Raw genomic sequence first — 144,179 nt, forward strand, 5'->3', positions numbered from 1 at the left:
TGGTGGCACCCCGTGGTCATCAAACAGCCCATGTTGCATCCCTCCGTTTCAGCCACAGCCAGTGACTGCTCCGTTCGGCTGCTTTGGCAAGTTCTTTTATTGCCTTCCGCTGGGCCTGTCCTCTGATCCCAACTTCCTTCAGGAGCCGTGTGGTGGACCTGGCTACAAAGCCTCGGCAGCCAACCTCCACTGGCCACACCTTTACGTTCCATCCCCGCGCCTCAGCATCAGCTGCTAGGTTAGCATAACGCAGCCTTTTTCTTTCGAATGCTTCGTCGATGTTATCCTCCCACGGGACAGTCAGCTCCACAATGAAGACACGCCGGCAGGACTTGGACCAGAGGACCAAATCTGGGCGCAGGTTGGTTGCTGCGATTTCTGGCGGGAAAGTGAGCCTCTGGCTGAGGTCTACCCGCATTTCCCAATCCCGGGCTGTGTCCAGTGGGCCTGAGTTTGGAGGTGATGGCTTGGTTCTCCGTTTCTCCCCTTGTCGGACGAATGTTGTCTTCCGTGGGAGGGTGGTCTGGGTTTTGAAAGGCATGGCGTTGATGGTGACCCTCTTGTCCTCAAGTTCGGCAGCCAAGCCCTTCAACACTTGGTTATGGCGCCAGGTGTATCTTCCTTGAGTCAGGCTGGTCTTGCAACCCACCAGGATGTGTTTGAGGGTGGCTGGGGCTGCACACTGCAGGCAGGCTGGGTCCTCTCCATACCAGAGATGTAGGTTGGTTGGAGAGGGCAGGACATCATAAGTGGCTCTGATGATGAAGCTGAGCCTATTAGCCTCCATGCTCCACATCTCATTCCACGTGATTTTCCTCCTCTCCACACCCTCCCACCTCATCCAGCGTCCTTGCTGGGCTTGGGAGACTGCCTTGGCACACCTGGCTGCCTCCTCCTGGTTGCGCACCTCCTCAACCACCATGTGTCGCCGTTCAGACGGAGTAGCCTTTTGCCAAGCGGGTGTTGTTGCTTCCAGGCCAAGACCCCCTCTGCCATGTTGGACTCGTCCCACTATATCCCGGTGTCTGAGGGTGGTCTTTGCCACTGCTACTGCTGCAGATGGTTTCCATTTCCTCACTGTTGCCAGGTTTGGAGCCGCATCTCTGACGCATGGGTCCCGGGATTCTGTAAGAGTCATTTCCACCCTTGTTTTGGCACATTTGTACTCCTCCACCAGGCTTGAGATTGGAAGGGAGAGCGCTCCATTGCCATACAGGCCTATGCTGGAAAGGCATCTCGGCAGTCCAAGCCACTTCCTCACTTGGGCATTCACCAGTCTCTCAAGCCGATTGACATGAGATAAGGTGACCTCATAGATGGAAATTGGCCACATGAGGCGAGGTAGCAGCCCAAACTTAAAGCACCATAGCTTCAATTTTCCAGGGAGAGCAGTGTTGTTAATCTGCTTGAGGCCGCTGATTGTATCCTGCCTGAGTTGTTCCACCTGCTCAGAGTCTTTAAGTTCTGCGCTATACCATCGGCCAAGGCTTTTGATAGGCTTCTCCAGAACTTGTTGGGATTGGCTGGTCGTCCACATAGAACCTTGCATTGGTGAGCTTACCTTTGACAATGGAGATGCTACGGGATTTGCTGGGTTTAATCTCCATTCGTGCCCATTTGATGTTTCCCCGGAGTTTCTCCAGCAGACGTTTGGTACATGCGACCGTTGTTGTTATTGTCGTCATGTCGTCCATGTACGCCCTGATTGGGGGAAGACGGAGCCCGCTCTCAATCGTTCTCCTCCAACCACCCATCGTGATGCACGAATAAGTAGCTCCATTGCCATTGTAAACACCAGTGGCGAGATGGTGCAGCCCGCCATAATGCCTATCTCAAGGTGCTGCCAGGCAGTTGTACTATCCTGTGCTGTAACACAGAATTGGAGATCCTGGAAGTAGGCTTGTGATGCCCTCTGGCACTTGAAAGAAGTTGAACGCTGTCCACAAGATCTCATGAGGCACTGACCCGAAGGCATTGGCAAGATCTAAAAACACCACATGCAGGTCTTTCTTCTCCTTCTTGGCCGTCTGTACTTGGTGCCAGATGACATTTGTGTGTTCCAAGCAACCTGAGAACCCAATTATCCCTGCCTTTTGCACTGAGGTGTCAACAAAGTTGTTCGCCAGCAGGAATGCTGAGAGCCTACGGGCCACGACACTGAAGAAAATCTTTCCTTCCACATTGAGAAGGCTGATCTGGCGAAACTGCTCGATGGTTGAGGAATTCTTCTCTTTGGGAATCAGGATCCCTCCTGCCCGTCGCCATGCCTTTGGTATCATTCCTTTTTCCCATGCCACTTTCATAAGCTTCCAGAGGTATTTCAAGACGCCTGGCGTGTTCTTATACACCCTGTATGGAATGCCGTTGGGCCCCGGGGCTGAAGCTGTTCTTGCCCGTTTTACTGTGCTCTCAACTTCGCTCCATGTGGGGGGCCTTGTTTCCATCTGGTGCTCAGGTGGTTGGATGGGTGGCATATCCTCCGGAATGCTGGCTGGCACATGCCTCTGTTTGTCGGAGTAGGTCTTCCGAAGATGTTCTTCCAGTTCTCTTATGGGTACTTTGAGGGTCCCAGATTTCTCCCTGACAAAGAGGTCCTTAACAAATTTATAGGGATCTCTGTAGAAGGCAGTCCTCGTTCGCTCTCTCTTCTTATGTTGCCTTCTCAGGCATTCTGCTCTTCGCAGTGCTGCCAGACGCTGCTTGATGTCGCCCTGTAGTGCCCCAAGGCCTTTCCTTTCCACTTCCGTGGCCTTCTTCCATTGTTTCCTCAGGCACCTCCTTTCTTTCACGATTCTCTGAATCTCTTGTTGTCTCCTGGACTTGAGATGAGCAGATGGTTCCTTCTGTGTCTGCAAGTTCTCACGTTTCACACCAAATCTCTCTGCTCCATAGCTATAAATGGTCTCTCCGATCTTGTCCAGTTTTTTCTCCACACCCAGGGGTGGACTGGCCATCGGGCATACCGGGCATTTGCCCGGTGGGCCGATGGTGATTTTGGCCCGGGCCGGGCCGGGTCAAAAAAAAAAAAAAAAAAAAAAAAAAAAAAATTTTTTTTTTTTTTTTTTTTTTGGCCCGGGCAGGCCCATCGGCCCATTTGATTTTGTTTTTTACCTGACAACAACTGGTACCACTGGCCGATTGGTTATGATGAGTTAGATTGGTTATGGGCTGGAGTCAGGGCCGCCGCAAGGGGTGTGCGAACCGTGCGACCGCACGGGGCCTCGCGCCCCAAGGGGCCTCGCGCCCCAAGGGGCCTCGCGCTATGGGCGTTTTTATTTATTTTTTTATTTTTTTATTTTTTTTGTTTTTTCCCTTATAAATATCAACAGTCATGTTCCATTACAGACCTAAATGTGTACTAGTCTGTGCATATCAATAAATATATGTGCAATGACGCGCGTGTCTGTTGTTCAACACAACTGATCAGACCAAGCGCAGACACAAGGTGCTCTGATCCAGACGGTGGAGTTGGAACAAACTGTCACACAATGTCGAGAGAACGAGACAGAATCAGGAAATTTCCATCAGGGGATGAAAAAAGAAAAAAAACTAAAGAAAATGGAAGAGTTTAATGCCTCTCTGAAAGGCTTGTTTGATAAATTTGTTACAAAAATCACCGCCCGGTTCTCAAGCAGCCGTGGGGCACCGCGTCGAGGCAAGAGATGATGATGAGGCAGGGGAAGATATGCAGTATTTTGCTAATTGGAGAGTTAAAATTGCGCATATAGACACCCGATCCGACCCGAAAAACCCCAAAAATTTGGCGAGGGCCCCCCCCCAGCCATTCCGCACAGGGCCTCGAAAATCTCCCAGGCAGCTCTGGCTGGAGTAGTCACAGCATTAGAGCGCGTGGCTTATTATTGATAAGAACATACACACCAACAAGACAGTGTACAAGCGGTTTCACAAGAACATTTGTTTTCATACATAGGCTTCATTTTCTTTCCGTCAATACCTGGTGGGCCGGTCTAGGCTCAAAATGCCCGGGCCGATTTTTTGTCCCAGTCCAGCCCTGTCCACACCCCCTTTCAGACCTTCTAAAAGGTGGACGAGGTCTGTGTCTGTGGTTTCCCACTCCTTTTTCTGACAGGATTTAGGCCACAAGATTTGAGGTTTTCGTCCAGTCAGCCTCCGCTCTACTGCTGTCTGTGGCTGGATGGGCTCTGGGCTGATGTTCATAAATGGATCTGTGCTTGATTGAGCTTCGTCTGGGGTTCTGATACCCTGTGGACTGTGGTGAATATCCTACCACTGGGCTTCACTCGACTGATTTGCCCTACCTCTAAGGAAGTAATGGTCAATGCGAGGCCCCTTGCTAAGCTCTCTCAGACACTTGAAACAATGTTATTACAGAAATCCGCTTTTTGGCAGTTTCTCAGCGAGAAACAGTCATTTTGAACCTGAAACACTGTAAGTGGTTTGGTGAGTCCAATAATGAAATGAGTCTCTCAAATCAACTACATAGACTCCTTTCTCCAATTTTCTAACGTTTTCAATAGCTTGCCTTAAAAAATCAGAAGGTAAATCAATGTTATGACAGAAATCCGCTTTTTGGCATTTTCTCAGCGAGAAACAGTCATTTTGTACCCGAAACACTGTAAGTGGTTTGGTGAGTCCAATAATGAAATGAGTCTCTCAAATCAACTACATAGACTCCTTTCTCCAATTTTCTGACGTTTTCAATAGCTTGCCTTGAAAAATCAGAAGGTAAATCAATGTTATGACAGAAATCCGCTTTTTAGCCTTTTCTCAGCGAGAAACAGTCATTTTGTACCTGAAACACTGTAAGTGGTTTGGTGCGTCCAATAATGAAATGAGTCTCTCAAATCAACTACATAGACTCCTTTCTCCAATTTTCTGACGTTTTCAATAGCTTGCCTTAAAAAATCAGAAGGTAAATCAATGTTATGACAGAAATCCGCTTTTTGGCATTTTCTCAGCGAGAAACAGTAATTTTGTACCTGAAACACTGTAAGTGGTTTGGTGAGTCCAATAATGAAACGAGTCTCTCAAATCAACTACATAGTCTCCTTTCTCCAAAGTTCTGACATTTTCAATAGCTTGCCTTGAAAAATCAGAAGGTAAATCAATGTTATGACAGAAATCCGCTTTTTGGCATTTTCTCAGCGAGAAACAGTCATTTTGTACCTGAAACACTGTAAGTGGTTTGGTGAGTCCAATAATGAAATTAGTCTCTCAAGTCAACTACATAGACTAGTTTTTCCAATTTTCTAACGTTTTCAATAGCTTGCCTCAAAAAATCAGAAGGTAAAACAATGTTATTACAGAAATCCACTTTTTGGCATTTTCTCAGCGAGAAACGGTCATTTTGTACCTGAAACACTGTAAGTGGTTTGGTGAGTCCAATAATGAAATGAGTCTCTCAAATCAACTACATAGACTCCTTTCTCCAATTTTCTGACGTTTTCAATAGCTTGCCTTGAAAAATCAGAAGGTAAATCAATGTTATGACAGAAATCCGCTTTTTGGCATTTTCTCAGCGAGAAACAGTCATTTTGTACCTGAAACACTGTACGTGGTTTGGTGAGTCCAATAATGAAATGAATCTCTCAAATCAACTACATAGACACCTTTCTCCAATTTTCTGACGTTTTCAATAGCTTGCCTTGAAAAATCAGAAGGTAAATCAATGTTATGACAGAAATCCGCTTTTTGGCATTTTCTCAGCGAGAAACAGTCATTTTGTACCTGAAACACTGTAAGTGGTTTGGTGAGTCCAATAATGAAATGAGTCTCTCAAATCAACTACATAGACACCTTTCTCCAATTTTCTAACGTTTTCAATAGCTTGCCTTAAAAAATCAGAAGGTAAATCAATGTTATGACAGAAATCCGCTTTTTGGCATTTTCTCAGCGAGAAACAGTCATTTTGTACCTGAAACACTGTAAGTGGTTTGGTGAGTCCAATAATGAAATGAGTCGCTCAAATCAACTACAGAGACACCTTTCTCCAATTTTCTAACGTTTTCAATAGCTTGCCTTAAAAAATCAGAAGGTAAATCAATGTTATGACAGAAATCCGCTTTTTGGCATTTTCTCAGCGAGAAACAGTCATTTTGTACCTGAAACACTGTAAGTGGTTTGGTGAGTCCAATAATGAAATGAGTCTCTCAAATCAACTACATAGACTCCTTTTTCCAATTTTCTAACGTTTTCAATAGCTTGCCTTAAAAAATCAGAAGGTAAAACAATGTTATTACAGAAATCCGCTTTTTGGCATTTTCTCAGCGAGAAACAGTCATTTTGTACCTGAAACACTGTAAGTGGTTTGGTGAGTCCAATAATGAAACGAGTCTCTCAAATCAACTACATAGTCTCCTTTCTCCAAAGTTCTGACATTTTCAATAGCTTGCCTTGAAAAATCAGAAGGTAAATCAATGTTATGACAGAAATCCGCTTTTTGGCATTTTCTCAGCGAGAAACAGTCATTTTGTACCTGAAACACTGTAAGTGGTTTGGTGAGTCCAATAATGAAATTAGTCTCTCAAGTCAACTACATAGACTAGTTTTTCCAATTTTCTAACGTTTTCAATAGCTTGCCTCAAAAAGTCAGAAGGTAAAACAATGTTATTACAGAAATCCACTTTTTGGCATTTTCTCAGCGAGAAACGGTCATTTTGTACCTGAAACACTGTAAGTGGTTTGGTGAGTCCAATAATGAAATGAGTCTCTCAAATCAACTACATAGACTCCTTTCTCCAATTTTCTGACGTTTTCAATAGCTTGCCTTAAAAATTCAGAAGGTAAATCAATGTTATGACAGAAATCCGCTTTTTGGCATTTTCTCAGCGAGAAACAGTCATTTTGTACCTGAAACACTGTAAGTGGTTTGGTGAGTCCAATAATGAAATGAGTCTCTCAAATCAACTATATAGACTCCTTTTTCCAATTTTCTAACGTTTTCAATAGCTTGCCTTAAAAAATCAGAAGGTAAAACAATGTTATTACAGAAATCCGCTTTTTGGCATTTTCTCAGCGAGAAACAGTCATTTTGTACCTGAAACACTGTAAGTGGTTTGGTGAGTCCAATAATGAAATGAATCTCTCAAATCAACTACATAGACACCTTTCTCCAATTTTCTAACGTTTTCAATAGCTTGCCTTAAAAAATCAGAAGGTAAATCAATGTTATGACAGAAATCCGCTTTTTGGCATTTTCTCAGCGAGAAACAGTCATTTTGTACCTGAAACACTGTAAGTGGTTTGGTGAGTCCAATAATGAAATGAGTCGCTCAAATCAACTACATAGACACCTTTCTCCAATTTTCTAACGTTTTCAATAGCTTGCCTTAAAAAATCAGAAGGTAAATCAATGTTATGACAGAAATCCGCTTTTTGGCATTTTCTCAGCGAGAAACAGTCATTTTGTACCTGAAACACTGTAAGTGGTTTGGTGAGTCCAATAATGAAACGAGTCTCTCAAATCAACTACATAGTCTCCTTTCTCCAATGTTCTGACATTTTCAATAGCTTGCCTTGAAAAATCAGAAGGTAAATCAATGTTATGATAGAAATCCGCTTTTTGGCATTTTCTCAGCGAGAAACAGTCATTTTGTACCTGAAACACTGTAAGTGGTTTGGTGAGTCCAATAATGAAATTAGTCTCTCAAATCAACTACATAGACTAGTTTTTCCAATTTTCTAACGTTTTCAATAGCTTGCCTTAAAAAATCAGAAGGTAAAACAATGTTATTACAGAAATCCGCTTTTTGGCATTTTCTCAGCGAGAAACAGTCATTTTGTACCTGAAACACTGTAAGTGGTTTGGTGAGTCCAATAATGAAATGAGTCTCTCAAATCAACTATATAGACTCCTTTTTCCAATTTTCTAACGTTTTCAATAGCTTGCCTTAAAAAATCAGAAGGTAAAACAATGTTATTACAGAAATCCGCTTTTTGGCATTTTCTCAGCGAGAAACAGTCATTTTGTACCTGAAACACTGTAAGTGGTTTGGTGAGTCCAATAATGAAATTAGTCTCTCAAATCAACTACATAGACTAGTTTTTCCAATTTTCTAACGTTTTCAATAGCTTGCCTTAAAAAATCAGAAGGTAAAACAATGTTATTACAGAAATCCGCTTTTTGGCATTTTCTCAGCGAGAAACAGTCATTTTGTACCTGAAACACTGTAAGTGGTTTGGTGAGTCCAATAATGAAATGAGTCTCTCAAATCAACTACATAGACTCCTTTCTCCAATTTTCGGACGTTTTCAATAGCTTGCCTTAAAAAATCAGAAGGTAAATCAATGTTATGACAGAAATCCGCTTTTTGGCATTTTCTCAGCGAGAAACAATCATTTTGTACCTGAAACACTGTAAGTGATTTGGTGAGTCCAATAATGAAATGAGTCCCTCAAATCAACTACATAGACTCCTTTCTCCAATTTTCTGACGTTTTCAATAGCTTGCCTTAAAAAATCAGAAGGTAAATCAATGTTATGACAGAAATCCGCTTTTTGGCATTTTCTCAGCGAGAAACAGTCATTTTGTACCTGAAACACTGTAAGTGGTTTGGTGAGTCCAATAATGAAATGAATCTCTCAAATCAACTACATAGACACCTTTCTCCAATTTTCTAACGTTTTCAATAGCTTGCCTTAAAAAATCAGAAGGTAAATCAATGTTATGACAGAAATCCGCTTTTTGGCATTTTCTCAGCGAGAAACAGTCATTTTGTACCTGAAACACTGTAAGTGGTTTGGTGAGTCCAATAATGAAACGAGTCTCTCAAATCAACTACATAGCCTCCTTTCTCCAATGTTCTGACATTTTCAATAGCTTGCCTTGAAAAATCAGAAGGTAAATCAATGTTATGATAGAAATCCGCTTTTTGGCATTTTCTCAGCGAGAAACAGTCATTTTGTACCTGAAACACTGTAAGTGGTTTGGTGAGTCCAATAATGAAATTAGTCTCTCAAATCAACTACATAGACTAGTTTTTCCAATTTTCTAACGTTTTCAATAGCTTGCCTTAAAAAATCAGAAGGTAAAACAATGTTATTACAGAAATCCGCTTTTTGGCATTTTCTCAGCGAGAAACAGTCATTTTGTACCTGAAACACTGTAAGTGGTTTGGTGAGTCCAATAATGAAATGAGTCTCTCAAATCAACTACATAGACTCCTTTCTCCAATTTTCGGACGTTTTCAATAGCTTGCCTTAAAAAATCAGAAGGTAAAACAATGTTATTACAGAAATCCGCTTTTTGGCATTTTCTCAGCGAGAAACGGTCATTTTGTACCTGAAACACTGTAAGTGGTTTGGTGAGTCCAATAATGAAATGAGTCTCTCAAATCAACTACATAGACTCCTTTCTCCAATTTTCTGACGTTTTCCATAGCTTGCCTTAAAAAATCAGAAGGTAAATCAATGTTATGACAGAAATCCGCTTTTTGGCAGTTTCTCAGCGAGAAACAGTCATTTTGTACCTGAAACACTGTAAGTGGTTTGGTGAGTCCAATAATGAAATGAGTCGCTCAAATCAACTACATAGACTCCTTTCTCCAATTTTCTGACGTTTTCAATAGCTTGCCTTAAAAAATCAGAAGGTAGGATTCTTAATAGGACTAGCTGTTAATATCCCTAAAATATATCAGCACGATAACTCCTATCGGACATGACTGTTGGGTGGAGTTTGGACAGGATCGCGGGGCACCACCAAATCTACACGTCATCAGTTGTGTGCCTTGTCTTCATCAGGTGTTTCGGCCTCTTAACACAATACACCCTCTTCCAAGGTTGGCCTGCCACAGGCTGATCAGACCTGGGTGTGTGTCATATGGTGGCACCCCGTGGTCATCAAACAGCCCATGTTGCATCCCTCCGTTTCAGCCACAGCCAGTGACTGCTCCGTTCGGCTGCTTTGGCAAGTTCTTTTATTGCCTTCCGTTGGGCCTGTCCTCTGATCCCAACTTCCTTCAGGAGCCGTGTGGTGGACCTGGCTACAAAGCCTCGGCAGCCAACCTCCACTGGCCACACCTTTACGTTCCATCCCCGCGCCTCAGCATCAGCTGCTAGGTTAGCATAACGCAGCCTTTTTCTTTCGAATGCTTCGTCGATGTTATCCTCCCACGGGACAGTCAGCTCCACAATGAAGACACGCCGGCAGGACTTGGACCAGAGGACCAAATCTGGGCGCAGGTTGGTTGCTGCGATTTCTGGCGGGAAAGTGAGCCTCTGGCTGAGGTCTACCCGCATTTCCCAATCCCGGGCTGTGTCCAGTGGGCCTGAGTTTGGAGGTGATAGCTTGGTTCTCCGTTTCTCCCCTTGTCGGACGAATGTTGTCTTCCGTGGGAGGGTGGTCTGGGTTTTGAAAGGCATGGCGTTGATGGTGACCCTCTTGTCCTCAAGTTCGGCAGCCAAGCCCTTCAACACTTGGTTATGGCGCCAGGTGTATCTTCCTTGAGTCAGGCTGGTCTTGCAACCCACCAAGATGTGTTTGAGGGTTGCTGGGGCTGCACACTGCAGGCAGGCTGGGTCCTCTCCATACCAGAGATGTAGGTTGGTTGGAGAGGGCAGGACATCATAAGTGGCTCTGATGATGAAGCTGAGCCTATTAGCCTCCATGTTCCACATCTCATTCCACGTGATTTTCCTCCTCTCCACACCCTCCCACCTCATCCAGCGTCCTTGCTGGGCTTGGGAGACTGCCTTGGCACACCTGGCTGCCTCCTCCTGGTTGCGCACCTCCTCAACCACCATGTGTCGCCGTTCAGACAGAGTAGCCTTTTGCCAAGCGGGTGTTGTTGCTTCCAGGCCAAGACCCCCTCTGCCATGTTGGACTCGTCCCACTATATCCCGGTGTCTGAGGGTGGTCTTTGCCAACTGCTACTGCTGCAGATGGTTTCCATTTCCTCCCTGTTGCCAGGTTTGGAGCCGCATCTCTGACGCATGGGTCCCGGGATTCTGTAAGAGTCATTTCCACCCTTGTTTTGGCACATTTGTACTCCTCCACCAGGCTTGAGATTGGAAGGGAGAGCGCTCCATTGCCATACAGGCCTATGCTGGAAAGGCATCTCGGCAGTCCAAGCCACTTCCTCACTTGGGCATTCACCAGTCTCTCAAGCCGATTGACATGAGATAAGGTGACCTCATAGATGGAAATTGGCCACATGAGGCGAGGTAGCAGCCCAAACTTAAAGCACCATAGCTTCAATTTTCCAGGGAGAGCAGTGTTGTTAATCTGCTTGAGGCCGCTGATTGTATCCTGCCTGAGTTGTTCCACCTGCTCAGAGTCTTTAAGTTCTGCGCTATACCATCGGCCAAGGCTTTTGATAGGCTTCTCCAGAACTTGTTGGGATTGGCTGGTTGTCCACATAGAACCTTGCATTGGTGAGCTTACCTTTGACAATGGAGATGCTACGGGATTTGCTGGGTTTAATCTCCATTCGTGCCCATTTGATGTTTCCCCGGAGTTTCTCCAGCAGACGTTTGGTACATGCGACCGTTGTTGTTATTGTCGTCATGTCGTCCATGTACGCCCTGATTGGGGGAAGACGGAGCCCGCTCTCAATCGTTCTCCTCCAACCACCCATCGTGATGCACGAATAAGTAGCTCCATTGCCATTGTAAACACCAGTGGCGAGATGGTGCAGCCCGCCATAATGCCTACCTCAAGGTGCTGCCAGGCAGTTGTACTATCCTGTGCTGTAACACAGAATTGGAGATCCTGGAAGTAGGCTTTGACTAGACTTGTGATGCCCTCTGGCACTTGAAAGAAGTTGAACGCTGTCCACAAGATCTCATGAGGCACTGACCCGAAGGCATTGGCAAGATCTAAAAACACCACATGCAGGTCTTTCTTCTCCTTCTTGGCCGTCTGTACTTGTACGTCTGTACTTCACACAAATGTCAAAGATGACATTTGTGTGTTCCAAGCAACCTGAGAACCCAATTATCCCTGCCTTTTGCACTGAGGTGTCAACAAAGTTGTTCGCCAGCAGGAATGCTGAGAGCCTACGGGCCACGACACTGAAGAAAATCTTTCCTTCCACATTGAGAAGGCTGATCTGGCGAAACTGCTCGATGGTTGAGGAATTCTTCTCTTTGGGAATCAGGATCCCTCCTGCCCGTCGCCATGCCTTTGGTATCATTCCTTTTTCCCATGCCACTTTCATAAGCTTCCAGAGGTATTTCAAGACGCCTGGCGTGTTCTTATACACCCTGTATGGAATGCCGTTGGGCCCCGGGGCTGAAGCTGTTCTTGCCCGTTTTACTGTGCTCTCAACTTCGCTCCATGTGGGGGGCCTTGTTTCCATCTGGTGCTCAGGTGGTTGGATGGGTGGCATATCCTCCGGAATGCTGGCTGGCACATGCCTCTGTTTGTCGGAGTAGGTCTTCCGAAGATGTTCTTCCAGTTCTCTTATGGGTACTTTGAGGGTCCCAGATTTCTCCCTGACAAAGAGGTCCTTAACAAATTTATAGGGATCTCTGTAGAAGGCAGTCCTCGTTCGCTCTCTCTTCTTATGTTGCCTTCTCAGGCATTCTGCTCTTCGCAGTGCTGCCAGACGCTGCTTGATGTCGCCCTGTAGTGCCCCAAGGCCTTTCCTTTCCACTTCCGTGGCCTTCTTCCATTGTTTCCTCAGGCACCTCCTTTCTTTCACGAGTCTCTGAATCTCTTGTTGTCTCCTGGACTTGAGATGAGCAGATGGTTCCTTCTGTGTCTGCAAGTTCTCACGTTTCACACCAAATATCTCTGCTCCATAGCTATAAATGGTCTCTCCGATCTTGTCCAGTTTTTTCTCCACACCCCCTTTCAGACCTTCTAAAAGGTGGACGAGGTCTGTGTCTGTGGTTTCCCACTCCTTTTTCTGACAGGATTTAGGCCACAAGATTTGAGGTTTTCGTCCAGTCAGCCTCCGCTCTACTGCTGTCTGTGGCTGGATGGGCTCTGGGCTGATGTTCATAAATGGATCTGTGCTTGATTGAGCTTCGTCTGGGGTTCTGATACCCTGTGGACTGTGGTGAATATCCTACCACTGGGCTTCACTCGACTGATTTGCCCTACCTCTAAGGAAGTAATGGTCAATGCGAGGCCCCTTGCTAAGCTCTCTCAGACACTTGAAACAATGTTATTACAGAAATCCGCTTTTTGGCAGTTTCTCAGCGAGAAACAGTCATTTTGAACCTGAAACACTGTAAGTGGTTTGGTGAGTCCAATAATGAAATGAGTCTCTCAAATCAACTACATAGACTCCTTTCTCCAATTTTCTAACGTTTTCAATAGCTTGCCTTAAAAAATCAGAAGGTAAATCAATGTTATGACAGAAATCCGCTTTTTGGCATTTTCTCAGCGAGAAACAGTCATTTTGTACCCGAAACACTGTAAGTGGTTTGGTGAGTCCAATAATGAAATGAGTCTCTCAAATCAACTACATAGACTCCTTTCTCCAATTTTCTGACGTTTTCAATAGCTTGCCTTGAAAAATCAGAAGGTAAATCAATGTTATGACAGAAATCCGCTTTTTGGCCTTTTCTCAGCGAGAAACAGTCATTTTGTACCTGAAACACTGTAAGTGGTTTGGTGAGTCCAATAATGAAATGAGTCTCTCAAATCAACTACATAGACTCCTTTTTCCAATTTTCTAACGTTTTCAATAGCTTGCCTTAAAAAATCAGAAGGTAAAACAATGTTATTACAGAAATCCGCTTTTTGGCATTTTCTAGGCGAGAAACAGTCATTTTGTACCTGAAACACTGTAAGTGGTTTGGTGAGTCCAATAATGAAATGAATCTCTCAAATCAAACTACATAGACTAGTTTTTCCAATTTTCTAACGTTTTCAATAGCTTGTCTTAAAAAATCAGAAGGTAAATCAATGTTATGACAGAAATCCGCTTTTTGGCATTTTCTCAGCGAGAAACAGTCATTTTGTACCTGAAACACTGTAAGTGGTTTGGTGAGTCCAATAATGAAATGAGTCGCTCAAATCAACTACATAGACACCTTTCTCCAATTTTCTGACGTTTTCAATAGCTTGCCTTAAAAAATCAGAAGGTAAATCAATGTTATGACAGAAATCCGCTTTTTGGCAGTTTCTCAGCGAGAAACAGTCATTTTGTACCTGAAACACTGTAAGTGGTTTGGTGAGTCCAATAATGAAATGAGTCCCTCAAATCAACTAAATAGACTCCTTTCTCCAATTTGCTGACGTTTTCAATAGGTTGCCTTAAAAATTCAGAAGGTAAAACAATGTTATTACAGAAATCCGCTTTTTGGCATTTTCTAGGCGAGAAACAGTCATTTTGTACCTGAAACTCTGTAAGTGGTTTGGTCAGTCCAATAATGAAATGAGTCTCTCAAATCAACTACATAGACTCCTTTTTCCAATTTTCTAACGTTTTCAATAGCTTGCCTTAAAAAATCAGAAGGTAAAACAATGTTATTACAGAAATCCGCTTTTTGGCATTTTCTAGGCGAGAAACAGTCATTTTGTACCTGAAACACTGTAAGTGGTTTGGTGAGTCCAATAATGAAATGAATCTCTCAAATCAAACTACATAGACTAGTTTTTCCAATTTTCTAACGTTTTCAATAGCTTGCCTTAAAAAATCAGAAGGTAAATCAATGTTATGACAGAAATCCGCTTTTTGGCATTTTCTCAGCGAGAAACAGTCATTTTGTACCTGAAACACTGTAAGTGGTTTGGTGAGTCCAATAATGAAATGAGTCGCTCAAATCAACTACATAGACACCTTTCTCCAATTTTCTGACGTTTTCAATAGCTTGCCTTAAAAAATCAGAAGGTAAATCAATGTTATGACAGAAATCCGCTTTTTGGCAGTTTCTCAGCGAGAAACAGTCATTTTGTACCTGAAACACTGTAAGTGGTTTGGTGAGTCCAATAATGAAATGAGTCTCTCAAATCAACTACATAGACTCCTTTCTCCAATTTTCTAACGTTTTCAATAGCTTGCCTTAAAAATTCAGAAGGTAAATCAATGTTATGACAGAAATCCGCTTTTTGGCATTTTCTCAGCGAGAAACAGTCATTTTGTACCCGAAACACTGTAAGTGGTTTGGTGAGTCCAATAATGAAATGAGTCTCTCAAATCAACTACATAGACTCCTTTTTCCAATTTTCTAACGTTTTCAATAGCTTGCCTTAAAAAATCAGAAGGTAAAACAATGTTATTACAGAAATCCGCTTTTTGGCATTTTCTAGGCGAGAAACAGTCATTTTGTACCTGAAACACTGTAAGTGGTTTGGTGAGTCCAATAATGAAATGAATCTCTCAAATCAAACTACATAGACTAGTTTTTCCAATTTTCTAACGTTTTCAATAGCTCGCCTTAAAAAATCAGAAGGTAAATCAATGTTATGACAGAAATCCGCTTTTTGGCATTTTCTCAGCGAGAAACATTCATTTTGTACCTGAAACACTGTAAGTGGTTTGGTGAGTCCAATAATTAAATGAGTCGCTCAAATCAACTACATAGACACCTTTCTCCAATTTTCTGACGTTTTCAATAGCTTGCCTTAAAAAATCAGAAGGTAAATCAATGTTATGACAGAAATCCGCTTTTTGGCAGTTTCTCAGCGAGAAACAGTCATTTTGTACCTGAAACACTGTAAGTGGTTTGGTGAGTCCAATAATGAAATGAGTCCCTCAAATCAACTAAATAGACTCCTTTCTCCAATTTGCTGACGTTTTCAATAGGTTGCCTTAAAAATTCAGAAGGTAAAACAATGTTATTACAGAAATCCGCTTTCTGGCATTTTCTAGGCGAGAAACAGTCATTTTGTACCTGAAACACTGTAAGTGGTTTGGTGAGTCCAATAATGAAATGAATCTCTCAAATCAAACTACATAGACTAGTTTTTCCAATTTTCTAACGTTTTCAATAGCTTGCCTTAAAAAATCAGAAGGTAAATCAATGTTATGACAGAAATCCGCTTTTTGGCATTTTCTCAGCGAGAAACAGTCATTTTGTACCTGAAACACTGTAAGTGGTTTGGTGAGTCCAATAATGAAATGAGTCGCTCAAATCAACTACATAGACACCTTTCTCCAATTTTCTGACGTTTTCAATAGCTTGCCTTAAAAAATCAGAAGGTAAATCAATGTTATGACAGAAATCCGCTTTTTGGCAGTTTCTCAGCGAGAAACAGTCATTTTCTACCTGAAACACTGTAAGTGGTTTGGTGAGTCCAATAATGAAATGAGTCTCTCAAATCAACTACATAGACTCCTTTCTCCAATTTTCTAACGTTTTCAATAGCTTGCCTTAAAAATTCAGAAGGTAAATCAATGTTATGACAGAAATCCGCTTTTTGGCATTTTCTCAGCGAGAAACAGTCATTTTGTACCCGAAACACTGTAAGTGGTTTGGTGAGTCCAATAATGAAATGAGTCTCTCAAATCAACTACATAGACTCCTTTCTCCAATTTTCTGACGTTTTCAATAGCTTGCCTTGAAAAATCAGAAGGTAAATCAATGTTATGACAGAAATCCGCTTTTTGGCCTTTTCTCAGCGAGAAACAGTCATTTTGTACCTGAAACACTGTAAGTGGTTTGGTGAGTCCAATAATGAAATGAGTCTCTCAAATCAACTACATAGACTCCTTTTTCCAATTTTCTAACGTTTTCAATAGCTTGCCTTAAAAAATCAGAAGGTAAAACAATGTTATTACAGAAATCCGCTTTTTGGCATTTTCTAGGCGAGAAACAGTCATTTTGTACCTGAAACACTGTAAGTGGTTTGGTGAGTCCAATAATGAAATGAATCTCTCAAATCAAACTACATAGACTAGTTTTTCCAATTTTCTAACGTTTTCAATAGCTTGCCTTAAAAAATCAGAAGGTAAATCAATGTTATGACAGAAATCCGCTTTTTGGCATTTTCTCAGCGAGAAACAGTCATTTTGTACCTGAAACACTGTAAGTGGTTTGGTGAGTCCAATAATGAAATGAGTCGCTCAAATCAACTACATAGACACCTTTCTCCAATTTTCTGACGTTTTCAATAGCTTGCCTTAAAAAATCAGAAGGTAAATCAATGTTATGACAGAAATCCGCTTTTTGGCAGTTTCTCAGCGAGAAACAGTCATTTTGTACCTGAAACACTGTAAGTGGTTTGGTGAGTCCAATAATGAAATGAGTCCCTCAAATCAACTAAATAGACTCCTTTCTCCAATTTGCTGACGTTTTCAATAGGTTGCCTTAAAAATTCAGAAGGTAAAACAATGTTATTACAGAAATCCGCTTTTTGGCATTTTCTAGGCGAGAAACAGTCATTTTGTACCTGAAACACTGTAAGTGGTTTGGTCAGTCCAATAATGAAATGAGTCTCTCAAATCAACTACTTAGACTCCTTTCTCCAATTCTCTGACGTTTTCAATAGCTTGCCTTGAAAAATCAGAAGGTAAATCAATGTTATGACAGAAATCCGCTTTTTGGCATTTTCTCAGCGAGAAACAGTCATTTTGTACCTGAAACACTGTAAGTGGTTTGGTGAGTCCAATAATGAAATGAGTCTCTCAAATCAACTACATAGACACTTTTCTCCAATTTTCTAACATTTTCAATAGCTTGCCTTGAAAAATCAGAAGGTAAATCAATGTTATGACAGAAATCCGCTTTTGGCATTTTCTCAGCGAGAAACAGTCATTTTGTACCTGAAACACTGTAAGTGGTTTGGTGAGTCCAATAATGAAATGAGTCGCTCAAATCAACTACATAGACACCTTTCTCCAATTTTCTAACGTTTTCAATAGCTTGCCTTAAAAAATCAGAAGGTAAATCAATGTTATGACAGAAATCCGCTTTTTGGCATTTTCTCAGCGAGAAACAATCATTTTGTACCTGAAACACTGTAAGTGATTTGGTGAGTCCAATAATGAAATGAGTCCCTCAAATCAACTACATAGACTCCTTTCTCCAATTTTCTGACGTTTTCAATAGCTTGCCTTGAAAAATCAGAAGGTAAATCAATGTTATGACAGAAATCCGCTTTTTGGCATTTTCTCAGCGAGAAACAGTCATTTTGTACCAGAAACACTGTAAGTGGTTTGGTGAGTCCAATAATGAAATGAATCTCTCAAATGAACTACATAGACACCTTTCTCCAATTTTCTAACGTTTTCAATAGCTTGCCTTAAAAAATCAGAAGGTAAATCAATGTTATGACAGAAATCCGCTTTTTGGCATTTTCTCAGCGAGAAACAGTCATTTTGTACCTGAAACACTGTAAGTGGTTTGGTGAGTCCAATAATGAAATGAGTCTCTCAAATCAACTACATAGACTCCTTTTTCCAATTTTCTAACGTTTTCAATAGCTTGCCTTAAAAAATCAGAAGGTAAAACAATGTTATTACAGAAATCCGCTTTTTGGCATTTTCTCAGCGAGAAACAGTCATTTTGTACCTGAAACACTGTAAGTGGTTTGGTGAGTCCAATAATGAAATGAGTCGCTCAAATCAACTACATAGACACCTTTCTCCAATTTTCTAACGTTTTCAATAGCTTGCCTTAAAAAATCAGAAGGTAAATCAATGTTATGACAGAAATCCGCTTTTTGGCATTTTCTCAGCGAGAAACAGTCATTTTGTACCTGAAACACTGTAAGTGGTTTGGTGAGTCCAATAATGAAATGAGTCGCTCAAATCAACTACATAGACACCTTTCTCCAATTTTCTAACGTTTTCAATAGCTTGCCTTAAAAAATTCAGAAGGTAAATCAATGTTATGACAGAAATCCGCTTTTTGGCAGTTTCTCAGCGAGAAACAGTCATTTTGTACCTGAAACACTGTAAGTGGTTTGGTGAGTCCAATAATGAAATGAGTCGCTCAAATCAACTACATAGACACCTTTCTCCAATTTTCTAACGTTTTCAATAGCTTGCCTTAAAAAATCAGAAGGTAAATCAATGTTATGACAGAAATCCGCTTTTTGGCATTTTCTCAGCGAGAAACAGTCATTTTGTACCTGAAACACTGTAAGTGGTTTGGTGAGTCCAATAATGAAATGAGTCGCTCAAATCAACTACATAGACTCCTTTCTCCAATTTTCGGACGTTTTCAATAGCTTGCCTTAAAAAATCAGAAGGTAAATCAATGTTATGACAGAAATCCGCTTTTTGGCATTTTCTCAGCGAGAAACAATCATTTTGTACCTGAAACACTGTAAGTGATTTGGTGAGTCCAATAATGAAATGAGTCCCTCAAATCAACTACATAGACTCCTTTCTCCAATTTTCTGACGTTTTCAATAGCTTGCCTTAAAAAATCAGAAGGTAAAACAATGTTATTACAGAAATCCGCTTTTTGGCATTTTCTCAGCGAGAAACGGTCATTTTGTACCTGAAACACTGTAAGTGGTTTGGTGAGTCCAATAATGAAATGAGTCTCTCAAATCAACTACATAGACTCCTTTCTCCAATTTTCTGACGTTTTCCATAGCTTGCCTTAAAAAATCAGAAGGTAAATCAATGTTATGACAGAAATCCGCTTTTTGGCAGTTTCTCAGCGAGAAACAGTCATTTTGTACCTGAAACACTGTAAGTGGTTTGGTGAGTCCAATAATGAAATGAGTCGCTCAAATCAACTACATAGACTCCTTTCTCCAATTTTCTGACGTTTTCAATAGCTTGCCTTAAAAAATCAGAAGGTAGGATTCTTAATAGGACTAGCTGTTAATATCCCTAAAATATATCAGCACGATAACTCCTATCGGACATGACTGTTGGGTGGAGTTTGGACAGGATCGCGGGGCACCACCAAATCTACACGTCATCAGTTGTGTGCCTTGTCTTCATCAGGTGTTTCGGCCTCTTAACACAATACACCCTCTTCCAAGGTTGGCCTGCCACAGGCTGATCAGACCTGGGTGTGTGTCATATGGTGGCACCCCGTGGTCATCAAACAGCCCATGTTTAGGGGGGCACGGTGGCGCAGCTGGTAGTGCAGCGGTCTCACAGCAAGAAGGTCCTGGGTTCAATTCCCGCCGGGGGACGCTGTGGGTGCTGAAGTGCGTGTTAGTTCCCCCATGACTTCAGTGCCCACACCATGGGTGGGGTTGGCGAAAGGATCTTTCTGTGTGGAGTTTGTATGTTCTCCCCGTGATCCCCTGGGTAGCTAGTGTGAGCTACCCTCACAAAAAAAAAACATGCACACAGTCCTGGGCTATACATGCCCCCTCTGGCCAACCGGGGCGCCAGATGGGGTGGGGAGGATCCGGCCGGAATAACGTGATCCTTCCACGCGCTACGTTCGGCCGGAGAAGCCCCACCCTGTCTGGTGAAAAGATGCGGCCTGCTCACTCCTCAGGTTAAGGAGGAGACCTGAGCTCAGTGCAGGGCCCTCCCGGGGTTGGTAGAGGATGGCAATGCCCAGGACTGTCAGTAGGTAGGAGCACGGGGTGGTAAAAAAAATGGGAAAAAAACCGGGATAAAAATATTAGAAAAAAAAAAAAAAAAAAAAAACAGCCCATGTTGCATCCCTCCGTTTCAGCCACAGCCAGTGACTGCTCCGTTCGGCTGCTTTGGCAAGTTCTTTTATTGCCTTCCGCTGGGCCTGTCCTCTGATCCCAACTTCCTTCAGGAGCCGTGTGGTGGACCTGGCTACAAAGCCTCGGCAGCCAACCTCCACTGGCCACACCTTTACGTTCCATCCCCGCGCCTCAGCATCAGCTGCTAGGTTAGCATAACGCAGCCTTTTTCTTTCGAATGCTTCGTCGATGTTATCCTCCCACGGGACAGTCAGCTCCACAATGAAGACACGCCGGCAGGACTTGGACCAGAGGACCAAATCTGGGCGCAGGTTGGTTGCTGCGATTTCTGGCGGGAAAGTGAGCCTCTGGCTGAGGTCTACCCGCATTTCCCAATCCCGGGCTGTGTCCAGTGGGCCTGAGTTTGGAGGTGATGGCTTGGTTCTCCGTTTCTCCCCTTGTCGGACGAATGTTGTCTTCCGTGGGAGGGTGGTCTGGGTTTTGAAAGGCATGGCGTTGATGGTGACCCTCTTGTCCTCAAGTTCGGCAGCCAAGCCCTTCAACACTTGGTTATGGCGCCAGGTGTATCTTCCTTGAGTCAGGCTGGTCTTGCAACCCACCAGGATGTGTTTGAGGGTGGCTGGGGCTGCACACTGCAGGCAGGCTGGGTCCTCTCCATACCAGAGATGTAGGTTGGTTGGAGAGGGCAGGACATCATAAGTGGCTCTGATGATGAAGCTGAGCCTATTAGCCTCCATGCTCCACATCTCATTCCACGTGATTTTCCTCCTCTCCACACCCTCCCACCTCATCCAGCGTCCTTGCTGGGCTTGGGAGACTGCCTTGGCACACCTGGCTGCCTCCTCCTGGTTGCGCACCTCCTCAACCACCATGTGTCGCCGTTCAGACGGAGTAGCCTTTTGCCAAGCGGGTGTTGTTGCTTCCAGGCCAAGACCCCCTCTGCCATGTTGGACTCGTCCCACTATATCCCGGTGTCTGAGGGTGGTCTTTGCCACTGCTACTGCTGCAGATGGTTTCCATTTCCTCCCTGTTGCCAGGTTTGGAGCCGCATCTCTGACGCATGGGTCCCGGGATTCTGTAAGAGTCATTTCCACCCTTGTTTTGGCACATTTGTACTCCTCCACCAGGCTTGAGATTGGAAGGGAGAGCGCTCCATTGCCATACAGGCCTATGCTGGAAAGGCATCTCGGCAGTCCAAGCCACTTCCTCACTTGGGCATTCACCAGTCTCTCAAGCCGATTGACATGAGATAAGGTGACCTCATAGATGGAAATTGGCCACATGAGGCGAGGTAGCAGCCCAAACTTAAAGCACCATAGCTTCAATTTTCCAGGGAGAGCAGTGTTGTTAATCTGCTTGAGGCCGCTGATTGTATCCTGCCTGAGTTGTTCCACCTGCTCAGAGTCTTTAAGTTCTGCGCTATACCATCGGCCAAGGCTTTTGATAGGCTTCTCCAGAACTTGTTGGGATTGGCTGGTCGTCCACATAGAACCTTGCATTGGTGAGCTTACCTTTGACAATGGAGATGCTACGGGATTTGCTGGGTTTAATCTCCATTCGTGCCCATTTGATGTTTCCCCGGAGTTTCTCCAGCAGACGTTTGGTACATGCGACCGTTGTTGTTATTGTCGTCATGTCGTCCATGTACGCCCTGATTGGGGGAAGACGGAGCCCGCTCTCAATCGTTCTCCTCCAACCACCCATCGTGATGCACGAATAAGTAGCTCCATTGCCATTGTAAACACCAGTGGCGAGATGGTGCAGCCCGCCATAATGCCTATCTCAAGGTGCTGCCAGGCAGTTGTACTATCCTGTGCTGTAACACAGAATTGGAGATCCTGGAAGTAGGCTTGTGATGCCCTCTGGCACTTGAAAGAAGTTGAACGCTGTCCACAAGATCTCATGAGGCACTGACCCGAAGGCATTGGCAAGATCTAAAAACACCACATGCAGGTCTTTCTTCTCCTTCTTGGCCGTCTGTACTTGGTGCCAGATGACATTTGTGTGTTCCAAGCAACCTGAGAACCCAATTATCCCTGCCTTTTGCACTGAGGTGTCAACAAAGTTGTTCGCCAGCAGGAATGCTGAGAGCCTACGGGCCACGACACTGAAGAAAATCTTTCCTTCCACATTGAGAAGGCTGATCTGGCGAAACTGCTCGATGGTTGAGGAATTCTTCTCTTTGGGAATCAGGATCCCTCCTGCCCGTCGCCATGCCTTTGGTATCATTCCTTTTTCCCATGCCACTTTCATAAGCTTCCAGAGGTATTTCAAGACGCCTGGCGTGTTCTTATACACCCTGTATGGAATGCCGTTGGGCCCCGGGGCTGAAGCTGTTCTTGCCCGTTTTACTGTGCTCTCAACTTCGCTCCATGTGGGGGGCCTTGTTTCCATCTGGTGCTCAGGTGGTTGGATGGGTGGCATATCCTCCGGAATGCTGGCTGGCACATGCCTCTGTTTGTCGGAGTAGGTCTTCCGAAGATGTTCTTCCAGTTCTCTTATGGGTACTTTGAGGGTCCCAGATTTCTCCCTGACAAAGAGGTCCTTAACAAATTTATAGGGATCTCTGTAGAAGGCAGTCCTCGTTCGCTCTCTCTTCTTATGTTGCCTTCTCAGGCATTCTGCTCTTCGCAGTGCTGCCAGACGCTGCTTGATGTCGCCCTGTAGTGCCCCAAGGCCTTTCCTTTCCACTTCCGTGGCCTTCTTCCATTGTTTCCTCAGGCACCTCCTTTCTTTCACGATTCTCTGAATCTCTTGTTGTCTCCTGGACTTGAGATGAGCAGATGGTTCCTTCTGTGTCTGCAAGTTCTCACGTTTCACACCAAATCTCTCTGCTCCATAGCTATAAATGGTCTCTCCGATCTTGTCCAGTTTTTTCTCCACACCCAGGGGTGGACTGGCCATCGGGCATACCGGGCATTTGCCCGGTGGGCCGATGGTGATTTTGGCCCGGGCCGGGCCGGGTCAAAAAAAAAAAAGAAAAAAAAAAAAAAAAATTATTATTTTTTTTTTTTTTTTGGCCCGGGCAGGCCCATCGGCCCATTTGATTTTGTTTTTTACCTGACAACAACTGGTACCACTGGCCGATTGGTTATGATGAGTTAGATTGGTTATGGGCTGGAGTCAGGGCCGCCGCAAGGGGTGTGCGAACCGTGCGACCGCACGGGGCCTCGCGCCCCAAGGGGCCTCGCGCCCCAAGGGGCCTCGCGCTATGGGCGTTTTTATTTATTTTTTTATTTTTTTATTTTTTTTGTTTTTTCCCTTATAAATATCAACAGTCATGTTCCATTACAGACCTAAATGTGTACTAGTCTGTGCATATCAATAAATATATGTGCAATGACGCGCGTGTCTGTTGTTCAACACAACTGATCAGACCAAGCGCAGACACAAGGTGCTCTGATCCAGACGGTGGAGTTGGAACAAACTGTCACACAATGTCGAGAGAACGAGACAGAATCAGGAAATTTCCATCAGGGGATGAAAAAAGAAAAAAAACTAAAGAAAATGGAAGAGTTTAATGCCTCTCTGAAAGGCTTGTTTGATAAATTTGTTACAAAAATCACCGCCCGGTTCTCAAGCAGCCGTGGGGCACCGCGTCGAGGCAAGAGATGATGATGAGGCAGGGGAAGATATGCAGTATTTTGCTAATTGGAGAGTTAAAATTGCGCATATAGACACCCGATCCGACCCGAAAAACCCCAAAAATTTGGCGAGGGCCCCCCCCCAGCCATTCCGCACAGGGCCTCGAAAATCTCCCAGGCAGCTCTGGCTGGAGTAGTCACAGCATTAGAGCGCGTGGCTTATTATTGATAAGAACATACACACCAACAAGACAGTGTACAAGCGGTTTCACAAGAACATTTGTTTTCATACATAGGCTTCATTTTCTTTCCGTCAATACCTGGTGGGCCGGTCTAGGCTCAAAATGCCCGGGCCGATTTTTTGTCCCAGTCCAGCCCTGTCCACACCCCCTTTCAGACCTTCTAAAAGGTGGACGAGGTCTGTGTCTGTGGTTTCCCACTCCTTTTTCTGACAGGATTTAGGCCACAAGATTTGAGGTTTTCGTCCAGTCAGCCTCCGCTCTACTGCTGTCTGTGGCTGGATGGGCTCTGGGCTGATGTTCATAAATGGATCTGTGCTTGATTGAGCTTCGTCTGGGGTTCTGATACCCTGTGGACTGTGGTGAATATCCTACCACTGGGCTTCACTCGACTGATTTGCCCTACCTCTAAGGAAGTAATGGTCAATGCGAGGCCCCTTGCTAAGCTCTCTCAGACACTTGAAACAATGTTATTACAGAAATCCGCTTTTTGGCAGTTTCTCAGCGAGAAACAGTCATTTTGAACCTGAAACACTGTAAGTGGTTTGGTGAGTCCAATAATGAAATGAGTCTCTCAAATCAACTACATAGACTCCTTTCTCCAATTTTCTAACGTTTTCAATAGCTTGCCTTAAAAAATCAGAAGGTAAATCAATGTTATGACAGAAATCCGCTTTTTGGCATTTTCTCAGCGAGAAACAGTCATTTTGTACCCGAAACACTGTAAGTGGTTTGGTGAGTCCAATAATGAAATGAGTCTCTCAAATCAACTACATAGACTCCTTTCTCCAATTTTCTGACGTTTTCAATAGCTTGCCTTGAAAAATCAGAAGGTAAATCAATGTTATGACAGAAATCCGCTTTTTAGCCTTTTCTCAGCGAGAAACAGTCATTTTGTACCTGAAACACTGTAAGTGGTTTGGTGCGTCCAATAATGAAATGAGTCTCTCAAATCAACTACATAGACTCCTTTCTCCAATTTTCTGACGTTTTCAATAGCTTGCCTTAAAAAATCAGAAGGTAAATCAATGTTATGACAGAAATCCGCTTTTTGGCATTTTCTCAGCGAGAAACAGTCATTTTGTACCTGAAACACTGTAAGTGGTTTGGTGAGTCCAATAATGAAATGAGTCTCTCAAATCAACTACATAGACTCCTTTTTCCAATTTTCTAACGTTTTCAATAGCTTGCCTTAAAAAATCAGAAGGTAAAACAATGTTATTACAGAAATCCGCTTTTTGGCATTTTCTCAGCGAGAAACAGTCATTTTGTACCTGAAACACTGTAAGTGGTTTGGTGAGTCCAATAATGAAACGAGTCTCTCAAATCAACTACATAGTCTCCTTTCTCCAAAGTTCTGACATTTTCAATAGCTTGCCTTGAAAAATCAGAAGGTAAATCAATGTTATGACAGAAATCCGCTTTTTGGCATTTTCTCAGCGAGAAACAGTCATTTTGTACCTGAAACACTGTAAGTGGTTTGGTGAGTCCAATAATGAAATTAGTCTCTCAAGTCAACTACATAGACTAGTTTTTCCAATTTTCTAACGTTTTCAATAGCTTGCCTCAAAAAGTCAGAAGGTAAAACAATGTTATTACAGAAATCCACTTTTTGGCATTTTCTCAGCGAGAAACGGTCATTTTGTACCTGAAACACTGTAAGTGGTTTGGTGAGTCCAATAATGAAATGAGTCTCTCAAATCAACTACATAGACTCCTTTCTCCAATTTTCTGACGTTTTCAATAGCTTGCCTTGAAAAATCAGAAGGTAAATCAATGTTATGACAGAAATCCGCTTTTTGGCATTTTCTCAGCGAGAAACAGTCATTTTGTACCTGAAACACTGTACGTGGTTTGGTGAGTCCAATAATGAAATGAATCTCTCAAATCAACTACATAGACACCTTTCTCCAATTTTCTGACGTTTTCAATAGCTTGCCTTGAAAAATCAGAAGGTAAATCAATGTTATGACAGAAATCCGCTTTTTGGCATTTTCTCAGCGAGAAACAGTCATTTTGTACCTGAAACACTGTAAGTGGTTTGGTGAGTCCAATAATGAAATGAGTCTCTCAAATCAACTACATAGACACCTTTCTCCAATTTTCTAACGTTTTCAATAGCTTGCCTTAAAAAATCAGAAGGTAAATCAATGTTATGACAGAAATCCGCTTTTTGGCATTTTCTCAGCGAGAAACAGTCATTTTGTACCTGAAACACTGTAAGTGGTTTGGTGAGTCCAATAATGAAATGAGTCGCTCAAATCAACTACAGAGACACCTTTCTCCAATTTTCTAACGTTTTCAATAGCTTGCCTTAAAAAATCAGAAGGTAAATCAATGTTATGACAGAAATCCGCTTTTTGGCATTTTCTCAGCGAGAAACAGTCATTTTGTACCTGAAACACTGTAAGTGGTTTGGTGAGTCCAATAATGAAATGAGTCTCTCAAATCAACTACATAGACTCCTTTTTCCAATTTTCTAACGTTTTCAATAGCTTGCCTTAAAAAATCAGAAGGTAAAACAATGTTATTACAGAAATCCGCTTTTTGGCATTTTCTCAGCGAGAAACAGTCATTTTGTACCTGAAACACTGTAAGTGGTTTGGTGAGTCCAATAATGAAATGAATCTCTCAAATCAACTACATAGACACCTTTCTCCAATTTTCTAACGTTTTCAATAGCTTGCCTTAAAAAATCAGAAGGTAAATCAATGTTATGACAGAAATCCGCTTTTTGGCATTTTCTCAGCGAGAAACAGTCATTTTGTACCTGAAACACTGTAAGTGGTTTGGTGAGTCCAATAATGAAATGAGTCGCTCAAATCAACTACATAGACACCTTTCTCCAACTTTCTAACGTTTTCAATAGCTTGCCTTAAAAAATCAGAAGGTAAATCAATGTTATGACAGAAATCCGCTTTTTGGCATTTTCTCAGCGAGAAACAGTCATTTTGTACCTGAAACACTGTAAGTGGTTTGGTGAGTCCAATAATGAAATGAGTCGCTCAAATCAACTACATAGACTCCTTTCTCCAATTTTCGGACGTTTTCAATAGCTTGCCTTGAAAAATCAGAAGGTAAATCAATGTTATTACAGAAATCCGCTTTTTGGCATTTTCTAGGCGAGAAACAGTCATTTTGTACCTGAAACACTGTAAGTGGTTTGGTGAGTCCAATAATGAAATGAGTCGCTCAAATCAACTACATAGACACCTTTCTCCAATTTTCTAACGTTTTCAATAGCTTGCCTTAAAAAATCAGAAGGTAAATCAATGTTATGACAGAAATCCGCTTTTTGGCATTTTCTCAGCGAGAAACAGTCATTTTGTACCTGAAACACTGTAAGTGGTTTGGTGAGTCCAATAATGAAATGAGTCGCTCAAATCAACTACATAGACTCCTTTCTCCAATTTTCGGACGTTTTCAATAGCTTGCCTTAAAAATTCAGAAGGTAAATCAATGTTATGACAGAAATCCGCTTTTTGGCAGTTTCTCAGCGAGAAACAGTCATTTTGAACCTGAAACACTGTAAGTGGTTTGGTGAGTCCAATAATGAAATGAGTCTCTCAAATCAACTACATAGACTCCTTTCTCCAATTTTCTAACGTTTTCAATAGCTTGCCTTAAAAAATCAGAAGGTAAATCAATGTTATGACAGAAATCCGCTTTTTGGCATTTTCTCAGCGAGAAACAGTCATTTTGTACCCGAAACACTGTAAGTGGTTTGGTGAGTCCAATAATGAAATGAGTCTCTCAAATCAACTACATAGACTCCTTTCTCCAATTTTCTGACGTTTTCAATAGCTTGCCTTGAAAAATCAGAAGGTAAATCAATGTTATGACAGAAATCCGCTTTTTAGCCTTTTCTCAGCGAGAAACAGTCATTTTGTACCTGAAACACTGTAAGTGGTTTGGTGCGTCCAATAATGAAATGAGTCTCTCAAATCAACTACATAGACTCCTTTCTCCAATTTTCTGACGTTTTCAATAGCTTGCCTTAAAAAATCAGAAGGTAAATCAATGTTATGACAGAAATCCGCTTTTTGGCATTTTCTCAGCGAGAAACAGTAATTTTGTACCTGAAACACTGTAAGTGGTTTGGTGAGTCCAATAATGAAATGAGTCTCTCAAATCAACTACATAGACACCTTTCTCCAATTTTCTAACGTTTTCAATAGCTTGCCTTAAAAAATCAGAAGGTAAATCAATGTTATGACAGAAATCCGCTTTTTGGCATTTTCTCAGCGAGAAACAGTCATTTTGTACCTGAAACACTGTAAGTGGTTTGGTGAGTCCAATAATGAAATGAGTCTCTCAAATCAACTACATAGACACCTTTCTCCAATTTTCTAACGTTTTCAATAGCTTGCCTTAAAAAATCAGAAGGTAAATCAATGTTATGACAGAAATCCGCTTTTTGGCATTTTCTCAGCGAGAAACAGTCATTTTGTACCTGAAACACTGTAAGTGGTTTGGTGAGTCCAATAATGAAATGAGTCGCTCAAATCAACTACAGAGACACCTTTCTCCAATTTTCTAACGTTTTCAATAGCTTGCCTTAAAAAATCAGAAGGTAAATCAATGTTATGACAGAAATCCGCTTTTTGGCATTTTCTCAGCGAGAAACAGTCATTTTGTACCTGAAACACTGTAAGTGGTTTGGTGAGTCCAATAATGAAATGAGTCTCTCAAATCAACTACATAGACTCCTTTTTCCAATTTTCTAACGTTTTCAATAGCTTGCCTTAAAAAATCAGAAGGTAAAACAATGTTATTACAGAAATCCGCTTTTTGGCATTTTCTCAGCGAGAAACAGTCATTTTGTACCTGAAACACTGTAAGTGGTTTGGTGAGTCCAATAATGAAATGAGTCGCTCAAATCAACTACATAGACTCCTTTCTCCAATTTTCGGACGTTTTCAATAGCTTGCCTTGAAAAATCAGAAGGTAAATCAATGTTATTACAGAAATCCGCTTTTTGGCATTTTCTAGGCGAGAAACAGTCATTTTGTACCTGAAACACTGTAAGTGGTTTGGTCAGTCCAATAATGAAATGAGTCTCTCAAATCAACTACTTAGACTCCTTTCTCCAATTTTCTGACGTTTTCAATAGCTTGCCTTGAAAAATCAGAAGGTAAATCAATGTTATGACAGAAATCCGCTTTTTGGCATTTTCTCAGCGAGAAACAGTCATTTTGTACCTGAAACACTGTAAGTGGTTTGGTGAGTCCAATAATGAAATGAGTCGCTCAAATCAACTACATAGACACCTTTCTCCAATTTTCTAACGTTTTCAATAGCTTGCCTTAAAAAATCAGAAGGTAAATCAATGTTATGACAGAAATCCGCTTTTTGGCATTTTCTCAGCGAGAAACAGTCATTTTGTACCTGAAACACTGTAAGTGGTTTGGTGAGTCCAATAATGAAATGAGTCGCTCAAATCAACTACATAGACTCCTTTCTCCAATTTTCGGACGTTTTCAATAGCTTGCCTTAAAAATTCAGAAGGTAAATCAATGTTATGACAGAAATCCGCTTTTTGGCATTTTCTCAGCGAGAAACAATCATTTTGTACCTGAAACACTGTAAGTGATTTGGTGAGTCCAATAATGAAATGAGTCCCTCAAATCAACTACATAGACTCCTTTCTCCAATTTTCTGACGTTTTCAATAGCTTGCCTTGAAAAATCAGAAGGTAAATCAATGTTATGACAGAAATCCGCTTTTTGGCATTTTCTCAGCGAGAAACAGTCATTTTGTACCTGAAACACTGTAAGTGGTTTGGTGAGTCCAATAATGAAATGAATCTCTCAAATGAACTACATAGACACCTTTCTCCAATTTTCTAACGTTTTCAATAGCTTGCCTTAAAAAATCAGAAGGTAAATCAATGTTATGACAGAAATCCGCTTTTTGGCATTTTCTCAGCGAGAAACAGTCATTTTGTACCTGAAACACTGTAAGTGGTTTGGTGAGTCCAATAATGAAATGAGTCTCTCAAATCAACTACATAGACTCCTTTTTCCAATTTTCTAACGTTTTCAATAGCTTGCCTTAAAAAATCAGAAGGTAAAACAATGTTATTACAGAAATCCGCTTTTTGGCATTTTCTCAGCGAGAAACAGTCATTTTGTACCTGAAACACTGTAAGTGGTTTGGTGAGTCCAATAATGAAATGAGTCGCTCAAATCAACTACATAGACACCTTTCTCCAATTTTCTAACGTTTTCAATAGCTTGCCTTAAAAAATCAGAAGGTAAATCAATGTTATGACAGAAATCCGCTTTTTGGCAGTTTCTCAGCGAGAAACAGTCATTTTGTACCTGAAACACTGTAAGTGGTTTGGTGAGTCCAATAATGAAATGAGTCCCTCAAATCAACTACATAGACTCCTTTCTCCAATTTTCTGACGTTTTCAATAGCTTGCCTTGAAAAATCAGAAGGTAAATCAATGTTATGACAGAAATCCGCTTTTTGGCATTTTCTCAGCGAGAAACAGTCATTTTGTACCTGAAACACTGTAAGTGGTTTGGTGAGTCCAATAATGAAATGAATCTCTCAAATGAACTACATAGACACCTTTCTCCAATTTTCTAACGTTTTCAATAGCTTGCCTTAAAAAATCAGAAGGTAAATCAATGTTATGACAGAAATCCGCTTTTTGGCATTTTCTCAGCGAGAAACAGTCATTTTGTACCTGAAACACTGTAAGTGGTTTGGTGAGTCCAATAATGAAATGAGTCTCTCAAATCAACTACATAGACTCCTTTCTCCAATTTTCTAACGTTTTCAATAGCTTGCCTTAAAAAATCAGAAGGTAAAACAATGTTATTACAGAAATCCGCTTTTTGGCATTTTCTCAGCGAGAAACAGTCATTTTGTACCTGAAACACTGTAAGTGGTTTGGTGAGTCCAATAATGAAATGAGTCACTCAAATCAACTACATAGACACCTTTCTCCAATTTTCTAACGTTTTCAATAGCTTGCCTTAAAAAATCAGAAGGTAAATCAATGTTATGACAGAAATCCGCTTTTTGGCATTTTCTCAGCGAGAAACAGTCATTTTGTACCTGAAACACTGTAAGTGGTTTGGTGAGTCCAATAATGAAATGAGTCGCTCAAATCAACTACATAGACTACTTTCTCCAATTTTCGGACGTTTTCAATAGCTTGCCTTAAAAAATCAGAAGGTAAATCAATGTTATGACAGAAATCCGCTTTTTGGCATTTTCTCAGCGAGAAACAATCATTTTGTACCTGAAACACTGTAAGTGATTTGGTGAGTCCAATAATGAAATGAGTCTCTCAAATCAACTACATAGACTCCTTTCTCCAATTTTCTGACGTTTTCCATAGCTTGCCTTAAAAAATCAGAAGGTAAATCAATGTTATGACAGAAATCCGCTTTTTGGCAGTTTCTCAGCGAGAAACAGTCATTTTGTACCTGAAACACTGTAAGTGGTTTGGTGAGTCCAATAATGAAATGAGTCGCTCAAATCAACTACATAGACTCCTTTCTCCAATTTTCTGACGTTTTCAATAGCTTGCCTTAAAAAATCAGAAGGTAGGATTCTTAATAGGACTAGCTGTTAATATCCCTAAAATATATCAGCACGATAACTCCTATCGGACATGACTGTTGGGTGGAGTTTGGACAGGATCGCGGGGCACCACCAAATCTACACGTCATCAGTTGTGTGCCTTGTCTTCATCAGGTGTTTCGGCCTCTTAACACAATACACCCTCTTCCAAGGTTGGCCTGCCACAGGCTGATCAGACCTGGGTGTGTGTCATATGGTGGCACCCCGTGGTCATCAAACAGCCCATGTTGCATCCCTCCGTTTCAGCCACAGCCAGTGACTGCTCCGTTCGGCTGCTTTGGCAAGTTCTTTTATTGCCTTCCGCTGGGCCTGTCCTCTGATCCCAACTTCCTTCAGGAGCCGTGTGGTGGACCTGGCTACAAAGCCTCGGCAGCCAACCTCCACTGGCCACACCTTTACGTTCCATCCCCGCGCCTCAGCATCAGCTGCTAGGTTAGCATAACGCAGCCTTTTTCTTTCGAATGCTTCGTCGATGTTATCCTCCCACGGGACAGTCAGCTCCACAATGAAGACACGCCGGCAGGACTTGGACCAGAGGACCAAATCTGGGCGCAGGTTGGTTGCTGCGATTTCTGGCGGGAAAGTGAGCCTCTGGCTGAGGTCTACCCGCATTTCCCAATCCCGGGCTGTGTCCAGTGGGCCTGAGTTTGGAGGTGATGGCTTGGTTCTCCGTTTCTCCCCTTGTCGGACGAATGTTGTCTTCCGTGGGAGGGTGGTCTGGGTTTTGAAAGGCATGGCGTTGATGGTGACCCTCTTGTCCTCAAGTTCGGCAGCCAAGCCCTTCAACACTTGGTTATGGCGCCAGGTGTATCTTCCTTGAGTCAGGCTGGTCTTGCAACCCACCAGGATGTGTTTGAGGGTGGCTGGGGCTGCACACTGCAGGCAGGCTGGGTCCTCTCCATACCAGAGATGTAGGTTGGTTGGAGAGGGCAGGACATCATAAGTGGCTCTGATGATGAAGCTGAGCCTATTAGCCTCCATGCTCCACATCTCATTCCACGTGATTTTCCTCCTCTCCACACCCTCCCACCTCATCCAGCGTCCTTGCTGGGCTTGGGAGACTGCCTTGGCACACCTGGCTGCCTCCTCCTGGTTGCGCACCTCCTCAACCACCATGTGTCGCCGTTCAGACGGAGTAGCCTTTTGCCAAGCGGGTGTTGTTGCTTCCAGGCCAAGACCCCCTCTGCCATGTTGGACTCGTCCCACTATATCCCGGTGTCTGAGGGTGGTCTTTGCCACTGCTACTGCTGCAGATGGTTTCCATTTCCTCCCTGTTGCCAGGTTTGGAGCCGCATCTCTGACGCATGGGTCCCGGGATTCTGTAAGAGTCATTTCCACCCTTGTTTTGGCACATTTGTACTCCTCCACCAGGCTTGAGATTGGAAGGGAGAGCGCTCCATTGCCATACAGGCCTATGCTGGAAAGGCATCTCGGCAGTCCAAGCCACTTCCTCACTTGGGCATTCACCAGTCTCTCAAGCCGATTGACATGAGATAAGGTGACCTCATAGATGGAAATTGGCCACATGAGGCGAGGTAGCAGCCCAAACTTAAAGCACCATAGCTTCAATTTTCCAGGGAGAGCAGTGTTGTTAATCTGCTTGAGGCCGCTGATTGTATCCTGCCTGAGTTGTTCCACCTGCTCAGAGTCTTTAAGTTCTGCGCTATACCATCGGCCAAGGCTTTTGATAGGCTTCTCCAGAACTTGTTGGGATTGGCTGGTCGTCCACATAGAACCTTGCATTGGTGAGCTTACCTTTGACAATGGAGATGCTACGGGATTTGCTGGGTTTAATCTCCATTCGTGCCCATTTGATGTTTCCCCGGAGTTTCTCCAGCAGACGTTTGGTACATGCGACCGTTGTTGTTATTGTCGTCATGTCGTCCATGTACGCCCTGATTGGGGGAAGACGGAGCCCGCTCTCAATCGTTCTCCTCCAACCACCCATCGTGATGCACGAATAAGTAGCTCCATTGCCATTGTAAACACCAGTGGCGAGATGGTGCAGCCCGCCATAATGCCTATCTCAAGGTGCTGCCAGGCAGTTGTACTATCCTGTGCTGTAACACAGAATTGGAGATCCTGGAAGTAGGCTTGTGATGCCCTCTGGCACTTGAAAGAAGTTGAACGCTGTCCACAAGATCTCATGAGGCACTGACCCGAAGGCATTGGCAAGATCTAAAAACACCACATGCAGGTCTTTCTTCTCCTTCTTGGCCGTCTGTACTTGGTGCCAGATGACATTTGTGTGTTCCAAGCAACCTGAGAACCCAATTATCCCTGCCTTTTGCACTGAGGTGTCAACAAAGTTGTTCGCCAGCAGGAATGCTGAGAGCCTACGGGCCACGACACTGAAGAAAATCTTTCCTTCCACATTGAGAAGGCTGATCTGGCGAAACTGCTCGATGGTTGAGGAATTCTTCTCTTTGGGAATCAGGATCCCTCCTGCCCGTCGCCATGCCTTTGGTATCATTCCTTTTTCCCATGCCACTTTCATAAGCTTCCAGAGGTATTTCAAGACGCCTGGCGTGTTCTTATACACCCTGTATGGAATGCCGTTGGGCCCCGGGGCTGAAGCTGTTCTTGCCCGTTTTACTGTGCTCTCAACTTCGCTCCATGTGGGGGGCCTTGTTTCCATCTGGTGCTCAGGTGGTTGGATGGGTGGCATATCCTCCGGAATGCTGGCTGGCACATGCCTCTGTTTGTCGGAGTAGGTCTTCCGAAGATGTTCTTCCAGTTCTCTTATGGGTACTTTGAGGGTCCCAGATTTCTCCCTGACAAAGAGGTCCTTAACAAATTTATAGGGATCTCTGTAGAAGGCAGTCCTCGTTCGCTCTCTCTTCTTATGTTGCCTTCTCAGGCATTCTGCTCTTCGCAGTGCTGCCAGACGCTGCTTGATGTCGCCCTGTAGTGCCCCAAGGCCTTTCCTTTCCACTTCCGTGGCCTTCTTCCATTGTTTCCTCAGGCACCTCCTTTCTTTCACGATTCTCTGAATCTCTTGTTGTCTCCTGGACTTGAGATGAGCAGATGGTTCCTTCTGTGTCTGCAAGTTCTCACGTTTCACACCAAATCTCTCTGCTCCATAGCTATAAATGGTCTCTCCGATCTTGTCCAGTTTTTTCTCCACACCCAGGGGTGGACTGGCCATCGGGCATACCGGGCATTTGCCCGGTGGGCCGATGGTGATTTTGGCCCGGGCCGGGCCGGGTCAAAAAAAAAAAAGAAAAAAAAAAAAAAAAAATTATTATTTTTTTTTTTTTTTTGGCCCGGGCAGGCCCATCGGCCCATTTGATTTTGTTTTTTACCTGACAACAACTGGTACCACTGGCCGATTGGTTATGATGAGTTAGATTGGTTATGGGCTGGAGTCAGGGCCGCCGCAAGGGGTGTGCGAACCGTGCGACCGCACGGGGCCTCGCGCCCCAAGGGGCCTCGCGCCCCAAGGGGCCTCGCGCTATGGGCGTTTTTATTTATTTTTTTATTTTTTTATTTTTTTTGTTTTTTCCCTTATAAATATCAACAGTCATGTTCCATTACAGACCTAAATGTGTACTAGTCTGTGCATATCAATAAATATATGTGCAATGACGCGCGTGTCTGTTGTTCAACACAACTGATCAGACCAAGCGCAGACACAAGGTGCTCTGATCCAGACGGTGGAGTTGGAACAAACTGTCACACAATGTCGAGAGAACGAGACAGAATCAGGAAATTTCCATCAGGGGATGAAAAAAGAAAAAAAACTAAAGAAAATGGAAGAGTTTAATGCCTCTCTGAAAGGCTTGTTTGATAAATTTGTTACAAAAATCACCGCCCGGTTCTCAAGCAGCCGTGGGGCACCGCGTCGAGGCAAGAGATGATGATGAGGCAGGGGAAGATATGCAGTATTTTGCTAATTGGAGAGTTAAAATTGCGCATATAGACACCCGATCCGACCCGAAAAACCCCAAAAATTTGGCGAGGGCCCCCCCCCAGCCATTCCGCACAGGGCCTCGAAAATCTCCCAGGCAGCTCTGGCTGGAGTAGTCACAGCATTAGAGCGCGTGGCTTATTATTGATAAGAACATACACACCAACAAGACAGTGTACAAGCGGTTTCACAAGAACATTTGTTTTCATACATAGGCTTCATTTTCTTTCCGTCAATACCTGGTGGGCCGGTCTAGGCTCAAAATGCCCGGGCCGATTTTTTGTCCCAGTCCAGCCCTGTCCACACCCCCTTTCAGACCTTCTAAAAGGTGGACGAGGTCTGTGTCTGTGGTTTCCCACTCCTTTTTCTGACAGGATTTAGGCCACAAGATTTGAGGTTTTCGTCCAGTCAGCCTCCGCTCTACTGCTGTCTGTGGCTGGATGGGCTCTGGGCTGATGTTCATAAATGGATCTGTGCTTGATTGAGCTTCGTCTGGGGTTCTGATACCCTGTGGACTGTGGTGAATATCCTACCACTGGGCTTCACTCGACTGATTTGCCCTACCTCTAAGGAAGTAATGGTCAATGCGAGGCCCCTTGCTAAGCTCTCTCAGACACTTGAAACAATGTTATTACAGAAATCCGCTTTTTGGCAGTTTCTCAGCGAGAAACAGTCATTTTGAACCTGAAACACTGTAAGTGGTTTGGTGAGTCCAATAATGAAATGAGTCTCTCAAATCAACTACATAGACTCCTTTCTCCAATTTTCTAACGTTTTCAATAGCTTGCCTTAAAAAATCAGAAGGTAAATCAATGTTATGACAGAAATCCGCTTTTTGGCATTTTCTCAGCGAGAAACAGTCATTTTGTACCCGAAACACTGTAAGTGGTTTGGTGAGTCCAATAATGAAATGAGTCTCTCAAATCAACTACATAGACTCCTTTCTCCAATTTTCTGACGTTTTCAATAGCTTGCCTTGAAAAATCAGAAGGTAAATCAATGTTATGACAGAAATCCGCTTTTTAGCCTTTTCTCAGCGAGAAACAGTCATTTTGTACCTGAAACACTGTAAGTGGTTTGGTGCGTCCAATAATGAAATGAGTCTCTCAAATCAACTACATAGACTCCTTTCTCCAATTTTCTGACGTTTTCAATAGCTTGCCTTAAAAAATCAGAAGGTAAATCAATGTTATGACAGAAATCCGCTTTTTGGCATTTTCTCAGCGAGAAACAGTAATTTTGTACCTGAAACACTGTAAGTGGTTTGGTGAGTCCAATAATGAAACGAGTCTCTCAAATCAACTACATAGTCTCCTTTCTCCAAAGTTCTGACATTTTCAATAGCTTGCCTTGAAAAATCAGAAGGTAAATCAATGTTATGACAGAAATCCGCTTTTTGGCATTTTCTCAGCGAGAAACAGTCATTTTGTACCTGAAACACTGTAAGTGGTTTGGTGAGTCCAATAATGAAATTAGTCTCTCAAGTCAACTACATAGACTAGTTTTTCCAATTTTCTAACGTTTTCAATAGCTTGCCTCAAAAAATCAGAAGGTAAATCAATGTTATGACAGAAATCCGCTTTTTGGCATTTTCTCAGCGAGAAACAGTCATTTTGTACCTGAAACACTGTAAGTGGTTTGGTGAGTCCAATAATGAAATTAGTCTCTCAAGTCAACTACATAGACTCCTTTCTCCAATTTTCTGACGTTTTCAATAGCTTGCCTTGAAAAATCAGAAGGTAAATCAATGTTATGACAGAAATCCGCTTTTTGGCATTTTCTCAGCGAGAAACAGTCATTTTGTACCTGAAACACTGTACGTGGTTTGGTGAGTCCAATAATGAAATGAATCTCTCAAATCAACTACATAGACACCTTTCTCCAATTTTCTGACGTTTTCAATAGCTTGCCTTGAAAAATCAGAAGGTAAATCAATGTTATGACAGAAATCCGCTTTTTGGCATTTTCTCAGCGAGAAACAGTCATTTTGTACCTGAAACACTGTAAGTGGTTTGGTGAGTCCAATAATGAAATGAGTCTCTCAAATCAACTACATAGACACCTTTCTCCAATTTTCTAACGTTTTCAATAGCTTGCCTTAAAAAATCAGAAGGTAAATCAATGTTATGACAGAAATCCGCTTTTTGGCATTTTCTCAGCGAGAAACAGTCATTTTGTACCTGAAACACTGTAAGTGGTTTGGTGAGTCCAATAATGAAATGAGTCGCTCAAATCAACTACAGAGACACCTTTCTCCAATTTTCTAACGTTTTCAATAGCTTGCCTTAAAAAATCAGAAGGTAAATCAATGTTATGACAGAAATCCGCTTTTTGGCATTTTCTCAGCGAGAAACAGTCATTTTGTACCTGAAACACTGTAAGTGGTTTGGTGAGTCCAATAATGAAATGAGTCTCTCAAATCAACTACATAGACTCCTTTTTCCAATTTTCTAACGTTTTCAATAGCTTGCCTTAAAAAATCAGAAGGTAAAACAATGTTATTACAGAAATCCGCTTTTTGGCATTTTCTCAGCGAGAAACAGTCATTTTGTACCTGAAACACTGTAAGTGGTTTGGTGAGTCCAATAATGAAACGAGTCTCTCAAATCAACTACATAGTCTCCTTTCTCCAAAGTTCTGACATTTTCAATAGCTTGCCTTGAAAAATCAGAAGGTAAATCAATGTTATGACAGAAATCCGCTTTTTGGCATTTTCTCAGCGAGAAACAGTCATTTTGTACCTGAAACACTGTAAGTGGTTTGGTGAGTCCAATAATGAAATGAGTCGCTCAAATCAACTACATAGACACCTTTCTCCAACTTTCTAACGTTTTCAATAGCTTGCCTTAAAAAATCAGAAGGTAAATCAATGTTATGACAGAAATCCGCTTTTTGGCATTTTCTCAGCGAGAAACAGTCATTTTGTACCTGAAACACTGTAAGTGGTTTGGTGAGTCCAATAATGAAATGAGTCGCTCAAATCAACTACATAGACTCCTTTCTCCAATTTTCGGACGTTTTCAATAGCTTGCCTTGAAAAATCAGAAGGTAAATCAATGTTATTACAGAAATCCGCTTTTTGGCATTTTCTAGGCGAGAAACAGTCATTTTGTACCTGAAACACTGTAAGTGGTTTGGTGAGTCCAATAATGAAATGAGTCGCTCAAATCAACTACATAGACACCTTTCTCCAATTTTCTAACGTTTTCAATAGCTTGCCTTAAAAAATCAGAAGGTAAATCAATGTTATGACAGAAATCCGCTTTTTGGCATTTTCTCAGCGAGAAACAGTCATTTTGTACCTGAAACACTGTAAGTGGTTTGGTGAGTCCAATAATGAAATGAGTCGCTCAAATCAACTACATAGACTCCTTTCTCCAATTTTCGGACGTTTTCAATAGCTTGCCTTAAAAATTCAGAAGGTAAATCAATGTTATGACAGAAATCCGCTTTTTGGCAGTTTCTCAGCGAGAAACAGTCATTTTGAACCTGAAACACTGTAAGTGGTTTGGTGAGTCCAATAATGAAATGAGTCTCTCAAATCAACTACATAGACTCCTTTCTCCAATTTTCTAACGTTTTCAATAGCTTGCCTTAAAAAATCAGAAGGTAAATCAATGTTATGACAGAAATCCGCTTTTTGGCATTTTCTCAGCGAGAAACAGTCATTTTGTACCCGAAACACTGTAAGTGGTTTGGTGAGTCCAATAATGAAATGAGTCTCTCAAATCAACTACATAGACTCCTTTCTCCAATTTTCTGACGTTTTCAATAGCTTGCCTTGAAAAATCAGAAGGTAAATCAATGTTATGACAGAAATCCGCTTTTTAGCCTTTTCTCAGCGAGAAACAGTCATTTTGTACCTGAAACACTGTAAGTGGTTTGGTGCGTCCAATAATGAAATGAGTCTCTCAAATCAACTACATAGACTCCTTTCTCCAATTTTCTGACGTTTTCAATAGCTTGCCTTAAAAAATCAGAAGGTAAATCAATGTTATGACAGAAATCCGCTTTTTGGCATTTTCTCAGCGAGAAACAGTAATTTTGTACCTGAAACACTGTAAGTGGTTTGGTGAGTCCAATAATGAAATGAGTCTCTCAAATCAACTACATAGACACCTTTCTCCAATTTTCTAACGTTTTCAATAGCTTGCCTTAAAAAATCAGAAGGTAAATCAATGTTATGACAGAAATCCGCTTTTTGGCATTTTCTCAGCGAGAAACAGTCATTTTGTACCTGAAACACTGTAAGTGGTTTGGTGAGTCCAATAATGAAATGAGTCTCTCAAATCAACTACATAGACACCTTTCTCCAATTTTCTAACGTTTTCAATAGCTTGCCTTAAAAAATCAGAAGGTAAATCAATGTTATGACAGAAATCCGCTTTTTGGCATTTTCTCAGCGAGAAACAGTCATTTTGTACCTGAAACACTGTAAGTGGTTTGGTGAGTCCAATAATGAAATGAGTCGCTCAAATCAACTACATAGACACCTTTCTCCAATTTTCTAACGTTTTCAATAGCTTGCCTTAAAAAATCAGAAGGTAAATCAATGTTATGACAGAAATCCGCTTTTTGGCATTTTCTCAGCGAGAAATAGTCATTTTGTACCTGAAACACTGTAAGTGGTTTGGTGAGTCCAATAATGAAATGAGTCGCTCAAATCAACTACATAGACACCTTTCTCCAATTTTCTAACGTTTTCAATAGCTTGCCTTAAAAAATTCAGAAGGTAAATCAATGTTATGACAGAAATCCGCTTTTTGGCAGTTTCTCAGCGAGAAACAGTCATTTTGTACCTGAAACACTGTAAGTGGTTTGGTGAGTCCAATAATGAAATGAGTCCCTCAAATCAACTACATAGACTCCTTTCTCCAATTTTCTGACGTTTTCAATAGCTTGCCTTGAAAAATCAGAAGGTAAATCAATGTTATGACAGAAATCCGCTTTTTGGCATTTTCTCAGCGAGAAACAGTCATTTTGTACCTGAAACACTGTAAGTGGTTTGGTGAGTCCAATAATGAAATGAGTCGCTCAAATCAACTACATAGACACCTTTCTCCAATTTTCTAACGTTTTCAATAGCTTGCCTTAAAAAATCAGAAGGTAAATCAATGTTATGACAGAAATCCGCTTTTTGGCATTTTCTCAGCGAGAAACAGTCATTTTGTACCTGAAACACTGTAAGTGGTTTGGTGAGTCCAATAATGAAATGAGTCGCTCAAATCAACTACATAGACACCTTTCTCCAATTTTCTAACGTTTTCAATAGCTTGCCTTAAAAAATCAGAAGGTAAATCAATGTTATGACAGAAATCCGCTTTTTGGCATTTTCTCAGCGAGAAACAGTCATTTTGTACCTGAAACACTGTAAGTGGTTTGGTGAGTCCAATAATGAAATGAGTCGCTCAAATCAACTACATAGACTCCTTTCTCCAATTTTCGGACGTTTTCAATAGCTTGCCTTAAAAAATCAGAAGGTAAATCAATGTTATGACAGAAATCCGCTTTTTGGCATTTTCTCAGCGAGAAACAATCATTTTGTACCTGAAACACTGTAAGTGATTTGGTGAGTCCAATAATGAAATGAATCCCTCAAATCAACTACATAGACTCCTTTCTCCAATTTTCTGACGTTTTCAATAGCTTGCCTTAAAAAATCAGAAGGTAAAACAATGTTATTACAGAAATCCGCTTTTTGGCATTTTCTCAGCGAGAAACGGTCATTTTGTACCTGAAACACTGTAAGTGGTTTGGTGAGTCCAATAATGAAATGAGTCTCTCAAATCAACTACATAGACTCCTTTCTCCAATTTTCTGACGTTTTCCATAGCTTGCCTTAAAAAATCAGAAGGTAAATCAATGTTATGACAGAAATCCGCTTTTTGGCAGTTTCTCAGCGAGAAACAGTCATTTTGTACCTGAAACACTGTAAGTGGTTTGGTGAGTCCAATAATGAAATGAGTCGCTCAAATCAACTACATAGACTCCTTTCTCCAATTTTCTGACGTTTTCAATAGCTTGCCTTAAAAAATCAGAAGGTAGGATTCTTAATAGGACTAGCTGTTAATATCCCTAAAATATATCAGCACGATAACTCCTATCGGACATGACTGTTGGGTGGAGTTTGGACAGGATCGCGGGGCACCACCAAATCTACACGTCATCAGTTGTGTGCCTTGTCTTCATCAGGTGTTTCGGCCTCTTAACACAATACACCCTCTTCCAAGGTTGGCCTGCCACAGGCTGATCAGACCTGGGTGTGTGTCATATGGTGGCACCCCGTGGTCATCAAACAGCCCATGTTGCATCCCTCCGTTTCAGCCACAGCCAGTGACTGCTCCGTTCGGCTGCTTTGGCAAGTTCTTTTATTGCCTTCCGCTGGGCCTGTCCTCTGATCCCAACTTCCTTCAGGAGCCGTGTGGTGGACCTGGCTACAAAGCCTCGGCAGCCAACCTCCACTGGCCACACCTTTACGTTCCATCCCCGCGCCTCAGCATCAGCTGCTAGGTTAGCATAACGCAGCCTTTTTCTTTCGAATGCTTCGTCGATGTTATCCTCCCACGGGACAGTCAGCTCCACAATGAAGACACGCCGGCAGGACTTGGACCAGAGGACCAAATCTGGGCGCAGGTTGGTTGCTGCGATTTCTGGCGGGAAAGTGAGCCTCTGGCTGAGGTCTACCCGCATTTCCCAATCCCGGGCTGTGTCCAGTGGGCCTGAGTTTGGAGGTGATGGCTTGGTTCTCCGTTTCTCCCCTTGTCGGACGAATGTTGTCTTCCGTGGGAGGGTGGTCTGGGTTTTGAAAGGCATGGCGTTGATGGTGACCCTCTTGTCCTCAAGTTCGGCAGCCAAGCCCTTCAACACTTGGTTATGGCGCCAGGTGTATCTTCCTTGAGTCAGGCTGGTCTTGCAACCCACCAGGATGTGTTTGAGGGTGGCTGGGGCTGCACACTGCAGGCAGGCTGGGTCCTCTCCATACCAGAGATGTAGGTTGGTTGGAGAGGGCAGGACATCATAAGTGGCTCTGATGATGAAGCTGAGCCTATTAGCCTCCATGCTCCACATCTCATTCCACGTGATTTTCCTCCTCTCCACACCCTCCCACCTCATCCAGCGTCCTTGCTGGGCTTGGGAGACTGCCTTGGCACACCTGGCTGCCTCCTCCTGGTTGCGCACCTCCTCAACCACCATGTGTCGCCGTTCAGACGGAGTAGCCTTTTGCCAAGCGGGTGTTGTTGCTTCCAGGCCAAGACCCCCTCTGCCATGTTGGACTCGTCCCACTATATCCCGGTGTCTGAGGGTGGTCTTTGCCACTGCTACTGCTGCAGATGGTTTCCATTTCCTCCCTGTTGCCAGGTTTGGAGCCGCATCTCTGACGCATGGGTCCCGGGATTCTGTAAGAGTCATTTCCACCCTTGTTTTGGCACATTTGTACTCCTCCACCAGGCTTGAGATTGGAAGGGAGAGCGCTCCATTGCCATACAGGCCTATGCTGGAAAGGCATCTCGGCAGTCCAAGCCACTTCCTCACTTGGGCATTCACCAGTCTCTCAAGCCGATTGACATGAGATAAGGTGACCTCATAGATGGAAATTGGCCACATGACGCGAGGTAGCAGCCCAAACTTAAAGCACCATAGCTTCAATTTTCCAGGGAGAGCAGTGTTGTTAATCTGCTTGAGGCCGCTGATTGTATCCTGCCTGAGTTGTTCCACCTGCTCAGAGTCTTTAAGTTCTGCGCTATACCATCGGCCAAGGCTTTTGATAGGCTTCTCCAGAACTTGTTGGGATTGGCTGGTCGTCCACATAGAACCTTGCATTGGTGAGCTTACCTTTGACAATGGAGATGCTACGGGATTTGCTGGGTTTAATCTCCATTCGTGCCCATTTGATGTTTCCCCGGAGTTTCTCCAGCAGACGTTTGGTACATGCGACCGTTGTTGGTATTGTCGTCATGTCGTCCATGTACGCCCTGATTGGGGGAAGACGGAGCCCGCTCTCAATCGTTCTCCTCCAACCACCCATCGTGATGCACGAATAAGTAGCTCCATTGCCATTGTAAACACCAGTGGCGAGATGGTGCAGCCCGCCATAATGCCTATCTCAAGGTGCTGCCAGGCAGTTGTACTATCCTGTGCTGTAACACAGAATTGGAGATCCTGGAAGTAGGCTTGTGATGCCCTCTGGCACTTGAAAGAAGTTGAACGCTGTCCACAAGATCTCATGAGGCACTGACCCGAAGGCATTGGCAAGATCTAAAAACACCACATGCAGGTCTTTCTTCTCCTTCTTGGCCGTCTGTACTTGGTGCCAGATGACATTTGTGTGTTCCAAGCAACCTGAGAACCCAATTATCCCTGCCTTTTGCACTGAGGTGTCAACAAAGTTGTTCGCCAGCAGGAATGCTGAGAGCCTACGGGCCACGACACTGAAGAAAATCTTTCCTTCCACATTGAGAAGGCTGATCTGGCGAAACTGCTCGATGGTTGAGGAATTCTTCTCTTTGGGAATCAGGATCCCTCCTGCCCGTCGCCATGCCTTTGGTATCATTCCTTTTTCCCATGCCACTTTCATAAGCTTCCAGAGGTATTTCAAGACGCCTGGCGTGTTCTTATACACCCTGTATGGAATGCCGTTGGGCCCCGGGGCTGAAGCTGTTCTTGCCCGTTTTACTGTGCTCTCAACTTCGCTCCATGTGGGGGGCCTTGTTTCCATCTGGTGCTCAGGTGGTTGGATGGGTGGCATATCCTCCGGAATGCTGGCTGGCACATGCCTCTGTTTGTCGGAGTAGGTCTTCCGAAGATGTTCTTCCAGTTCTCTTATGGGTACTTTGAGGGTCCCAGATTTCTCCCTGACAAAGAGGTCCTTAACAAATTTATAGGGATCTCTGTAGAAGGCAGTCCTCGTTCGCTCTCTCTTCTTATGTTGCCTTCTCAGGCATTCTGCTCTTCGCAGTGCTGCCAGACGCTGCTTGATGTCGCCCTGTAGTGCCCCAAGGCCTTTCCTTTCCACTTCCGTGGCCTTCTTCCATTGTTTCCTCAGGCACCTCCTTTCTTTCACGAGTCTCTGAATCTCTTGTTGTCTCCTGGACTTGAGATGAGCAGATGGTTCCTTCTGTGTCTGCAAGTTCTCACGTTTCACACCAAATCTCTCTGCTCCATAGCTATAAATGGTCTCTCCGATCTTGTCCAGTTTTTTCTCCACACCCCCTTTCAGACCTTCTAAAAGGTGGACGAGGTCTGTGTCTGTGGTTTCCCACTCCTTTTTCTGACAGGATTTAGGCCACAAGATTTGAGGTTTTCGTCCAGTCAGCCTCCGCTCTACTGCTGTCTGTGGCTGGATGGGCTCTGGGCTGATGTTCATAAATGGATCTGTGCTTGATTGAGCTTCGTCTGGGGTTCTGATACCCTGTGGACTGTGGTGAATATCCTACCACTGGGCTTCACTCGACTGATTTGCCCTACCTCTAAGGAAGTAATGGTCAATGCGAGGCCCCTTGCTAAGCTCTCTCAGACACTTGAAACAATGTTATTACAGAAATCCGCTTTTTGGCAGTTTCTCAGCGAGAAACAGTCATTTTGAACCTGAAACACTGTAAGTGGTTTGGTGAGTCCAATAATGAAATGAGTCTCTCAAATCAACTACATAGACTAGTTTTTCCAATTTTCTAACGTTTTCAATAGCTTGCCTTAAAAAATCAGAAGGTAAAACAATGTTATTACAGAAATCCACTTTTTGGCATTTTCTCAGCGAGAAACGGTCATTTTGTACCTGAAACACTGTAAGTGGTTTGGTGAGTCCAATAATGAAATGAGTCTCTCAAATCAACTACATAGACTCCTTTCTCCAATTTTCTGACGTTTTCAATAGCTTGCCTTGAAAAATCAGAAGGTAAATCAATGTTATGACAGAAATCCGCTTTTTGGCATTTTCTCAGCGAGAAACAGTCATTTTGTACCTGAAACACTGTAAGTGGTTTGGTGAGTCCAATAATGAAATGAGTCGCTCAAATCAACTACATAGACACCTTTCTCCAATTTTCTGACGTTTTCAATAGCTTGCCTTAAAAAATCAGAAGGTAAATCAATGTTATGACAGAAATACGCTTTTTGGCAGTTTCTCAGCGAGAAACAGTCATTTTGTACCTGAAACACTGTAAGTGGTTTGGTGAGTCCAATAATGAAATGAGTCCCTCAAATCAACTACATAGACTCCTTTCTCCAATTTTCTGACGTTTTCAATAGCTTGCCTTAAAAAATCAGAAGGTAAATCAATGTTATGACAGAAATCCGCTTTTTGGCATTTTCTCAGCGAGAAACAGTCATTTTGTACCTGAAACACTGTAAGTGGTTTGGTGAGTCCAATAATGAAATTAGTCTCTCAAGTCAACTACATAGACTAGTTTTTCAAATTTTCTAACGTTTTCAATAGCTTGCCTTAAAAAATCAGAAGGTAAAACAATGTTATTACAGAAATCCACTTTTTGGCATTTTCTCAGCGAGAAACGGTCATTTTGTACCTGAAACACTGTAAGTGGTTTGGTGAGTCCAATAATGAAATGAGTCTCTCAAATCAACTACATAGACTCCTTTCTCCAATTTTCTGACGTTTTCAATAGCTTGCCTTGAAAAATCAGAAGGTAAATCAATGTTATGACAGAAATCCGCTTTTTGGCATTTTCTCAGCGAGAAACAGTCATTTTGTACCTGAAACACTGTAAGTGGTTTGGTGAGTCCAATAATGAAATTAGTCTCTCAAGTCAACTACATAGACTAGTTTTTCCAATTTTCTAACGTTTTCAATAGCTTGCCTTAAAAAATCAGAAGGTAAAACAATGTTATTACAGAAATCCACTTTTTGGCATTTTCTCAGCGAGAAACGGTCATTTTGTACCTGAAACACTGTAAGTGGTTTGGTGAGTCCAATAATGAAATGAGTCTCTCAAATCAACTACATAGACTCCTTTCTCCAATTTTCTGACGTTTTCAATAGCTTGCCTTGAAAAATCAGAAGGTAAATCAATGTTATGACAGAAATCCGCTTTTTGGCATTTTCTCAGCGAGAAACAGTCATTTTGTACCTGAAACACTGTAAGTGGTTTGGTGAGTCCAATAATGAAATGAATCCCTCAAATCAACTACATAGACACCTTTCTCCAATTTTCTGACGTTTTCAATAGCTTGCCTTGAAAAATCAGAAGGTAAATCAATGTTATGACAGAAATCCGCTTTTTGGCATTTTCTCAGCGAGAAACAGTCATTTTGTACCTGAAACACTGTAAGTGGTTTGGTGAGTCCAATAATGAAATGAGTCGCTCAAATCAACTACATAGACACCTTTCTCCAATTTTCTGACGTTTTCAATAGCTTGCCTTAAAAAATCAGAAGGTAAATCAATGTTATGACAGAAATCCGCTTTTTGGCAGTTTCTCAGCGAGAAACAGTCATTTTGTACCTGAAACACTGTAAGTGGTTTGGTGAGTCCAATAATGAAATGAGTCCCTCAAATCAACTACATAGACTCCTTTCTCCAATTTTCTGACGTTTTCAATAGCTTGCCTTAAAAAATCAGAAGGTAAATCAATGTTATGACAGAAATCCGCTTTTTGGCATTTTCTCAGCGAGAAACAGTAATTTTGTACCTGAAACACTGTAAGTGGTTTGGTGAGTCCAATAATGAAATTAGTCTCTCAAATCAACTACATAGACACCTTTCTCCAATTTTCTAACGTTTTCAACAGCTTGCCTTAAAAAATCAGAAGGTAAATCAATGTTATGACAGAAATCCGCTTTTTGGCATTTTCTCAACGAGAAACAGTCATTTTGTACCTGAAACACTGTAAGTGGTTTGGTGAGTCCAATAATGAAACGAGTCTCTAAAATCAACTACATAGTCTCCTTTCTCCAATGTTCTGACATTTTCAATAGCTTGCCTTGAAAAATCAGAAGGTAAATCAATGTTATGACAGAAATCCGCTTTTTGGCATTTTCTCAGCGAGAAACAGTCATTTTGTACCTGAAACACTGTAAGTGGTTTGGTGAGTCCAATAATGAAATTAGTCTCTCAAGTCAACTACATAGACTAGTTTTTCCAATTTTCTAACGTTTTCAATAGCTTGCCTTAAAAAATCAGAAGGTAAAACAATGTTATGACAGAAATCCGCTTTTTGGCATTTTCTCAGCGAGAAACAGTCATTTTGTACCTGAAACACTGTAAGTGGTTTGGTGAGTCCAATAATGAAACGAGTCTCTCAAATCAACTACATAGTCTCCTTTCTCCAATGTTCTGACATTTTCAATAGCTTGCCTTGAAAAATCAGAAGGTAAATCAATGTTATGATAGAAATCCGCTTTTTGGCATTTTCTCAGCGAGAAACAGTCATTTTGTACCTGAAACACTGTAAGTGGTTTGGTGAGTCCAATAATGAAATGAGTCTCTCAAATCAACTACTTAGACTCCTTTCTCCAATTTTCTGACGTTTTCAATAGCTTGCCTTGAAAAATCAGAAGGTAAATCAATGTTATGACAGAAATCCGCTTTTTGGCATTTTCTAGGCGAGAAACGGTCATTTTGTACCTGAAACACTGTAAGTGGTTTGGTGAGTCCAATAATGAAATGAGTCTCTCAAATCAACTACATAGACACCTTTCTCCAATTTTATAACATTTTCAATAGCTTGCCTTGAAAAATCAGAAGGTAAATCAATGTTATGACAGAAATCCGCTTTTTGGCATTTTCTCAGCGAGAAACAGTCATTTTGTACCTGAAACACTGTAAGTGGTTTGGTGAGTCCAATAATGAAATGAGTCTCTCAAATCAACTACATAGACTCCTTTTTCCAATTTTCTAACGTTTTCAATAGCTCGCCTTAAAAAATCAGAAGGTAAAACAATGTTATTACAGAAATCCGCTTTTTGGCATTTTCTCAGCAAGAAACAGTCATTTTGTACCTGAAACACTGTAAGTGGTTTGGTGAGTCCAATAATGAAATGAATCTCTCAAATCAACTACATAGACACCTTTCTCCAATTTTCTAACGTTTTCAATAGCTTGCCTTAAAAAATCAGAAGGTAAATCAATGTTATGACAGAAATCCGCTTTTTGGCATTTTCTCAGCGAGAAACAGTAATTTTGTACCTGAAACACTGTAAGTGGTTTGGTGAGTCCAATAATGAAACGAGTCTCTCAAATCAACTACATAGTCTCCTTTCTCCAATGTTCTGACATTTTCAATAGCTTGCCTTGAAAAATCAGAAGGTAAATCAATGTTATGACAGAAATCCGCTTTTTGGCATTTTCTCAGTGAGAAACAGTCATTTTGTACCTGAAACACTGTAAGTGGTTTGGTGAGTCCAATAATGAAATTAGTCTCTCAAGTCAACTACATAGACTAGTTTTTCCAATTTTCTAACGTTTTCAATAGCTTGCCTTAAAAAATCAGAAGGTAAAACAATGTTATTACAGAAATCCACTTTTTGGCATTTTCTCAGCGAGAAACGGTCATTTTGTACCTGAAACACTGTAAGTGGTTTAGTGAGTCCAATAATGAAATGAGTCTCTCAAATCAACTACATAGACTCCTTTCTCCAATTTTCTGACGTTTTCAATAGCTTGCCTTGAAAAATCAGAAGGTAAATCAATGTTATGACAGAAATCCGCTTTTTGGCATTTTCTCAGCGAGAAACAGTCATTTTGTACCTGAAACACTGTAAGTGGTTTGGTGAGTCCAATAATGAAATGAATCCCTCAAATCAACTACATAGACACCTTTCTCCAATTTTCTGACGTTTTCAATAGCTTGCCTTGAAAAATCAGAAGGTAAATCAATGTTATGACAGAAATACGCTTTTTGGCATTTTCTCAGCGAGAAACAGTCATTTTGTACCTGAAACACTGTAAGTGGTTTGGTGAGTCCAATAATGAAATGAGTCGCTCAAATCAACTACATAGACACCTTTCTCCAATTTTCTGACGTTTTCAATAGCTTGCCTTAAAAAATCAGAAGGTAAATCAATGTTATGACAGAAATCCGCTTTTTGGCAGTTTCTCAGCGAGAAACAGTCATTTTGTACATGAAACACTGTAAGTGGTTTGGTGAGTCCAATAATGAAATGAGTCTCTCAAATCAACTACATAGACTCCTTTCTCCAATTTTCTGACGTTTTCAATAGCTTGCCTTAAAAAATCAGAAGGTAAATCAATGTTATGACAGAAATCCGCTTTTTGGCATTTTCTCAGCGAGAAACAGTCATTTTGTACCCGAAACACTGTAAGTGGTTTGGTGAGTCCAATAATGAAATGAGTCTCTCAAATCAACTACATAGACTCCTTTCTCCAATTTTCTGACGTTTTCAATAGCTTGCCTTGAAAAATCAGAAGGTAAATCAATGTTATGACAGAAATCCGCTTTTTGGCCTCTTCTCAGCGAGAAACAGTCATTTTGTACCTGAAACACTGTAAGTGGTTTGGTGCGTCCAATAATGAAATGAGTCTCTCAAATCAACTACATAGACTCCTTTCTCCAATTTTCTGACGTTTTTAATAGCTTGCCTTAAAAAATCAGAAGGTAAATCAATGTTATGACAGAAATCCGCTTTTTGGCATTTTCTCAGCGAGAAACAGTAATTTTGTACCTGAAACACTGTAAGTGGTTTGCTGAGTCCAATAATGAAATGAGTCTCTCAAATCAACTACATAGACACCTTTCTCCAATTTTCTAACGTTTTCAATAGCTTGCCTTAAAAAATCAGAAGGTAAATCAATGTTATGACAGAAATCCGCTTTTTGGCATTTTCTCAGCGAGAAACAGTCATTTTGTACCTGAAACACTGTAAGTGGTTTGGTGAGTCCAATAATGAAACGAGTCTCTCAAATCAACTACATAGTCTCCTTTCTCCAATGTTCTGACATTTTCAATAGCTTGCCTTGAAAAATCAGAAGGTAAATCAATGTTATGACAGAAATCCGCTTTTTGGCATTTTCTCAGCGAGAAACAGTCATTTTGTACCTGAAACACTGTAAGTGGTTTGGTGAGTCCAATAATGAAATTAGTCTCTCAAATCAACTACATAGACTAGTTTTTCCAATTTTCTAACGTTTTCAATAGCTTGCCTTAAAAAATCAGAAGGTAAAACAATGTTATTACAGAAATCCGCTTTTTGGCATTTTCTCAGCGAGAAACGGTCATTTTGTACCTGAAACACTGTAAGTGGTTTGGTGAGTCCAATAATGAAATGAGTCTCTCAAATCAACTACATAGACTCCTTTCTCCAATTTTCTGACGTTTTCAATAGCTTGCCTTGAAAAATCAGAAGGTAAATCAATGTTATGACAGAAATCCGCTTTTTGGCATTTTCTCAGCGAGAAACAGTCATTTTGTACCTGAAACACTGTAAGTGGTTTGGTGAGTCCAATAATGAAATGAGTCGCTCAAATCAACTACATAGACACCTTTCTCCAATTTTCTGACGTTTTCAATAGCTTGCCTTAAAAAATCAGAAGGTAAATCAATGTTATGACAGAAATCCGCTTTTTGGCAGTTTCTCAGCGAGAAACAGTCATTTTGTACCTGAAACACTGTAAGTGGTTTGGTGAGTCCAATAATGAAATGAGTCCCTCAAATCAACTAAATAGACTCCTTTCTCCAATTTTCTGACGTTTTCAATAGGTTGCCTTAAAAATTCAGAAGGTAAAACAATGTTATTACAGAAATCCGCTTTTTGGCATTTTCTAGGCGAGAAACAGTCATTTTGTACCTGAAACACTGTAAGTGGTTTGGTCAGTCCAATAATGAAATGAGTCTCTCAAATCAACTACTTAGACTCCTTTCTCCAATTTTCTGACGTTTTCAATAGCTTGCCTTGAAAAATCAGAAGGTAAATCAATGTTATGACAGAAATCCGCTTTTGGCATTTTCTCAGCGAGAAACGGTCATTTTGTACCTGAAACACTGTAAGTGGTTTGGTGAGTCCAATAATGAAATGAGTCTCTCAAATCAACGACATAGACTCCTTTCTCCAATTTTCTGACGTTTTCCATAGCTTGCCTTAAAAAATCAGAAGGTAAATCAATGTTATGACAGAAATCCGCTTTTTGGCAGTTTCTCAGCGAGAAACAGTCATTTTGTACCTGAAACACTGTAAGTGGTTTGGTGAGTCCAATAATGAAATGAGTCGCTCAAATCAACTACATAGACTCCTTTCTCCAATTTTCTGACGTTTTCAATAGCTTGCCTTAAAAAATCAGAAGGTAGGATTCTTAATAGGACTAGCTGTTAATATCCCTAAAATATATCAGCACGATAAGTCCTATCGGACATGACTGTTGGGTGGAGTTTGGACAGGATCGCGGGGCACCACCAAATCTACACGTCATCAGTTGTGTGCCTTGTCTTCATCAGGTGTTTCGGCCTCTTAACACAATACACCCTCTTCCAAGGTTGGCCTGCCACAGGCTGATCAGACCTGGGTGTGTGTCATATGGTGGCACCCCGTGGTCATCAAACAGCCCATGTTGCATCCCTCCGTTTCAGCCACAGCCAGTGACTGCTCCGTTCGGCTGCTTTGGCAAGTTCTTTTATTGCCTTCCGTTGGGCCTGTCCTCTGATCCCAACTTCCTTCAGGAGCCGTGTGGTGGACCTGGCTACAAAGCCTCGGCAGCCAACCTCCACTGGCCACACCTTTACGTTCCATCCCCGCGCCTCAGCATCAGCTGCTAGGTTAGCATAACGCAGCCTTTTTCTTTCGAATGCTTCGTCGATGTTATCCTCCCACGGGACAGTCAGCTCCACAATGAAGACACGCCGGCAGGACTTGGACCAGAGGACCAAATCTGGGCGCAGGTTGGTTGCTGCGATTTCTGGCGGGAAAGTGAGCCTCTGGCTGAGGTCTACCCGCATTTCCCAATCCCGGGCTGTGTCCAGTGGGCCTGAGTTTGGAGGTGATGGCTTGGTTCTCCGTTTCTCCCCTTGTCGGACGAATGTTGTCTTCCGTGGGAGGGTGGTCTGGGTTTTGAAAGGCATGGCGTTGATGGTGACCCTCTTGTCCTCAAGTTCGGCAGCCAAGCCCTTCAACACTTGGTTATGGCGCCAGGTGTATCTTCCTTGAGTCAGGCTGGTCTTGCAACCCACCAGGATGTGTTTGAGGGTTGCTGGGGCTGCACACTGCAGGCAGGCTGGGTCCTCTCCATACCAGAGATGTAGGTTGGTTGGAGAGGGCAGGACATCATAAGTGGCTCTGATGATGAAGCTGAGCCTATTAGCCTCCATGCTCCACATCTCATTCCACGTGATTTTCCTCCTCTCCACACCCTCCCACCTCATCCAGCGTCGTTGCTGGGCTTGGGAGACTGCCTTGGCACCCCTGGCTGCCTCCTCCTGGTTGCGCACCTCCTCAACCACCATGTGTCGCCGTTCAGACGGAGTAGCCTTTTGCCAAGCGGGTGTTGTTGCTTCCAGGCCAAGACCCCCTCTGCCATGTTGGACTCGTCCCACTATATCCCGGTGTCTGAGGGTGGTCTTTGCCACTGCTACTGCTGCAGATGGTTTCCATTTCCTCCCTGTTGCCAGGTTTGGAGCCGCATCTCTGACGCATGGGTCCCGGGATTCTGTAAGAGTCATTTCCACCCTTGTTTTGGCACATTTGTACTCCTCCACCAGGCTTGAGATTGGAAGGGAGAGCGCTCCATTGCCATACAGGCCTATGCTGGAAAGGCATCTCGGCAGTCCAAGCCACTTCCTCACTTGGGCATTCACCAGTCTCTCAAGCCGATTGACATGAGATAAGGTGACCTCATAGATGGAAATTGGCCACATGAGGCGAGGTAGCAGCCCAAACTTAAAGCACCATAGCTTCAATTTTCCAGGGAGAGCAGTGTTGTTAATCTGCTTGAGGCCGCTGATTGTATCCTGCCTGAGTTGTTCCACCTGCTCAGAGTCTTTAAGTTCTGCGCTATACCATCGGCCAAGGCTTTTGATAGGCTTCTCCAGAACTTGTTGGGATTGGCTGGTCGTCCACATAGAACCTTGCATTGGTGAGCTTACCTTTGACAATGGAGATGCTACGGGATTTGCTGGGTTTAATCTCCATTCGTGCCCATTTGATGTTTCCCCGGAGTTTCTCCAGCAGACGTTTGGTACATGCGACCGTTGTTGTTATTGTCGTCATGTCGTCCATGTACGCCCTGATTGGGGGAAGACGGAGCCCGCTCTCAATCGTTCTCCTCCAACCACCCATCGTGATGCACGAATAAGTAGCTCCATTGCCATTGTAAACACCAGTGGCGAGATGGTGCAGCCCGCCATAATGCCTATCTCAAGGTGCTGCCAGGCAGTTGTACTATCCTGTGCTGTAACACAGAATTGGAGATCCTGGAAGTAGGCTTTGACTAGACTTGTGATGCCCTCTGGCACTTGAAAGAAGTTGAACGCTGTCCACAAGATCTCATGAGGCACTGACCCGAAGGCATTGGCAAGATCTAAAAACACCACATGCAGGTCTTTCTTCTCCTTCTTGGCCGTCTGTACTTGTACGTCTGTACTTCACACAAATGTCAAAGATGACATTTGTGTGTTCCAAGCAACCTGAGAACCCAATTATCCCTGCCTTTTGCACTGAGGTGTCAACAAAGTTGTTCGCCAGCAGGAATGCTGAGAGCCTACGGGCCACGACACTGAAGAAAATCTTTCCTTCCACATTGAGAAGGCTGATCTGGCGAAACTGCTCGATGGTTGAGGAATTCTTCTCTTTGGGAATCAGGATCCCTCCTGCCCGTCGCCATGCCTTTGGTATCATTCCTTTTTCCCATGCCACTTTCATAAGCTTCCAGAGGTATTTCAAGACGCCTGGCGTGTTCTTATACACCCTGTATGGAATGCCGTTGGGCCCCGGGGCTGAAGCTGTTCTTGCCCGTTTTACTGTGCTCTCAACTTCGCTCCATGTGGGGGGCCTTGTTTCCATCTGGTGCTCAGGTGGTTGGATGGGTGGCATATCCTCCGGAATGCTGGCTGGCACATGCCTCTGTTTGTCGGAGTAGGTCTTCCGAAGATGTTCTTCCAGTTCTCTTATGGGTACTTTGAGGGTCCCAGATTTCTCCCTGACAAAGAGGTCCTTAACAAATTTATAGGGATCTCTGTAGAAGGCAGTCCTCGTTCGCTCTCTCTTCTTATGTTGCCTTCTCAGGCATTCTGCTCTTCGCAGTGCTGCCAGACGCTGCTTGATGTCGCCCTGTAGTGCCCCAAGGCCTTTCCTTTCCACTTCCGTGGCCTTCTTCCATTGTTTCCTCAGGCACCTCCTTTCTTTCACGAGTCTCTGAATCTCTTGTTGTCTCCTGGACTTGAGATGAGCAGATGGTTCCTTCTGTGTCTGCAAGTTCTCACGTTTCACACCAAATATCTCTGCTCCATAGCTATAAATGGTCTCTCCGATCTTGTCCAGTTTTTTCTCCACACCCCCTTTCAGACCTTCTAAAAGGTGGACGAGGTCTGTGTCTGTGGTTTCCCACTCCTTTTTCTGACAGGATTTAGGCCACAAGATTTGAGGTTTTCGTCCAGTCAGCCTCCGCTCTACTGCTGTCTGTGGCTGGATGGGCTCTGGGCTGATGTTCATAAATGGATCTGTGCTTGATTGAGCTTCGTCTGGGGTTCTGATACCCTGTGGACTGTGGTGAATATCCTACCACTGGGCTTCACTCGACTGATTTGCCCTACCTCTAAGGAAGTAATGGTCAATGCGAGGCCCCTTGCTAAGCTCTCTCAGACACTTGAAACAATGTTATTACAGAAATCCGCTTTTTGGCAGTTTCTCAGCGAGAAACAGTCATTTTGAACCTGAAACACTGTAAGTGGTTTGGTGAGTCCAATAATGAAATGAGTCTCTCAAATCAACTACATAGACTCCTTTCTCCAATTTTCTAACGTTTTCAATAGCTTGCCTTAAAAAATCAGAAGGTAAATCAATGTTATGACAGAAATCCGCTTTTTGGCATTTTCTCAGCGAGAAACAGTCATTTTGTACCCGAAACACTGTAAGTGGTTTGGTGAGTCCAATAATGAAATGAGTCTCTCAAATCAACTACATAGACTCCTTTCTCCAATTTTCTGACGTTTTCAATAGCTTGCCTTGAAAAATCAGAAGGTAAATCAATGTTATGACAGAAATCCGCTTTTTGGCCTTTTCTCAGCGAGAAACAGTCATTTTGTACCTGAAACACTGTAAGTGGTTTGGTGAGTCCAATAATGAAATGAGTCTCTCAAATCAACTACATAGACTCCTTTTTCCAATTTTCTAACGTTTTCAATAGCTTGCCTTAAAAAATCAGAAGGTAAAACAATGTTATTACAGAAATCCGCTTTTTGGCATTTTCTAGGCGAGAAACAGTCATTTTGTACCTGAAACACTGTAAGTGGTTTGGTGAGTCCAATAATGAAATGAATCTCTCAAATCAAACTACATAGACTAGTTTTTCCAATTTTCTAACGTTTTCAATAGCTTGTCTTAAAAAATCAGAAGGTAAATCAATGTTATGACAGAAATCCGCTTTTTGGCATTTTCTCAGCGAGAAACAGTCATTTTGTACCTGAAACACTGTAAGTGGTTTGGTGAGTCCAATAATGAAATGAGTCGCTCAAATCAACTACATAGACACCTTTCTCCAATTTTCTGACGTTTTCAATAGCTTGCCTTAAAAAATCAGAAGGTAAATCAATGTTATGACAGAAATCCGCTTTTTGGCAGTTTCTCAGCGAGAAACAGTCATTTTGTACCTGAAACACTGTAAGTGGTTTGGTGAGTCCAATAATGAAATGAGTCCCTCAAATCAACTAAATAGACTCCTTTCTCCAATTTGCTGACGTTTTCAATAGGTTGCCTTAAAAATTCAGAAGGTAAAACAATGTTATTACAGAAATCCGCTTTTTGGCATTTTCTAGGCGAGAAACAGTCATTTTGTACCTGAAACTCTGTAAGTGGTTTGGTCAGTCCAATAATGAAATGAGTCTCTCAAATCAACTACATAGACTCATTTTTCCAATTTTCTAACGTTTTCAATAGCTTGCCTTAAAAAATCAGAAGGTAAAACAATGTTATTACAGAAATCCGCTTTTTGGCATTTTCTAGGCGAGAAACAGTCATTTTGTACCTGAAACACTGTAAGTGGTTTGGTGAGTCCAATAATGAAATGAATCTCTCAAATCAAACTACATAGACTAGTTTTTCCAATTTTCTAACGTTTTCAATAGCTTGCCTTAAAAAATCAGAAGGTAAATCAATGTTATGACAGAAATCCGCTTTTTGGCATTTTCTCAGCGAGAAACAGTCATTTTGTACCTGAAACACTGTAAGTGGTTTGGTGAGTCCAATAATGAAATGAGTCGCTCAAATCAACTACATAGACACCTTTCTCCAATTTTCTGACGTTTTCAATAGCTTGCCTTAAAAAATCAGAAGGTAAATCAATGTTATGACAGAAATCCGCTTTTTGGCAGTTTCTCAGCGAGAAACAGTCATTTTGTACCTGAAACACTGTAAGTGGTTTGGTGAGTCCAATAATGAAATGAGTCTCTCAAATCAACTACATAGACTCCTTTCTCCAATTTTCTAACGTTTTCAATAGCTTGCCTTAAAAATTCAGAAGGTAAAACAATGTTATTACAGAAATCCGCTTTTTGGCATTTTCTAGGCGAGAAACAGTCATTTTGTACCTGAAACACTGTAAGTGGTTTGGTGAGTCCAATAATGAAATGAATCTCTCAAATCAAACTACATAGACTAGTTTTTCCAATTTTCTAACGTTTTCAATAGCTTGCCTTAAAAAATCAGAAGGTAAATCAATGTTATGACAGAAATCCGCTTTTTGGCATTTTCTCAGCGAGAAACAGTCATTTTGTACCTGAAACACTGTAAGTGGTTTGGTGAGTCCAATAATGAAATGAGTCGCTCAAATCAACTACATAGACACCTTTCTCCAATTTTCTGACGTTTTCAATAGCTTGCCTTAAAAAATCAGAAGGTAAATCAATGTTATGACAGAAATCCGCTTTTTGGCAGTTTCTCAGCGAGAAACAGTCATTTTGTACCTGAAACACTGTAAGTGGTTTGGTGAGTCCAATAATGAAATGAGTCCCTCAAATCAACTAAATAGACTCCTTTCTCCAATTTGCTGACGTTTTCAATAGGTTGCCTTAAAAATTCAGAAGGTAAAACAATGTTATTACAGAAATCCGCTTTTTGGCATTTTCTAGGCGAGAAACAGTCATTTTGTACCTGAAACTCTGTAAGTGGTTTGGTCAGTCCAATAATGAAATGAGTCTCTCAAATCAACTACATAGACTCATTTTTCCAATTTTCTAACGTTTTCAATAGCTTGCCTTAAAAAATCAGAAGGTAAATCAATGTTATTACAGAAATCCGCTTTTTGGCATTTTCTAGGCGAGAAACAGTCATTTTGTACCTGAAACACTGTAAGTGGTTTGGTGAGTCCAATAATGAAATGAATCTCTCAAATCAAACTACATAGACTAGTTTTTCCAATTTTCTAACGTTTTCAATAGCTTGCCTTAAAAAATCAGAAGGTAAATCAATGTTATGACAGAAATCCGCTTTTTGGCATTTTCTCAGCGAGAAACAGTCATTTTGTACCTGAAACACTGTAAGTGGTTTGGTGAGTCCAATAATGAAATGAGTCGCTCAAATCAACTACATAGACACCTTTCTCCAATTTTCTGACGTTTTCAATAGCTTGCCTTAAAAAATCAGAAGGTAAATCAATGTTATGACAGAAATCCGCTTTTTGGCAGTTTCTCAGCGAGAAACAGTCATTTTGTACCTGAAACACTGTAAGTGGTTTGGTGAGTCCAATAATGAAATGAGTCTCTCAAATCAACTACATAGACTCCTTTCTCCAATTTTCTAACGTTTTCAATAGCTTGCCTTAAAAATTCAGAAGGTAAATCAATGTTATGACAGAAATCCGCTTTTTGGCATTTTCTCAGCGAGAAACAGTCATTTTGTACCCGAAACACTGTAAGTGGTTTGGTGAGTCCAATAATGAAATGAGTCTCTCAAATCAACTACATAGACTCCTTTTTCCAATTTTCTAACGTTTTCAATAGCTTGCCTTAAAAAATCAGAAGGTAAAACAATGTTATTACAGAAATCCGCTTTTTGGCATTTTCTAGGCGAGAAACAGTCATTTTGTACCTGAAACACTGTAAGTGGTTTGGTGAGTCCAATAATGAAATGAATCTCTCAAATCAAACTACATAGACTAGTTTTTCCAATTTTCTAACGTTTTCAATAGCTTGCCTTAAAAAATCAGAAGGTAAATCAATGTTATGACAGAAATCCGCTTTTTGGCATTTTCTCAGCGAGAAACAGTCATTTTGTACCTGAAACACTGTAAGTGGTTTGGTGAGTCCAATAATGAAATGAATCTCTCAAATCAAACTACATAGACTAGTTTTTCCAATTTTCTAACGTTTTCAATAGCTTGCCTTAAAAAATCAGAAGGTAAATCAATGTTATGACAGAAATCCGCTTTTTGGCATTTTCTCAGCGAGAAACAGTCATTTTGTACCTGAAACACTGTAAGTGGTTTGGTGAGTCCAATAATGAAATGAGTCGCTCAAATCAACTACATAGACACCTTTCTCCAATTTTCTGACGTTTTCAATAGCTTGCCTTAAAAAATCAGAAGGTAAATCAATGTTATGACAGAAATCCGCTTTTTGGCAGTTTCTCAGCGAGAAACAGTCATTTTGTACCTGAAACACTGTAAGTGGTTTGGTGAGTCCAATAATGAAATGAGTCCCTCAAATCAACTAAATAGACTCCTTTCTCCAATTTGCTCACGTTTTCAATAGGTTGCCTTAAAAATTCAGAAGGTAAAACAATGTTATTACAGAAATCCGCTTTTTGGCATTTTCTAGGCGAGAAACAGTCATTTTGTACCTGAAACACTGTAAGTGGTTTGGTCAGTCCAATAATGAAATGAGTCTCTCAAATCAACTACTTAGACTCCTTTCTCCAATTCTCTGACGTTTTCAATAGCTTGCCTTGAAAAATCAGAAGGTAAATCAATGTTATGACAGAAATCCGCTTTTTGGCATTTTCTCAGCGAGAAACAGTCATTTTGTACCTGAAACACTGTAAGTGGTTTGGTGAGTCCAATAATGAAATGAGTCTCTCAAATCAACTACATAGACACTTTTCTCCAATTTTCTAACATTTTCAATAGCTTGCCTTGAAAAATCAGAAGGTAAATCAATGTTATGACAGAAATCCGCTTTTTGGCATTTTCTCAGCGAGAAACAGTCATTTTGTACCTGAAACACTGTAAGTGGTTTGGTGAGTCCAATAATGAAATGAGTCTCTCAAATCAACTACATAGACTCCTTTTTCCAATTTTCTAACGTTTTCAATAGCTTGCCTTAAAAAATCAGAAGGTAAAACAATGTTATTACAGAAATCCGCTTTTTGGCAGTTTCTCAGCGAGAAACAGTCATTTTGTACCTGAAACACTGTAAGTGGTTTGGTGAGTCCAATAATGAAATGAGTCTCTCAAATCAACTACATAAACTCCTTTCTCCAATTTTCTAACGTTTTCAATAGCTTGCCTTAAAAATTCAGAAGGTAAATCAATGTTATGACAGAAATCCGCTTTTTGGCATTTTCTCAGCGAGAAACAGTCATTTTGTACCCGAAACACTGTAAGTGGTTTGGTGAGTCCAATAATGAAATGAGTCTCTCAAATCAACTACATAGACTCCTTTCTCCAATTTTCTGACGTTTTCAATAGCTTGCCTTGAAAAATCAGAAGGTAAATCAATGTTATGACAGAAATCCGCTTTTTGGCCTTTTCTCAGCGAGAAACAGTCATTTTGTACCTGAAACACTGTAAGTGGTTTGGTGAGTCCAATAATGAAATGAGTCTCTCAAATCAACTACATAGACTCCTTTTTCCAATTTTCTAACGTTTTCAATAGCTTGCCTTAAAAAATCAGAAGGTAAAACAATGTTATTACAGAAATCCGCTTTTTGGCATTTTCTAGGCGAAAAACAGTCATTTTGTACCTGAAACACTGTAAGTGGTTTGGTGAGTCCAATAATGAAATGAATCTCTCAAATCAAACTACATAGACTAGTTTTTCCAATTTTCTAACGTTTTCAATAGCTTGCCTTAAAAAATCAGAAGGTAAATCAATGTTATGACAGAAATCCGCTTTTTGGCATTTTCTCAGCGAGAAACAGTCATTTTGTACCTGAAACACTGTAAGTGGTTTGGTGAGTCCAATAATGAAATGAGTCGCTCAAATCAACTACATAGACACCTTTCTCCAATTTTCTGACGTTTTCAATAGCTTGCCTTAAAAAATCAGAAGGTAAATCAATGTTATGATAGAAATCCGCTTTTTGGCAGTTTCTCAGCGAGATCAGTCATTTTGTACCTGAAACACTGTAAGTGGTTTGGTGAGTCCAATAATGAAATGAGTCCCTCAAATCAACTAAATAGACTCCTTTCTCCAATTTGCTGATGTTTTCAATAGGTTGCCTTAAAAATTCAGAAGGTAAAACAATGTTATTACAGAAATCCGCTTTTTGGCATTTTCTAGGCGAGAAACAGTCATTTTGTACCTGAAACACTGTAAGTGGTTTGGTCAGTCCAATAATGAAATGAGTCTCTCAAATCAACTACTTAGACTCCTTTCTCCAATTCTCTGACGTTTTCAATAGCTTGCCTTGAAAAATCAGAAGGTAAATCAATGTTATGACAGAAATCCGCTTTTTGGCATTTTCTCAGCGAGAAACAGTCATTTTGTACCTGAAACACTGTAAGTGGTTTGGTGAGTCCAATAATGAAATGAGTCTCTCAAATCAACTACATAGACACTTTTCTCCAATTTTCTAACATTTTCAATAGCTTGCCTTGAAAAATCAGAAGGTAAATCAATGTTATGACAGAAATCCGCTTTTTGGCATTTTCTCAGCGAGAAACAGTCATTTTGTACCTGAAACACTGTAAGTGGTTTGGTGAGTCCAATAATGAAATGAGTCTCTCAAATCAACTACATAGACTCCTTTTTCCAATTTTCTAACGTTTTCAATAGCTTGCCTTAAAAAATCAGAAGGTAAAACAATGTTATTACAGAAATCCGCTTTTTGGCATTTTCTCAGCGAGAAACGGTCATTTTGTACCTGAAACACTGTAAGTGGTTTGGTGAGTCCAATAATGAAATGAGTCTCTCAAATCAACTACATAGACTCCTTTCTGCAATTTTCTGACGTTTTCAATAGCTTGCCTTGAAAAATCAGAAGGTAAATCAATGTTATGACAGAAATCCGCTTTTTGGCAGTTTCTCAGCGAGAAACAGTCATTTTGTACCTGAAACACTGTAAGTGGTTTGGTGAGTCCAATAATGAAATGAGTCGCTCAAATCAACTACATAGACACCTTTCTCCAATTTTCTGACGTTTTCAATAGCTTGCCTTAAAAAATCAGAAGGTAAATCAATGTTATGATAGAAATCCGCTTTTTGGCAGTTTCTCAGCGAGATCAGTCATTTTGTACCTGAAACACTGTAAGTGGTTTGGTGAGTCCAATAATGAAATGAGTCCCTCAAATCAACTAAATAGACTCCTTTCTCCAATTTGCTGATGTTTTCAATAGGTTGCCTTAAAAATTCAGAAGGTAAAACAATGTTATTACAGAAATCCGCTTTTTGGCATTTTCTAGGCGAGAAACAGTCATTTTGTACCTGAAACACTGTAAGTGGTTTGGTCAGTCCAATAATGAAATGAGTCTCTCAAATCAACTACTTAGACTCCTTTCTCCAATTCTCTGACGTTTTCAATAGCTTGCCTTGAAAAATCAGAAGGTAAATCAATGTTATGACAGAAATCCGCTTTTTGGCATTTTCTCAGCGAGAAACAGTCATTTTGTACCTGAAACACTGTAAGTGGTTTGGTGAGTCCAATAATGAAATGAGTCGCTCAAATCAACTACATAGACACCTTTCTCCAATTTTCTGACGTTTTCAATAGCTTGCCTTAAAAAATCAGAAGGTAAATCAATGTTATGACAGAAATCCGCTTTTTGGCAGTTTCTCAGCGAGAAACAGTCATTTTGTACCTGAAACACTGTAAGTGGTTTGGTGAGTCCAATAATGAAATGAGTCCCTCAAATCAACTAAATAGACTCCTTTCTCCAATTTTCTGACGTTTTCAATAGGTTGCCTTAAAAATTCAGAAGGTAAAACAATGTTATTACAGAAATCCGCTTTTTGGCATTTTCTAGGCGAGAAACAGTCATTTTGTACCTGAAACACTGTAAGTGGTTTGGTGAGTCCAATAATGAAATGAGTCTCTCAAATCAACTACATAGACTCTTTTTTCCAATTTTCTAACGTTTTCAATAGCTTGCCTTAAAAAATCAGAAGGTAAAACAATGTTATTACAGAAATCCGCTTTTTGGCATTTTCTCAGCGAGAAACAGTCATTTTGTACCTGAAACACTGTAAGTGGTTTGGTGAGTCCAATAATGAAATGAGTCTCTCAAATCAACTACATAGACTCCTTTCTCCAATTTTCGGACGTTTTCAATAGCTTGCCTTAAAAAATCAGAAGGTAAATCAATGTTATGACAGAAATCCGCTTTTTGGCATTTTCTCAGCGAGAAACAATCATTTTGTACCTGAAACACTGTAAGTGATTTGGTGAGTCCAATAATGAAATGAGTCCCTCAAATCAACTACATAGACTCCTTTCTCCAATTTTCTGACGTTTTCAATAGCTTGCCTTAAAAAATCAGAAGGTAAAACAATGTTATTACAGAAATCCGCTTTTTGGCATTTTCTCAGCGAGAAACGGTCATTTTGTACCTGAAACACTGTAAGTGGTTTGGTGAGTCCAATAATGAAATGAGTCTCTCAAATCAACTACATAGACTCCTTTCTCCAATTTTCTGACGTTTTCCATAGCTTGCCTTAAAAAATCAGAAGGTAAATCAATGTTATGAAAGAAATCCGCTTTTTGGCAGTTTCTCAGCGAGAAACAGTCATTTTGTACCTGAAACACTGTAAGTGGTTTGGTGAGTCCAATAATGAAATGAGTCGCTCAAATCAACTACATAGACTCCTTTCTCCAATTTTCTGACGTTTTCAATAGCTTGCCTTAAAAAATCAGAAGGTAGGATTCTTAATAGGACTAGCTGTTAATATCCCTAAAATATATCAGCACGATAACTCCTATCGGACATGACTGTTGGGTGGAGTTTGGACAGGATCGCGGGGCACCACCAAATCTACACGTCATCAGTTGTGTGCCTTGTCTTCATCAGGTGTTTCGGCCTCTTAACACAATACACCCTCTTCCAAGGTTGGCCTGCCACAGGCTGATCAGACCTGGGTGTGTGTCATATGGTGGCACCCCGTGGTCATCAAACAGCCCATGTTGCATCCCTCCTTTTCAGCCACAGCCAGTGACTGCTCCGTTCGGCTGCTTTGGCAAGTTCTTTTATTGCCTTCCGTTGGGCCTGTCCTCTGATCCCAACTTCCTTCAGGAGCCGTGTGGTGGACCTGGCTACAAAGCCTCGGCAGCCAACCTCCACTGGCCACACCTTTACGTTCCATCCCCGCGCCTCAGCATCAGCTGCTAGGTTAGCATAACGCAGCCTTTTTCTTTCGAATGCTTCGTCGATGTTATCCTCCCACGGGACAGTCAGCTCCACAATGAAGACACGCCGGCAGGACTTGGACCAGAGGACCAAATCTGGGCGCAGGTTGGTTGCTGCGATTTCTGGCGGGAAAGTGAGCCTCTGGCTGAGGTCTACCCGCATTTCCCAATCCCGGGCTGTGTCCAGTGGGCCTGAGTTTGGAGGTGATGGCTTGGTTCTCCGTTTCTCCCCTTGTCGGACGAATGTTGTCTTCCGTGGGAGGGTGGTCTGGGTTTTGAAAGGCATGGCGTTGATGGTGACCCTCTTGTCCTCAAGTTCGGCAGCCAAGCCCTTCAACACTTGGTTATGGCGCCAGGTGTATCTTCCTTGAGTCAGGCTGGTCTTGCAACCCACCAGGATGTGTTTGAGGGTTGCTGGGGCTGCACACTGCAGGCAGGCTGGGTCCTCTCCATACCAGAGATGTAGGTTGGTTGGAGAGGGCAGGACATCATAAGTGGCTCTGATGATGAAGCTGAGCCTATTAGCCTCCATGCTCCACATCTCATTCCACGTGATTTTCCTCCTCTCCACACCCTCCCACCTCATCCAGCGTCCTTGCTGGGCTTGGGAGACTGCCTTGGCACACCTGGCTGCCTCCTCCTGGTTGCGCACCTCCTCAACCACCATGTGTCGCCGTTCAGACGGAGTAGCCTTTTGCCAAGCGGGTGTTGTTGCTTCCAGGCCAAGACCCCCTCTGCCATGTTGGACTCGTCCCACTATATCCCGGTGTCTGAGGGTGGTCTTTGCCACTGCTACTGCTGCAGATGGTTTCCATTTCCTCCCTGTTGCCAGGTTTGGAGCCGCATCTCTGACGCATGGGTCCCGGGATTCTGTAAGAGTCATTTCCACCCTTGTTTTGGCACATTTGTACTCCTCCACCAGGCTTGAGATTGGAAGGGAGAGCGCTCCATTGCCATACAGGCCTATGCTGGAAAGGCATCTCGGCAGTCCAAGCCACTTCCTCACTTGGGCATTCACCAGTCTCTCAAGCCGATTGACATGAGATAAGGTGACCTCATAGATGGAAATTGGCCACATGAGGCGAGGTAGCAGCCCAAACTTAAAGCACCATAGCTTCAATTTTCCAGGGAGAGCAGTGTTGTTAATCTGCTTGAGGCCGCTGATTGTATCCTGCCTGAGTTGTTCCACCTGCTCAGAGTCTTTAAGTTCTGCGCTATACCATCGGCCAAGGCTTTTGATAGGCTTCTCCAGAACTTGTTGGGATTGGCTGGTTGTCCACATAGAACCTTGCATTGGTGAGCTTACCTTTGACAATGGAGATGCTACGGGATTTGCTGGGTTTAATCTCCATTCGTGCCCATTTGATGTTTCCCCGGAGTTTCTCCAGCAGACGTTTGGTACATGCGACCGTTGTTGTTATTGTCGTCATGTCGTCCATGTACGCCCTGATTGGGGGAAGACGGAGCCCGCTCTCAATCGTTCTCCTCCAACCACCCATCGTGATGCACGAATAAGTAGCTCCATTGCCATTGTAAACACCAGTGGCGAGATGGTGCAGCCCGCCATAATGCCTATCTCAAGGTGCTGCCAGGCAGTTGTACTATCCTGTGCTGTAACACAGAATTGGAGATCCTGGAAGTAGGCTTTGACTAGACTTGTGATGCCCTCTGGCACTTGAAAGAAGTTGAACGCTGTCCACAACATCTCATGAGGCACTGACCCGAAGGCATTGGCAAGATCTAAAAACACCACATGCAGGTCTTTCTTCTCCTTCTTGGCCGTCTGTACTTGGTGCCAGATGACATTTGTGTGTTCCAAGCAACCTGAGAACCCAATTATCCCTGCCTTTTGCACTGAGGTGTCAACAAAGTTGTTCGCCAGCAGGAATGCTGAGAGCCTACGGGCCACGACACTGAAGAAAATCTTTCCTTCCACATTGAGAAGGCTGATCTGGCGAAACTGCTCGATGGTTGAGGAATTCTTCTCTTTGGGAATCAGGATCCCTCCTGCCCGTCGCCATGCCTTTGGTATCATTCCTTTTTCCCATGCCACTTTCATAAGCTTCCAGAGGTATTTCAAGACGCCTGGCGTGTTCTTATACACCCTGTATGGAATGCCGTTGGGCCCCGGGGCTGAAGCTGTTCTTGCCCGTTTTACTGTGCTCTCAACTTCGCTCCATGTGGGGGGCCTTGTTTCCATCTGGTGCTCAGGTGGTTGGATGGGTGGCATATCCTCCGGAATGCTGGCTGGCACATGCCTCTGTTTGTCGGAGTAGGTCTTCCGAAGATGTTCTTCCAGTTCTCTTATGGGTACTTTGAGGGTCCCAGATTTCTCCCTGACAAAGAGGTCCTTAACAAATTTATAGGGATCTCTGTAGAAGGCAGTCCTCGTTCGCTCTCTCTTCTTATGTTGCCTTCTCAGGCATTCTGCTCTTCGCAGTGCTGCCAGACGCTGCTTGATGTCGCCCTGTAGTGCCCCAAGGCCTTTCCTTTCCACTTCCGTGGCCTTCTTCCATTGTTTCCTCAGGCACCTCCTTTCTTTCACGAGTCTCTGAATCTCTTGTTGTCTCCTGGACTTGAGATGAGCAGATGGTTCCTTCTGTGTCTGCAAGTTCTCACGTTTCACACCAAATCTCTCTGCTCCATAGCTATAAATGGTCTCTCCGATCTTGTCCAGTTTTTTCTCCACACCCCCTTTCAGACCTTCTAAAAGGTGGACGAGGTCTGTGTCTGTGGTTTCCCACTCCTTTTTCTGACAGGATTTAGGCCACAAGATTTGAGGTTTTCGTCCAGTCAGCCTCCGCTCTACTGCTGTCTGTGGCTGGATGGGCTCTGGGCTGATGTTCATGAATGGATCTGTGCTTGATTGAGCTTCGTCTGGGGTTCTGATACCCTGTGGACTGTGGTGAATATCCTACCACTGGGCTTCACTCGACTGATTTGCCCTACCTCTAAGGAAGTAATGGTCAATGCGAGGCCCCTTGCTAAGCTCTCTCAGACACTTGAAACAATGTTATTACAGAAATCCGCTTTTTGGCAGTTTCTCAGCGAGAAACAGTCATTTTGAACCTGAAACACTGTAAGTGGTTTGGTGAGTCCAATAATGGAATGAGTCTCTCAAATCAAACTACATAGACTCCTTTCTCCAATTTTCTAACGTTTTCAATAGCTTGCCTTAAAAAATCAGAAGGTAAATCAATGTTATGACAGAAATCCGCTTTTTGGCATTTTCTCAGCGAGAAACAGTCATTTTGTACCCGAAACACTGTAAGTGGTTTGGTGAGTCCAATAATGAAATGAGTCTCTCAAATCAACTACATAGACTCCTTTCTCCAATTTTCTGACGTTTTCAATAGCTTGCCTTGAAAAATCAGAAGGTAAATCAATGTTATGACAGAAATCCGCTTTTTGGCATTTTCTCAGCGAGAAACAGTCATTTTGTACCTGAAACACTGTAAGTGGTTTGGTGAGTCCAATAATGAAATGAGTCGCTCAAATCAACTACATAGACACCTTTCTCCAATTTTCTGACGTTTTCAATAGCTTGCCTTAAAAAATCAGAAGGTAAATCAATGTTATGACAGAAATCCGCTTTTTGGCAGTTTCTCAGCGAGAAACAGTCATTTTGTACCTGAAACACTGTAAGTGGTTTGGTGAGTCCAATAATGAAATGAGTCCCTCAAATCAACTAAATAAACTCCTTTCTCCAATTTTCTGACGTTTTCAATAGGTTGCCTTAAAAATTCAGAAGGTAAAACAATGTTATTACAGAAATCCGCTTTTTGGCATTTTCTAGGCGAGAAACAGTCATTTTGTACCTGAAACACTGTAAGTGGTTTGGTCAGTCCAATAATGAAATGAGTCTCTCAAATCAACTACTTAGACTCCTTTCTCCAATTCTCTGACGTTTTCAATAGCTTGCCTTGAAAAATCAGAAGGTAAAATCAATGTTATGACAGAAATCCGCTTTTTGGCATTTTCTCAGCGAGAAACAGTCATTTTGTACCTGAAACACTGTAAGTGGTTTGGTGAGTCCAATAATGAAGTGAGTCTCTCAAATCAACTACATAGACTCCTTTTTCCAATTTTCTAACGTTTTCAATAGCTTGCCTTAAAAAATCAGAAGGTAAAACAATGTTATTACAGAAATCCGCTTTTTGGCAGTTTCTCAGCGAGAAACAGTCATTTTGTACCTGAAACACTGTAAGTGGTTTGGTGAGTCCAATAATGAAATGAATCCCTCAAATCAACTACATAGACACCTTTCTCCAATTTTCTAACGTTTTCAATAGCTTGCCTTAAAAAATCAGAAGGTAAATCAATGTTATGACAGAAATCCGCTTTTTGGCATTTTCTCAGCGAGAAACAGTCATTTTGTACCTGAAACACTGTAAGTGGTTTGGTGAGTCCAATAATGAAATGAGTCTCTCAAATCAACTACATAGACTCCTTTTTCCAATTTTCTAACGTTTTCAATAGCTTGCCTTAAAAAATCAGAAGGTAAAACAATGTTATTACAGAAATCCGCTTTTTGGCATTTTCTCAGCGAGAAACAGTCATTTTGTACCTGAAACACTGTAAGTGGTTTGGTGAGTCCAATAATGAAATGAATCTCTCAAATCAACTACATAGACACCTTTCTCCAATTTTCTAACGTTTTCAATAGCTTGCCTTAAAAAATCAGAAGGTAAATCAATGTTATGACAGAAATCCGCTTTTTGGCATTTTCTCAGCGAGAAACAGTCATTTTGTACCTGAAACACTGTAAGTGGTTTGGTGAGTCCAATAATGAAATGAGTCTCTCAAATCAACTACATAGACTCCTTTTTCCAATTTTCTAACGTTTTCAATAGCTTGCCTTAAAAAATCAGAAGGTAAAACAATGTTATTACAGAAATCCGCTTTTTGGCATTTTCTCAGCGAGAAACAGTCATTTTGTACCTGAAACACTGTAAGTGGTTTGGTGAGTCCAATAATGAAATGAATCTCTCAAATCAACTACATAGACACCTTTCTCCAATTTTCTAACGTTTTCAATAGCTTGCCTTAAAAAATCAGAAGGTAAATCAATGTTATGACAGAAATCCGCTTTTTGGCATTTTCTCAGCGAGAAACAGTCATTTTGTACCTGAAACACTGTAAGTGGTTTGGTGAGTCCAATAATGAAATGAGTCTCTCAAATCAACTACATAGACTCCTTTTTCCAATTTTCTAACGTTTTCAATAGCTTGCCTTAAAAAATCAGAAGGTAAAACAATGTTATTACAGAAATCCGCTTTTTGGCATTTTCTCAGCGAGAAACAGTCATTTTGTACCTGAAACACTGTAAGTGGTTTGGTGAGTCCAATAATGAAATGAGTCTCTCAAATCAACTACATAGACTCCTTTCTCCAATTTTCTGACGTTTTCAATAGCTTGCCTTGAAAAATCAGAAGGTAAATCAATGTTATGACAGAAATCCGCTTTTTGGCATTTTCTCAGCGAGAAACAGTCATTTTGTACCTGAAACACTGTAAGTGGTTTGGTGAGTCCAATAATGAAATGAGTCTCTCAAATCAACTACATAGACTCCTTTTTCCAATTTTCTAACGTTTTCAATAGCTTGCCTTAAAAAATCAGAAGGTAAAACAATGTTATTACAGAAATCCGCTTTTTGGCATTTTCTAGGCGAGAAACAGTCATTTTGTACCTGAAACACTGTAAGTGGTTTGGTGAGTCCAATAATGAAATGAATCTCTCAAATCAAACTACATAGACTAGTTTTTCCAATTTTCTAACGTTTTCAATAGCTTGCCTTAAAAAATCAGAAGGTAAATCAATGTTATGACAGAAATCCGCTTTTTGGCATTTTCTCAGCGAGAAACAGTCATTTTGTACCTGAAACACTGTAAGTGGTTTGGTGAGTCCAATAATGAAATGAGTCGCTCAAATCAACTACATAGACACCTTTCTCCAATTTTCTGACGTTTTCAATAGCTTGCCTTAAAAAATCAGAAGGTAAATCAATGTTATGACAGAAATCCGCTTTTTGGCAGTTTCTCAGCGAGAAACAGTCATTTTGTACCTGAAACACTGTAAGTGGTTTGGTGAGTCCAATAATTAAATGAGTCCCTCAAATCAACTAAATAGACTCCTTTCTCCAATTTTCTGACGTTTTCAATAGGTTGCCTTAAAAATTCAGAAGGTAAAACAATGTTATTACAGAAATCCGCTTTTTGGCATTTTCTAGGCGAGAAACAGTCATTTTGTACCTGAAACACTGTAAGTGGTTTGGTGAGTCCAATAATGAAGTGAGTCTCTCAAATCAACTACATAGACTCCTTTTTCCAATTTTCTGACGTTTTCAATAGCTTGCCTTGAAAAATCAGAAGGTAAATCAATGTTATGACAGAAATCCGCTTTTTGGCATTTTCTCAGCGAGAAACAGTCATTTTGTACCTGAAACACTGTAAGTGGTTTGGTGAGTCCAATAATGAAATGAGTCTCTCAAATCAACTACATAGACACCTTTCTCCAATTTTCTAACATTTTCAATAGCTTGCCTTGAAAAATCAGAAGGTAAATCAATGTTATGACAGAAATCCGCTTTTTGGCATTTTCTCAGCGAGAAACAGTCATTTTGTACCTGAAACACTGTAAGTGGTTTGGTGAGTCCAATAATGAAATGAGTCTCTCAAATCAACTACATAGACTCCTTTTTCCAATTTTCTAACGTTTTCAATAGCTTGCCTTAAAACATCAGAAGGTAAAACAATGTTATTACAGAAATCCGCTTTTTGGCATTTTCTAGGCGAGAAACAGTCATTTTGTACCTGAAACACTGTAAGTGGTTTGGTGAGTCCAATAATGAAATGAATCTCTCAAATCAAACTACATAGACTAGTTTTTCCAATTTTCTAACGTTTTCAATAGCTTGCCTTAAAAAATCAGAAGGTAAATCAATGTTATGACAGAAATCCGCTTTTTGGCATTTTCTCAGCGAGAAACAGTCATTTTGTACCTGAAACACTGTAAGTGGTTTGGTGAGTCCAATAATGAAATGAGTCCCTCAAATCAACTAAATAAACTCCTTTCTCCAATTTTCTGACGTTTTCAATAGGTTGCCTTAAAAATTCAGAAGGTAAAACAATGTTATTACAGAAATCCGCTTTTTGGCATTTTCTCAGCGAGAAACAGTCATTTTGTACCTGAAACACTGTAAGTGGTTTGGTGAGTCCAATAATGAAATGAATCTCTCAAATCAAACTACATAGACTAGTTTTTCCAATTTTCTAACGTTTTCAATAGCTTGCCTTAAAAAATCAGAAGGTAAATCAATGTTATGACAGAAATCCGCTTTTTGGCATTTTCTCAGCGAGAAACAGTCATTTTGTACCTGAAACACTGTAAGTGGTTTGGTGAGTCCAATAATGAAATGAGTCCCTCAAATCAACTAAATAAACTCCTTTCTCCAATTTTCTGACGTTTTCAATAGGTTGCCTTAAAAATTCAGAAGGTAAAACAATGTTATTACAGAAATCCGCTTTTTGGCATTTTCTAGGCGAGAAACAGTCATTTTGTACCTGAAACACTGTAAGTGGTTTGGTCAGTCCAATAATGAAATGAGTCTCTCAAATCAACTACTTAGACTCCTTTCTCCAATTCTCTGACGTTTTCAATAGCTTGCCTTGAAAAATCAGAAGGTAAAATCAATGTTATGACAGAAATCCGCTTTTTGGCATTTTCTCAGCGAGAAACAGTCATTTTGTACCTGAAACACTGTAAGTGGTTTGGTGAGTCCAATAATGAAGTGAGTCTCTCAAATCAACTACATAGACTCCTTTTTCCAATTTTCTAACGTTTTCAATAGCTTGCCTTAAAAAATCAGAAGGTAAAACAATGTTATTACAGAAATCCGCTTTTTGGCAGTTTCTCAGCGAGAAACAGTCATTTTGTACCTGAAACACTGTAAGTGGTTTGGTGAGTCCAATAATGAAATGAATCCCTCAAATCAACTACATAGACACCTTTCTCCAATTTTCTAACGTTTTCAATAGCTTGCCTTAAAAAATCAGAAGGTAAATCAATGTTATGACAGAAATCCGCTTTTTGGCATTTTCTCAGCGAGAAACAGTCATTTTGTACCTGAAACACTGTAAGTGGTTTGGTGAGTCCAATAATGAAATGAGTCTCTCAAATCAACTACATAGACTCCTTTTTCCAATTTTCTAACGTTTTCAATAGCTTGCCTTAAAAAATCAGAAGGTAAAACAATGTTATTACAGAAATCCGCTTTTTGGCATTTTCTCAGCGAGAAACAGTCATTTTGTACCTGAAACACTGTAAGTGGTTTGGTGAGTCCAATAATGAAATGAATCTCTCAAATCAACTACATAGACACCTTTCTCCAATTTTCTAACGTTTTCAATAGCTTGCCTTAAAAAATCAGAAGGTAAATCAATGTTATGACAGAAATCCGCTTTTTGGCATTTTCTCAGCGAGAAACAGTCATTTTGTACCTGAAACACTGTAAGTGGTTTGGTGAGTCCAATAATGAAATGAGTCTCTCAAATCAACTACATAGACTCCTTTTTCCAATTTTCTAACGTTTTCAATAGCTTGCCTTAAAAAATCAGAAGGTAAAACAATGTTATTACAGAAATCCGCTTTTTGGCATTTTCTCAGCGAGAAACAGTCATTTTGTACCTGAAACACTGTAAGTGGTTTGGTGAGTCCAATAATGAAATGAATCTCTCAAATCAACTACATAGACACCTTTCTCCAATTTTCTAACGTTTTCAATAGCTTGCCTTAAAAAATCAGAAGGTAAATCAATGTTATGACAGAAATCCGCTTTTTGGCATTTTCTCAGCGAGAAACAGTCATTTTGTACCTGAAACACTGTAAGTGGTTTGGTGAGTCCAATAATGAAATGAGTCTCTCAAATCAACTACATAGACTCCTTTTTCCAATTTTCTAACGTTTTCAATAGCTTGCCTTAAAAAATCAGAAGGTAAAACAATGTTATTACAGAAATCCGCTTTTTGGCATTTTCTCAGCGAGAAACAGTCATTTTGTACCTGAAACACTGTAAGTGGTTTGGTGAGTCCAATAATGAAATGAGTCTCTCAAATCAACTACATAGACTCCTTTCTCCAATTTTCTGACGTTTTCAATAGCTTGCCTTGAAAAATCAGAAGGTAAATCAATGTTATGACAGAAATCCGCTTTTTGGCATTTTCTCAGCGAGAAACAGTCATTTTGTACCTGAAACACTGTAAGTGGTTTGGTGAGTCCAATAATGAAATGAGTCTCTCAAATCAACTACATAGACTCCTTTTTCCAATTTTCTAACGTTTTCAATAGCTTGCCTTAAAAAATCAGAAGGTAAAACAATGTTATTACAGAAATCCGCTTTTTGGCATTTTCTAGGCGAGAAACAGTCATTTTGTACCTGAAACACTGTAAGTGGTTTGGTGAGTCCAATAATGAAATGAATCTCTCAAATCAAACTACATAGACTAGTTTTTCCAATTTTCTAACGTTTTCAATAGCTTGCCTTAAAAAATCAGAAGGTAAATCAATGTTATGACAGAAATCCGCTTTTTGGCATTTTCTCAGCGAGAAACAGTCATTTTGTACCTGAAACACTGTAAGTGGTTTGGTGAGTCCAATAATGAAATGAGTCGCTCAAATCAACTACATAGACACCTTTCTCCAATTTTCTGACGTTTTCAATAGCTTGCCTTAAAAAATCAGAAGGTAAATCAATGTTATGACAGAAATCCGCTTTTTGGCAGTTTCTCAGCGAGAAACAGTCATTTTGTACCTGAAACACTGTAAGTGGTTTGGTGAGTCCAATAATTAAATGAGTCCCTCAAATCAACTAAATAGACTCCTTTCTCCAATTTTCTGACGTTTTCAATAGGTTGCCTTAAAAATTCAGAAGGTAAAACAATGTTATTACAGAAATCCGCTTTTTGGCATTTTCTAGGCGAGAAACAGTCATTTTGTACCTGAAACACTGTAAGTGGTTTGGTGAGTCCAATAATGAAGTGAGTCTCTCAAATCAACTACATAGACTCCTTTTTCCAATTTTCTGACGTTTTCAATAGCTTGCCTTGAAAAATCAGAAGGTAAATCAATGTTATGACAGAAATCCGCTTTTTGGCATTTTCTCAGCGAGAAACAGTCATTTTGTACCTGAAACACTGTAAGTGGTTTGGTGAGTCCAATAATGAAATGAGTCTCTCAAATCAACTACATAGACACCTTTCTCCAATTTTCTAACATTTTCAATAGCTTGCCTTGAAAAATCAGAAGGTAAATCAATGTTATGACAGAAATCCGCTTTTTGGCATTTTCTCAGCGAGAAACAGTCATTTTGTACCTGAAACACTGTAAGTGGTTTGGTGAGTCCAATAATGAAATGAGTCTCTCAAATCAACTACATAGACTCCTTTTTCCAATTTTCTAACGTTTTCAATAGCTTGCCTTAAAACATCAGAAGGTAAAACAATGTTATTACAGAAATCCGCTTTTTGGCATTTTCTAGGCGAGAAACAGTCATTTTGTACCTGAAACACTGTAAGTGGTTTGGTGAGTCCAATAATGAAATGAATCTCTCAAATCAAACTACATAGACTAGTTTTTCCAATTTTCTAACGTTTTCAATAGCTTGCCTTAAAAAATCAGAAGGTAAATCAATGTTATGACAGAAATCCGCTTTTTGGCATTTTCTCAGCGAGAAACAGTCATTTTGTACCTGAAACACTGTAAGTGGTTTGGTGAGTCCAATAATGAAATGAGTCGCTCAAATCAACTACATAGACACCTTTCTCCAATTTTCTGACGTTTTCAATAGCTTGCCTTAAAAAATCAGAAGGTAAATCAATGTTATGACAGAAATCCGCTTTTTGGCAGTTTCTCAGCGAGAAACAGTCATTTTGTACCTGAAACACTGTAAGTGGTTTGGTGAGTCCAATAATTAAATGAGTCCCTCAAATCAACTAAATAGACTCCTTTCTCCAATTTTCGGACGTTTTCAATAGGTTGCCTTAAAAATTCAGAAGGTAAAACAATGTTATTACAGAAATCCGCTTTTTGGCATTTTCTAGGCGAGAAACAGTCATTTTGTACCTGAAACACTGTAAGTGGTTTGGTCAGTCCAATAATGAAATGAGTCTCTCAAATCAACTACTTAGACTCCTTTCTCCAATTTTCTAACGTTTTCAATAGCTTGCCTTAAAAAATCAGAAGGTAAATCAATGTTATGACAGAAATCCGCTTTTTGGCATTTTCTCAGCGAGAAACAGTCATTTTGTACCTGAAACACTGTAAGTGGTTTGGTGAGTCCAATAATGAAATGAGTCTCTCAAATCAAACTACATAGACTAGTTTTTCCAATTTTCTAACGTTTTCAATAGCTTGCCTTAAAAAATCAGAAGGTAAATCAATGTTATGACAGAAATCTGCTTTTTGGCATTTTCTCAGCGAGAAACAGTCATTTTGTACCTGAAACACTGTAAGTGGTTTGGTGAGTCCAATAATGAAATGAGTCGCTCAAATCAACTACATAGACACCTTTCTCCAATTTTCTGACGTTTTCAATAGCTTGCCTTAAAAAATCAGAAGGTAAATCAATGTTATGACAGAAATCCGCTTTTTGGCAGTTTCTCAGCGAGAAACAGTCATTTTGTACCTGAAACACTGTAAGTGGTTTGGTGAGTCCAATAATTAAATGAGTCCCTCAAATCAACTAAATAGACTCCTTTCTCCAATTTTCTGACGTTTTCAATAGGTTGCCTTAAAAATTCAGAAGGTAAAACAATGTTATTACAGAAATCCGCTTTTTGGCATTTTCTAGGCGAGAAACAGTCATTTTGTACCTGAAACACTGTAAGTGGTTTGGTCAGTCCAATAATGAAATGAGTCTCTCAAATCAACTACATAGACACCTTTCTCCAATTTTCTAACATTTTCAATAGCTTGCCTTGAAAAATCAGAAGGTAAATCAATGTTATGACAGAAATCCGCTTTTTGGCATTTTCTCAGCGAGAAACAGTCATTTTGTACCTGAAACACTGTAAGTGGTTTGGTGAGTCCAATAATGAAATGAGTCTCTCAAATCAACTACATAGACTCCTTTTTCCAATTTTCTAACGTTTTCAATAGCTTGCCTTAAAAAATCAGAAGGTAAAACAATGTTATTACAGAAATCCGCTTTTTGGCATTTTCTAGGCGAGAAACAGTCATTTTGTACCTGAAACACTGTAAGTGGTTTGGTGAGTCCAATAATGAAATGAATCTCTCAAATCAAACTACATAGACTAGTTTTTCCAATTTTCTAACGTTTTCAATAGCTTGCCTTAAAAAATCAGAAGGTAAATCAATGTTATGACAGAAATCCGCTTTTTGGCATTTTCTCAGCGAGAAACAGTCATTTTGTACCTGAAACACTGTAAGTGGTTTGGTGAGTCCAATAATGAAATGAGTCGCTCAAATCAACTACATAGACACCTTTCTCCAATTTTCTGACGTTTTCAATAGCTTGCCTTAAAAAATCAGAAGGTAAATCAATGTTATGACAGAAATCCGCTTTTTGGCAGTTTCTCAGCGAGAAACAGTCATTTTGTACCTGAAACACTGTAAGTGGTTTGGTGAGTCCAATAATTAAATGAGTCCCTCAAATCAACTAAATAGACTCCTTTCTCCAATTTTCTGACGTTTTCAATAGGTTGCCTTAAAAATTCAGAAGGTAAAACAATGTTATTACAGAAATCCGCTTTTTGGCATTTTCTAGGCGAGAAACAGTCATTTTGTACCTGAAACACTGTAAGTGGTTTGGTCAGTCCAATAATGAAATGAGTCTCTCAAATCAACTACATAGACACCTTTCTCCAATTTTCTAACATTTTCAATAGCTTGCCTTGAAAAATCAGAAGGTAAATCAATGTTATGACAGAAATCCGCTTTTTGGCATTTTCTCAGCGAGAAACAGTCATTTTGTACCTGAAACACTGTAAGTGGTTTGGTGAGTCCAATAATGAAATGAGTCTCTCAAATCAACTACATAGACTCCTTTTTCCAATTTTCTAACGTTTTCAATAGCTTGCCTTAAAAAATCAGAAGGTAAAACAATGTTATTACAGAAATCCGCTTTTTGGCATTTTCTAGGCGAGAAACAGTCATTTTGTACCTGAAACACTGTAAGTGGTTTGGTGAGTCCAATAATGAAATGAATCTCTCAAATCAAACTACATAGACTAGTTTTTCCAATTTTCTAACGTTTTCAATAGCTTGCCTTAAAAAATCAGAAGGTAAATCAATGTTATGACAGAAATCCGCTTTTTGGCATTTTCTCAGCGAGAAACAGTCATTTTGTACCTGAAACACTGTAAGTGGTTTGGTGAGTCCAATAATGAAATGAGTCGCTCAAATCAACTACATAGACACCTTTCTCCAATTTTCTGACGTTTTCAATAGCTTGCCTTAAAAAATCAGAAGGTAAATCAATGTTATGACAGAAATCCGCTTTTTGGCAGTTTCTCAGCGAGAAACAGTCATTTTGTACCTGAAACACTGTAAGTGGTTTGGTGAGTCCAATAATGAAATGAGTCCCTCAAATCAACTAAATAGACTCCTTTCTCCAATTTCTGACGTTTTCAATAGGTTGCCTTAAAAATTCAGAAGGTAAAACAATGTTATTACAGAAATCCGCTTTTTGGCATTTTCTAGGCGAGAAACAGTCATTTTGTACCTGAAACACTGTAAGTGGTTTGGTCAGTCCAATAATGAAATGAGTCTCTCAAATCAACTACTTAGACTCCTTTCTCCAATTCTCTGACGTTTTCAATAGCTTGCCTTGAAAAATCAGAAGGTAAATCAATGTTATGACAGAAATCCGCTTTTTGGCATTTTCTCAGCGAGAAACAGTAATTTTGTACCTGAAACACTGTAAGTGGTTTGGTGAGTCCAATAATGAAATGAGTCTCTCAAATCAACTACATAGACACCTTTCTCCAATTTTCTAACATTTTCAATAGCTTGCCTTGAAAAATCAGAAGGTAAATCAATGTTATGACAGAAATCCGCTTTTTGGCATTTTCTCAGCGAGAAACAGTCATTTTGTACCTGAAACACTGTAAGTGGTTTGGTGAGTCCAATAATGAAATGAGTCTCTCAAATCAACTACATAGACTCCTTTTTCCAATTTTCTAACGTTTTCAATAGCTTGCCTTAAAAAATCAGAAGTTAAAACAATGTTATTACAGAAATCCGCTTTTTGGCATTTTCTCAGCGAGAAACAGTCATTTTGTACCTGAAACACTGTAAGTGGTTTGGTGAATCCAATAATGAAATGAATCTCTCAAATCAACTACATAGACACCTTTCTCCAATTTTCTAACGTTTTCAATAGCTTGCCTTAAAAAATCAGAAGGTAAATCAATGTTATGACAGAAATCCGCTTTTTGGCATTTTCTCAGCGAGAAACAGTCATTTTGTACCTGAAACACTGTAAGTGGTTTGGTGAGTCCAATAATGAAATGAGTCCCTCAAATCAACTACATAGACTCCTTTCTCCAATTTTCTGACGTTTTCAATAGCTTGCCTTAAAAAATCAGAAGGTAAAACAATGTTATTACAGAAATCCGCTTTTTGGCATTTTCTCAGCGGGAAACGGTCATTTTGTACCTGAAACACTGTAAGTGGTTTGGTGAGTCCAATAATGAAATGAGTCGCTCAAATCAACTACATAGACTCCTTTCTCCAATTTTCTGACGTTTTCAATAGCTTGCCTTAAAAAATCAGAAGGTAGGATTCTTAATAGGACTAGCTGTTAATATCCCTAAAATATATCAGCACGATAACTCCTATCGGACATGACTGTGGGGTGGAGTTTGGACAAGATCGCGGGGCACCACCAAATCTACACGTCATCAGTTGTGTGCCTTGTCTTCATCAGGTGTTTCGGCCTCTTAACACAATACACCCTCTTCCAAGGTTGGCCTGCCACAGGCTGATCAGACCTGGGTGTGTGTCATATGGTGGCACCCCGTGGTCATCAAACAGCCCATGTTGCATCCCTCCGTTTCAGCCACAGCCAGTGACTGCTCCGTTCGGCTGCTTTGGCAAGTTCTTTTATTGCCTTCCGCTGGGCCTGTCCTCTGATCCCAACTTCCTTCAGGAGCCGTGTGGTGGACCTGGCTACAAAGCCTCGGCAGCCAACCTCCACTGGCCACACCTTTACGTTTCATCCCCGCGCCTCAGCATCAGCTGCTAGGTTAGCATAACGCAGCCTTTTTCTTTCGAATGCTTCGTCGATGTTATCCTCCCACGGGACAGTCAGCTCCACAATGAAGACACGCCGGCAGGACTTGGACCAGAGGACCAAATCTGGGCACAGGTTGGTTGCTGCGATTTCTGGCGGGAAAGTGAGCCTCTGGCTGAGGTCTACCCGCATTTCCCAATCCCGGGCTGTGTCCAGTGGGCCTGAGTTTGGAGGTGATGGCTTGGTTCTCCGTTTCTCCCCTTGTCGGACGAATGTTGTCTTCCGTGGGAGGGTGGTCTGGGTTTTGAAAGGCATGGCGTTGATGGTGACCCTCTTGTCCTCAAGTTCGGCCGCCAAGCACTTCAACACTTGGTTATGGCGCCAGGTGTATCTTCCTTGAGTCAGGCTGGTCTTGCAACCCACCAGGATGTGTTTGAGGGTTGCTGGGGCTGCACACTGCAGGCAGGCTGGGTCCTCTCCATACCAGAGATGTAGGTTGGTTGGAGAGGGCAGGACATCATAAGTGGCTCTGATGATGAAGCTGAGCCTATTAGCCTCCATGCTCCACATCTCATTCCACGTGATTTTCCTCCTCTCCACACCCTCCCACCTCATCCAGCGTCCTTGCTGGGCTTGGGAGACTGCCTTGGCACACCTGGCTGCCTCCTCCTGGTTGCGCACCTCCTCAACCACCATGTGTCGCCGTTCAGACGGAGTAGCCTTTTGCCAAGCGGGTGTTGTTGCTTCCAGGCCAAGACCCCCTCTGCCATGTTGGACTCGTCCCACTATATCCCGGTGTCTGAGGGTGGTCTTTGCCACTGCTACTGCTGCAGATGGTTTCCATTTCCTCCCTGTTGCCAGGTTTGGAGCCGCATCTCTGACGCATGGGTCCCGGGATTCTGTAAGAGTCATTTCCACCCTTGTTTTGGCACATTTGTACTCCTCCACCAGGCTTGAGATTGGAAGGGAGAGCGCTCCATTGCCATACAGGCCTATGCTGGAAAGGCATCTCGGCAGTCCAAGCCACTTCCTCACTTGGGCATTCACCAGTCTCTCAAGCCGATTGACATGAGATAAGGTGACCTCATAGATGGAAATTGGCCACATGAGGCGAGGTAGCAGCCCAAACTGAAAGCACCATAGCTTCAATTTTCCAGGGAGAGCAGTGTTGTTAATCTGCTTGAGGCCGCTGATTGTATCCTGCCTGAGTTGTTCCACCTGCTCAGAGTCTTTAAGTTCTGCGCTATACCATCGGCCAAGGCTTTTGATAGGCTTCTCCAGAACTGTTGGGATTGGCTGGTCGTCCACATAGAACCTTGCATTGGTGAGCTTACCTTTGACAATGGAGATGCTACGGGATTTGCTGGGTTTAATCTCCATTCGTGCCCATTTGATGTTTCCCCGGAGTTTCTCCAGCAGACGTTTGGTACATGCGACCGTTGTTGTTATTGTCGTCATGTCGTCCATGTACGCCCTGATTGGGGGAAGACGGAGCCGGCTCTTCAATCGTTCTCCTCCAACCACCCATCGTGATGCACGAATAAGTAGCTCCATTGCCATTGTAAACACCAGTGGCGAGATGGTGCAGCCCGCCATAATGCCTATCTCAAGGTGCTGCCAGGCAGTTGTACTATCCTGTGCTGTAACACAGAATTGGAGATCCTGGAAGTAGGCTTTGACTAGACTTGCGATTCCCTCTGGCACTTGAAAGAAGTTGAACGCTGTCCACAAGATCTCATGAGGCACTGACCCGAAGGCATTGGCAAGATCTAAAAACACCACATGCAGGTCTTTCTTCTCCTTCTTGGCCGTCTGTACTTGGTGCCAGATGACATTTGTGTGTTCCAAGCAACCTGAGAACCCACTTATCCCTGCCTTTTGCACTGAGGTGTCAACAAAGTTGTTCGCCAGCAGGAATGCTGAGAGCCTACGGGCCACGACACTGAAGAAAATCTTTCCTTCCACATTGAGAAGGCTGATCTGGCGAAACTGCTCGATGGTTGAGGAATTCTTCTCTTTGGGAATCAGGATCCCTCCTGCCCGTCGCCATGCCTTTGGTATCATTCCTTTTTCCCATGCCACTTTCATAAGCTTCCAGAGGTATTTCAAGACGCCTGGCGTGTTCTTATACACCCTGTATGGAATGCCGTTGGGCCCCGGGGCTGAAGCTGTTCTTGCCCGTTTTACTGTGCTCTCAACTTCGCTCCATGTGGGGGGCCTTGTTTCCATCTGGTGCTCAGGTGGTTGGATGGGTGGCATATCCTCCGGAATGCTGGCTGGCACATGCCTCTGTTTGTCGGAGTAGGTCTTCCGAAGATGTTCTTCCAGTTCTCTTATGGGTACTTTGAGGGTCCCAGATTTCTCCCTGACCAAGAGGTCCTTAACAAATTTATAGGGATCTCTGTAGAAGGCAGTCCTCGTTCGCTCTCTCTTCTTATGTTGCCTTCTCAGGCATTCTGCTCTTCGCAGTGCTGCCAGATGCTGCTTGATGTCGCCCTGTAGTGCCCCAAGGCCTTTCCTTTCCACTTCCGTGGCCTTCTTCCATTGTTTCCTCAGGCACCTCCTTTCTTTCACGAGTCTCTGAATCTCTTGTTGTCTCCTGGACTTGAGATGAGCAGATGGTTCCTTCTGGGTCTGCAAGTTCTCACGTTTCACACCAAATCTCTCTGCTCCATAGCTATAAATGGTCTCTCCGATCTTGTCCAGTTTTTTCTCCACACCCCCTTTCAGACCTTCTAAAAGGTGGACGAGGTCTGTGTCTGTGGTTTCCCACTCCTTTTTCTGACAGGATTTAGGCCACAAGATTTGAGGTTTTCGTCCAGTCAGCCTCCGCTCTACTGCTGTCTGTGGCTGGATGGGCTCTGGGCTGATGTTCATAAATGGATCTGTGCTTGATTGAGCTTCGTCTGGGGTTCTGATACCCTGTGGACTGTGGTGAATATCCTGCCACTGGGCTTCACTCGACTGATTTGCCCTACCTCTAAAGAAGTAATGGTCAATGCGAGGCCCCTTGCTAAGCTCTCTCAGACACTTGAAACAATGTTATTACAGAAATCCGCTTTTTGGCAGTTTCTCAGCGAGAAACAGTCATTTTGAACCTGAAACACTGTAAGTGGTTTGGTGAGTCCAATAATGAAATGAGTCTCTCAAATCAACTACATAGACTCCTTTCTCCAATGTTCTAACGTTTTCAATAGCTTGCCTTAAAAAATCAGAAGGTAAAACAAAATTATGACAGAAATCCGCTTTTTGGCATTTTCTCAGCGAGAAACAGTCATTTTGTACCTGAAACACTGTAAGTGGTTTGGTGAGTCCAATAATGAAATGAGTCTCTCAAATCAACTACATAGACACCTTTCTCCAATTTTCTAACGTTTTCAATAGCTTGCCTTAAAAAATCAGAAGGTAAATCAATGTTATGACAGAAATCCGCTTTTTGGCATTTTCTCAGCGAGAAACAGTCATTTTGTACCTGAAACACTGTAAGTGGTTTGGTGAGTCCAATAATGAAATGAGTCCCTCAAATCAACTACATAGACTACTTTCTCCAATTTTCTGACGTTTTCAATAGCTTGCCTTAAAAAAATCAGAAGGTAAAACAATGTTATTACAGAAATCGGCTTTTTGGCAGTTTCTCAGCGAGAAACAGTCATTTTGAACCTGAAACACTGTAAGTGGTTTGGTGAGTCCAATAATGAAATGAGTCTCTCAAATCAACTACATAGACACCTTTCTCCAATTTTCTAACGTTTTCAATAGCTTGCCTTAAAAAATCAGAAGGTAAATCAATGTTATGACAGAAATCCGCTTTTTGGCATTTTCTCAGCGAGAAACAGTCATTTTGTACCGGAAACACTGTAAGTGGTTTGGTGAGTCCAATAATGAAATGAGTCTCTCAAATCAACTACATTGACTCCTTTCTCCAATTTTCTGACGTTTTCAATAGCTTGCCTTAAAAATTCAGAAGGTAAAACAATGTTATGACAGAAATCCGCTTTTTGGCATTTTCTCAGCGAGAAACAGTCATTTTGTACCTGAAACACTGTAAGTGGTTTGGTGAGTCCAATAATGAAATGAGTCTCTCAAATCAACTACATAGACTCTCTTCTCCAATTTTCTGACGTTTTCAATAGCTTGCCTTAAAAAATCAGAAGGTAAATCAATGTTATGACAGAAATCCGCTTTTTGGCAGTTTCTCAGCGAGAAACGGTCATTTTGTACCTGAAACACTGTAAGTGGTTTGGTGAGTCCAATAATGAAATGAGTCTCTCAAATCAACTACATAGACTCCTTTCTCCAATTTTCCGACGTTTTCAATAGCTTGCCTTAAAAAATCAGAAGGTAAAACAATGTTATGACAGAAATCCGCTTTTTGGCATTTTCTCAGCGAGAAACAGTCATTTTGAACCTGAAACACTGTAAGTGGTTTGGTGAGTCCAATAATGAAATGAGTCTCTCAAATCAACTACTCCATAAGTAGGCTTTGACTAGACTTGTGATGCCCTCTGGCACTTGAAAGAAGTTGAACGCTGTCCACAAGATCTCATGAGGCACTGACCCGAAGGCATTGGCAAGATCTAAAAACACCACATGCAGGTCTTTCTTCTCCTTCTTGGCCGTCTGTACTTGGTGCCAGATGACATTTGTGTGTTCCAAGCAACCTGAGAACCCAATTATCCCTGCCTTTTGCACTGAGGTGTCAACAAAGTTGTTCGCCAGCAGGAATGCTGAGAGCCTACGGGCCACGACACTGAAGAAAATCTTTCCTTCCACATTGAGAAGGCTGATCTGGCGAAACTGCTCGATGGTTGAGGAATTCTTCTCTTTGGGAATCAGGATCCCTCCTGCCCGTCGCCATGCCTTTGGTATCATTCCTTTTTCCCATGCCACTTTCATAAGCTTCCAGAGGTATTTCAAGACGCCTGGCGTGTTCTTATACACCCTGTGTGGAATGCCGTTGGGCCCCGGGGCTGAAGCTGTTCTTGCCCGTTTTACTGTGCTCTCAACTTCGCTCCATGTGGGGGGCCTTGTTTCCATCTGGTGCTCAGGTGGTTGGATGGGTGGCATATCCTCCGGAATGCTGGCTGGCACATGCCTCTGTTTGTCGGAGTAGGTCTTCCGAAGATGTTCTTCCAGTTCTCTTATGGGTACTTTGAGGGTCCCAGATTTCTCCCTGACAAAGAGGTCCTTAACAAATTTATAGGGATCTCTGTAGAAGGCAGTCCTCGTTCGCTCTCTCTTCTTATGTTGCCTTCTCAGGCATTCTGCTCTTCGCAGTGCTGTCAGACGCTGCTTGATGTCGCCCTGTAGTGCCCCAAGGCCTTTCCTTTCCACTTCCGTGGCCTTCTTCCATTGTTTCCTCAGGCACCTCCTTTCTTTCACGAGTCTCTGAATCTCTTGTTGTCTCCTGGACTTGAGATGAGCAGATGGTTCCTTCTGTGTCTGCAAGTTCTCACGTTTCACACCAAATCTCTCTGCTCCATAGCTATAAATGGTCTCTCCGATCTTGTCCAGTTTTTTCTCCACACCCCCTTTCAGACCTTCTAAAAGGTGGACGAGGTCTGTGTCTGTGGTTTCCCACTCCTTTTTCTGACAGGATTTAGGCCACAAGATTTGAGGTTTTCGTCCAGTCAGCCTCCGCTCTACTGCTGTCTGTGGCTGGATGGGCTCTGGGCTGATGTTCATAAATGGATCTGTGCTTGATTGAGCTTCGTCTGGGGTTCTGATACCCTGTGGACTGTGGTGAATATCCTGCCACTGGGCTTCACTCGACTGATTTGCCCTACCTCTAAGGAAGTAATGGTCAATGCGAGGCCCCTTGCTAAGCTCTCTCAGACACTTGAAACAATGTTATTACAGAAATCCGCTTTTTGGCAGTTTCTCAGCGAGAAACAGTCATTTTGAACCTGAAACACTGTAAGTGGTTTTGTGAGTCCAATAATGAAATGAGTCTCTCAAATCAACTACATAGACTCCTTTCTCCAATTTTCTAACGTTTTCAATAGCTTGCCTTAAAAAATCAGAAAGTAAATCAATGTTATGACAGAAATCCGCTTTTTGGCATTTTCTCAGCGAGAAACAGTCATTTTGTACCCGAAACACTGTAAGTGGTTTGGTGAGTCCAATAATGAAATGAGTCTCTCAAATCAACTACATAGACTCCTTTCTCCAATTTTCTGACGTTTTCAATAGCTTGCCTTGAAAAATCAGAAGGTAAATCAATGTTATGACAGAAATCCGCTTTTTGGCCTTTTCTCAGCGAGAAACAGTCATTTTGTACCTGAAACACTGTAAGTGGTTTGGTGAGTCCAATAATGAAATTAGTCTCTCAAATCAACTACATAGACTACTTTCTCCAATTTTCTGACGTTTTCAATAGCTTGCCTTAAAAAAATCAGAAGGTAAAACAATGTTATTACAGAAATCGGCTTTTTGGCAGTTTCTCAGCGAGAAACAGTCATTTTGAACCTGAAACACTGTAAGTGGTTTGGTGAGTCCAATAATGAAATGAGTCTCTCAAATCAACTACATAGACACCTTTCTCCAATTTTCTAACGTTTTCAATAGCTTGCCTTAAAAAATCAGAAGGTAAATCAATGTTATGACAGAAATCCGCTTTTTGGCATTTTCTCAGCGAGAAACAGTCATTTTGTACCGGAAACACTGTAAGTGGTTTGGTGAGTCCAATAATGAAATGAGTCTCTCAAATCAACTACATTGACTCCTTTCTCCAATTTTCTGACGTTTTCAATAGCTTGCCTTAAAAATTCAGAAGGTAAAACAATGTTATGACAGAAATCCGCTTTTTGGCATTTTCTCAGCGAGAAACAGTCATTTTGTACCTGAAACACTGTAAGTGGTTTGGTGAGTCCAATAATGAAATGAGTCTCTCAAATCAACTACATAGACTCTCTTCTCCAATTTTCTGACGTTTTCAATAGCTTGCCTTAAAAAATCAGAAGGTAAATCAATGTTATGACAGAAATCCGCTTTTTGGCAGTTTCTCAGCGAGAAACGGTAATTTTGTACCTGAAACACTGTAAGTGGTTTGGTGAGTCCAATAATGAAATGAGTCTCTCAAATCAACTACATAGACTCCTTTCTCCAATTTTCCGACGTTTTCAATAGCTTGCCTTAAAAAATCAGAAGGTAAAACAATGTTATGACAGAAATCCGCTTTTTGGCATTTTCTCAGCGAGAAACAGTCATTTTGAACCTGAAACACTGTAAGTGGTTTGGTGAGTCCAATAATGAAATGAGTCTCTCAAATCAACTACTCCATAAGTAGGCTTTGACTAGACTTGTGATGCCCTCTGGCACTTGAAAGAAGTTGAACGCTGTCCACAAGATCTCATGAGGCACTGACCCGAAGGCATTGGCAAGATCTAAAAACACCACATGCAGGTCTTTCTTCTCCTTCTTGGCCGTCTGTACTTGGTGCCAGATGACATTTGTGTGTTCCAAGCAACCTGAGAACCCAATTATCCCTGCCTTTTGCACTGAGGTGTCAACAAAGTTGTTCGCCAGCAGGAATGCTGAGAGCCTACGGGCCACGACACTGAAGAAAATCTTTCCTTCCACATTGAGAAGGCTGATCTGGCGAAACTGCTCGATGGTTGAGGAATTCTTCTCTTTGGGAATCAGGATCCCTCCTGCCCGTCGCCATGCCTTTGGTATCATTCCTTTTTCCCATGCCACTTTCATAAGCTTCCAGAGGTATTTCAAGACGCCTGGCGTGTTCTTATACACCCTGTGTGGAATGCCGTTGGGCCCCGGGGCTGAAGCTGTTCTTGCCCGTTTTACTGTGCTCTCAACTTCGCTCCATGTGGGGGGCCTTGTTTCCATCTGGTGCTCAGGTGGTTGGATGGGTGGCATATCCTCCGGAATGCTGGCTGGCACATGCCTCTGTTTGTCGGAGTAGGTCTTCCGAAGATGTTCTTCCAGTTCTCTTATGGGTACTTTGAGGGTCCCAGATTTCTCCCTGACAAAGAGGTCCTTAACAAATTTATAGGGATCTCTGTAGAAGGCAGTCCTCGTTCGCTCTCTCTTCTTATGTTGCCTTCTCAGGCATTCTGCTCTTCGCAGTGCTGCCAGACGCTGCTTGATGTCGCCCTGTAGTGCCCCAAGGCCTTTCCTTTCCACTTCCGTGGCCTTCTTCCATTGTTTCCTCAGGCACCTCCTTTCTTTCACGAGTCTCTGAATCTCTTGTTGTCTCCTGGACTTGAGATGAGCAGATGGTTCCTTCTGTGTCTGCAAGTTCTCACGTTTCACACCAAATCTCTCTGCTCCATAGCTATAAATGGTCTCTCCGATCTTGTCCAGTTTTTTCTCCACACCCCCTTTCAGACCTTCTAAAAGGTGGACGAGGTCTGTGTCTGTGGTTTCCCACTCCTTTTTCTGACAGGATTTAGGCCACAAGATTTGAGGTTTTCGTCCAGTCAGCCTCCGCTCTACTGCTGTCTGTGGCTGGATGGGCTCTGGGCTGATGTTCATAAATGGATCTGTGCTTGATTGAGCTTCGTCTGGGGTTCTGATACCCTGTGGACTGTGGTGAATATCCTGCCACTGGGCTTCACTCGACTGATTTGCCCTACCTCTAAGGAAGTAATGGTCAATGCGAGGCCCCTTGCTAAGCTCTCTCAGACACTTGAAACAATGTTATTACAGAAATCCGCTTTTTGGCAGTTTCTCAGCGAGAAACAGTCATTTTGAACCTGAAACACTGTAAGTGGTTTTGTGAGTCCAATAATGAAATGAGTCTCTCAAATCAACTACATAGACTCCTTTCTCCAATTTTCTAACGTTTTCAATAGCTTGCCTTAAAAAATCAGAAAGTAAATCAATGTTATGACAGAAATCCGCTTTTTGGCATTTTCTCAGCGAGAAACAGTCATTTTGTACCCGAAACACTGTAAGTGGTTTGGTGAGTCCAATAATGAAATGAGTCTCTCAAATCAACTACATAGACTCCTTTCTCCAATTTTCTGACGTTTTCAATAGCTTGCCTTGAAAAATCAGAAGGTAAATCAATGTTATGACAGAAATCCGCTTTTTGGCCTTTTCTCAGCGAGAAACAGTCATTTTGTACCTGAAACACTGTAAGTGGTTTGGTGAGTCCAATAATGAAATTAGTCTCTCAAATCAACTACATAGACTACTTTCTCCAATTTTCTGACGTTTTCAATAGGTTGCCTTAAAAAAATCAGAAGGTAAAACAATGTTATTACAGAAATCCGCTTTTTGGCATTTTCTAGGCGAGAAACAGTCATTTTGTACCTGAAACACTGTAAGTGGTTTGGTCAGTCCAATAATGAAATTAGTCTCTCAAATCAACTACTTAGACTCCTTTCTCCAATTTTCTGACGTTTTCAATAGCTTGCCTTGAAAAATCAGAAGGTAAATCAATGTTATGACAGAAATCCGCTTTTTGGCATTTTCTAGGCGAGAAACAGTCATTTTGTACCTGAAACACTGTAAGTGGTTTGGTGAGTCCAATAATGAAATGAGTCTCTCAAATCAACTACATAGACACCTTTCTCCAATTTTCTAACATTTTCAATAGCTTGCCTTGAAAAATCAGAAGGTAAATCAATGTTATGACAGAAATCCGCTTTTTGGCATTTTCTCAGCGAGAAACAGTCATTTTGTACCTGAAACACTGTAAGTGGTTTGGTGAGTCCAATAATGAAATGAATCTCTCAAATCAACTACATAGACACCTTTCTCCAATTTTCTAACGTTTTCAATAGCTTGCCTTAAAAAATCAGAAGGTAAATCAATGTTATGACAGAAATCCGCTTTTTGGCATTTTCTCAGCGAGAAACAGTCATTTTGTACCTGAAACACTGTAAGTGGTTTGGTGAGTCCAATAATGAAACGAGTCTCTCAAATCAACTACATAGACACCTTTCTCCAATTTTCTAACGTTTTCAATAGCTTGCCTTAAAAAATCAGAAGGTAAATCAATGTTATGACAGAAATCCGCTTTTTGGCATTTTCTCAGCGAGAAACAGTCATTTTGTACCTGAAACACTGTAAGTGGTTTGGTGAGTCCAATAATGAAATTAGTCTCTCAAATCAACTACATAGACTAGTTTTTCCAATTTTCTAACGTTTTCAATAGCTTGCCTTAAAAAATCAGATGGTAAAACAATGTTATTACAGAAATCCACTTTTTGGCATTTTCTCAGCGAGAAACGGTCATTTTGTACCTGAAACACTGTAAGTGGTTTGGTGAGTCCAATAATGAAATGAGTCCCTCAAATCAACTACATAGACTCCTTTATCCAATTTTCTGACGTTTTCAATAGCTTGCCTTGAAAAATCAGAAGGTAAATCAATGTTATGACAGAAATCCGCTTTTTGGCATTCTCTCAGCGAGAAACAGTCATTTTGTACCTGAAACACTGTAAGTGGTTTGGTGAGTCCAATAATGAAATGAGTCTCTCAAATCAACTACATAGACTCCTTTTTCCAATTTTCTAACGTTTTCAATAGCTTGCCTTAAAAAATCAGAAGGTAAAACAATGTTATTACAGAAATCCGCTTTTTGGCATTTTCTCAGCGAGAAACAGTCATGTTGTACCTGAAACACTGTAAGTGGTTTGGTGAGTCCAATAATGAAATGAATCTCTCAAATCAACTACATAGACACCTTTCTCCAATTTTCTAACGTTTTCAATAGCTTGCCTTAAAAAATCAGAAGGTAAATCAATGTTATGACAGAAATCCGCTTTTTGGCATTTTCTCAGCGAGAAACAGTCATTTTGTACCTGAAACACTGTAAGTGGTTTGGTGAGTCCAATAATGAAATGAGTCTCTCAAATCAACTACATAGACACCTTTCTCCAATTTTCTAACGTTTTCAATAGCTTGCCTTAAAAAATCAGAAGGTAAAACAATGATAACATTGTTTTACCTTCTGATTTTTTAGAAGGATTTCTGTCATAAGACAGAAATCCGCTTTTTGGCATTTTCTCAGCGAGAAACAGTCATTTTGTACCTGAAACACTGTAAGTGGTTTGGTGAGTCCAATAATGAAACGAGTCTCTCAAATCAACTACATAGACTCCTTTCTCCAATTTTCTGACGTTTTCAATAGGTTGCCTTAAAAATTCAGAAGGTAAAACAATGTTATTACAGAAATCCGCTTTTTGGCATTTTCTAGGCGAGAAACAGTCATTTTGTACCTGAAACACTGTAAGTGGTTTGGTCAGTCCAATAATGAAATTAGTCTCTCAAATCAACTACTTAGACTCCTTTCTCCAATTTTCTGACGTTTTCAATAGCTTGCCTTGAAAAATCAGAAGGTAAATCAATGTTATGACAGAAATCCGCTTTTTGGCATTTTCTAGGCGAGAAACAGTCATTTTGTACCTGAAACACTGTAAGTGGTTTGGTGAGTCCAATAATGAAATGAGTCCCTCAAATCAACTAAATAGACTCCTTTCTCCAATTTTCTGACGTTTTCAATAGGTTGCCTTAAAAATTCAGAAGGTAAAACAATGTTATTACAGAAATCCGCTTTTTGGCATTTTCTAGGCGAGAAACAGTCATTTTGTACCTGAAACACTGTAAGTGGTTTGGTCAGTCCAATAATGAAATTAGTCTCTCAAATCAACTACTTAGACTCCTTTCTCCAATTTTCTGACGTTTTCAATAGCTTGCCTTGAAAAATCAGAAGGTAAATCAATGTTATGACAGAAATCCGCTTTTTGGCATTTTCTAGGCGAGAAACAGTCATTTTGTACCTGAAACACTGTAAGTGGTTTGGTGAGTCCAATAATGAAATGAGTCTCTCAAATCAACTACATAGACACCTTTCTCCAATTTTCTAACATTTGCAATAGCTTGCCTTGAAAAATCAGAAGGTAAATCAATGTTATGACAGAAATCCGCTTTTTGGCATTTTCTCAGCGAGAAACAGTCATTTTGTACCTGAAACACTGTAAGTGGTTTGGTGAGTCCAATAATGAAATGAATCTCTCAAATCAACTACATAGACACCTTTCTCCAATTTTCTAACGTTTTCAATAGCTTGCCTTAAAAAATCAGAAGGTAAATCAATGTTATGACAGAAATCCGCTTTTTGGCATTTTCTCAGCGAGAAACAGTCATTTTGTACCTGAAACACTGTAAGTGGTTTGGTGAGTCCAATAATGAAACGAGTCTCTCAAATCAACTACATAGACACCTTTCTCCAATTTTCTAACGTTTTCAATAGCTTGCCTTAAAAAATCAGAAGGTAAATCAATGTTATGACAGAAATCCGCTTTTTGGCATTTTCTCAGCGAGAAACAGTCATTTTGTACCTGAAACACTGTAAGTGGTTTGGTGAGTCCAATAATGAAATTAGTCTCTCAAATCAACTACATAGACTAGTTTTTCCAATTTTCTAACGTTTTCAATAGCTTGCCTTAAAAAATCAGAAGGTAAAACAATGTTATTACAGAAATCCACTTTTTGGCATTTTCTCAGCGAGAAACGGTCATTTTGTACCTGAAACACTGTAAGTGGTTTGGTGAGTCCAATAATGAAATGAGTCGCTCAAATCAACTACATAGACACCTTTCTCCAATTTTCTAACGTTTTCAATAGCTTGCCTTAAAAAATCAGAAGGTAAATCAATGTTATGACAGAAATCCGCTTTTTGGCATTTTCTCAGCGAGAAACAGTCATTTTGTACCTGAAACACTGTAAGTGGTTTGGTGAGTCCAATAATGAAATGAGTCGCTCAAATCAACTACATAGACACCTTTCTCCAATTTTCTAACGTTTTCAATAGCTTGCCTTAAAAAATCAGAAGGTAAATCAATGTTATGACAGAAATCCGCTTTTTGGCATTTTCTCAGCGAGAAACAGTCATTTTGTACCTGAAACACTGTAAGTGGTTTGGTGAGTCCAATAATGAAACGAGTCTCTCAAATCAACTACATAGACACCTTTCTCCAATTTTCTAACGTTTTCAATAGCTTGCCTTAAAAAATCAGAAGGTAAATCAATGTTATGACAGAAATCCGCTTTTTGGCATTTTCTCAGCGAGAAACAGTCATTTTGTACCTGAAACACTGTAAGTGGTTTGGTGAGTCCAATAATGAAATTAGTCTCTCAAATCAACTACATAGACTAGTTTTTCCAATTTTCTAACGTTTTCAATAGCTTGCCTTAAAAAATCAGAAGGTAAATCAATGTTATGACAGAAATCCGCTTTTTGGCATTTTCTCAGCGAGAAACATTCATTTTGTACCTGAAACACTGTAAGTGGTTTGGTGAGTCCAATAATGAAATGAGTCGCTCAAATCAACTACATAGACACCTTTCTCCAATTTTCTAACGTTTTCAATAGCTTGCCTTAAAAAATCAGAAGGTAAATCAATGTTATGACAGAAATCCGCTTTTTGGCATTTTCTCAGCGAGAAACAGTCATTTTGTACCTGAAACACTGTAAGTGGTTTGGTGAGTCCAATAATGAAATGAGTCGCTCAAATCAACTACATAGACACCTTTCTCCAATTTTCTAACGTTTTCAATAGCTTGCCTTAAAAAATCAGAAGGTAAATCAATGTTATGACAGAAATCCGCTTTTTGGCATTTTCTCAGCGAGAAACAGTCATTTTGTACCTGAAACACTGTAAGTGGTTTGGTGAGTCCAATAATGAAATGAGTCGCTCAAATCAACTACATAGACACCTTTCTCCAATTTTCTAACGTTTTCAATAGCTTGCCTTAAAAAATCAGAAGGTAAATCAATGTTATGACAGAAATCCGCTTTTTGGCATTTTCTCAGCGAGAAACAGTCATTTTGTACCTGAAACACTGTAAGTGGTTTGGTGAGTCCAATAATGAAACGAGTCTCTCAAATCAACTACATAGACACCTTTCTCCAATTTTCTAACGTTTTCAATAGCTTGCCTTAAAAAATCAGAAGGTAAATCAATGTTATGACAGAAATCCGCTTTTTGGCATTTTCTCAGCGAGAAACAGTCATTTTGTACCTGAAACACTGTAAGTGGTTTGGTGAGTCCAATAATGAAATTAGTCTCTCAAATCAACTACATAGACTAGTTTTTCCAATTTTCTAACGTTTTCAATAGCTTGCCTTAAAAAATCAGAAGGTAAATCAATGTTATGACAGAAATCCGCTTTTTGGCATTTTCTCAGCGAGAAACATTCATTTTGTACCTGAAACACTGTAAGTGGTTTGGTGAGTCCAATAATGAAATGAGTCGCTCAAATCAACTACATAGACACCTTTCTCCAATTTTCTAACGTTTTCAATAGCTTGCCTTAAAAAATCAGAAGGTAAATCAATGTTATGACAGAAATCCGCTTTTTGGCATTTTCTCAGCGAGAAACAGTCATTTTGTACCTGAAACACTGTAAGTGGTTTGGTGAGTCCAATAATGAAATGAGTCGCTCAAATCAACTACATAGACACCTTTCTCCAATTTTCTAACGTTTTCAATAGCTTGCCTTAAAAAATCAGAAGGTAAATCAATGTTATGACAGAAATCCGCTTTTTGGCATTTTCTCAGCGAGAAACAGTCATTTTGTACCTGAAACACTGTAAGTGGTTTGGTGAGTCCAATAATGAAATGAGTCGCTCAAATCAACTACATAGACACCTTTCTCCAATTTTCTAACGTTTTCAATAGCTTGCCTTAAAAAATCAGAAGGTAAATCAATGTTATGACAGAAATCCGCTTTTTGGCATTTTCTCAGCGAGAAACAGTCATTTTGTACCTGAAACACTGTAAGTGGTTTGGTGAGTCCAATAATGAAATGAGTCGCTCAAATCAACTACATAGACTCCTTTCTCCAATTTTCTAACGTTTTCCATAGCTTGCCTTAAAAAATCAGAAGGTAAATCAATGTTATGACAGAAATCCGCTTTTTGGCAGTTTCTCAGCGAGAAACAGTCATTTTGTACCTGAAACACTGTAAGTGGTTTGGTGAGTCCAATAATGAAATGAGTCCCTCAAATCAACTACATAGACTCCTTTATCCAATTTTCTGACGTTTTCAATAGCTTGCCTTGAAAAATCAGAAGGTAAATCAATGTTATGACAGAAATCCGCTTTTTGGCATTCTCTCAGCGAGAAACAGTCATTTTGTACCTGAAACACTGTAAGTGGTTTGGTGAGTCCAATAATGAAATGAGTCTCTCAAATCAACTACATAGACTCCTTTTTCCAATTTTCTAACGTTTTCAATAGCTTGCCTTAAAAAATCAGAAGGTAAAACAATGTTATTACAGAAATCCGCTTTTTGGCATTTTCTCAGCGAGAAACAGTCATGTTGTACCTGAAACACTGTAAGTGGTTTGGTGAGTCCAATAATGAAATGAATCTCTCAAATCAACTACATAGACACCTTTCTCCAATTTTCTAACGTTTTCAATAGCTTGCCTTAAAAAATCAGAAGGTAAATCAATGTTATGACAGAAATCCGCTTTTTGGCATTTTCTCAGCGAGAAACAGTCATTTTGTACCTGAAACACTGTAAGTGGTTTGGTGAGTCCAATAATGAAATGAGTCTCTCAAATCAACTACATAGACACCTTTCTCCAATTTTCTAACGTTTTCAATAGCTTGCCTTAAAAAATCAGAAGGTAAATCAATGTTATGACAGAAATCCGCTTTTTGGCATTTTCTCAGCGAGAAACAGTCATTTTGTACCTGAAACACTGTAAGTGGTTTGGTGAGTCCAATAATGAAATGAGTCACTCAAATCAACTACATAGACACCTTTCTCCAATTTTCTAACGTTTTCAATAGCTTGCCTTAAAAAATCAGAAGGTAAATCAATGTTATGACAGAAATCCGCTTTTTGGCATTTTCTCTGCGAGAAACAGTCATTTTGTACCTGAAACACTGTAAGTGGTTTGGTGAGTCCAATAATGAAATGAGTCGCTCAAATCAACTACATAGACTCCTTTCTCCAATTTTCGGACGTTTTCAATAGCTTGCCTTAAAAAATCAGAAGGTAAAACAATGTTATTACAGAAATCCGCTTTTTGGCATTTTCTCATCGAGAAACAATCATTTTGTACCTGAAACACTGTAAGTGATTTGGTGAGTCCAATAATGAAATGAGTCCCTCAAATCAACTACATAGACTCCTTTCTCCAATTTTCTGACGTTTTCAATAGCTTGCCTTAAAAAATCAGAAGGTAAATCAATGTTATTACAGAAATCCGCTTTTTGGCATTTTCTCAGCGAGAAACGGTCATTTTGTACCTGAAACACTGTAAGTGGTTTGGTGAGTCCAATAATGAAATGAGTCTCTCAAATCAACTACATAGACTCCTTTCTCCAATTTTCAGACGTTTTCCATAGCTTGCCTTAAAAAATCAGAAGGTAAATCAATGTTATGACAGAAATCCGCTTTTTGGCAGTTTCTCAGCGAGAAACAGTCATTTTGTACCTGAAACACTGTAAGTGGTTTGGTGAGTCTAATAATGAAATGAGTCGCTCAAATCAACTACATAGACTCCTTTCTCCAATTTTCTGACGTTTTCAATAGCTTGCCTTAAAAAATCAGAAGGTAGGATTCTTAATAGGACTAGCTGTTAATATCCCTAAAATATATCAGCACGATAACTCCTATCGGACATGACTGTTGGGTGGAGTTTGGACAGGATCGCCGGGCACCACCAAATCTACACGTCATCAGTTGTGTGCCTTGTCTTCATCAGGTGTTTCGGCCTCTTAACACAATACACCCTCTTCCAAGGTTGGCCTGCCACAGGCTGATCAGACCTGGGTGTGTGTCATATGGTGGCACCCCGTGGTCATCAAACAGCCCATGTTGCATCCCTCCGTTTCAGCCACAGCCAGTGACTGCTCCGTTCGGCTGCTTTGGCAAGTTCTTTTATTGCCTTCCGCTGGGCCTGTCCTCTGATCCCAAGTTCCTTCAGGAGCCGTGTGGTGGACCTGGCTACAAAGCCTCGGCAGCCAACCTCCACTGGCCACACCTTTACGTTCCATCCCCGCGCCTCAGCATCAGCTGCTAGGTTAGCATAACGCAGCCTTTTTCTTTCGAATGCTTCGTCGATGTTATCCTCCCACGGGACAGTCAGCTCCACAATGAAGACACGCCGGCAGGACTTGGACCAGAGGACCAAATCTGGGCGCAGGTTGGTTGCTGCGATTTCTGGCGGGAAAGTGAGCCTCTGGCTGAGGTCTACCCGCATTTCCCAATCCCGGGCTGTGTCCAGTGGGCCTGAGTTTGGAGGTGATGGCTTGGTTCTCAGTTTCTCCCCTTGTCGGACGAATGTTGTCTTCCGTGGGAGGGTGGTCTGGGTTTTGAAAGGCATGGCGTTGATGGTGACCCTCTTGTCCTCAAGTTCGGCAGCCAAGCCCTTCAACACTTGGTTATGGCGCCAGGTGTATCTTCCTTGAGTCAGGCTGGTCTTGCAACCCACCAGGATGTGTTTGAGGGTGGCTGGGGCTGCACACTGCAGGCAGGCTGGGTCCTCTCCATACCAGAGATGTAGGTTGGTTGGAGAGGGCAGGACATCATAAGTGGCTCTGATGATGAAGCTGAGCCTATTAGCCTCCATGCTCCACATCTCATTCCACGTGATTTTCCTCCTCTCCACACCCTCCCACCTCATCCAGCGTCCTTGCTGGGCTTGGGAGACTGCCTTGGCACACCTGGCTGCCTCCTCCTGGTTGCGCACCTCCTCAACCACCATGTGTCGCCGTTCAGACGGAGTAGCCTTTTGCCAAGCGGGTGTTGTTGCTTCCAGGCCAAGACCCCCTCTGCCATGTTGGACTCGTCCCACTATATCCCGGTGTCTGAGGGTGGTCTTTGCCACTGCTACTGCTGCAGATGGTTTCCATTTCCTCCCTGTTGCCAGGTTTGGAGCCGCATCTCTGACGCATGGGTCCCGGGATTCTGTAAGAGTCATTTCCACCCTTGTTTTGGCACATTTGTACTCCTCCACCAGGCTTGAGATTGGAAGGGAGAGCGCTCCATTGCCATACAGGCCTATGCTGGAAAGGCATCTCGGCAGTCCAAGCCACTTCCTCACTTGGGCATTCACCAGTCTCTCAAGCCGATTGACATGAGATAAGGTGACCTCATAGATGGAAATTGGCCACATGAGGCGAGGTAGCAGCCCAAACTTAAAGCACCATAGCTTCAATTTTCCAGGGAGAGCAGTGTTGTTAATCTGCTTGAGGCCGCTGATTGTATCCTGCCTGAGTTGTTCCACCTGCTCAGAGTCTTTAAGTTCTGCGCTATACCATCGGCCAAGGCTTTTGATAGGCTTCTCCAGAACTTGTTGGGATTGGCTGGTCGTCCACATAGAACCTTGCATTGGTGAGCTTACCTTTGACAATGGAGATGCTACGGGATTTGCTGGGTTTAATCTCCATTCGTGCCCATTTGATGTTTCCCCGGAGTTTCTCCAGCAGACGTTTGGTACATGCGACCGTTGTTGTTATTGTCGTCATGTCGTCCATGTACGCCCTGATTGGGGGAAGACGGAGCCCGCTCTCAATCGTTCTCCTCCAACCACCCATCGTGATGCACGAATAAGTAGCTCCATTGCCATTGTAAACACCAGTGGCGAGATGGTGCAGCCCGCCATAATGCCTATCTCAAGGTGCTGCCAGGCAGTTGTACTATCCTGTGCTGTAACACAGAATTGGAGATCCTGGAAGTAGGCTTGTGATGCCCTCTGGCACTTGAAAGAAGTTGAACGCTGTCCACAAGATCTCATGAGGCACTGACCCGAAGGCATTGGCAAGATCTAAAAACACCACATGCAGGTCTTTCTTCTCCTTCTTGGCCGTCTGTACTTGGTGCCAGATGACATTTGTGTGTTCCAAGCAACCTGAGAACCCAATTATCCCTGCCTTTTGCACTGAGGTGTCAACAAAGTTGTTCGCCAGCAGGAATGCTGAGAGCCTACGGGCCACGACACTGAAGAAAATCTTTCCTTCCACATTGAGAAGGCTGATCTGGCGAAACTGCTCGATGGTTGAGGAATTCTTCTCTTTGGGAATCAGGATCCCTCCTGCCCGTCGCCATGCCTTTGGTATCATTCCTTTTTCCCATGCCACTTTCATAAGCTTCCAGAGGTATTTCAAGACGCCTGGCGTGTTCTTATACACCCTGTATGGAATGCCGTTGGGCCCCGGGGCTGAAGCTGTTCTTGCCCGTTTTACTGTGCTCTCAACTTCGCTCCATGTGGGGGGCCTTGTTTCCATCTGGTGCTCAGGTGGTTGGATGGGTGGCATATCCTCCGGAATGCTGGCTGGCACATGCCTCTGTTTGTCGGAGTAGGTCTTCCGAAGATGTTCTTCCAGTTCTCTTATGGGTACTTTGAGGGTCCCAGATTTCTCCCTGACAAAGAGGTCCTTAACAAATTTATAGGGATCTCTGTAGAAGGCAGTCCTCGTTCGCTCTCTCTTCTTATGTTGCCTTCTCAGGCATTCTGCTCTTCGCAGTGCTGCCAGACGCTGCTTGATGTCGCCCTGTAGTGCCCCAAGGCCTTTCCTTTCCACTTCCGTGGCCTTCTTCCATTGTTTCCTCAGGCACCTCCTTTCTTTCACGAGTCTCTGAATCTCTTGTTGTCTCCTGGACTTGAGATGAGCAGATGGTTCCTTCTGTGTCTGCAAGTTCTCACGTTTCACACCAAATCTCTCTGCTCCATAGCTATAAATGGTCTCTCCGATCTTGTCCAGTTTTTTCTCCACACCCCCTTTCAGACCTTCTAAAAGGTGGACGAGGTCTGTGTCTGTGGTTTCCCACTCCTTTTTCTGACAGGATTTAGGCCACAAGATTTGAGGTTTTCGTCCAGTCAGCCTCCGCTCTACTGCTGTCTGTGGCTGGATGGGCTCTGGGCTGATGTTCATAAATGGATCTGTGCTTGATTGAGCTTCGTCTGGGGTTCTGATACCCTGTGGACTGTGGTGAATATCCTACCACTGGGCTTCACTCGACTGATTTGCCCTACCTCTAAGGAAGTAATGGTCAATGCGAGGCCCCTTGCTAAGCTCTCTCATTTTGTACCTGAAACACTGTAAGTGGTTTGGTGAGTCCAATAATGAAATGAGTCCCTCAAATCAACTAAATAGACTCCTTTCTCCAATTTTCTGACGTTTTCAATAGGTTGCCTTAAAAATTCAGAAGGTAAAACAATGTTATTACAGAAATCCGCTTTTTGGCATTTTCTAGGCGAGAAACAGTCATTTTGTACCTGAAACACTGTAAGTGGTTTGGTCAGTCCAATAATGAAATTAGTCTCTCAAATCAACTACTTAGACTCCTTTCTCCAATTTTCTGACGTTTTCAATAGCTTGCCTTGAAAAATCAGAAGGTAAATCAATGTTATGACAGAAATCCGCTTTTTGGCATTTTCTAGGCGAGAAACAGTCATTTTGTACCTGAAACACTGTAAGTGGTTTGGTGAGTCCAATAATGAAATGAGTCTCTCAAATCAACTAGATAGACACCTTTCTCCAATTTTCTAACATTTTCAATAGCTTGCCTTGAAAAATCAGAAGGTAAATCAATGTTATGACAGAAATCCGCTTTTTGGCATTTTCTCAGCGAGAAACAGTCATTTTGTACCTGAAACACTGTAAGTGGTTTGGTGAGTCCAATAATGAAATGAATCTCTCAAATCAACTACATAGACACCTTTCTCCAATTTTCTAACGTTTTCAATAGCTTGCCTTAAAAAATCAGAAGGTAAATCAATGTTATGACAGAAATCCGCTTTTTGGCATTTTCTCAGCGAGAAACAGTCATTTTGTACCTGAAACACTGTAAGTGGTTTGGTGAGTCCAATAATGAAACGAGTCTCTCAAATCAACTACATAGACACCTTTCTCCAATTTTCTAACGTTTTCAATAGCTTGCCTTAAAAAATCAGAAGGTAAATCAATGTTATGACAGAAATCCGCTTTTTGGCATTTTCTCAGGGAGAAACAGTCATTTTGTACCTGAAACACTGTAAGTGGTTTGGTGAGTCCAATAATGAAACGAGTCTCTCAAATCAACTACATAGTCTCCTTTCTCCAATGTTCTGACATTTTCAATAGCTTGCCTTGAAAAATCAGAAGGTAAATCAATGTTATGACAGAAATCCGCTTTTTGGCATTTTCTCAGCGAGAAACAGTCATTTTGTACCTGAAACACTGTAAGTGGTTTGGTGAGTCCAATAATGAAATTAGTCTCTCAAATCAACTACATAGACTAGTTTTTCCAATTTTCTAACGTTTTCAATAGCTTGCCTTAAAAAATCAGAAGGTAAAACAATGTTATTACAGAAATCCACTTTTTGGCATTTTCTCAGCGAGAAACGGTCATTTTGTACCTGAAACACTGTAAGTGGTTTGGTGAGTCCAATAATGAAATGAGTCTCTCAAATCAACTACATAGACTCCTTTCTCCAATTTTCTGACGTTTTCAATAGCTTGCCTTGAAAAATCAGAAGGTAAATCAATGTTATGACAGAAATCCGCTTTTTGGCATTTTCTCAGCGAGAAACAGTCATTTTGTACCTGAAACACTGTAAGTGGTTTGGTGAGTCCAATAATGAAATGAATCTTTCAAATCAACTACATAGACACCTTTCTCCAATTTTCTGACGTTTTCAATAGCTTGCCTTGAAAAATCAGAAGGTAAATCAATGTTATGACAGAAATCCGCTTTTTGGCATTTTCTCAGCGAGAAACAGTCATTTTGTACCTGAAACACTGTAAGTGGTTTGGTGAGTCCAATAATGAAATGAGTCTCTCAAATCAACTACATAGACTCCTTTTTCCAATTTTCTAACGTTTTCAATAGCTTGCCTTAAAAAATCAGAAGGTAAAACAATGTTATTACAGAAATCCGCTTTTTGGCATTTTCTAAGCGAGAAACAGTCATTTTGTACCTGAAACACTGTAAGTGGTTTGGTGAGTCCAATAATGAAATGAGTCGCTCAAATCAACTACATAGACACCTTTCTCCAATTTTCTAACGTTTTCAATAGCTTGCCTTAAAAAATCAGAAGGTAAATCAATGTTATGACAGAAATCCGCTTTTTGGCATTTTCTCAGCGAGAAACAGTCATTTTGTACCTGAAACACTGTAAGTGGTTTGGTGAGTCCAATAATGAAATGAGTCCCTCAAATCAACTACATAGACACATTTCTCCAATTTTCTAACGTTTTCAATAGCTTGCCTTAAAAAATCAGAAGGTAAATCAATGTTATGACAGAAATCCGCTTTTTGGCATTTTCTCAGCGAGAAACAGTCATTTTGTACCTGAAACACTGTAAGTGGTTTGGTGAGTCCAATAATGAAACGAGTCTCTCAAATCAACTACATAGTCTCCTTTCTCCAATGTTCTGACATTTTCAATAGCTTGCCTTGAAAAATCAGAAGGTAAATCAATGTTATGATAGAAATCCGCTTTTTGGCATTTTCTCAGCGAGAAACGGTCATTTTGTACCTGAAACACTGTAAGTGGTTTGGTGAGTCCAATAATGAAATGAGTCTCTCAAATCAACTACATAGACTCCTTTTTCCAATTTTCTAACGTTTTCAATAGCTTGCCTTAAAAAATCAGAAGGTAAATCAATGTTATGACAGAAATCCGCTTTTTGGCAGTTTCCCAGCGAGAAACAGTCATTTTGTACCTGAAACACTGTAAGTGGTTTGGTGAGTCCAATAATGAAATGAGTCCCTCAAATCAACTACATAGACTCCTTTCTCCAATTTTCTGACGTTTTCAATAGGTTGCCTTAAGAATTCAGAAGGTAAAACAATGTTATTACAGAAATCCGCTTTTTGGCATTTTCTAGGCGAGAAACAGTCATTTTGTACCTGAAACACTGTAAGTGGTTTGGTCAGTCCAATAATGAAATGAGTCTCTCAAATCAACTACTTAGACTCCTTTCTCCAATTTTCTGACGTTTTCAATAGCTTGCCTTGAAAAATCAGAAGGTAAATCAATGTTATGACAGAAATCCGCTTTTTGGCATTTTCTCAGCGAGAAACAGTCATTTTGTACCTGAAACACTGTAAGTGGTTTGGTGAGTCCAATAATGAAATGAGTCTCTCAAATCAACTACATAGACACCTTTCTCCAATTTTCTAACGTTTTCAATAGCTTGCCTTAAAAAATCAGAAGGTAAATCAATGTTATGACAGAAATCCGCTTTTTGGCATTTTCTCAGCGAGAAACAGTCATTTTGTACCTGAAACACTGTAAGTGGTTTGGTGAGTCCAATAATGAAACGAGTCTCTCAAATCAACTACATAGACACCTTTCTCCAATTTTCTAACGTTTTCAATAGCTTGCCTTAAAAAATCAGAAGGTAAATCAATGTTATGACAGAAATCCGCTTTTTGGCATTTTCTCAGGGAGAAACAGTCATTTTGTACCTGAAACACTGTAAGTGGTTTGGTCAGTCCAATAATGAAATGAGTCTCTCAAATCAACTACTTAGACTCCTTTCTCCAATTTTCTGACGTTTTCAATAGCTTGCCTTGAAAAATCAGAAGGTAAATCAATGTTATGACAGAAATCCGCTTTTTGGCATTTTCTCAGCGAGAAACAGTCATTTTGTACCTGAAACACTGTAAGTGGTTTGGTGAGTCCAATAATGAAATGAGTCTCTCAAATCAACTACATAGACACCTTTCTCCAATTTTCTAACGTTTTCAATAGCTTGCCTTAAAAAATCAGAAGGTAAATCAATGTTATGACAGAAATCCGCTTTTTGGCATTTTCTCAGCGAGAAACAGTCATTTTGTACCTGAAACACTGTAAGTGGTTTGGTGAGTCCAATAATGAAACGAGTCTCTCAAATCAACTACATAGACACCTTTCTCCAATTTTCTAACGTTTTCAATAGCTTGCCTTAAAAAATCAGAAGGTAAATCAATGTTATGACAGAAATCCGCTTTTTGGCATTTTCTCAGGGAGAAACAGTCATTTTGTACCTGAAACACTGTAAGTGGTTTGGTGAGTCCAATAATGAAACGAGTCTCTCAAATCAACTACATAGTCTCCTTTCTCCAATGTTCTGACATTTTCAATAGCTTGCCTTGAAAAATCAGAAGGTAAATCAATGTTATGACAGAAATCCGCTTTTTGGCATTTTCTCAGCGAGAAACAGTCATTTTTTTTTTTTTTTTTTTTATTGATCTTTTTATAAGAAACAACATACACTTAACACATGGAAACGTGTAGACGCATTATACATTGTCTCCTTTTTTTTTTTTTTTTTTTTTTTTTTTTTTTAAACACACAAAACCTAACAAAGGAACAGAGTCTCTGTAGCGTTAAAAATTAAATAAACAGATGAGCAAGAAATGAAACTGGAAATAAATAAAACATAAAAAAAAAACAAATTAAGGAGATGAAAAGAAAATTAAGGGAGGGGGTGGGGTCAGTCGGTGGGTAGAGTCTTCAACGCGGTGAAGTGGTCTATGAACGATTGCCATTTGTGAATGAATTTAGCTGAGTTGCCTTTTACAGAGTATCTCACCTTCTCCAATTTAATAAAAAACATAACATCACTAAGCCAAATAGAAATAGACGGGGGCCTGGGGGATTTCCATAAAAGTAAGATACGACGTCTTGCTAAAAGGGATGTGAAAGCCAATACTTCTGACTGTGTGTGGCTGATATGTGAGGAGTCGACAGTGAGTGCGAATATTGCTAAGAGAGGGGCCATAACAACTTTTTTACCCAGAACTTTAGACATGATCACAGAATAATCACTCCAAAATTTCTGTAACCTAGGACAGGAGAAAAACATATGACTTAAATTGCAGGGAGAACCCTGGCATCTGTCGCATAAGTCTGCAACATTCGGATATATTTCCGATAATCGGGATTTTGATAGGTGGGCTCTATGCAGCACCTTAAATTGAATAAGTTCTAATCTAGCGCAAGGCGTGCTAGATCGTATGCTACGGATAGCTTTATCCCACAGCTCCCCTGTGAAGTCAAGGCCCAACTCTCGTCCCCAACCCTCCCGAGCTTTATCTACAGAATGATCATCAAATGTCATACACAGTGCATATATCTTAGATATCAGAGACTTTTGACTGAGTTTCATAGTTAGAAGATCATCCCACGGTTGGTTCGCAGGAAGGGAAGGGAAGCATGGAAACAAAGCAGAGGCGCAGTGTCGAAGCTGGAAGTAGCGAAACAAATGGGAGGCAGGCAAATTGAACTTTGACCTCAGATCTGAGAATGTGGAAAAGATACCATCCTTATATAGATCCCTGAAGTGCTTAATGCCCCGGTTGTACCAAATCATAAAAGTGGTGTCTATTAGTGATGGAGGGAACAGATGATTCTTAGTAACAGGTGTATAGATGGATGGAGAAGCAAATTTAAAGTGGCGCCTAAACTGTGACCAAATCTTAAGGGAGGAAAGCACCACAGGGCTATTTGTAAACTTAGAGGGATTCAATGGTAAAGAGGAGGAGAGTAGGGCCGTTACAGAGGATGAAGAGAGTGACTGAGCCTCCAATCTGCACCATAATAACTCAGGAGACTGAAGCCAATAAATTAGTTTGTGAATATGCGCTGACCAATAGTAAAGCATAAAGTTTGGTAGTGCTAGACCCCCATTAAATTTAAATTTTTGGAGAAGCGAATACCTCACTCTGGGTGTCTTACCGGCCCATAAAAAGTTGGAAACAATTTGGTCAAGTGATTTAAAAAAAGATTTTGGTAGAAATAAAGGAGTGCATTGGAACAAAAAAAGAAATTTAGGCAATACAGTCATTTTCACTGTGTTAATTCTTCCTATCAGCGACAGTGGTAGGTAGTTCCACCTCTGTAAGTCCGCCTTCACTTGAGTTACCAGTGAGGAAAAATTAGCGGTGAAAAGAGAGGGCAGAGTGCGGGTCACATTAATCCCTAAGTATCTAAAGCCCGACGGGCTGAGTTTAAAGGGGATATCAGATTGTTTGAGTTGTAAAGCAGAGGAGTTTATGGGGAAGCATTCACACTTGTTAAGATTGACCTTATAGCCGGAGAAGGATCCATAATTCTTCAACAGAGATAATATTGGTGCAATGCTGGTTAAAGGGTCAGATACATATAAAAGGAGGTCGTCTGCATAAAGTGACAATTTGAGTTCCACATTGGACCTAGAGACTCCGCGAAATAGAGGAAGAGTTCTTAGAGCAATTGAAAGTGGTTCGACGGATAGAGCGAATAGCAAAGGGGAGAGAGGGCAGCCCTGTCTCGTGCCACGTGATAATGTAAAATAAGTGGAGTAGTTGTCATTGGTGTGAATGCTGGCCTGAGGGGAAGTGTAAAGAAGTCTAATCCACGATATAAACCTGTGTCCAAATCCGAATTTATGAAGTGTTGCAAAAAGATAGTTAAATTCGACACGATCAAACGCTTTTTCAGCATCAATTGCGATAACAACTTCAGGGAGTGGAGAAGAATCTTTAGAGAGAATCACATTAAGAAGTGTACGAACATTATAAAAGAGCTGGCGTCCCTTGATGAAACCATTCTGCTCCTCAGATATGATGCTAGGAAGGATCTTATCAAGACGAATTGCTAGCGCTTTGGCTAAAATTTTGACATCCACATTCAGTAAAGACAAGGCCCTGTAAGAAGTGCATGATTCAGGGTCCTTGTCCTTCTTCAAAAGGAGGGCAATGGACGCCTGCATTAAAGAGGGAGGCAATGAGCCATGATCAAGGGACTCATTGTACATTGAAAGTAAAAGGGGGGCTAATTTGTCTTTGAATTTTTTGAAAAACTCAGCTCCGAACCCATCGGGACCAGGGGCCTTGTTGCTTTGCGTAGCTTCAATGGCGGCAGCAATTTCTTGCAAGCTGAAAGGAGCATCGAGGCCATTAGCCACATCCAAATTAATAGTAGGGACAGTGATATTATCAAGAAAGGAGGTCATTTCTGCTGTGTCAAGTGGAGATTCTGACTCATAGAGAGAGGAGTAGTATGACTTAAAAATTGTGTTGATGGCGATTGGATCGGTGGTAAGTGTGCCATTAGAATCTCTAATGCTGGGAATCAGTCTCGACGTTGTTTCAGTAAACTCGGACTTGGGTTAACTGAGTTTAGTCTGTCTGTGTCCTGAATTTTAGATGTGAGCTCCTGTAATTTAGCCCTGCGGATTTTACTGGCGTATGCTGAATAAGAGATAATCTGTCCTCGCAAATATGCTTTGAGTGATTCCCATACTAGCGAAAAACTGGTAGAGTCTGTTTTGTTTAGTGCAATGAAATCATCTATTGAAGCAGATATAGAAACATTAAATGCATCGTCGGATAAAAGCAATGGATTAAACCTCCAGGGAGAAGAAAAACGGGGGCGCTCAGACCATGTTATATTCAAAGTTAGAGGGGCGTGATCCGAAATAACAATTGGGTGGTATATGACAGAAGTAACTTTGGGGAGAAGAGAGCCATCAACAAAAAAATAGTCAATACGTGAATATGACTGATGTACTTGAGAAAAAAAAGAGAATTCCTTATCTCCAGGATGTGAGAACCTCCACGGATCAACAAGCCCGTTCTTGACTGTAAAATCGGTAATAGATTTTGACATAGAGGATTGAGTCAAAGTACGAGGATTCGAACGGTCCAAAGAAGGATTAATAACACAATTCAGATCACCGCCCAGTATTGTAATATGCGTATTTAAGAAAGGGAGGTTGCCAAACAGCCTATCCGTAAAATTGGGGTCATCAAAATTAGGGGCATATATATTCACCAACAATACAGGGTTACAGTATAGAGTGCCCGCAACAATAAGATATCTACCATTCTTATCAGATATTGTCCTGGAGACGGAGAAATTGACTCTTTTGTTGATCAAAATTGCTACTCCTCTAGACCTAGAATTAAAATTTGAATGAAAAATATCACCCACCCAAGCTCGTTTGAGTCTGAAATGATCTTTATTTCGCAAATGAGTTTCCTGAAGGAAAGCTATGTCAGTGTCTAAGCGTTTCAAATGTGAAAAAATCTTTGATCGCTTAATTGGATTATTCACACCTTTAACATTCCAGCTAGTGAATGTAATGTTTGATCCAGTATCAGGCTTGCGCAGATTACGATCGCTCATAGGCATTCTCTGAGAGAAAATAAGACCGACTCACCCACCACCAGAGGAGATATAAGGAAAAAAGGTAAAAGGGAAAACCAAAACAAACAAAACTCAGGAGTATATACATACCTACAGAGACAAAAAGCCAACATCCCATAACCCCCGCCCACCCACCCAACGCACATTAGATGATCCCATCCCCAAACGATGGAAACAGCCGTGCTGGCTTCAAAGGAAGCCATTCTCGAAAGGAGATGCTTTCGACTGTAAAGCTAGATACAAAAACGAAAACAAAATTAGCTCCTGCAGAGTTAAAACCTTAAAAAAAAAAAAAAAAAAATATGAGGCATATGAAACCAACAATCTGAGCCATTCTGACGATCGCTGTCTTGTCAGGGTAACAACAAACGTTAATTAAAATTAAGGAGAACTTTGGCCTATAGAACAATGATATATACATATATGTACTCGCACACCCACACAGACACGCACACACACATGCACACAATTTAAGCAAAGACAGGGGTGCGTGCATATTTTCTAATCAAGGCATCATACCAGAGAAATGATTAGGCCTTCAATTTTAAACGGTGTTGTTCCCATTGATAGTTAGAAGAGAAGAAAAAAAAATAAAAATAAAAAAAATAAAATAACTATTGATAAATTAAAAAAAAAAAAAAAAAAAAAAAAAAAAAAAAAAAATTATTAAAAAAAAAAAAAAAAAAAAAAAAGAAAATAACGACATAAAGTCCCATTTTCTGAATTGACTCAGTCACTCACCCCGGGCCAGAGTCCCGCATGGAGGCAAACGAAACCAACAATCTGAGCAATTCTGACGATCGCTGTCTTGTCAGGGTAACAACAAACGTTAATTAAAATTAAGGAGATCTTTGGCCTATAGAACAATGATATATACATATATGCACTCGCACAACCACACAGACACGCACACACATGCACACAATTTAAGCAAAGACAGGGGTGTGTGCATATTTTCTAATCAAGGCATCATACCAGAGAAATGATTAGGCCTTCAATTTTAAACGGTGTTGTTCCCATTGATAGTTAGAAGAGAAAAAAAAAAAAATAAAAATTAATAAATAAAAAAAAAAAAAAATAATAATAAAAAAAATAAAAAATAATTAAAAAAAAAAAAAAAAAAAAAAAAAAATTACGACATAAAGTCCCATTTTCTGAATTGACTCAGTCACTCACCCCGGGCCAGAGTCCCGCATGGACAGCAAGCTGGATAAATCGTCCCAGAAAATTAGCTGGTAGTCACTTTTTTTATTTTCCTGATGAATGCCAGGGCTTCATCTGGCGACGTGAAGTCACGCTGCTGGCCATCATGGGTTACACGCAGCCGGGCGGGGTACAGCAATCCATACCGGACTCCTTCAATCTCCCGCAGCTGACGGCGCACGTCATTAAAGGCAGCGCGCGCCCGCGCTGTCTTGGCTGTGTGATCCGGGAACACGGAGATGCTCATACCCCGGACTTTTATCCGCTGCCGCTCTCTCGCCTTTCTCAGGATGTCAGCGCAGTCGGTGTAGTAATGGAGCCTTGCCACTATTGCGCGGGGCCGCTCCCCGGTCTTCGGTCTCGGCATGAGGGTGCGGTGGGCTCGGTCCACCACCGGCTCTGCGTCGAGGGAGAAGGCTTCCGCCAGGAGCCTGGAAACACCTGCTGCAGATGAAGAGTCAGGATCCTCCTCCGGGACGCCAATAATCCGTACGTTCTGCCGACGGGACCTTGACTCCAAATCCTCGCATCTGTCCTCCAGCCTCACATATTCTTTCGACAAGTGATCAACTTTTTTCTGGAGAGCAACGATGTCATCTGAGCAGCTTGAGAGCGAGAGCTCGATCCCAGCGACCGTGGCTGCGAGACCCGCGACGTCCGCCTTCATGGAGGAAATACTGCCAGAAAGATCAGCTTTAAGGGAAAGCAGCTCGGACTTAATGGACGTTAAATTCTCGTTCAGTGCTTGCTGAAGCTCTGACCTAAATACAGCCGCAACATCATTGCGAAGAGCGGAGAGAAGTTCGGTTTTAAGCCGGCTGAACTCCGCAGCTGGAACCTGCGCAGCGCAGGTGCTCTCCGGAGGAGGGGAATCACCGCGGGGCGAGGAGACGGCATGAGCAGCAGGCCGCGGGTTAGCTGGAGGGTTATTCCCCGCTTTGAAGGACTTTGGAGGCATTTCCGTGGTAAGTCGTCGAAGTAACCGCGTTGAAAATAGGTTAGTTAAAACCAAAGCCGTGGGAGTGATACAAAAAGTGCCAATAAATGCTGAATTAAAATTAACTCTGCAGGAGCTCCGCTAATTACGTCTCACCCCATGTAAAGCTAAGCCGGAAGCCCGAGAAACAGTCATTTTGTACCTGAAACACTGTAAGTGGTTTGGTGAGTCCAATAATGAAATTAGTCTCTCAAATCAACTACATAGACTAGTTTTTCCAATTTTCTAACGTTTTCAATAGCTTGCCTTAAAAAATCAGAAGGTAAAACAATGTTATTACAGAAATCCACTTTTTGGCATTTTCTCAGCGAGAAACGGTCATTTTGTACCTGAAACACTGTAAGTGGTTTGGTGAGTCCAATAATGAAATGAGTCTCTCAAATCAACTACATAGACTCCTTTTTCCAATTTTCTAACGTTTTCAATAGCTTGCCTTAAAAAATCAGAAGGTAAAACAATGTTATTACAGAAATCCGCTTTTTGGCATTTTCTCAGCGAGAAACAGTCATTTTGTACCTGAAACACTGTAAGTGGTTTGGTGAGTCCAATAATGAAATGAGTCCCTCAAATCAACTACATAGACACATTTCTCCAATTTTCTAACGTTTTCAATAGCTTGCCTTAAAAAATCAGAAGGTAAATCAATGTTATGACAGAAATCCGCTTTTTGGCATTTTCTCAGCGAGAAACAGTCATTTTGTACCTGAAACACTGTAAGTGGTTTGGTGAGTCCAATAATGAAACGAGTCTCTCAAATCAACTACATAGTCTCCTTTCTCCAATGTTCTGACATTTTCAATAGCTTGCCTTGAAAAATCAGAAGGTAAATCAATGTTATGATAGAAATCCGCTTTTTGGCATTTTCTCAGCGAGAAACAGTCATTTTGTACCTGAAACACTGTAAGTGGTTTGGTGAGTCCAATAATGAAATTAGTCCCTCAAATCAACTACATAGACACCTTTCTCCAATTTTCTGACGTTTTCAATAGCTTGCCTTAAAAAATCAGAAGGTAAATCAATGTTATGACAGAAATCCGCTTTTTGGCAGTTTCCCAGCGAGAAACAGTCATTTTGTACCTGAAACACTGTAAGTGGTTTGGTGAGTCCAATAATGAAATGAGTCCCTCAAATCAACTACATAGACTCCTTTCTCCAATTTTCTGACGTTTTCAATAGGTTGCCTTAAGAATTCAGAAGGTAAAACAATGTTATTACAGAAATCCGCTTTTTGGCATTTTCTAGGCGAGAAACAGTCATTTTGTACCTGAAACACTGTAAGTGGTTTGGTCAGTCCAATAATGAAATGAGTCTCTCAAATCAACTACTTAGACTCCTTTCTCCAATTTTCTGACGTTTTCAATAGCTTGCCTTGAAAAATCAGAAGGTAAATCAATGTTATGACAGAAATCCGCTTTTTGGCATTTTCTCCGGGAGAAACAGTCATTTTGTACCTGAAACACTGGAAGTGGTTTGGTGAGTCCAATAATGAAACGAGTCTCTCAAATCAACTACATAGTCTCCTTTCTCCAATGTTCTGACATTTTCAATAGCTTGCCTTGAAAAATCAGAAGGTAAATCAATGTTATGACAGAAATCCGCTTTTTGGCATTTTCTCAGCGAGAAACAGTCATTTTGTACCTGAAACACTGTAAGTGGTTTGGTGAGTCCAATAATGAAATTAGTCTCTCAAATCAACTACATAGACTAGTTTTTCCAATTTTCTAACGTTTTCAATAGCTTGCCTTAAAAAATCAGAAGGTAAAACAATGTTATTACAGAAATCCACTTTTTGGCATTTTCTCAGCGAGAAACGGTCATTTTGTACCTGAAACAAAGTGGTTTGGTGAGTCCAATAATGAAATGAGTCTCTCAAATCAACTACATAGACTCCTTTCTCCAATTTTCTGACGTTTTCAATAGCTTGCCTTGAAAAATCAGAAGGTAAATCAATGTTATGACAGAAATCCGCTTTTTGGCATTTTCTCAGCGAGAAACAGTCATTTTGTACCTGAAACACTGTAAGTGGTTTGGTGAGTCCAATAATGAAATGAATCTTTCAAATCAACTACATAGACACCTTTCTCCAATGTTCTGACGTTTTCAATAGCTTGCCTTGAAAAATCAGAAGGTAAATCAATGTTATGACAGAAATCCGCTTTTTGGCATTTTCTCAGCGAGAAACAGTCATTTTGTACCTGAAACACTGTAAGTGGTTTGGTGAGTCCAATAATGAAATGAGTCTCTCAAATCAACTACATAGACTCCTTTTTCCAATTTTCTAACGTTTTCAATAGCTTGCCTTAAAAAATCAGAAGGTAAAACAATGTTATTACAGAAATCCGCTTTTTGGCATTTTCTCAGCGAGAAACAGTCATTTTGTACCTGAAACACTGTAAGTGGTTTGGTGAGTCCAATAATGAAATGAATCTCTCAAATCAACTACATAGACACCTTTCTCCAATTTTCTAACGTTTTCAATAGCTTGCCTTAAAAAATCAGAAGGTAAATCAATGTTATGACAGAAATCCGCTTTTTGGCATTTTCTAAGCGAGAAACAGTCATTTTGTACCTGAAACACTGTAAGTGGTTTGGTGAGTCCAATAATGAAATGAGTCGCTCAAATCAACTACATAGACACCTTTCTCCAATTTTCTAACGTTTTCAATAGCTTGCCTTAAAAAATCAGAAGGTAAATCAATGTTATGACAGAAATCCGCTTTTTGGCATTTTCTCAGCGAGAAACAGTCATTTTGTACCTGAAACACTGTAAGTGGTTTGGTGAGTCCAATAATGAAATGAGTCCCTCAAATCAACTACATAGACACATTTCTCCAATTTTCTAACGTTTTCAATAGCTTGCCTTAAAAAATCAGAAGGTAAATCAATGTTATGACAGAAATCCGCTTTTTGGCATTTTCTCAGCGAGAAACAGTCATTTTGTACCTGAAACACTGTAAGTGGTTTGGTGAGTCCAATAATGAAACGAGTCTCTCAAATCAACTACATAGTCTCCTTTCTCCAATGTTCTGACATTTTCAATAGCTTGCCTTGAAAAATCAGAAGGTAAATCAATGTTATGACAGAAATCCGCTTTTTGGCATTTTCTCAGCGAGAAACAGTCATTTTGTACCTGAAACACTGTAAGTGGTTTGGTGAGTCCAATAATGAAATGAATCTCTCAAATCAACTACATAGACACCTTTCTCCAATTTTCTAACGTTTTCAATAGCTTGCCTTAAAAAATCAGAAGGTAAATCAATGTTATGACAGAAATCCGCTTTTTGGCATTTTCTCAGCGAGAAACAGTCATTTTGTACCTGAAACACTGTAAGTGGTTTGGTGAGTCCAATAATGAAATGAATCTCTCAAATCAACTACATAGACTCCTTTCTCCAATTTTCGGACGTTTTCAATAGCTTGCCTTAAAAAATCAGAAGGTAAATCAATGTTATGACAGAAATCCGCTTTTTGGCATTTTCTCAGCGAGAAACAATCATTTTGTACCTGAAACACTGTAAGTGATTTGGTGAGTCCAATATTGAAATGAGTCCCTCAAATCAACTACATAGACTCCTTTCTCCAATTTTCTGACGTTTTCAATAGCTTGCCTTAAAAAATCAGAAGGTAAAACAATGTTATTACAGTAATCCGCTTTTTGGCATTTTCTGAGCGAGAACCGGTCATTTTGTACCTGAAACACTGTAAGTGGTTTGGTGAGTCCAATAATGAAATGAGTCTCTCAAATCAACTACATAGACTCCTTTCTCCAATTTTCTGACGTTTTCAATAGCTTGCCTTAAAAAATCAGAAGGTAAAACAATGTTATTACAGTAATCCGCTTTTTGGCATTTTCTGAGCGAGAACCGGTCATTTTGTACCTGAAACACTGTAAGTGGTTTGGTGAGTCCAATAATGAAATGAGTCTCTCAAATCAACTACATAGACTCCTTTCTCCAATTTTCTGACGTTTTCCATAGCTTGCCTTAAAAAATCAGAAGGTAAATCAATGTTATGACAGAAATCCGCTTTTTGGCAGTTTCTCAGCGAGAAACAGTCATTTTGTACCTGAAACACTGTAAGTGGTTTGGTGAGTCCAATAATGAAATGAGTCGCTCAAATCAACTACATAGACTCCTTTCTCCAATTTTCTGACGTTTTCAATAGCTTGCCTTAAAAAATCAGAAGGTAGGATTCTTAATAGGACTAGCTGTTAATATCCCTAAAATATATCAGCACGATAACTCCTATCGGACATGACTGTTGGGTGGAGTTTGGACAGGATCGCGGGGCACCACCAAATCTACACGTCATCAGTTGTGTGCCTTGTCTTCATCAGGTGTTTCGGCCTCTTAACACAATACACCCTCTTCCAAGGTTGGCCTGCCACAGGCTGATCAGACCTGGGTGTGTGTCATATGGTGGCACCCCGTGGTCATCAAACAGCCCATGTTGCATCCCTCCGTTTCAGCCACAGCCAGTGACTGCTCCGTTCGGCTGCTTTGGCAAGTTCTTTTATTGCCTTCCGCTGGGCCTGTCCTCTGATCCCAACTTCCTTCAGGAGCCGTGTGGTGGACCTGGCTACAAAGCCTCGGCAGCCAACCTCCACACCTTAACGTTCCATCCCCGCGCCTCAGCATCAGCTGCTAGGTTAGCATAACGCAGCCTTTTTCTTTCGAATGCTTCGTCGATGTTATCCTCCCACGGGACAGTCAGCTCCACAATGAAGACACGCCGGCAGGACTTGGACCAGAGGACCAAATCTGGGCGCAGGTTGGTTGCTGCGATTTCTGGCGGGAAAGTGAGCCTCTGGCTGAGGTCTACCCGCATTTCCCAATCCCGGGCTGTGTCCAGTGGGCCTGAGTTTGGAGGTGATGGCTTGGTTCTCCGTTTCTCCCCGTGTCGGACGAATGTTGTCTTCCGTGGGAGGGTGGTCTGGGTTTTGAAAGGCATGGCGTTGATGGTGACCCTCTTGTCCTCAAGTTCGGCAGCCAAGCCCTTCAACACTTGGTTATGGCGCCAGGTGTATCTTCCTTGAGTCAGGCTGGTCTTGCAACCCACCAGGATGTGTTTGAGGGTTGCTGGGGCTGCACACTGCAGGCAGGCTGGGTCCTCTCCATACCAGAGATGTAGTTTGGTTGGAGAGGGCAGGACATCATAAGTGGCTCTGATGATGAAGCTGAGCCTATTAGCCTCCATGCTCCACATCTCATTCCACGTGATTTTCCTCCTCTCCACACCCTCCCACCTCATCCAGCGTCCTTGCTGGGCTTGGGAGACTGCCTTGGCACACCTGGCTGCCTCCTCCTGGTTGCGCACCTCCTCAACCACCATGTGTCGCCGTTCAGACGGAGTAGCCTTTTGCCAAGCGGGTGTTGTTGCTTCCAGGCCAAGACCCCCTCTGCCATGTTGGACTCGTCCCACTATATCCCGGTGTCTGAGGGTGGTCTTTGCCACTGCTACTGCTGCAGATGGTTTCCATTTCCTCCCTGTTGCCAGCCGCATCTCTGACGCATGGGTCCCGGGATTCTGTAAGAGTCATTTCCACCCTTGTTTTGGCACATTTGTACTCCTCCACCAGGCTTGAGATTGGAAGGGAGAGCGCTCCATTGCCATACAGGCCTATGCTGGAAAGGCATCTCGGCAGTCCAAGCCACTTCCTCACTTGGGCATTCACCAGTCTCTCAAGCCGATTGACATGAGATAAGGTGACCTCATAGATGGAAATTGGCCACATGAGGCGAGGTAGCAGCCCAAACTTAAAGCACCATAGCTTCAATTTTCCAGGGAGAGCAGTGTTGTTAATCTGCTTGAGGCCGCTGATTGTATCCTGCCTGAGTTGTTCCACCTGCTCAGAGTCTTTAAGTTCTGCGCTATACCATCGGCCAAGGCTTTTGATAGGCTTCTCCAGAACTTGTTGGGATTGGCTGGTCGTCCACATAGAACCTTGCATTGGTGAGCTTACCTTTGACAATGGAGATGCTACGGGATTTGCTGGGTTTAATCTCCATTCGTGCCCATTTGATGTTTCCCCGGAGTTTCTCCAGCAGACGTTTGGTACATGCGACCGTTGTTGTTATTGTCGTCATGTCGTCCATGTACGCCCTGATTGGGGGAAGACGGCGCCCGCTCTCAATCGTTCTCCTCCAACCACCCATCGTGATGCACGAATAAGTAGCTCCATTGCCATTGTAAACACCAGTGGCGAGATGGTGCAGTCCGCCATAATGCCTATCTCAAGGTGCTGCCAGGCAGTTGTACTATCCTGTGCTGTAACACAGAATTGGAGATCCTGGAAGTAGGCTTTGACTAGACTTGTGATGCCCTCTGGCACTTGAAAGAAGTTGAACGCTGTCCACAAGATCTCATGAGGCACTGACCCGAAGGCATTGGCAAGATCTAAAAACACCACATGCAGGTCTTTCTTCTCCTTCTTGGCCGTCTGTACTTGGTGCCAGATGACATTTGTGTGTTCCAAGCAACCTGAGAACCCAATTATCCCTGCCTTTTGCACTGAGGTGTCAACAAAGTTGTTCGCTAGCAGGAATGCTGAGAGCCTACGGGCCACGACACTGAAGAAAATCTTTCCTTCCACATTGAGAAGGCTGATCTGGCGAAACTGCTCGATGGTTGAGGAATTCTTCTCTTTGGGAATCAGGATCCCTCCTGCCCGTCGCCATGCCTTTGGTATCATTCCTTTTTCCCATGCCACTTTCATAAGCTTCCAGAGGTATTTCAAGACGCCTGGCGTGTTCTTATACACCCTGTATGGAATGCCGTTGGGCCCCGGGGCTGAAGCTGTTCTTGCCCGTTTTACTGTGCTCTCAACTTCGCTCCATGTGGGGGGCCTTGTTTCCATCTGGTGCTCAGGTGGTTGGATGGGTGGCATATCCTCCGGAATGCTGGCTGGCACATGCCTCTGTTTGTCGGAGTAGGTCTTCCGAAGATGTTCTTCCAGTTCTCTTATGGGTACTTTGAAGGTCCCAGATTTCTCCCTGACAAAGAGGTCCTTAACAAATTTATAGGGATCTCTGTAGAAGGCAGTCCTTGTTCGCTCTATCTTCTTATGTTGCCTTCTCAGGCATTCTGCTCTTCGCAGTGCTGCCAGACGCTGCTTGATGTCGCCCTGTAGTGCCCCAAGGCCTTTCCTTTCCACTTCCGTGGCCTTCTTCCATTGTTTCCTCAGGCACCTCCTTTCTTTCACGAGTCTCTGAATCTCTTGTTGTCTCCTGGACTTGAGATGAGCAGATGGTTCCTTCTGTGTCTGCAAGTTCTCACGTTTCACAACAAATCTCTCTGCTCCATAGCTATAAATGGTCTCTCCGATCTTGTCCAGTTTTTTCTCCACACCCCCTTTCAGACCTTCTAAAAGGTGGACGAGGTCTGTGTCTGTGGTTTCCCACTCCCTTTTCTGACAGGATTTAGGCCACAAGATTTGAGGTTTTCGTCCAGTCAGCCTCCGCTCTACTGCTGTCTGTGGCTGGATGGGCTCTGGGCTGATGTTCATAAATGGATCTGTGCTTGATTGAGCTTCGTCTGGGGTTCTGATACCCTGTGGACTGTGGTGAATATCCTGCCACTGGGCTTCACTCGACTGATTTGCCCTACCTCTAAGGAAGTAATGGTCAATGCGAGGCCCCTTGCTAAGCTCTCTCAGACACTTGAAACAATGTTATTACAGAAATCCGCTTTTTGGCAGTTTCTCAGCGAGAAACAGTCATTTTGAACCTGAAACACTGTAAGTGGTTTGGTGAGTCCAATAATGAAATGAGTCTCTCAAATCAACTACATAGACTCCTTTCTCCAATTTTCTGACGTTTTCAATAGCTTGCCTTGAAAAATCAGAAGGTAAATCAATGTTATGACAGAAATCCGCTTTTTGGCATTTTCTCAGCGAGAAACAGTCATTTTGTACCTGAAACACTGTAAGTGGTTTGGTGAGTCCAATAATGAAATGAGTCTCTCAAATCAACTACATAGACTCCTTTCTCCAATTTTCTGACGTTTTCAATAGCTTGCCTTGAAAAATCAGAAGGTAAATCAATGTTATGACAGAAATCCGCTTTTTGGCATTTTCTCAGCGAGAAACAGTCATTTTGTACCTGAAACACTGTAAGTGGTTTGGTGAGTCCAATAATGAAATTAGTCGCTCAAATCAACTACATAGACACCTTTCTCCAATTTTCTGACGTTTTCAATAGCTTGCCTTGAAAAATCAGAAGGTAAATCAATGTTATGACAGAAATCCGCTTTTTGGCATTTTCTCAGCGAGAAACAGTCATTTTGTACCTGAAACACTGTAAGTGGTTTGGTGAGTCCATTAATGAAATGAGTCTCTCAAATCAACTACTTAGACTCCTTTCTCCAATTTTCTGACGTTTTCAATAGCTTGCCTTGAAAAATCAGAAGGTAAATCAATGTTATGACAGAAATCCGCTTTTTGGCATTTTCTCAGCGAGAAACAGTCATTTTGTACCTGAAACACTGTAAGTGGTTTGGTGAGTCCAATAATGAAATGAGTCGCTCAAATCAACTACATAGACACCTTTCTCCAATTTTCTAACGTTTTCAATAGCTTGCCTTAAAAAATCAGAAGGTAAATCAATGTTATGACAGAAATCCGCTTTTTGGCATTTTCTCAGCGAGAAACAGTCATTTTGTACCTGAAACACTGTAAGTGGTTTGGTGAGTCCAATAATGAAATGAGTCGCTCAAATCAACTACATAGACACCTTTCTCCAATTTTCTAACGTTTTCAATAGCTTGCCTTAAAAAATCAGAAGGTAAATCAATGTTATGACAGAAATCCGCTTTTTGGCATTTTCTCAGCGAGAAACAGTCATTTTGTACCTGAAACACTGTAAGTGGTTTGGTGAGTCCAATAATGAAACGAGTCTCTCAAATCAACTACATAGTCTCCTTTCTCCAATGTTCTGACATTTTCAATAGCTTGCCTTGAAAAATCAGAAGGTAAATCAATGTTACGATAGAAATCCGCTTTTTGGCATTTTCTCAGCGAGAAACAGTCATTTTGTACCTGAAACACTGTAAGTGGTTTGGTGAGTCCAATAATGAAATTAGTCGCTCAAATCAACTACATAGACACCTTTCTCCAATTTTCTGACGTTTTCAATAGCTTGCCTTAAAAAATCAGAAGGTAAATCAATTTTATGACAGAAATCCGCTTTTTGGCAGTTTCTCAGCGAGAAACAGTCATTTTGTACCTGAAACACTGTAAGTGGTTTGGTGAGTCCAATAATGAAATGAGTCCCTCAAATCAACTACATAGACTCCTTTCTCCAATTTTCTGACGTTTTCAATAGGTTGCCTTAAAAATTCAGAAGGTAAAACAATGTTATTACAGAAATCCGCTTTTTGGCATTTTCTAGGCGAGAAACCGTCATTTTGTACCTGAAACACTGTAAGTGGTTTGGTCAGTCCAATAATGAAATGAGTCTCTCAAATCAACTACTTAGACTCCTTTCTCCATTTTTCTGACGTTTTCAAAAGCTTGCCTTGAAAAATCAGAAGGTAAATCAATGTTATGACAGAAATCCGCTTTTTGGCCTTTTTTTCAGCGAGAAACAGTCATTTTGTACCTGAAACACTGTAAGTGGTTTGGTGAGTCCAATAATGAAATGAGTCTCTCAAATCAACTACATAGACACCTTTCTCCAATTTTCTAACATTTTCAATAGCTTGCCTTGAAAAATCAGAAGGTAAATCAATGTTATGACAGAAATCCGCTTTTTGGCATTTTCTCAGCGAGAAACAGTCATTTTGTACCTGAAACACTGTAAGTGGTTTGGTGAGTCCAATAATGAAATGAGTCTCTCAAATCAACTACATAGACTCCTTTTTCCAATTTTCTAACGTTTTCAATAGCTTGCCTTAAAAAATCAGAAGGTAAAACAATGTTATGACAGAAATCCGCTTTTTGGCATTTTCTCAGCGAGAAACAGTCATTTTGTACCTGAAACACTGTAAGTGGTTTGGTGAGTCCAATAATGAAATGAGTCGCTCAAATCAACTACATAGACACCTTTCTCCAATTTTCTAACGTTTTCAATAGCTTGCCTTAAAAAATCAGAAGGTAAATCAATGTTATGACAGAAATCCGCTTTTTGGCAGTTTCTCAGCGAGAAACAGTCATTTTGTACCTGAAACACTGTAAGTGGTTTGGTGAGTCCAATAATGAAATGAGTCCCTCAAATCAACTACATAGACTCCTTTCTCCAATTTTCTGACGTTTTCAATAGGTTGCCTTAAAAATTCAGAAGGTAAAACAATGTTATTACAGAAATCCGCTTTTTGGCATTTTCTAGGCGAGAAACCGTCATTTTGTACCTGAAACACTGTAAGTGGTTTGGTAAGTCCAATAATGAAATGAGTCCCTCAAATCAACTACATAGACACCTTTCTCCAATTTTCTGACGTTTTCAATAGCTTGCCTTAAAAAATCAGAAGGTAAATCAATGTTATGACAGAAATCCGCTTTTTGGCATTTTCTCAGCGAGAAACAGTCATTTTGTACCTGAAACACTGTAAGTGGTTTGGTGAGTCCAATAATGAAATGAGTCTCTCAAATCAACTACTTAGACTCCTTTCTCCAATTTTCTGACGTTTTCAATAGCTTGCCTTGAAAAATCAGAAGGTAAATCAATGTTATGACAGAAATCCGCTTTTTGGCATTTTCTCAGCGAGAAACAGTCATTTTGTACCTGAAACACTGTAAGTGGTTTGGTGAGTCCAATAATGAAATGAGTCGCTCAAATCAACTACATAGACACCTTTCTCCAATTTTCTAACGTTTTCAATAGCTTGCCTTAAAAAATCAGAAGGTAAATCAATGTTATGACAGAAATCCGCTTTTTGGCATTTTCTCAGCGAGAAACAGTCATTTTGTACCTGAAACACTGTAAGTGGTTTGGTGAGTCCAATAATGAAATGAGTCGCTCAAATCAACTACATAGACACCTTTCTCCAATTTTCTAACGTTTTCAATAGCTTGCCTTAAAAAATCAGAAGGTAAATCAATGTTATGACAGAAATCCGCTTTTTGGCATTTTCTCAGCGAGAAACAGTCATTTTGTACCTGAAACACTGTAAGTGGTTTGGTGAGTCCAATAATGAAACGAGTCTCTCAAATCAACTACATAGTCTCCTTTCTCCAATGTTCTGACATTTTCAATAGCTTGCCTTGAAAAATCAGAAGGTAAATCAATGTTACGATAGAAATCCGCTTTTTGGCATTTTCTCAGCGAGAAACAGTCATTTTGTACCTGAAACACTGTAAGTGGTTTGGTGAGTCCAATAATGAAATTAGTCGCTCAAATCAACTACATAGACACCTTTCTCCAATTTTCTGACGTTTTCAATAGCTTGCCTTAAAAAATCAGAAGGTAAATCAATTTTATGACAGAAATCCGCTTTTTGGCAGTTTCTCAGCGAGAAACAGTCATTTTGTACCTGAAACACTGTAAGTGGTTTGGTGAGTCCAATAATGAAATGAGTCCCTCAAATCAACTACATAGACTCCTTTCTCCAATTTTCTGACGTTTTCAATAGGTTGCCTTAAAAATTCAGAAGGTAAAACAATGTTATTACAGAAATCCGCTTTTTGGCATTTTCTAGGCGAGAAACCGTCATTTTGTACCTGAAACACTGTAAGTGGTTTGGTCAGTCCAATAATGAAATGAGTCTCTCAAATCAACTACTTAGACTCCTTTCTCCATTTTTCTGACGTTTTCAAAAGCTTGCCTTGAAAAATCAGAAGGTAAATCAATGTTATGACAGAAATCCGCTTTTTGGCATTTTCTCAGCGAGAAACAGTCATTTTGTACCTGAAACACTGTAAGTGGTTTGGTGAGTCCAATAATGAAATGAGTCTCTCAAATCAACTACATAGACACCTTTCTCCAATTTTCTAACATTTTCAATAGCTTGCCTTGAAAAATCAGAAGGTAAATCAATGTTATGACAGAAATCCGCTTTTTGGCATTTTCTCAGCGAGAAACAGTCATTTTGTACCTGAAACACTGTAAGTGGTTTGGTGAGTCCAATAATGAAATGAGTCTCTCAAATCAACTACATAGACTCCTTTTTCCAATTTTCTAACGTTTTCAATAGCTTGCCTTAAAAAATCAGAAGGTAAAACAATGTTATGACAGAAATCCGCTTTTTGGCATTTTCTCAGCGAGAAACAGTCATTTTGTACCTGAAACACTGTAAGTGGTTTGGTGAGTCCAATAATGAAATGAGTCGCTCAAATCAACTACATAGACACCTTTCTCCAATTTTCTAACGTTTTCAATAGCTTGCCTTAAAAATCAGAAGGTAAATCAATGTTATGACAGAAATCCGCTTTTTGGCATTTTCTCAGCGAGAAACAGTCATTTTGTACCTGAAACACTGTAAGTGGTTTGGTGAGTCCAATAATGAAATGAGTCTCTCAATTCAACTACATAGACACCTTTCTCCAATTTTCTAACGTTTTCAATAGCTTGCCTTAAAAAATCAGAAGGTAAATCAATGTTATGACAGAAATCCGCTTTTTGGCATTTTCTCAGCGAGAAACAGTCATTTTGTACCTGAAACACTGTAAGTGGTTTGGTGAGTCCAATAATGAAATGAGTCTCTCAAATCAACTACATAGACTCCTTTCTCCAATTTTCGGACGTTTTCAATAGCTTGCCTTAAAAAATCAGAAGGTAAATCAATGTTATGACAGAAATCCGCTTTTTGGCATTTTCTCAGCGAGAAACAGTCATTTTGTACCTGAAACACTGTAAGTGGTTTGGTGAGTCCAATAATGAAATGAGTCCCTCAAATCAACTACATAGACACCTTTCTCCAATTTTCTAACATTTTCAATAGCTTGCCTTGAAAAATCAGAAGGTAAATCAATGTTATGACAGAAATCCGCTTTTTGGCATTTTCTCAGCGAGAAACAGTCATTTTGTACCTGAAACACTGTAAGTGGTTTGGTGAGTCCAATAATGAAATGAGTCTCTCAAATCAACTACATAGACTCCTTTTTCCAATTTTCTAACGTTTTCAATAGCTTGCCTTAAAAAATCAGAAGGTAAATCAATGTTATGACAGAAATCCGCTTTTTGGCATTTTCTCAGCGAGAAACAGTCATTTTGTACCTGAAACACTGTAAGTGGTTTGGTGAGTCCAATAATGAAATGAGTCTCTCAAATCAACTACATAGACTCCTTTCTCCAATTTTCTGACGTTTTCAATAGCTTGCCTTGAAAAATCAGAAGGTAAATCAATGTTATGACAGAAATCCGCTTTTTGGCATTTTCTCAGCGAGAAACAGTCATTTTGTACCTGAAACACTGTAAGTGGTTTGGTGAGTCCAATAATGAAATGAATCTCTCAAATCAACTACATAGACACCTTTCTCCAATTTTCTGACGTTTTCAATAGCTTGCCTTGAAAAATCAGAAGGTAAATCAATGTTATGACAGAAATCCGCTTTTTGGCATTTTCTCAGCGAGAAACAGTCATTTTGTACCTGAAACACTGTAAGTGGTTTGGTGAGTCCAATAATGAAATGAATCTCTCAAATCAACTACATAGACACCTTTCTCCAATTTTCTGACGTTTTCAATAGCTTGCCTTGAAAAATCAGAAGGTAAATCAATGTTATGACAGAAATCCGCTTTTTGGCATTTTCTCAGCGAGAAACAGTCATTTTGTACCTGAAACACTGTAAGTGGTTTGGTGAGTCCAATAATGAAACGAGTCTCTCAAATCAACTACATAGTCTCCTTTCTCCAATGTTCTGACATTTTCAATAGCTTGCCTTAAAAAATCAGAAGGTAAAACAATGTTATTACAGAAATCCGCTTTTTGGCATTTTCTCAGCGAGAAACAGTCATTTTGTACCTGAAACACTGTAAGTGGTTTGGTGAGTCCAATAATGAAATGAATCTCTCAAATCAACTACATAGACACCTTTTTCCAATTTTCTAACGTTTTCAATAGCTTGCCTAAAAAAATCAGAAGGTAAATCAATGTTATGACAGAAATCCGCTTTTTGGCATTTTCTCAGCGAGAAACAGTCATTTTGTACCTGAAACACTGTAAGTGGTTTGGTGAGTCCAATAATGAAATGAGTCGCTCAAATCAACTACATAGACACCTTTCTCCAATTTTCTAACGTTTTCAATAGCTTGCCTTAAAAAATCAGAAGGTAAATCAATGTTATGACAGAAATCCGCTTTTTGGCATTTTCTCAGCGAGAAACAGTCATTTTGTACCTGAAACACTGTAAGTGGTTTGGTGAGTCCAATAATGAAATGAGTCTCTCAAATCAACTACATAGACTCCTTTCTCCAATTTTCGGACGTTTTCAATAGCTTGCCTTAAAAAATCAGAAGGTAAATCAATGTTATGACAGAAATCCGCTTTTTGGTATTTTCTCAGCGAGAAACAATCATTTTGTACCTGAAACACTGTAAGTGATTTGGTGAGTCCAATAATGAAATGAGTCCCTCAAATCAACTACATAGACTCCTTTCTCCAATTTTCTGACGTTTTCAATAGCTTGCCTTAAAAAATCAGAAGGTAAAACAATGTTATTACAGAAATCCGCTTTTTGGCATTTTCTCAGCGAGAAACGGTCATTTTGTACCTGAAACACTGTAAGTGGTTTGGTGAGTCCAATAATGAAATGAGTCTCTCAAATCAACTACATAGACTCCTTTCTCCAATTTTCTGACGTTTTCCATAGCTTGCCTTAAAAAATCAGAAGGTAAATCAATGTTATGACAGAAATCCGCTTTTTGGCAGTTTCTCAGCGAGAAACAGTCATTTTGTACCTGAAACACTGTAAGTGGTTTGGTGAGTCCAATAATGAAATGAGTCGCTCAAATCATAGACTCCTTTCTCCAATTTTCTGACGTTTTCAATAGCTTGCCTTAAAAAATCAGAAGGTAGGATTCTTAATAGGACTAGCTGTTAATATCCCTAAAATATATCAGCACGATAACTCCTATCGGACATGACTGTTGGGTGGAGTTTGGACAGGATCGCGGGGCACCACCAAATCTACACGTCATCAGTTGTGTGCCTTGTCTTCATCAGGTGTTTCGGCCTCTTAACACAATACACCCTCTTCCAAGGTTGGCCTGCCACAGGCTGATCAGACCTGGGTGTGTGTCATATGGTGGCACCCCGTGGTCATCAAACAGCCAGTGACTGCTCCGTTCGGCTGCTTTGGCAAGTTCTTTTATTGCCTTCCGTTGGGCCTGTCCTCTGATCCCAACTTCCTTCAGGAGCCGTGTGGCGGACCTGGCTACAAAGCCTCGGCAGCCAACCTCCACTGGCCACACCTTTACGTTCCATCCCCGCGCCTCAGCATCAGCTGCTAGGTTAGCATAACGCAGCCTTTTTCTTTCGAATGCTTCGTCGATGTTATCCTCCCACGGGACAGTCAGCTCCACAATGAAGACACGCCGGCAGGACTTGGACCAGAGGACCAAATCTGGGCGCAGGTTGGTTGCTGCGATTTCTGGCGGGAAAGTGAGCCTCTGGCTGAGGTCTACCCGCATTTCCCAATCCCGGGCTGTGTCCAGTGGGCCTGAGTTTGGAGGTGATGGCTTGGTTCTCCGTTTCTCCCCTTGTCGGACGAATGTTGTCTTCCGTGGGAGGGTGGTCTGGGTTTTGAAAGGCATGGCGTTGATGATGACCCTCTTGTCCTCAAGTTCGGCAGCCAAGCCCTTCAACACTTGGTTATGGCGCCAGGTGTATCTTCCTTGAGTCAGGCTGGTCTTGCAACCCACCAGGATGTGTTTGAGGGTTGCTGGGGCTGCACACTGCAGGCAGGCTGGGTCCTCTCCATACCAGAGATGTAGGTTGGTTGGAGAGGGCAGGACATCATAAGTGGCTCTGATGATGAAGCTGAGCCTATTAGCCTCCATGCTCCACATCTCATTCCACGTGATTTTCCTCCTCTCCACACCCTCCCACCTCATCCAGCGTCCTTGCTGGGCTTGGGAGACTGCCTTGGCACACCTGGCTGCCTCCTCCTGGTTGCGCACCTCCTCAACCACCATGTGTCGCCGTTCAGACGGAGTAGCCTTTTGCCAAGCGGGTGTTGTTGCTTCCAGGCCAAGACCCCCTCTGCCATGTTGGACTCGTCCCAATATATACCGGTGTCTGAGGGTGGTCTTTGCCACTGCTACTGCTGCAGATGGTTTCCATTTCCTCCCTGTTGCCAGGTTTGGAGCCGCATCTCTGACGCATGGGTCCCGGGATTCTGTAAGAGTCATTTCCACCCTTGTTTTGGCACATTTGTACTCCTCCACCAGGCTTGAGATTGGAAGGGAGAGCGCTCCATTGCCATACAGGCCTATGCTGGAAAGGCATCTCGGCAGTCCAAGCCACTTCCTCACTTGGGCATTCACCAGTCTCTCAAGCCGATTGACATGAGATAAGGTGACCTCATAGATGGAAATTGGCCACATGAGGCGAGGTAGCAGCCCAAACTTAAAGCACCATAGCTTCAATTTTCCAGGGAGAGCAGTGTTGTTAATCTGCTTGAGGCCGCTGATTGTATCCTGCCTGAGTTGTTCCACCTACTCAGAGTCTTTAAGTTCTGCGCTATACCATCGGCCAAGGCTTTTGATAGGCTTCTCCAAAACTTGTTGGGATTGGCTGGTTGTCCACATAGAACCTTGCATTGGTGAGCTTACCTTTGACAATGGAGATGCTACGGGATTTGCTGGGTTTAATCTCCATTCGTGCCCATTTGATGTTTCCCCGGAGTTTCTCCAGCAGACGTTTGGTACATGCGACCGTTGTTGTTATTGTCGTCATGTCGTCCATGTACGCCCTGATTGGGGGAAGACGGAGCCCGCTCTCAATCGTTCTCCTCCAACCACCCATCGTGATGCACGAATAAGTAGCTCCATTGCCATTGTAAACACCAGTGGCGAGATGGTGCAGCCCGCCATAATGCCTATCTCAAGGTGCTGCCAGGCAGTTGTACTATCCTGTGCTGTAACACAGAATTGGAGATCCTGGAAGTAGGCTTTGACTAGACTTGTGATGCCCTCTGGCACTTGAAAGAAGTTGAACGCTGTCCACAAGATCTCATGAGGCACTGACCCGAAGGCATTGGCAAGATCTAAAAACACCACATGCAGGTCTTTCTTCTCCTTCTTGGCCGTCTGTACTTGGTGCCAGATGACATTTGTGTGTTCCAAGCAACCTGAGAACCCAATTATCCCTGCCTTTTGCACTGAGGTGTCAACAAAGTTGTTCGCCAGCAGGAATGCTGAGAGCCTACGGGCCACGACACTGAAGAAAATCTTTCCTTCCACATTGAGAAGGCTGATCTGGCGAAACTGCTCGATGGTTGAGGAATTCTTCTCTTTGGGAATCAGGATCCCTCCTGCCCGTCGCCATGCCTTTGGTATCATTCCTTTTTCCCATGCCACTTTCATAAGCTTCCAGAGGTATTTCAAGACGCCTGGCGTGTTCTTATACACCCTGTATGGAATGCCGTTGGGCCCCGGGGCTGAAGCTGTTCTTGCCCGTTTTACTGTGCTCTCAACTTCGCTCCATGTGGGGGGCCTTGTTTCCATCTCGTGCTCAGGTGGTTGGATGGGTGGCATATCCTCCGGAATGCTGGCTGGCACATGCCTCTGTTTGTCGGAGTAGGTCTTCCGAAGATGTTCTTCTAGTTCTCTTATGGGTACTTTGAGGGTCCCAGATTTCTCCCTGACAAAGAGGTCCTTAACAAATTTATAGGGATCTCTGTAGAAGGCAGTCCTCGTTCGCTCTCTCTTCTTATGTTGCCTTCTCAGGCATTCTGCTCTTCGCAGTGCTGCCAGACGCTGCTTGATGTCGCCCTGTAGTGCCCCAAGGCCTTTCCTTTCCACTTCCGTGGCCTTCTTCCATTGTTTCCTCAGGCACCTCCTTTCTTTCACGAGTCTCTGAATCTCTTGTTGTCTCCTGGACTTGAGATGAGCAGATGGTTCCTTCTGTGTCTGCAAGTTCTCACGTTTCACACCAAATCTCTCTGCTCCATAGCTATAAATGGTCTCTCCGATCTTGTCCAGTTTTTTCTCCACACCCCCTTTCAGACCTTCTAAAAGGTGGACGAGGTCTGTGTCTGTGGTTTCCCACTCCTTTTTCTGACAGGATTTAGGCCACAAGATTTGAGGTTTTCGTCCAGTCAGCCTCCACTCTACTGCTGTCTGTGGCTGGATGGGCTCTGGGCTGATGTTCATAAATGGATCTGTGCTTGATTGAGCTTCGTCTGGGGTTCTGATACCCTGTGGACTGTGGTGAATATCCTACCACTGGGCTTCACTCGACTGATTTGCCCTACCTCTAAGGAAGTAATGGTCAATGCGAGGCCCCTTGCTAAGCTCTCTCAGACACTTGAAACAATGTTATTACAGAAATCCGCTTTTTGGCAGTTTCTCAGCGAGAAACAGTCATTTTGAACCTGAAACACTGTAAGTGGTTTGGTGAGTCCAATAATGAAATGAGTCTCTCAAATCAACTACATAGACTCCTTTCTCCAATTTTCTAACGTTTTCAATAGCTTGCCTTAAAAAATCAGAAGGTAAATCAATGTTATGACAGAAATCCGCTTTTTGGCATTTTCTCAGCGAGAAACAGTCATTTTGTACCCGAAACACTGTAAGTGGTTTGGTGAGTCCAATAATGAAACGAGTCTCTCAAATCAACTACATAGTCTCCTTTCTCCAATTTTCTGACATTTTCAATAGCTTGCCTTGAAAAATCAGAAGGTAAATCAATGTTATGACAGAAATCCGCTTTTTGGCATTTTCTCAGCGAGAAACAGTCATTTTGTACCTGAAACACTGTAAGTGGTTTGGTGAGTCCAATAATGAAATTAGTCTCTCAAATCAACTACATAGACTAGTTTTTCCAATTTTCTAGCGTTTTCAATAGCTTGCCTTAAAAAATCAGAAGGTAAAACAATGTTATTACAGAAATCCGCTTTTTGGCATTTTCTCAGCGAGAAACGGTCATTTTGTACCTGAAACACTGTAAGTGGTTTGGTGAGTCCAATAATGAAATGAGTCTCTCAAATCAACTACATAGACTCCTTTCTGCAATTTTCTGACGTTTTCAATAGCTTGCCTTGAAAAATCAGAAGGTAAATCAATGTTATGACAGAAATCCGCTTTTTGGCATTTTCTCAGCGAGAAACAGTCATTTTGTACCTGAAACACTGTAAGTGGTTTGGTGAGTCCAATAATGAAATGAGTCGCTCAAATCAACTACATAGACACCTTTCTCCAATTTTCTGACGTTTTCAATAGCTTGCTTTAAAAAATCAGAAGGTAAATCAATGTTATGACAGAAATCCGCTTTTTGGCAGTTTCTCAGCGAGAAACAGTCATTTTGTACCTGAAACACTGTAAGTGGTTTGGTGAGTCCAATAATGAAATGAGTCCCTCAAATCAACTAAATAGACTCCTTTCTCCAATTTTCTGACGTTTTCAATAGGTTGCCTTAAAAATTCAGAAGGTAAAACAATGTTATTACAGAAATCCGCTTTTTGGCATTTTCTAGGCGAGAAACAGTCATTTTGTACCTGAAACACTGTAAGTGGTTTGTTCAGTCCAATAATGAAATGAGTCGCTCAAATCAACTACATAGACACCTTTCTCCAATTTTCTAACGTTTTCAATAGCTTGCCTTAAAAAATCAGAAGGTAAATCAATGTTATGACAGAAATCCGCTTTTTGGCATTTTCTCAGCGAGAAACAGTCATTTTGTACCTGAAACACTGTAAGTGGTTTGGTGAGTCCAATAATGAAATGAGTCGCTCAAATCAACTACATAGACTCCTTTCTCCAATTTTCTAACGTTTTCCATAGCTTGCCTTAAAAAATCAGAAGGTAAATCAATGTTATGACAGAAATCCGCTTTTTGGCATTTTCTCAGCGAGAAACAGTCATTTTGTACCTGAAACACTGTAAGTGGTTTGGTGAGTCCAATAATGAAATGAGTCTCTCAAATCAACTACTTAGACTCCTTTTTCCAATTTTCTAACGTTTTCAATAGCTTGCCTTAAAAAATCAGAAGGTAAATCAATGTTATGACAGAAATCCGCTTTTTGGCATTTTCTCAGCGAGAAACAGTCATTTTGTACCTGAAACACTGTAAGTGGTTTGGTGAGTCCAATAATGAAATGAGTCTCTCAAATCAACTACATAGACTCCTTTTTCCAATTTTCTAACGTTTTCAATAGCTTGCCTTAAAAAATCAGAAGGTAAAACAATGTTATTACAGAAATCCGCTTTTTGGCATTTTCTCAGCGAGAAACAGTCATTTTGTACCTGAAACACTGTAAGTGGTTTGGTGAGTCCAATAATGAAATGAATCTCTCAAATCAACTACATAGACACCTTTCTCCAATTTTCTAACGTTTTCAATAGCTTGCCTTAAAAAATCAGAAGGTAAATCAATGTTATGACAGAAATCCGCTTTTTGGCATTTTCTCAGCGAGAAACAGTCATTTTGTACCTGAAACACTGTAAGTGGTTTGGTGAGTCCAATAATGAAATGAGTCGCTCAAATCAACTACATAGACACCTTTCTCCAATTTTCTAACGTTTTCAATAGCTTGCCTTAAAAAATCAGAAGGTAAATCAATGTTATGACAGAAATCCGCTTTTTGGCATTTTCTCAGCGAGAAACAGTCATTTTGTACCTGAAACACTGTAAGTGGTTTGGTGAGTCCAATAATGAAATGAGTCGCTCAAATCAACTACATAGACTCCTTTCTCCAATTTTCTAACGTTTTCCATAGCTTGCCTTAAAAAAATCAGAAGGTAAATCAATGTTATGACAGAAATCCGCTTTTTGGCAGTTTCTCAGCGAGAAACAGTCATTTTGTACCTGAAACACTGTAAGTGGTTTGGTGAGTCCAATAATGAAATGAGTCCCTCAAATCAACTACATAGACTCCTTTCTCCAATTTTCTGACGTTTTCAATAGCTTGCCTTGAAAAATCAGAAGGTAAATCAATGTTATGACAGAAATCCGCTTTTTGGCATTTTCTCAGCGAGAAACAGTCATTTTGTACCTGAAACACTGTAAGTGGTTTGGTGAGTCCAATAATGAAATGAGTCTCTCAAATCAACTACTTAGACTCCTTTTTCCAATTTTCTAACGTTTTCAATAGCTTGCCTTAAAAAATCAGAAGGTAAATCAATGTTATGACAGAAATCCGCTTTTTGGCATTTTCTCAGCGAGAAACAGTCATTTTGTACCTGAAACACTGTAAGTGGTTTGTTCAGTCCAATAATGAAATGAGTCGCTCAAATCAACTACATAGACACCTTTCTCCAATTTTCTAACGTTTTCAATAGCTTGCCTTAAAAAATCAGAAGGTAAATCAATGTTATGACAGAAATCCGCTTTTTGGCATTTTCTCAGCGAGAAACAGTCATTTTGTACCTGAAACACTGTAAGTGGTTTGGTGAGTCCAATAATGAAATGAGTCGCTCAAATCAACTACATAGACTCCTTTCTCCAATTTTCTAACGTTTTCCATAGCTTGCCTTAAAAAATCAGAAGGTAAATCAATGTTATGACAGAAATCCGCTTTTTGGCATTTTCTCAGCGAGAAACAGTCATTTTGTACCTGAAACACTGTAAGTGGTTTGGTGAGTCCAATAATGAAATGAGTCTCTCAAATCAACTACTTAGACTCCTTTTTCCAATTTTCTAACGTTTTCAATAGCTTGCCTTAAAAAATCAGAAGGTAAATCAATGTTATGACAGAAATCCGCTTTTTGGCATTTTCTCAGCGAGAAACAGTCATTTTGTACCTGAAACACTGTAAGTGGTTTGGTGAGTCCAATAATGAAATGAGTCTCTCAAATCAACTACATAGACTCCTTTTTCCAATTTTCTAACGTTTTCAATAGCTTGCCTTAAAAAATCAGAAGGTAAAACAATGTTATTACAGAAATCCGCTTTTTGGCATTTTCTCAGCGAGAAACAGTCATTTTGTACCTGAAACACTGTAAGTGGTTTGGTGAGTCCAATAATGAAATGAATCTCTCAAATCAACTACATAGACACCTTTCTCCAATTTTCTAACGTTTTCAATAGCTTGCCTTAAAAAATCAGAAGGTAAATCAATGTTATGACAGAAATCCGCTTTTTGGCATTTTCTCAGCGAGAAACAGTCATTTTGTACCTGAAACACTGTAAGTGGTTTGGTGAGTCCAATAATGAAATGAGTCGCTCAAATCAACTACATAGACACCTTTCTCCAATTTTCTAACGTTTTCAATAGCTTGCCTTAAAAAATCAGAAGGTAAATCAATGTTATGACAGAAATCCGCTTTTTGGCATTTTCTCAGCGAGAAACAGTCATTTTGTACCTGAAACACTGTAAGTGGTTTGGTGAGTCCAATAATGAAATGAGTCGCTCAAATCAACTACATAGACTCCTTTCTCCAATTTTCTAACGTTTTCCATAGCTTGCCTTAAAAAAATCAGAAGGTAAATCAATGTTATGACAGAAATCCGCTTTTTGGCAGTTTCTCAGCGAGAAACAGTCATTTTGTACCTGAAACACTGTAAGTGGTTTGGTGAGTCCAATAATGAAATGAGTCCCTCAAATCAACTACATAGACTCCTTTCTCCAATTTTCTGACGTTTTCAATAGCTTGCCTTGAAAAATCAGAAGGTAAATCAATGTTATGACAGAAATCCGCTTTTTGGCATTTTCTCAGCGAGAAACAGTCATTTTGTACCTGAAACACTGTAAGTGGTTTGGTGAGTCCAATAATGAAATGAGTCTCTCAAATCAACTACTTAGACTCCTTTTTCCAATTTTCTAACGTTTTCAATAGCTTGCCTTAAAAAATCAGAAGGTAAATCAATGTTATGACAGAAATCCGCTTTTTGGCATTTTCTCAGCGAGAAACAGTCATTTTGTACCTGAAACACTGTAAGTGGTTTGGTGAGTCCAATAATGAAATGAATCTCTCAAATCAACTACATAGACACCTTTCTCCAATTTTCTAACGTTTTCAATAGCTTGCCTTAAAAAATCAGAAGGTAAATCAATGTTATGACAGAAATCCGCTTTTTGGCATTTTCTCAGCGAGAAACAGTCATTTTGTACCTGAAACGCTGTAAGTGGTTTGGTGAGTCCAATAATGAAATGAGTCACTCAAATCAACTACATAGACACCTTTCTCCAATTTTCTAACGTTTTCAATAGCTTTCCTTAAAAAATCAGAAGGTAAATCAATGTTATGACAGAAATCCGCTTTTTGGCATTTTCTCAGGGAGAAACAGTCATTTTGTACCTGAAACACTGTAAGTGGTTTGGTGAGTCCAATAATGAAATGAGTCGCTCAAATCAACTACATAGACTCCTTTCTCCAATTTTCTGACGTTTTCAATAGCTTGCCTTGAAAAATCAGAAGGTAAATCAATGTTATGACAGAAATCCGCTTTTTGGCATTCTCTCAGCGAGAAACAGTCATTTTGTACCTGAAACACTGTAAGTGGTTTGGTCAGTCCAATAATGAAATGAGTCTCTCAAATCAACTACATAGACTCCTTTTTCCAATTTTCTAACGTTTTCAATAGCTTGCCTTAAAAAATCAGAAGGTAAAACAATGTTATTACAGAAATCCGCTTTTTGGCATTTTCTCAGCGAGAAACAGTCATGTTGTACCTGAAACACTGTAAGTGGTTTGGTGAGTCCAATAATGAAATGAATCTCTCAAATCAACTACATAGACACCTTTCTCCAATTTTCTAACGTTTTCAATAGCTTGCCTTGAAAAATCAGAAGGTAAATCAATGTTATGACAGAAATCCGCTTTTTGGCATTTTCTCAGCGAGAAACAGTCATTTTGTACCTGAAACACTGTAAGTGGTTTGGTGAGTCCAATAATGAAATGAGTCTCTCAAATCAACTACATAGACTCCTTTTTCCAATTTTCTAACGTTTTCAATAGCTTGCCTTAAAAAATCAGAAGGTAAAACAATGTTATGACAGAAATCCGCTTTTTGGCATTTTCTCAGCGAGAAACAGTCATTTTGTACCTGAAACACTGTAAGTGGTTTGGTGAGTCCAATAATGAAATGAGTCGCTCAAATCAACTACATAGACACCTTTCTCCAATTTTCTAACGTTTTCAATAGCTTGCCTTAAAAAATCAGAAGGTAAATCAATGTTATGACAGAAATCCGCTTTTTGGCATTTTCTCAGCGAGAAACAGTCATTTTGTACCTGAAACACTGTAAGTGGTTTGGTGAGTCCAATAATGAAATGAGTCTCTCAAATCAACTACATAGACTCCTTTCTCCAATTTTCTGACGTTTTCAATAGCTTGCCTTGAAAAATCAGAAGGTAAATCAATGTTATGACAGAAATCCGCTTTTTGGCATTTTCTCAGCGAGAAACAGTCATTTTGTACCTGGAACACTGTAAGTGGTTTGGTGAGTCCAATAATGAAATGAATCTCTCAAATCAACTACATAGACACCTTTCTCCAATTTTCTGACGTTTTCAATAGCTTGCCTTGAAAAATCAGAAGGTAAATCAATGTTATGACAGAAATCCGCTTTTTGGCATTTTCTCAGCGAGAAACAGTCATTTTGTACCTGAAACACTGTAAGTGGTTTGGTGAGTCCAATAATGAAACGAGTCTCTCAAATCAACTACATAGTCTCCTTTCTCCAATGTTCTGACATTTTCAATAGCTTGCCTTAAAAAATCAGAAGGTAAAACAATGTTATTACAGAAATCCGCTTTTTGGCATTTTCTCAGCGAGAAACAGTCATTTTGTACCTGAAACACTGTAAGTGGTTTGGTGAGTCCAATAATGAAATGAGTCTCTCAAATCAACTACATAGACTCCTTTCTCCAATTTTCGGACGTTTTCAATAGCTTGCCTTAAAAAATCAGAAGGTAAATCAATGTTATGACAGAAATCCGCTTTTTGGCATTTTCTCAGCGAGAAACAGTCATTTTGTACCTGAAACACTGTAAGTGGTTTGGTGAGTCCAATAATGAAATGAGTCCCTCAAATCAACTACATAGACACCTTTCTCCAATTTTCTAACATTTTCAATAGCTTGCCTTGAAAAATCAGAAGGTAAATCAATGTTATGACAGAAATCCGCTTTTTGGCATTTTCTCAGCGAGAAACAGTCATTTTGTACCTGAAACACTGTAAGTGGTTTGGTGAGTCCAATAATGAAATGAGTCTCTCAAATCAACTACATAGACTCCTTTTTCCAATTTTCTAACGTTTTCAATAGCTTTCCTTAAAAAATCAGAAGGTAAATCAATGTTATGACAGAAATCCGCTTTTTGGCATTTTCTCAGCGAGAAACAGTCATTTTGTACCTGAAACACTGTAAGTGGTTTGGTGAGTCCAATAATGAAATGAGTCTCTCAAATCAACTACATAGACTCCTTTCTCCAATTTTCTGACGTTTTCAATAGCTTGCCTTGAAAAATCAGAAGGTAAATCAATGTTATGACAGAAATCCGCTTTTTGGCATTTTCTCAGCGAGAAACAGTCATTTTGTACCTGAAACACTGTAAGTGGTTTGGTGAGTCCAATAATGAAATGAATCTCTCAAATCAACTACATAGACACCTTTCTCCAATTTTCTGACGTTTTCAATAGCTTGCCTTGAAAAATCAGAAGGTAAATCAATGTTATGACAGAAATCCGCTTTTTGGCATTTTCTCAGCGAGAAACAGTCATTTTGTACCTGAAACACTGTAAGTGGTTTGGTGAGTCCAATAATGAAATGAATCTCTCAAATCAACTACATAGACACCTTTCTCCAATTTTCTGACGTTTTCAATAGCTTGCCTTGAAAAATCAGAAGGTAAATCAATGTTATGACAGAAATCCGCTTTTTGGCATTTTCTCAGCGAGAAACAGTCATTTTGTACCTGAAACACTGTAAGTGGTTTGGTGAGTCCAATAATGAAACGAGTCTCTCAAATCAACTACATAGTCTCCTTTCTCCAATGTTCTGACATTTTCAATAGCTTGCCTTAAAAAATCAGAAGGTAAAACAATGTTATTACAGAAATCCGCTTTTTGGCATTTTCTCAGCGAGAAACAGTCATTTTGTACCTGAAACACTGTAAGTGGTTTGGTGAGTCCAATAATGAAATGAATCTCTCAAATCAACTACATAGACACCTTTTTCCAATTTTCTAACGTTTTCAATAGCTTGCCTAAAAAAATCAGAAGGTAAATCAATGTTATGACAGAAATCCGCTTTTTGGCATTTTCTCAGCGAGAAACAGTCATTTTGTACCTGAAACACTGTAAGTGGTTTGGTGAGTCCAATAATGAAATGAGTCGCTCAAATCAACTACATAGACACCTTTCTCCAATTTTCTAACGTTTTCAATAGCTTGCCTTAAAAAATCAGAAGGTAAATCAATGTTATGACAGAAATCCGCTTTTTGGCATTTTCTCAGCGAGAAACAGTCATTTTGTACCTGAAACACTGTAAGTGGTTTGGTGAGTCCAATAATGAAATGAGTCTCTCAAATCAACTACATAGACTCCTTTCTCCAATTTTCGGACGTTTTCAATAGCTTGCCTTAAAAAATCAGAAGGTAAATCAATGTTATGACAGAAATCCGCTTTTTGGTATTTTCTCAGCGAGAAACAATCATTTTGTACCTGAAACACTGTAAGTGATTTGGTGAGTCCAATAATGAAATGAGTCCCTCAAATCAACTACATAGACTCCTTTCTCCAATTTTCTGACGTTTTCAATAGCTTGCCTTAAAAAATCAGAAGGTAAAACAATGTTATTACAGAAATCCGCTTTTTGGCATTTTCTCAGCGAGAAACGGTCATTTTGTACCTGAAACACTGTAAGTGGTTTGGTGAGTCCAATAATGAAATGAGTCTCTCAAATCAACTACATAGACTCCTTTCTCCAATTTTCTGACGTTTTCCATAGCTTGCCTTAAAAAATCAGAAGGTAAATCAATGTTATGACAGAAATCCGCTTTTTGGCAGTTTCTCAGCGAGAAACAGTCATTTTGTACCTGAAACACTGTAAGTGGTTTGGTGAGTCCAATAATGAAATGAGTCGCTCAAATCATAGACTCCTTTCTCCAATTTTCTGACGTTTTCAATAGCTTGCCTTAAAAAATCAGAAGGTAGGATTCTTAATAGGACTAGCTGTTAATATCCCTAAAATATATCAGCACGATAACTCCTATCGGACATGACTGTTGGGTGGAGTTTGGACAGGATCGCGGGGCACCACCAAATCTACACGTCATCAGTTGTGTGCCTTGTCTTCATCAGGTGTTTCGTCCTCTTAACACAATACACCCTCTTCCAAGGTTGGCCTGCCACAGGCTGATCAGACCTGGGTGTGTGTCATATGGTGGCACCCCGTGGTCATCAAACAGCCAGTGACTGCTCCGTTCGGCTGCTTTGGCAAGTTCTTTTATTGCCTTCCGTTGGGCCTGTCCTCTGATCCCAACTTCCTTCAGGAGCCGTGTGGCGGACCTGGCTACAAAGCCTCGGCAGCCAACCTCCACTGGCCACACCTTTACGTTCCATCCCCGCGCCTCAGCATCAGCTGCTAGGTTAGCATAACGCAGCCTTTTTCTTTCGAATGCTTCGTCGATGTTATCCTCCCACGGGACAGTCAGCTCCACAATGAAGACACGCCGGCAGGACTTGGACCAGAGGACCAAATCTGGGCGCAGGTTGGTTGCTGCGATTTCTGGCGGGAAAGTGAGCCTCTGGCTGAGGTCTACCCGCATTTCCCAATCCCGGGCTGTGTCCAGTGGGCCTGAGTTTGGAGGTGATGGCTTGGTTCTCCGTTTCTCCCCTTGTCGGACGAATGTTGTCTTCCGTGGGAGGGTGGTCTGGGTTTTGAAAGGCATGGCGTTGATGATGACCCTCTTGTCCTCAAGTTCGGCAGCCAAGCCCTTCAACACTTGGTTATGGCGCCAGGTGTATCTTCCTTGAGTCAGGCTGGTCTTGCAACCCACCAGGATGTGTTTGAGGGTTGCTGGGGCTGCACACTGCAGGCAGGCTGGGTCCTCTCCATACCAGAGATGTAGGTTGGTTGGAGAGGGCAGGACATCATAAGTGGCTCTGATGATGAAGCTGAGCCTATTAGCCTCCATGCTCCACATCTCATTCCACGTGATTTTCCTCCTCTCCACACCCTCCCACCTCATCCAGCGTCCTTGCTGGGCTTGGGAGACTGCCTTGGCACACCTGGCTGCCTCCTCCTGGTTGCGCACCTCCTCAACCACCATGTGTCGCCGTTCAGACGGAGTAGCCTTTTGCCAAGCGGGTGTTGTTGCTTCCAGGCCAAGACCCCCTCTGCCATGTTGGACTCGTCCCAATATATACCGGTGTCTGAGGGTGGTCTTTGCCACTGCTACTGCTGCAGATGGTTTCCATTTCCTCCCTGTTGCCAGGTTTGGAGCCGCATCTCTGACGCATGGGTCCCGGGATTCTGTAAGAGTCATTTCCACCCTTGTTTTGGCACATTTGTACTCCTCCACCAGGCTTGAGATTGGAAGGGAGAGCGCTCCATTGCCATACAGGCCTATGCTGGAAAGGCATCTCGGCAGTCCAAGCCACTTCCTCACTTGGGCATTCACCAGTCTCTCAAGCCGATTGACATGAGATAAGGTGACCTCATAGATGGAAATTGGCCACATGAGGCGAGGTAGCAGCCCAAACTTAAAGCACCATAGCTTCAATTTTCCAGGGAGAGCAGTGTTGTTAATCTGCTTGAGGCCGCTGATTGTATCCTGCCTGAGTTGTTCCACCTACTCAGAGTCTTTAAGTTCTGCGCTATACCATCGGCCAAGGCTTTTGATAGGCTTCTCCAAAACTTGTTGGGATTGGCTGGTTGTCCACATAGAACCTTGCATTGGTGAGCTTACCTTTGACAATGGAGATGCTACGGGATTTGCTGGGTTTAATCTCCATTCGTGCCCATTTGATGTTTCCCCGGAGTTTCTCCAGCAGACGTTTGGTACATGCGACCGTTGTTGTTATTGTCGTCATGTCGTCCATGTACGCCCTGATTGGGGGAAGACGGAGCCCGCTCTCAATCGTTCTCCTCCAACCACCCATCGTGATGCACGAATAAGTAGCTCCATTGCCATTGTAAACACCAGTGGCGAGATGGTGCAGCCCGCCATAATGCCTATCTCAAGGTGCTGCCAGGCAGTTGTACTATCCTGTGCTGTAACACAGAATTGGAGATCCTGGAAGTAGGCTTTGACTAGACTTGTGATGCCCTCTGGCACTTGAAAGAAGTTGAACGCTGTCCACAAGATCTCATGAGGCACTGACCCGAAGGCATTGGCAAGATCTAAAAACACCACATGCAGGTCTTTCTTCTCCTTCTTGGCCGTCTGTACTTGGTGCCAGATGACATTTGTGTGTTCCAAGCAACCTGAGAACCCAATTATCCCTGCCTTTTGCACTGAGGTGTCAACAAAGTTGTTCGCCAGCAGGAATGCTGAGAGCCTACGGGCCACGACACTGAAGAAAATCTTTCCTTCCACATTGAGAAGGCTGATCTGGCGAAACTGCTCGATGGTTGAGGAATTCTTCTCTTTGGGAATCAGGATCCCTCCTGCCCGTCGCCATGCCTTTGGTATCATTCCTTTTTCCCATGCCACTTTCATAAGCTTCCAGAGGTATTTCAAGACGCCTGGCGTGTTCTTATACACCCTGTATGGAATGCCGTTGGGCCCCGGGGCTGAAGCTGTTCTTGCCCGTTTTACTGTGCTCTCAACTTCGCTCCATGTGGGGGGCCTTGTTTCCATCTCGTGCTCAGGTGGTTGGATGGGTGGCATATCCTCCGGAATGCTGGCTGGCACATGCCTCTGTTTGTCGGAGTAGGTCTTCCGAAGATGTTCTTCTAGTTCTCTTATGGGTACTTTGAGGGTCCCAGATTTCTCCCTGACAAAGAGGTCCTTAACAAATTTATAGGGATCTCTGTAGAAGGCAGTCCTCGTTCGCTCTCTCTTCTTATGTTGCCTTCTCAGGCATTCTGCTCTTCGCAGTGCTGCCAGACGCTGCTTGATGTCGCCCTGTAGTGCCCCAAGGCCTTTCCTTTCCACTTCCGTGGCCTTCTTCCATTGTTTCCTCAGGCACCTCCTTTCTTTCACGAGTCTCTGAATCTCTTGTTGTCTCCTGGACTTGAGATGAGCAGATGGTTCCTTCTGTGTCTGCAAGTTCTCACGTTTCACACCAAATCTCTCTGCTCCATAGCTATAAATGGTCTCTCCGATCTTGTCCAGTTTTTTCTCCACACCCCCTTTCAGACCTTCTAAAAGGTGGACGAGGTCTGTGTCTGTGGTTTCCCACTCCTTTTTCTGACAGGATTTAGGCCACAAGATTTGAGGTTTTCGTCCAGTCAGCCTCCACTCTACTGCTGTCTGTGGCTGGATGGGCTCTGGGCTGATGTTCATAAATGGATCTGTGCTTGATTGAGCTTCGTCTGGGGTTCTGATACCCTGTGGACTGTGGTGAATATCCTACCACTGGGCTTCACTCGACTGATTTGCCCTACCTCTAAGGAAGTAATGGTCAATGCGAGGCCCCTTGCTAAGCTCTCTCAGACACTTGAAACAATGTTATTACAGAAATCCGCTTTTTGGCAGTTTCTCAGCGAGAAACAGTCATTTTGAACCTGAAACACTGTAAGTGGTTTGGTGAGTCCAATAATGAAATGAGTCTCTCAAATCAACTACATAGACTCCTTTCTCCAATTTTCTAACGTTTTCAATAGCTTGCCTTAAAAAATCAGAAGGTAAATCAATGTTATGACAGAAATCCGCTTTTTGGCATTTTCTCAGCGAGAAACAGTCATTTTGTACCCGAAACACTGTAAGTGGTTTGGTGAGTCCAATAATGAAACGAGTCTCTCAAATCAACTACATAGTCTCCTTTCTCCAATTTTCTGACATTTTCAATAGCTTGCCTTGAAAAATCAGAAGGTAAATCAATGTTATGACAGAAATCCGCTTTTTGGCATTTTCTCAGCGAGAAACAGTCATTTTGTACCTGAAACACTGTAAGTGGTTTGGTGAGTCCAATAATGAAATTAGTCTCTCAAATCAACTACATAGACTAGTTTTTCCAATTTTCTAACGTTTTCAATAGCTTGCCTTAAAAAATCAGAAGGTAAAACAATGTTATTACAGAAATCCGCTTTTTGGCATTTTCTCAGCGAGAAACGGTCATTTTGTACCTGAAACACTGTAAGTGGTTTGGTGAGTCCAATAATGAAATGAGTCTCTCAAATCAACTACATAGACTCCTTTCTGCAATTTTCTGACGTTTTCAATAGCTTGCCTTGAAAAATCAGAAGGTAAATCAATGTTATGACAGAAATCCGCTTTTTGGCATTTTCTCAGCGAGAAACAGTCATTTTGTACCTGAAACACTGTAAGTGGTTTGGTGAGTCCAATAATGAAATGAGTCGCTCAAATCAACTACATAGACACCTTTCTCCAATTTTCTGACGTTTTCAATAGCTTGCTTTAAAAAATCAGAAGGTAAATCAATGTTATGACAGAAATCCGCTTTTTGGCAGTTTCTCAGCGAGAAACAGTCATTTTGTACCTGAAACACTGTAAGTGGTTTGGTGAGTCCAATAATGAAATGAGTCCCTCAAATCAACTAAATAGACTCCTTTCTCCAATTTTCTGACGTTTTCAATAGGTTGCCTTAAAAATTCAGAAGGTAAAACAATGTTATTACAGAAATCCGCTTTTTGGCATTTTCTAGGCGAGAAACAGTCATTTTGTACCTGAAACACTGTAAGTGGTTTGTTCAGTCCAATAATGAAATGAGTCGCTCAAATCAACTACATAGACACCTTTCTCCAATTTTCTAACGTTTTCAATAGCTTGCCTTAAAAAATCAGAAGGTAAATCAATGTTATGACAGAAATCCGCTTTTTGGCATTTTCTCAGCGAGAAACAGTCATTTTGTACCTGAAACACTGTAAGTGGTTTGGTGAGTCCAATAATGAAATGAGTCGCTCAAATCAACTACATAGACTCCTTTCTCCAATTTTCTAACGTTTTCCATAGCTTGCCTTAAAAAATCAGAAGGTAAATCAATGTTATGACAGAAATCCGCTTTTTGGCATTTTCTCAGCGAGAAACAGTCATTTTGTACCTGAAACACTGTAAGTGGTTTGGTGAGTCCAATAATGAAATGAGTCTCTCAAATCAACTACTTAGACTCCTTTTTCCAATTTTCTAACGTTTTCAATAGCTTGCCTTAAAAAATCAGAAGGTAAATCAATGTTATGACAGAAATCCGCTTTTTGGCATTTTCTCAGCGAGAAACAGTCATTTTGTACCTGAAACACTGTGAGTGGTTTGGTGAGTCCAATAATGAAATGAGTCTCTCAAATCAACTACATAGACTCCTTTTTCCAATTTTCTAACGTTTTCAATAGCTTGCCTTAAAAAATCAGAAGGTAAAACAATGTTATTACAGAAATCCGCTTTTTGGCATTTTCTCAGCGAGAAACAGTCATTTTGTACCTGAAACACTGTAAGTGGTTTGGTGAGTCCAATAATGAAATGAATCTCTCAAATCAACTACATAGACACCTTTCTCCAATTTTCTAACGTTTTCAATAGCTTGCCTTAAAAAATCAGAAGGTAAATCAATGTTATGACAGAAATCCGCTTTTTGGCATTTTCTCAGCGAGAAACAGTCATTTTGTACCTGAAACACTGTAAGTGGTTTGGTGAGTCCAATAATGAAATGAGTCGCTCAAATCAACTACATAGACACCTTTCTCCAATTTTCTAACGTTTTCAATAGCTTGCCTTAAAAAATCAGAAGGTAAATCAATGTTATGACAGAAATCCGCTTTTTGGCATTTTCTCAGCGAGAAACAGTCATTTTGTACCTGAAACACTGTAAGTGGTTTGGTGAGTCCAATAATGAAATGAGTCGCTCAAATCAACTACTTAGACTCCTTTCTCCAATTTTCTAACGTTTTCCATAGCTTGCCTTAAAAAAATCAGAAGGTAAATCAATGTTATGACAGAAATCCGCTTTTTGGCATTTTCTCAGCGAGAAACAGTCATTTTGTACCTGAAACACTGTAAGTGGTTTGGTGAGTCCAATAATGAAATGAGTCTCTCAAATCAACTACATAGACTCCTTTTTCCAATTTTCTAACGTTTTCAATAGCTTGCCTTAAAAAATCAGAAGGTAAAACAATGTTATTACAGAAATCCGCTTTTTGGCATTTTCTCAGCGAGAAACAGTCATTTTGTACCTGAAACACTGTAAGTGGTTTGGTGAGTCCAATAATGAAATGAATCTCTCAAATCAACTACATAGACACCTTTCTCCAATTTTCTAACGTTTTCAATAGCTTGCCTTAAAAAATCAGAAGGTAAATCAATGTTATGACAGAAATCCGCTTTTTGGCATTTTCTCAGCGAGAAACAGTCATTTTGTACCTGAAACGCTGTAAGTGGTTTGGTGAGTCCAATAATGAAATGAGTCACTCAAATCAACTACATAGACACCTTTCTCCAATTTTCTAACGTTTTCAATAGCTTTCCTTAAAAAATCAGAAGGTAAATCAATGTTATGACAGAAATCCGCTTTTTGGCATTTTCTCAGGGAGAAACAGTCATTTTGTACCTGAAACACTGTAAGTGGTTTGGTGAGTCCAATAATGAAATGAATCTCTCAAATCAACTACATAGACACCTTTCTCCAATTTTCTAACGTTTTCAATAGCTTGCCTTAAAAAATCAGAAGGTAAATCAATGTTATGACAGAAATCCGCTTTTTGGCATTTTCTCAGCGAGAAACAGTCATTTTGTACCTGAAACACTGTAAGTGGTTTGGTGAGTCCAATAATGAAATGAGTCACTCAAATCAACTACATAGACACCTTTCTCCAATTTTCTAACGTTTTCAATAGCTTGCCTTAAAAAATCAGAAGGTAAATCAATGTTATGACAGAAATCCGCTTTTTGGCATTTTCTCAGCGAGAAACAGTCATTTTGTACCTGAAACACTGTAAGTGGTTTGGTGAGTCCAATAATGAAATGAGTCGCTCAAATCAACTACATAGACTCCTTTCTCCAATTT

This window comes from Cololabis saira, unplaced genomic scaffold, assembly GCF_033807715.1.
Source record: "Cololabis saira isolate AMF1-May2022 unplaced genomic scaffold, fColSai1.1 scf025, whole genome shotgun sequence".
Lineage (NCBI taxonomy): Eukaryota > Metazoa > Chordata > Actinopteri > Beloniformes > Belonidae > Cololabis > Cololabis saira.